Source organism: Vigna umbellata, chromosome 5 (assembly GCF_029865625.1).
Source record: "Vigna umbellata cultivar VRB3 chromosome 5, Vumbellata_1.0, whole genome shotgun sequence".
NCBI classification, from domain to species: Eukaryota; Viridiplantae; Streptophyta; class Magnoliopsida; order Fabales; family Fabaceae; genus Vigna; species Vigna umbellata.
The window spans coordinates 33441061-33560851 of NC_142169.1; the positions used below are offsets into that span (position 1 = coordinate 33441061).

General features: G+C 30.2%; 10 protein-coding genes and 2 non-coding genes across 18 annotated transcripts; 10 read left to right on the top strand and 2 right to left on the bottom strand.

Moving 5' to 3' along the window:
* Positions 1-1310: 1310 nt before the first annotated feature.
* Positions 1311-3667, bottom strand: LOC124825017 (pentatricopeptide repeat-containing protein At5g15010, mitochondrial-like). Of its 2 annotated transcripts, none has more exons than XM_047297552.2 (2): positions 1912-3667; positions 1311-1747 (listed from the first exon to the last, which is right to left on the bottom strand). In XM_047297552.2, the coding sequence occupies exon 1, from the start codon at positions 3580-3582 to the stop codon at positions 2113-2115; it is 1470 nt and encodes a 489-aa protein (XP_047153508.1). In that variant the 5' UTR covers positions 3583-3667; the 3' UTR covers positions 1311-1747; positions 1912-2112. The 2 variants fall into 2 exon arrangements, with proteins under 2 accessions (XP_047153508.1, XP_047153509.1); XM_047297553.2 differs by having other exon boundaries at positions 1311-1791.
* Positions 3668-10923: 7256 nt separating this feature from the next.
* LOC124825012 (putative transcription factor bHLH086) lies at positions 10924-12811 on the top strand. The gene is made up of 5 exons (XM_047297545.2): positions 10924-11735; positions 11923-12024; positions 12144-12209; positions 12302-12367; positions 12465-12811. The coding sequence occupies exons 1-5, from the start codon at positions 11079-11081 to the stop codon at positions 12585-12587; spliced, it is 1014 nt and encodes a 337-aa protein (XP_047153501.1). The 5' UTR covers positions 10924-11078; the 3' UTR covers positions 12588-12811.
* A 13677-nt stretch (positions 12812-26488) lies between these two features.
* Positions 26489-30372, top strand: LOC124825016 (ARM repeat superfamily protein). Its single transcript, XM_047297551.2, has 2 exons — positions 26489-26917; positions 29235-30372. The coding sequence occupies exons 1-2, from the start codon at positions 26607-26609 to the stop codon at positions 30085-30087; spliced, it is 1164 nt and encodes a 387-aa protein (XP_047153507.2). The 5' UTR covers positions 26489-26606; the 3' UTR covers positions 30088-30372.
* Positions 30373-32400: 2028 nt separating this feature from the next.
* Positions 32401-51056, top strand: DEG7 (DegP protease 7). Of its 2 annotated transcripts, XM_047297549.2 has the most exons (25): positions 32401-33013; positions 33101-33171; positions 33820-33954; positions 34450-34508; positions 34595-34631; positions 35099-35224; positions 35329-35418; positions 36958-37023; positions 37120-37176; positions 37256-37321; positions 38248-38355; positions 39023-39103; positions 39544-39593; positions 39948-40113; positions 42786-43298; positions 45205-45387; positions 45484-45589; positions 46121-46291; positions 46370-46449; positions 47610-47693; positions 48097-48324; positions 48605-48820; positions 48956-49113; positions 49961-50072; positions 50539-51056. In XM_047297549.2, the coding sequence occupies exons 1-25, from the start codon at positions 32728-32730 to the stop codon at positions 50713-50715; spliced, it is 3426 nt and encodes a 1141-aa protein (XP_047153505.2). In that variant the 5' UTR covers positions 32401-32727; the 3' UTR covers positions 50716-51056. The 2 variants fall into 2 exon arrangements, with proteins under 2 accessions (XP_047153505.2, XP_047153506.2); XM_047297550.2 differs by lacking the exon at positions 47610-47693 and having other exon boundaries at positions 32402-33013.
* A 5325-nt stretch (positions 51057-56381) lies between these two features.
* LOC124825011 (cold-regulated protein) lies at positions 56382-56899 on the top strand. Its single transcript, XM_047297544.2, has one exon. It carries the CDS (start codon positions 56523-56525, stop codon positions 56751-56753), a length of 231 nt encoding a protein of 76 aa, XP_047153500.1. The 5' UTR covers positions 56382-56522; the 3' UTR covers positions 56754-56899.
* A 1036-nt stretch (positions 56900-57935) lies between these two features.
* ITPK4 (inositol 1,3,4-trisphosphate 5/6-kinase 4) lies at positions 57936-60520 on the top strand. 2 transcript variants are annotated; one of them, XM_088115128.1, is made up of 3 exons: positions 57936-58188; positions 58885-60049; positions 60149-60520. In XM_088115128.1, exons 2-3 carry the CDS (start codon positions 58903-58905, stop codon positions 60343-60345), a joined length of 1344 nt encoding a protein of 447 aa, XP_087971254.1. In that variant the 5' UTR covers positions 57936-58188; positions 58885-58902; the 3' UTR covers positions 60346-60520. The 2 variants fall into 2 exon arrangements, with proteins under 2 accessions (XP_087971254.1, XP_047153504.2); XM_047297548.2 differs by having other exon boundaries at positions 57938-58188; positions 58885-60520.
* A 367-nt stretch (positions 60521-60887) lies between these two features.
* Positions 60888-64360, bottom strand: LOC148198163 (uncharacterized protein At1g66480-like). Its single transcript, XM_088115208.1, has 2 exons — positions 63535-64360; positions 60888-61200 (listed from the first exon to the last, which is right to left on the bottom strand). The coding sequence occupies exons 1-2, from the start codon at positions 64096-64098 to the stop codon at positions 61105-61107; spliced, it is 660 nt and encodes a 219-aa protein (XP_087971334.1). The 5' UTR covers positions 64099-64360; the 3' UTR covers positions 60888-61104.
* An 8782-nt stretch (positions 64361-73142) lies between these two features.
* On the top strand, positions 73143-80560 carry SOS4 (pfkB-like carbohydrate kinase family protein). The gene is made up of 13 exons (XM_047297456.2): positions 73143-73302; positions 73415-73517; positions 73876-73969; positions 74130-74234; positions 74715-74798; positions 75277-75350; positions 75623-75687; positions 77150-77213; positions 78059-78124; positions 78837-78893; positions 79472-79516; positions 80044-80097; positions 80307-80560. Exons 1-13 carry the CDS (start codon positions 73172-73174, stop codon positions 80445-80447), a joined length of 1083 nt encoding a protein of 360 aa, XP_047153412.2. The 5' UTR covers positions 73143-73171; the 3' UTR covers positions 80448-80560.
* Positions 80561-84307: 3747 nt separating this feature from the next.
* On the top strand, positions 84308-87754 carry LOC124824934 (receptor-like cytoplasmic kinase 176). Its single transcript, XM_047297458.2, has 6 exons — positions 84308-84794; positions 85688-86013; positions 86243-86378; positions 86460-86602; positions 86692-86815; positions 86911-87754. The coding sequence occupies exons 1-6, from the start codon at positions 84737-84739 to the stop codon at positions 87297-87299; spliced, it is 1176 nt and encodes a 391-aa protein (XP_047153414.2). The 5' UTR covers positions 84308-84736; the 3' UTR covers positions 87300-87754.
* Positions 87755-97111: 9357 nt separating this feature from the next.
* On the top strand, positions 97112-97183 carry TRNAK-UUU (transfer RNA lysine (anticodon UUU)). Its single transcript has one exon. It is a non-coding gene; the product is annotated as a tRNA-Lys (tRNA).
* Positions 97184-97260: 77 nt separating this feature from the next.
* TRNAF-GAA (transfer RNA phenylalanine (anticodon GAA)) lies at positions 97261-97333 on the top strand. The gene has a single exon. It is a non-coding gene; the product is annotated as a tRNA-Phe (tRNA).
* A 3710-nt stretch (positions 97334-101043) lies between these two features.
* On the top strand, positions 101044-106996 carry LOC124824932 (protein INVOLVED IN DE NOVO 2-like). Of its 4 annotated transcripts, XM_088116642.1 has the most exons (9): positions 101046-101202; positions 101346-101453; positions 102089-103086; positions 103299-103480; positions 104236-104325; positions 104421-104708; positions 105074-105283; positions 106196-106428; positions 106659-106996. In XM_088116642.1, the coding sequence occupies exons 3-8, from the start codon at positions 102171-102173 to the stop codon at positions 106424-106426; spliced, it is 1917 nt and encodes a 638-aa protein (XP_087972768.1). In that variant the 5' UTR covers positions 101046-101202; positions 101346-101453; positions 102089-102170; the 3' UTR covers positions 106427-106428; positions 106659-106996. The 4 variants fall into 4 exon arrangements, with proteins under 4 accessions (XP_047153408.1, XP_047153409.1, XP_087972768.1 ...); XM_047297452.2 differs by lacking the exon at positions 101346-101453 and having other exon boundaries at positions 101044-101202; XM_047297453.2 differs by lacking the exon at positions 101346-101453 and having other exon boundaries at positions 101044-101202; positions 106681-106996.
* Positions 106997-119791: the final 12795 nt, after the last annotated feature.

Here is a 119791-nt window from a genome sequence, read left to right on the forward strand (position 1 = left end):
TCTATATATTTCAACCTCAAGCATAGGGGCGCTGCTGTTAAAGGCCTTGTTTAACATGTTAAATGGTGTTTAACATGCTTCAGAATTCTTAATTAACAGGTTTCTTCCATGAGATGATCAATTACAAGGTTGATTTAACATGTAAGAAGTTGCGTCTAATCTTTAAAATCATTCTTAACATCTTTTTTCCCACCTCCTTCTCGCAGCTTAACAAAGTAACCTGTCAGTAGTAAAAAATATCTAGTAAATTGTTGGATTATGTCACATTTTACTTACTAACATTTATCAGTGAAAGTAAACTTTTAATATATTAAATTAGGATAAAATAGTGTTTATTTATTTGAATTTAATTGATATGCTAATAATTAAACTTTATTAGAGGAAGTGTTAAGTAAACTGAAAGGAGAAAACACATCACATTTTTTTTTTTAATGGAGGGAGGTCATGTATGGTTTGGTGTGATGTGTCTCCACTGTGAGATGAAGTTTTATTTTAATGAGACATGCAAATAGATTGGATTGAAAATGGCTCAACACTTAGTCTGCAATTACGTGGACAACGTTAATGGAAGCTTTGTAAATTTTGGAACAACTAAAGAGAGGTTGGAAAATTGACAGAGTTGGTGTGGGTAATATGATGAGAATAGATAGAATAAAGTTTGGGGAAAATTTTACGTATTCATTCTCCAATTAAATTTAGAATTCACGAACCTGTTCATGGATAAGATGATGGGAAATATTGGAGAAATTGTGAGAGAAGAAATGTCTTATGTATGGTATATTTATGCATGGAAGATGAGGATGTGGTAAATGATATGTAGATACAATGCTACTGCCAAATAGAAGACGCATTATAAAATTTTGTTGTTAAAATTAGTAAGAGGGGTTTAAATCCTAGTCTAAGAGGGGTTTCGCTCCTCTATCAGTATTCTATTTGAATTGCAACTTAATCCAACCTACAACTCTTTTCGTAACTCGAGTTTCAATGAAAAACTTAAATAGTAAAAACAAGGCCCAAGCATGCACTAATCACATTATGACCCAAGCATGTGCTGAGATATAATCAAAATCAGGCCTAGCCATATATTGAGATATCTAATCAAAACAAGGCCCAAGCATGTACTGAGATTTATTCAAAATAAGGGTACTTAAAATTCAACCAGGGATCCCAAACTCCGAATAAGGTGACAAGCCTTCAGCTGGCTTGATATCATATAAAGGAAAGAACTAAATGCTATTAGACCACATATTAATTCCAGTTTACTACTATCAATTTTAACATACGGATGCTGTGATTATGATCCCAAATAGTAAACACAATTACACATCAATTGTATAATAATAATAGAAGCAAAGATAGACTCACGTTTCCAAGCAGGATTGCTAAGAACCGTGTTAAATCTAAAAATAAAGTGTCTCGCAGCAAGCTAAAGATCTTTCAATCTCGTAAGGATAAACAAAAGATCTAATTCTAAATACACTGAATGTAACGAGGACAATTGACAATTGATGACCCTTACAAATAAGTGCAGACACCAGACAACCTCCATAGATCAGAACATACAAGGCCAGACTTAAAGGGTGCTCGTTGAAACCTCCAGATAGATCATTGAATCATATATAGAAACTAAAGGTCTATACAAGTTTGGAAAAAAAAAAGTTCATCCACTGTATATAGCCCACTTCAAGTACGTTTTCTTCTCTCTTTGTTTCCAAACAGCTAGTTGTGAAGTTCTGACCAATGAGTACTACAAATGCATGCAAAAATGCAGAAATAGCCAAAAATGATAATCTAGATTAAATCAGAAACAAATGAAAAAAGAAATTAAGATCAGTGAAAATAGATAAAGCCTTTTTCTTTTATAATATTTACCAGAAACAAAAAAACTATATGAACTTCATCCACTCTAACCTTATAAAGCAATTCTACGAGGATCTTTTGCAGTAACAATATACAAAGCTGATACATGCCATAGCCAACAACTTGCTCAGCATAATCAAAGCATCACCTTAAATAACCACTTCAAAATTTCCCTCTCTATAGCAGATAAAGCCAAACTTTCAACTTTGGTACTAACATTAAACTACACAATTTTAGTAAATTCCATAGCACTTATTGAGAATTGCACTTTCTCAAAAGTTCTTCATACACAAATTCCTTTCTTTCCTTGACAAGGGTTTGTCTCAGTTTTGACAGTGTGGAAGAGGACAACCTGATTCCTCTTCCAATCATATCCTCAGCATACTTAACCGCCTCCGGAACCCTATTCAAATCACGAAGCCCCACAACCAGAAAATTCGCTGTCCGCTCCAAATCACTCTGATAATTCTCAACCAAACACTTCCAAACCTTCATCGCCAAAAGAGGCTCCCCACCATGCACATATACCTTAACCGCCGCATCACAGTTATCCTGATCCGGCACAAACTCGTTCTTCACCATCTCAGCAAACACTGCAGACGCCTCTCTCAACTTCCTCCCCTTGATCAAGAACTTAAACAGCAAATTATAAGTCTCCACATCCGGAAAGGCCCCTCGGAAAACCATTTCATCAAGCATCCTCCTCGCATCATCAGTATCACCACAATAACAAAACAAAGCAATCATCAAATTGTACATCTCCGTGGTGGGTTGCAACACCCTCCCCACCTCCACCAACACCTCCCAGAAAAACTTTGCAGTCCTAGCATCATGAAACTTGATACACTCATCCAATGCAACCTTCAAGAACCTCACACCAGGGTAACACCTCCTATCCCTCATTGAATCAACAAACTTAATAGCCTCTAGCAATCCATCAGGCCCTCTAACAAGGGCACACAGGAATGAATCATAAGCAGGCACATTGGCAGGATCCCATCCAATCTCAATCACCATCTCAGCAAAAGTCTCCTTCGCACCAAACACACCCTTATCTCCTTCTCCCTCCCATCCTTCCATCAATATCGCGTAAGAATCGGCATCCGGCCGGACAAATTTCTTTGCAATCTGCAAGTAATCACAAGCATCAACTGTCCTACCATCCCTACAAATTGCACTCAACAATGAGTTCAAAGCAATCACGTCCCTCACACAACCGTAATTCTCCATAACCTCAAAAGCCATAATCGCTTCCCGGGTTCTGTTGGCGATGACATAGCTCTCGAAGACAGAGGCAAACGTGGCCAGCGAGAGTAGCCCTTCTTTCTGCATTGACTTAATAGCGTCCCACATCGCGTCGAAGAAGCGATTCTTGCCCAAGAGGTCGACCACAAGGTTCCAGGAATAAGGAGTGTGGTTGTTGTGGAGTTGGCGGCCGCTCCACCGGAAGAATTTGACGGCCTGGCCTGGGAAGCCGTAGGAGAGTCTGAGGACTTCCTCGACGTCGTGAGGGGTGATGACGACTGCGGCGCCTTCGAGGGCGTGCTCGATGGCGGCGGCGGAGGTAGTGGCAATGAGGTGACATAGGGATTTGATGTTGGAAGGAAGGTTGGGGATGTCTTGGAAGGAAGGGAAATTGGGGCGCTTGGTAGGTGGAGGAGAAGGAGAAGAAGAAGAAAAGGGATGGCTTCGCTTTCTGCTAGCTCGAGGGCTTTCTTCCATGGCGAAACCCTAACAAGAACAATGAACAAACACAAGATTGCAATGTTCTTTCGTCTTTACTGTGTTTTCTGGGTTTTGTGTAAGGAAAATATAATACTATTTTCCTTTATTTTTTTTAAGCTTTTAAATGTTTTTTTTAAGTTGAAGTTGATTATGGATGCAAAATATGTTTCTAGAATAAGTTCCGATTCAAACAAAATTACAATATTACTTTTGCTTTTTATGGAAAATAATAATAAATTATTCTTTTAAGTGTTGAATTTTTATTTTTCTTATTTATTTATCTACTGTTTTCAAAGTTTAAGATTATGAATGATTTATCTAAAAAATAGTATGAAAGTCGAAATGGCCTAAGAATGAGTTTCTGTTCCATGAAAATTACAATGCTATTTCCTTTTGTTTTTTCCTATTGTCATGGATGATGATAATGATAATTAAATTTTTATTTTCCATAAGCTTGATTATTTAGGTAATTCTATTTTTAAAATTGAAGAATTCGATTAAATGTTTTATCTAGATTAATTAAAGAAAATAAAGAAATAATATAAAGAGGAAATGAATTTTTTATATATTATTACTAATTAAATTATTAATTTTTTTATTTTTTTATTAAGTTTAATTATTTATTTTCTAAAAAGTTTAATTTAGTTTTATTTACACATTAGTATTTGTAATTAAGGGTTAAATATGTTTTTAGTCCCTAAACTATTAGGAAAAGTAAGGTACAATTTGTTCCTCATTCTTTTCGAAACGTTCGTTTTAGTCCTCGTAATTTTTAAGCATTATTTAGTTTTCGAGGACTAAAACGAACGTTTCGAAAAGAATGAGGACCAAATTGTACCTTATTTTAAAAGAGGGACGAAAACCAGAAACGATCAATAGTTTAGGGACTAAAAACATATTTAACCTTTGTAATTCAAAGTTTCATTTTAAAATTATTATTGTTTTAAATTCAGTTTTTATATTTTATATTCTATTAAGCATTAACACGTAATTTTTTAATTTTCTTAATTATTTAAAAATAGTTCATTTATAATCTTTGTTTGTTGTATTTTTTATTTATATTAATTTATAATTCAATAAAACAGGAGCTACATTTATTAAAGTTATAGAAGAAATACGAGTAAGAAATTAAAGTAATGAGCTTTTTAAAAATTTATTATCCTTTGTAGAACTGTGAAAATGGGTAACCTGGTCTAATCCAACCTGACCCATCACGGGTTGGCTATTTAGTGAGCCAACCAAACCTGGCTCATTCGAAAAAATTTAAACCTAACCCGACCCATCACGGGTTGATGGGTTAAACGGATTGGCTCATTGGCTCACTTAATTAACTTTTTCTTTCACCATCTTCTTCTCATATTCTTATAACATGTTACTTTGATCGATCAAATTGAACCAATAATAATTGGACGAATTGATATAAAAAAAATGAAACAAAAGAAATATATTGTTATATATAGTCTAAGCTATCAAGGATAAAATTTTGACAATTTAGTTTAATGAGACACACACAACCGTTTAACCAAGAAACTACATATAGCGTTAACAAAAATATATAACACAAGATAAAATTGTTGTACTTGTAGATATGTCTAAAAACAAGATTAAACAAATTATATATTCCTGAATTATCCGATTTATAATATTATTCATCTATTAAATTGGAGTTTTAAGTGGATAAATCCATAGTATTATGCTCCCTTGAAGCATCTTCTTCTTTATCTCCATCTATAATATTATCCAATCTATAATCTTAGGGTTTTATTTGTAGAGGGGAACTTTTGGAAAGACAGCAGTCTTCTTTATCTCCATCTATAATATTATCCAATCTATAATCTTAGGGTTTTATTTGTAGAGGGGAACTTTTGGAAAGACAGCAGTGCGAAAGACTCTATTGCTAAGTAAATGTTGTGCATTTTGAATAATTAATTTAATTAATTTGATTTCAATGAAAAAAATAGGATTTGAATAATTAATTTAATTTAATTAAAAAAATGTGGGTTGGTGAGTCAACCCGACCTACCACGGGTTCAACTTATGTGAGTCGGGTTCTTAGTGAGCCGGGTCAAAACTGGCTCACATAAAAAATTTTGCATTTTTTTTCAATCCAACCTGATTCAAACTCGTGAGGAGCCTGATCTTGACTCACGAGTTTCAATCCATTTTGAATGTGAAAGAAGTATAAAAATAGGTTTTGTTAGGTTTTCAAAGTGTATGGAACACTTCGAATATTATATTATCTAACTTCTTTTAATTGTGATCATATAATCACAAAACCTAATTTTGGAAAGAAATATTTAGAGTAATTTAGTCATAACTCGATCTCACCACTAATTAATAAGTTAATAAAATTGGTAAACCTAACACTAAAATAATTAATTTTAAAATACAATTTTCTCCGTTAATTAAACTTTTTTATTTTATCATACATAATTGATTAAAAAATGTCAAATTAACTTACTTTTTCAAGTTTTTATATAATACATAAGTTTTAATTTAAATTATTCTAAATAAATAGATGAAATTTTTATATTTAGATGAACTGTTAATTATTATAACTAATTTTTTTTAATAAAACTATTTTTTTTCTAAACCTAACTTCTCTCAAAATCTTCTTTTTTTTTTCTTCCAAAATTTTTAATTAACTCTCATTGAAGATTTATCATCACACGAGTGATTAATGCGAAGAACTTTATCAAGGTTTTTTTTTATCGATTTCTCTTTTTAAATGAGTTTGATTTTTGTATTATCACTATAAGAACAATATGTTTTTCTTCCATGCAAGTTATTTTTTAGTGTATGTTGTCTTCTTTCCTTCTCAATGAAACTCTCTTGGTTTATAATTCTAAAAGATTTTGTCTTGATCATTGATCGATCTGTGATTATATATAGATAGAGTAATTTCTTTTGAGAAGTTGTTTAAGAGAGGAAAGTATAAACTCTATCAAGTAAATGAATTTAATTTATGAAGATTTTTATGACCATAATTCGCCTATTTTGGGATTGATGCCAAAGGTGTTTAACAACTCAATATCCCCTCTTGTATACTTTTTATCCTACAAGTATAGTGACTATTATCTTTTCATATCAATTTGTATGTTATGTTTGATGAAAATTAATTAATATAATATGTCAAATGAATTATCTTAGTTTATAAGTATTTTCGCATTTCCAAGTTTGTTATCTCCATCATGATGATAACTAGATAATCTTGCTAGCATCTAATATTGTCAAAACTATCATAATTGAACATTATAAAAGTAAATTGTATCTAGTCCTTATATTTGTAATATTGAAGCTCCCTAAATTAATTTAAAATAGTTTTGAATAATCACACTTGTAAAATCACCAACAATGATATTAATGAATCTTTTTTTTTTTAATTCTTACGTTGTGATTTCATTATATCTTTGTAACATCGAATTACTTCACATAATTTTGGAATTGTGTTTTTTTTCATCAATCACTTTTATTACAATCTTTATGTTCTCCTCTATTTTCTCCATGTTGAGTTTTTATTAAAGTTTGGAGATTATTTTTGTAAAACTCGAGAAATTTATGGTTTATAAATAAGAGTGTATAAAATAAAGAAAGATACTTTAAATAATAGAAGTTGAAGATTAGAAAAAAAAAATAAAACTTTATGTTTTAAAATCACTTGAGATATTATAGAGATATTATAGGGAGCACTACCTAATTGGTTTCTTTTAGTTATAATATAATTTAATTTTAAAAGATAAAAATGGGGACAATATCTTACCAGTTCTACTATTAGGTTATTTTCAACTATAGTATTAGAGTTAAAGTCTAATCAAACAGGAGGAAAGTAATTTGACATGTATTAACCATTACCAAACGTTTTTCATTATGTGTCTTTAAAGAGAAGTTAGTGTTGATGATTATTTTTTTTATTGATGTGTTATGGGATATGGTTTGTTTGGATACATTGTGTATATGAACTCAAACTTATCTTGTATCCCTTCCTTTAATACATACAGATACCCAAACTCACATGATTCATATCAGTGAAGTGTTTTTGTCTCTAAAATAATTATTACATTACTCTAATACAATAATAATAATAAGAACAAATACAATGATTTTCTGACCGCATGAACTTATAAATTTATTATACTATAATTATATAAATAAGAAATAAGTCTTATTACTACTTTTCATTTTTTGGATATTAGATATATAGATAGATTATGTTTATTTTTTGGGTTAAATATGTTTTTAGTCCCTAAACTATTGGTCGTTTCTGGTTTTCGTCCCTGTTTCAAAGTAGGGTACAATTTGGTCCTCATTCTTTTCGAAACGTTCGTTTTAGTCCTCGAAAACTAAATACTGCTTAAAAATTTGGTAAAACGAACGTTTCGAAAAGAATGAGAACCAAATTGTACCTTACTTTGAAACAGTGACAAAAACCAGAAACGACCAATAGTCTAGGGACTAAAAACATATTTAACCCTTATTTTTTTTATCAGGTGATAATAAATTCTTATATTTGACTAATATGGTTTATAGATCATTTTAAGTATATAAATATTAGTTGTTAAATTAAATAATTTAATATATAGATATATATTCATGTATCCTACATTTTGGAGACTACACAAGTATTGTGTTGTGTGCAATGTCTATGTTAGTCTCATGCTACACGTATGAGTGTTGCTAGCAATAATAACTTGAAAGTTATTGACATGAGAACTATCAATGGAAGAAGATTGTCAACTTCAATGAGTTTTTACATATTACCATTAATTAGAGAGTCGTTCAAACAAATCTGTTGATAATATGTTAGATATTTATTCTAGAAGACAAAAAAAAATATTATATTGAACTTGGCTGTAAAGAGTCATAAAAATATCTAGTTTAGAAAAAAAATACTGAATAATATATTTCTAAATTTAAAATTTGAGGTATGTTAAATTTATTATATATTTTTCATTTAATAGTGTATCTATGTCTTGGTATATTTTATGTTATTTTATTGTTTCGAGATTATATGTTTGTTAGATATTAGACCTAATTAGTGTTACAGATAATTTTGCGGTAACAGTGCATCATATAACGTGTTACAGATTATATGTCTTGGTAACCAGAGCAACGTCATATTAATTGGTGATGGATGGTAGTTCAGATTAAAAAAAAGTGAAGGTCCAAGAGTGGTAAAAGGATTTATTGGAATCAATTTTCTTAAAATCTCATTATTGTATAAGGTGATGATGGACTCGATTGGATATTTTTTTCTTATGGTAAATGGCCATTAATCTTAGAATCATTTCACAATTTTATTACAATATAGTATTTAAAAGTTAACTTTAATTTAGATTTCATGCTCTTATGTTATTATAATTAATTGTTACGTAGTTATATCAAAATTACAAATTATTAAAATAAATTTATTCTTATTTAGTACTGAATACGAAAAAGGGTAAGATATGAAAAAAAGAGAGTATAATTATAAATTTTCTAATAAAGATATTTGTCAATAAAGTATTCTTTTTACCTAATTAAGTTTGATAGATGAAATTTATATGTATCAATTCCAAGCGAAGTGTTGGATTCTTTTTCTTTTTATTCCACCATGTCATATTTAGCTGGGATTTTTATATCCCGAAAATATTTTAATTTTCTTGATATCTTATTAGCTGCATAATTATCAGCTATTTGTATCTTTATAACTAATATTTTATTTTATGAGAAAATGAATACATATTTTTTAATATTTTATGCAATAAAGATTTAAGTTTTCTTTCTTCATAGAAGTGAATAACTATCTAATTTTTTTATTCAATTACAATATATAAATATTTGAATCTAGATGTTTGATGCTTTAATTGAGAAAATAGTACAAGGTCTTGATAAGTTGTTAAAGATAAAAGTTTTATGAGGCATTTATCACATTAAACTAATTTTAATTACTTGTACAAATGTTACATAATAAGAACATATTTTGGTTTTTAAATACATTTTACAATTTTGTATCATAAAATTTTAACAAAATAAGTGTGTTTAATTAATGCTGAGATTTCTGGCTCAAAGCATTCAAAATTGTTGGGTCTATCATCCAGTTACATTATTATCGTTAGGTTTAACTCATTAATCATCAATAAATGACTATTATTTCTGTTAATTGTCAATCAATAACTATTATTCTCATTAACTGCTCATTAATGACTATTATTGCTTAGAATAATTTTCAGATCAGTTGGTCTATGATCAGTCGCTCGGTCCTTTAACTGGTCGGATGGTCCTACCGTACAATAAAAAATAAAGAAAGTGATAGAAAATTTGAAATAAAGACATGCAAGACTGTATGCCGCGCAGTTAATCATTAACTAACTATAATGGTTAATCATAGACTTACTGTTCTTAAGCCCGTTCATTAGGTTTGTGTAGAAACTATAACATTAAAAAAAAATCATTGTCATCTCATACATATGTTGACATTTTAGCATTAATTAGTAATGTATATTGTTTCAGTCTATTGGGATTTAGATACTTGCAAGTAGTGACCCTATCATTAAATCAAGACCAAAGGCTTAAAATTTAAATGCAATGAATGTTTGACAAAAGAAATCATTATCATACATATGGATTGTTCTATGTGAATTTACATGAACAGTTACTTAGTTGTCACATGTGTGCTTCCTCGAAACCTTCTGACCTTGATTTCAATTTCTTTCTTTATTCTTCTTCAGATGTACTTTTTACATTTGTACATGGCAATGTTGACCTTTCTCCCTTTTTAGAATTTGTACATCAGCACTAAGAACCATCAAAAACAAATTTTCCTTATGAATAATACGTTAGCTTTATGTCTCAGTCTTATTTAGAAGGTGTTTTTGCATAATAAACTGAAGGTTCATGAAGTATAATAGTTAAACTTGTGTACAAGAGCCCAAAGATTAAAAAATCCTTTGTTTGCAATTTTACTACAACCAAAAAGAATTCAGAATCAAAAGTACATAAATGGAACAAATGCAAAATCTTCATGCCAATCAGTGTTGTTAGCCCATTCAATAACTATTTCTAGACAGCAGCACAGAATGTTATCATAAAGTATAAAATAAAACACAACTCCACGTGCTCATGGTGAGTGAAAGGAAACATGTAAGAAACAACCTCAATAACCTCCAGCTTCTTCTTCAAACAGAGACGTGGGTCTGTGCGAAGGAACCGGCGATCCTTGTGCTACTTTCCAATGCTTTCATCTTCTCTCATTTCAATGCATTAACTTCTGCCAGCTAACAATCCCAATATGAAGATGAATTAATCTCACATTATGGAAACTCATAACCTCCCTTAGTATTATACTATTAGATTATGATTTCTTGTTTCCCCATACTTAATATTTCTGTCACACACTATTCCCATCTCCATTAATGTATAAAATAACATTTGAGTTGAATGTTTGACATCTACAAATACGCCTCCCTTACTATTCCCAGTTGACCAACCTCAACCAACCTTCCTTTACCTCTCTAATGGCACTGGCCAAAGACCAAAACATTCCACATGATTCAACCATGAGCACCAAGGTTCCAAACTGTGTTTTCAGTGAGGCCGTGGAAACTACCTCAGTGACCGTTCATAGGGTCAATGAGTACCACAAATCAGTTATAGAAGAGGAAAATGGCTCACAAACTACCAATGGCCTCAGCAATGATTCAGGTATAACGCATTCTCCTCCTCTATCCGGCAGTGGCAAAGGGTATACTTATAAGGAGAAAAGTTACCAGCTTGACGAAGAAGAATCACTGATTCATTTCAAAGGGTACAGCAATCTCATGCAAGGTGGTGAATCTTTGCTTAGCTTTCAGCATAACAGGCTGGTCCCTAACAGTTGTTACTCGAAAGATATTAGTCAGAAAGAGTACTGTGTTTGGGAGAATAGTTTGCATCAAGGTCATAACCACTGGAATCAGCATAGTCCAAGAAGTAATCAAGACATGCGCCTGGTGCAGGATTTCAATTGCTTTCAAACTGCTAGTGGCTATGGCTCCATGGTCGACAATGCAAAAGAGAAGCAATATGGCGAACGTTCATCAGGGTGGCTATACTCAGCATCAACTATCCCTAATGATAAGAGCCTCCACAATTTAGCAGCACGAGAGATGGTGTTGCAAAAGCGTCCTTCTATGGTATTCCTTTGCAATATCATACCAAAACCATATTCATAATTGAACGCTTAGCATGCACGAGTTCTTATTAGGTTCAACTTTTCTGTCATCATTGTACAAAAAGAACATGTTCATAACTGACTAGTCCTTAGAAAGCTTTCTGAAGGTATAGAATGGTAACTGGTGAAGTTTGACTTTGAATTTGCAGGGAGAGAGCATGAAAGCTGCAAAGAAGCAATGCTCAACTGAGAGCAAAACGCTAAAACATAAGTCAAGCCCCTCCAAGGATCCTCAAAGTGTGGCTGCCAAGGTTTGCTTCTATCCTAAGTCAATTTATTATGTTATATATATACGGACAAAGTTTTGATTGTAAACAAAGCAAAGCTAAAATTAAGAGAATTCAATGTTCATAGAATGTTTGTCTTGCAGAATCGAAGAGAGAGGATAAGTGAACGACTGAAGATACTACAAGAACTAGTGCCTAACGGCTCCAAGGTGCTTTACTTTTCTTTCTCTTTCACTTCATTTGTAGCAATAAGGCCAGGCTTTTTGACACATCAGAATGATCTTGATGATGAAATTTGCAGGTTGATATGGTTACCATGCTGGAGAAAGCAATTAGCTACGTCAAGTTTCTTCAACTTCAAGTGAAAGTGAGTACTTTTTCTTGTTTTTTATGTGAACATTTCGTTTTTCTCTGCAATATATTAGCATGGTAACATCTTTGCTTTCTTATTGTTAATGGTGCAGGTGCTGGCAACTGATGAATTTTGGCCTGCGCAAGGTGGAAAACCTCCTGATATTTCTCAAGTAAAGGAAGTCATCGATGCCATTCGTTCATCACAAAGAGAGAGAAGTTTAAACTCAAAGTAGATGACTATAATCATGGGTCCAAGGAAATAATAATGTCACAAGAATCAAGCACAGAATTTTAGAACAAGAAAATCCTTGCTCTGAGAATTGTGAGCTCGGCATTCTACAAATTCAGAATGCATGACTTTTTAATCCAATATCTTTCAGTGTTGCCTCTATCTCCCTAGAATTTAATTAACAAAATAATGGAAATATCTTTATCTCATGGTAGTTTTCTCTGTATTAGTTACAATGAACTGTTCTATAGCTAGATCTAAAGTAGTTTCCTTCTTTATTAATATGTATAATATAATATTAGCTTACGTTCTGCATGCATATTTATTAGCATTCAAGAGGACATCAATCACGTGAATTTGTCTCGATGCCTATTGCAAGCAAGAATAAAAGAAATAAAATCATAAACTGAACTTTGACTTTTCTCTGAATTTGACAATATCAGAATGATCTGTTAGCATGAGGGTCCATGCAAACCGAAGGTTAGATTAGGATACTAGTTTTCATATAAAAAAATGACCATAAATTGTTCATATCTCAAAAGATATTAACCATACATGGTTTCATCATCTCTTATATGGATAAATACTTTAGTTTGTACATACACCATTGAAAGGTTAAAATAAAAAACTAAAAGCCACGTTCCGTGGTCTGATATCAAACAGGTGGCATGCATTGAGGTTTGGCCTTTGATATTGGGACCACCTCATGTTATCGTCTTCTCCATAATTTCAGGCTTTGCAGATATAAAGCAGAACCTTCAGTGCGTGGTAAAGAATCTAGATTTCATCTTCTTTATATTATTACTCGGAAAAGGCAGAGAATGAGATTGATATTTGATAAATCAAAAGCCAACAGAGAATCAAGAAAAAGGAACGAGAACGAAATTTGTCCATGACTCAGTTAGAACAGAAAATTCAATCGTAATATCATTCTCTTTACAATCTTGAAAATAGCTTAACTAATTATTCGATTTAATGTAGTGTTAAAAATGATTGAATTTGGTTCACTACAGTTTTTTTGTGTGGCTGGCGCACACTCACACAGTGATGTTAGGGTATGAGAAAGATAGGCATCACACGCACTTGTAAGTTGTAACAACTTTTCCTAACATCGGCACTTTTCCTAACTGCTTTCCGAATGTCATCTTCTTCTACACAAAAATATTTCTTATGTGTTGTCAATACTATAATCCCTTTGATAATCTCAAATTTAAGCTAAAAAATAATTTCAATAATTAGAATATGTGGCCATCTCTCACTAAAGATTCACAATCATGACAATCCTTCTAATATCCAACTTTACCCATACAGAAAAAACTCCTCGAGCATGAAATGAGAGATGCTATAATTAGAGAACCTTAACTTTGAAGAGTTCAAGTATTTAGGTTTAATCTATCCTAGTCTAAAGAAAATTAGAGCCTCATGATTAGATATCCAAAGAAATGAAGATAAGGAGAGATTCAATGCATTTGTTTCTTTAACTATTTTGTCATGGTTCATATGTTTAAAGGGAAAACATGATCAAAATATTTTCAATTTCATTTTTATGGTTATTTATAGCAATTCCAATGAACAATAATAAAAGAATTCTGATAATTATACTTTTTAAATAATTAAATTGATTTTTTGATGTGATTACATTAAAATATATCTATATTAAATAATGGTAACGAATTAATGAAGCAGTTAATCATGGTAGGCTTGCGTGTCATTTGCTGAATAAATTTAAGCACATCACGCCTTCAAAGATACGAAACTGCAGAAAGGGGAAAACGACAACTTAAGTTGGACAACTACGGTGTTGTCCAGTTGATTTTTCTTTTCATGAAATTATATTTTCAGCTTTTCTAATTTTACATTTTCTAGTTTTGGAAGAGCACGGACACTGCAGAGTTCAATAATTGAGTAAATAAACAACGACATTAATCACAGTTGACCCAAACATATATAATAATTAATTAACTTAATCACCAAAAGTTTTGTGAGGAACGTATGTAGCTCAGAAATTGCCAAGTGTTCTCTTCGAATTTTAAATAATCTCCTGATTCCCATCTTAACCAAAACCTAATTAATATTTGCATGTGCTAGTGCCAAATCTCAAATTGACTTGAAAAAATTTTAAAAAAAAAACTATGGGCATGGGAGAGAAAAATGTAAACTATAATTTGTTTTGTTATGTGAAAGATAAATCAGAGCTGAATGATGATCAATGCACATGTCATATTTTTCAGAGACATATCTCTTTCTATGATATAATGAGGTGGTTGAGAAATACATTTCCAATTTATATACTTGTCATTGAGTCACTTATTCTATCACAAATTTAAAGCTTTATGTATATTAAAAAATTAAATAACAGAACTAACCATTCAAATTCACAGCAAATAGTTTCAGAACTTAACTATTCATTTGGGTGATTCACTAAAACAACATATTGATGATTATAGATAAACCCTAAAATCACAATAATTGGTTAAATGTGCAACCCTTATTTATTAATTAATTTTTATAATTTTATATAATTTTCATTGGACATGTCACATATACACGTATGCCACGAGTGGGATGGCACTAAGAGAAGGAAGCAATTTGAGAGTTGGGTGGCACGTGTGGCTATGTTTCTTTCAATGATTGATGAGGGAAAAGATAGAATCATACATTCTTGGTCTGCAATTTCGGACAATAGAGATATATCTTATTTAGAATGACATTTTTGCAACCTGTGATGGCTACCCATTTCATATCATATCATATCTAAATATTAATATTAATATCAAAAGTCATAAAAAAGGATTAATGAAAAACAAATTTCTCATGGAACAGGAGAGTTCTGGTTCACTGGTTTAGTGCTAATAGACAAATAAACAATATATGGTGAAATGATTGAAAACGATAAGGGATCAAACGTTATACTTTTACACGTAGTCAGATATGAATTGTCAAAATCGTAAACAAAGTTATACAATCTTTTTCTAAAATGTTCAAAGATATATAAAAAGACGGTTTTATGGAGTTAAAATACAATATACTACAAATTTAAAATTAACATACATAATCTCAATTAAATACCTAACTGTATCATTTATATCATAAAACAACAAAGATTAATCAAAAACTTTTTTGAGCTACATACATGGTCTTCGAGTTCACATACATCTCAAGAAGCATAAATAACTCAAAATGAGAAAAACAAAATTTATTTTGTTTAACTCTTTGAATGAATGACATGTAGAACTCTTCATCGACACTGATTTTATAATCTTTAATCTTCAGGGATAAAATAGAGATTAATATTTTAAAGAAAAGACGGAAGACTTTAAGAGAAATAATAATTTTATGATAATGAACTTAACTTTTTAAAAAATTGCTTTATAGTTTGAAACTTTTAATATTAAAATATTATAGGCTCATGATATTAAAACCACCAATATTCTATATGCTCTTTCTTATATTCTTACATATTCTATCATAATTTTATTTATGATAGTTTTTTTTTTGTCTTTATTTTTTCTTGGGTTATCTACATACATATGAAGATCTGCTGCATGTAGAATTTGATTGATAAAGATAAATCTCTATTAATATAGGATTATTGTAATATCTTTGGTTTAATATTTATGACTTGTTATAGACAAGTTTGAACTTCACATAGACTTCTTAGAATTTAGTTGAAAGTGTTTGATAAAACTTTAAGATAGAACATATAAATGTTTGGTTGACTTTGTCACATTCATTTTATTTTATGGAGAGACATTGTATGGATTGAGACCTAAGAGCAAGTGAAAAATTTTATTCATTAAATTTGCTCAACGATTTTGTATGCACTAAGTAATTTATTTCTTTTCGAATTAGGTTTAGTTGTCTTCATAAAAATTGTAGCTTTAGATGTTGGCTTTACAATATCTTTGAGATCATTGAAAAGAAATTTTAGAGGTCTAGTTATGACTATTTTAATGAGCAAAAATCAAACTTTCTAAGTTTTAGTTAAAGTTGTTGCAACTTTTTAACTTTTAAGTTAAGTATTTTTTTTTCTTTTAACTTGAATTATTTGTAAGAGTTGTAGTTTATTATCTTTGACCGTTGTTGTATATTGATTTATGCTTTATGGGTTGTTTTTTAATTTGGATACAATATAATAAATTAAGAATGTGTAACATATTACATAAAGACTCTATTTAATATTATAATGGGATTATTGTTATATTTTACATATTTTAATACTTGAAATTAGATAATTTGTGAGAATTGATTAATTTTAAAAGTGTGAGATTGATGGTAAGATGTTCACATCATGTTTATCAAGGAGGTAAAACTATGTTTTTCTGTAATGGTAATATATTAAATTTGTGATTTCTTTTGACTTTGTTGCTTACTAAATTTACAAAGTGAAAAGTATTATGTATATGTCATGAGAGTTGATGAATATTTTTATGACTTGGCTTATAATTTTAAATAAAATTAGATATTGTAACTTATCTTGTTATTTGAGTGGATAATGTTAGTTGCTTTTCTCAAATATTGAAGAGAAAGATAGTGTGATGCCTACAAAATCTTTTGAATCTAAATTCAATGCATTGTGTGTGTCGTTCAAAAGTTATTAAGTGTCAATGTGATGGGTTGGATGAGATGTAAATGTAGTTCTTGTGAAATTTAACATGAAAGAGTGTACTTGTATGTTAGATTTGAAGTCGTACTTGTAGTTTTTTTTCATGAAATAGAAAGACGTTTAAATTGATTTTAATAAACATGTGTTTAGTATGGATGCTGAGTGTCTATGAAAAAAATGTGATTTGATGGAATAAATTGTTCTTATTTTTTTTTTATGATAGTTTTTAATTATTGATTTATTTTTGTTGTGTGATTTGTATCATGATTTAATTAAAATAATAGTGTTTTTACACTAAAATATTGTGTGTATGTAAACTTTAGATAAATATATAAATTTTGGGGGTGATATAATTATCAAAATTAACATGAAAGACGTGAAATTGAAATTTAAGTAAGTAATTTCTTACTGAAATTTTATCAAAATTAACAATAAATTATTTACAGTATATTTCAATTGTTCTTTAGGTTGATTTATTCACTTCCAAAGTATATATTTCACCATCATACATAGAAAAAATAAATAAATAAATATTATAAAATTTTAACTCAAAATTTTAAAATATAAATTTATTGATTTTTTTTCATATTTTATGTTTTAACATCAAACTTTTATCTTTGTGCTTAAATTTCTAATCATGTAGATTTTCTTCTTTATAGAATTAAAAGAAATTAAAAACTATTAAAATGTTATAAAAAAATACATAATACATAAAAAAATCATTTATTTATCACAACATAAAAATTGTATTTTTTATTAATTAAGCAATTCGTTTATATATTTTAAAATGTTTATTTGAATTTAATAAATGAAAATTTAATTAAGACAAAAAAAAACCATTTTATTTATTTAATATAAATATATTTTTTATAAAAATTAAATTTAATTGAAAAATATGTTAGAAGTGATAATTCGAGTTTTTTTTTTTTATATTATAGAAGTTAGTCATTAAAAAAATCAGTAAATATTTAATTTAATAATATGGTATGTAAAATATATATGAATTACTGTTTCATATACATAAAAATTGTGAGAAGTGAGTTCGAATATATTGTTGAAAGGCAGGATTCAAAATTTCATATACATGCGTATATACACAATCATACGTAGAATTGACCTTTGTGGTTTCAACCTAAATTGGTTAACAAAATTGTGTCCTCATTCATACGAGACAATTACTGGATAATAGCTCCTTTTATGGATGCAAATGCAAACACCATTGGCTGTGTTATCTTCTTCATCATATCAAAGTATTGAACAAAGCCACTTGCCACCTAATAATTGGCTTCCATTGATGAAAACTTCACCATTTTCCTTTTGCCTTTAAAACTTTGGAAAGTTTTGATTACGACGCAAATTGTCTTTTTTTCGTCGACTCATCATAGTAAGATCAAAGTCAATTATTACGTTTTTCTTTATCATAATAATGGATATACTTTCATATGGAACCTCAAATCTTACCAAGAATAATTACTACGTACGTGCTTACATTATTCCTTTTCAATTTATTTTTAATTATCCATTAAAACTACTTTTATATTAATTTTCGTTTTACTATTATTATATGGGTTAGTTTGTAATGTACTGTTCTTTGAAATCGATGGATAAGATAATTGGATAGTTATTTTTAAAAAAAGTAATATTTATTTATTATTATTTTTTTTCTAAGTTTTATTTAAAGTATATGGATTGAAACTCTATAAAATTTTAGATTCGGTGCTGTTGAGATGTTCTAAAACGATTAAATTTTTTGTTTAAATGAAACCTTTACTCAACCAAAAGTGTTCTAGTAATGATGTAACTCAAGTTCGTGCAATTTTCGCTCAAATAAGAAATGAATTAAAAACATTAGTTTAAGAAAAAATAGTTTAGTAGAAAAATATTCAATTTGGCTATATTTTCATGTAGATTTCTTAAAAAAAAATCAATCATTGTTGATTTTTGGAATTATGTGAAAGCAAATATTAGATATAATTACAAAATATGCTAACATATAAAAAAAGTAGAATAATTTATTATGTATAATATTTATAATATTTGGAAAATAACTAATTATTATATATAAATATTTAATTATGTTTTATTCAAATATCTCCTCAAATCGGAGAATAAATATTGATGAATAAAATGATCAAGAATAGGAGGAAGTGTTTTTACAAATATATTAACTATCATGATGTTTAGTTTTGACATAAAATTTAAGTCAATAATTACTTTTGACTAAGTTCATGAATAAAGTTATAATCAATATATATATATATATATATATATATATATATATATATATATATATATATATATATATATATATATATATATATAACTTTCATGATGAAGGATTAGATACAAAAATGCATTATAGATTTAAAGAGTATAGTTTTATCAATTGAAACTTTAGAAAATTTAACCCCATTTAAATTAAGCCATTTAATTTTTTTTTTAAATTTACACAGTAAAATATATCATATTTGTCATATATTCATCAAACTGCATAAATCATTCAGTTTTAATCATGTTATGTTTTTAACGTCGTGAATCAAAATGACTTTATTAAACATTTTTTAACAAAATATGGAACTTATTCAAACTTTTTTAAAATGCAAACACCAAAAAGTAGGGACCTAATTAAAAAAAAAAAAAGTAAAAGAGACAAGAAAGAAAATGATGTTTGTGTTGGCTTAATATGACGTGTCTTCTTTGCAATTGTTTATTTTCATCACATCACATCGCACCAACATAAAGTCAAATTCAAAATGAGAGCACTTCCAAGCTCCAAATTCTTCCGTTAAACCTTCTATTAATCTATTTAAATAACATATTCTATTTACTTAATATATTTTTAATTTTTCAGTTCTTCCAAACAACACTATTTATAATTTAATCCCCTAATAGATAATTACATTTCAATTCTTAAAAAATAGCATAAATTAGTATATCCTTCGTTATCGAACAAATTTCATTTTTTGAGCAAATAAAACTTTATATTTTTTTTTTATGAAATACAATCTAGATAAAAAAAGTTCTTGCTCGCCGAACCAATTTTACTGTTTAGAGATTACAAGTTATTTTTGAATCAGCGTTAAACATTTAATACAAAAATTATTATAAGAAATTAAAAATAAAAAGTGGTATATATACACAACTATACATATTTCATTTAAAACATTCAGAAGGAGAGTTTATTATAAATAGAAACATCATTTTAATGTAGATTAATAAATTTGAGCTGTTTATAATTATTTATATAATAATTTTCTTCTTTAATAATTCATAAGCAACTCTTGTAGATATATTGAAAGCTTATTTAAACACATTCAATTCGTAATTTATTTCGGCAATTAAAAAAATGTTATGCAAGGCTTATTTCTGCAATCTTGTAAATACATTATTATAGCCATCATTACAAAACAAAACACAAATAAGGGGCAAGTTACCGTCTAATATTATAATATGTAATAAATAATATCAACATATTTTTACGTGTAAAGTTTCAAGGTCATTCATATTGACAGCAATACATACATTTTAGACTTTGAAATCGACATTTATTATATTATAATATAAATCTTGTCCGAATAATCTTAATCAATAACTTTATGTATATTTTACGGAATAGAAGTATGATTATTTCCTCCTCAATTAAATATTATAAACTTTCATTGATTATTTCATGTTTCTTATTTGATTTCGATGCAAAGTATTTTTAAACCTAATTCAATCCTACAATACTGAATTGTAGGATGAGGTTTATATCTCATTTATATATTATAATTTGATGTTTAGTATTTATACGTAAGTTTTTAACTATCTTGAATTTTAAGTTTCTCATCAATTATCATATTTGTAACACTTATTTTATTAGTTTTATTCTAGTAAAATGAAATGTTAAAGTTTTTACTCTATGTAATGGTGAGAAAAATGATAAAGATAGATTATCACATGATACACATTTAAAAAATTTAGTGAAAAATGAAATATTATTTTAGCTAAATATATAAACTTATATTGAAAAAAAAACATGTAAATATAGTTTTCATAATTACTTTTGTAGTGAGGTACGATTTTGTGCCCTTCGTTTTGCTAAATTTTAATAAAACATATGTAATTAAAGATAAAAATAAAAATTAATAATGTATTTTTTATTTAATTTCAACAATTTTGTTAAGGTGAGAACATTTCAATAAGATACAACTTATAGTTTAAAAATTTGAATCTAAAATTGACTATTTTTATATCTGAGAATTATGATATGTTACTGCAAATATGTTTAGATCTACAAAACATCACATATTATTATTGTATGCAACAAATGCCGGACATAGTTCTTAACAATCGATGTATGTGAGATATGTCACTCTTTTGACCGATTAGTCATGACAAAAGTAGCATTGGAGGATTAACAAATTAAATAAGATTAGAAGGTTATTATATTATTATTAAGTCTTCAAATAAAAGCCTACTCAATACTGTATAAATTTATGTAAAATATCTGATAGTTAATTATTGGAGTGTCTTTTACATATATATAATTAACCGGATAAATAAAAAAAACGAACAAGGCCTGTTGTAGTAAAACAAGTGCTGTGGACTAAGATTAACTATAAGAAGTTGTGGATTAAGATTAACTATCAACCTATAAGAACAAGTGCAAAAATATTATAAACTTTAAATATTTATTTTAAGGAATCAAATTTTTGAAAAATAATAAATATTTAAAATTAATACTGATTTTAATTTGTTAATACTTACAACATTAAATGTTCAAGTCCATAAGAATCTGGTTAGGAAGAAAATAAATGAAGAAATAGAGAAAGAAAAGAAAAAATAAATACAATTATCATTAAATGTAAGCGACCTAATTGTAATGAAAATATCACTTCAAAAATTTTAATTTATTAAAATAAATATTTAATAGCTCTCTAATAATACGAAAAAGACCAATTAAAAAATATAGAACAAAATATCAAAATTTTGAAAGAGAAAAAATAAATAAGCGAGTCACCGACACAATAAAAGCCTGACAAATAATGGAATAATAATCTTCTGCAGAGAATCGCAATTCTCGGAATCCTGCAACTTAGCTACATCATGACATGATCTGGAAAATAATAAATTCATAAGAATATTTTGTTTTCTTTTGAATTTGAACAAATAGTAATCATAGTTTAAAAGAACTAAATGGAAATATTTTTCTGAAAAACAAATCAATCCCTTAATCTGAACTAACATAGCTCTCTGCGAATTCACTAAATAAAATAAAAAATGAAGAAAAGGGAGAAAAAGAAAAGGCTTATCTTGTGGAAAAATCACTTGAAGGTGAAGGAAAGAACATATTTGAAAGACCTTTTGCTTGTGATAAATGACATTAATGTTGAAATGATCTTACTTTTATAAATATAAAACTTGTATTCTAAGAAGACTTTCACTCACCATTGCATGTGGAAAAAGTGCATAGTAAGTGATGTGCAGAAATAGGTTTCCATTCCCCAATTAGGTCTCTTCCCGTACCTTAAGCATATTTTTAAGGTGATATTCATCATTTCCATGTTTCATACTTCAACTTTAACTAAAACCCACCATTTTCTTATACTAGATCACTAAACATATATAAAAGAAATTAGAAAAAAACATTTGCAATTCAAAAGATTTATAACAAAGTCAAATATTAAAACATGTATAATTGAATCTTGATTCTTTTATAATCTTTCATAAAGAATAGAATTTAAAAAACATGAAGATCATCAGTACAATTGAAGAATAAATTAGGAAATTAAATAAATTGTATTTTTATTTAATTGCAAACAATTTATTTTTATTTTTCAAGTTATTTTTGGACCCATTGTTATTGAGCTTTCTTTTAGAGTTTCTTAAGTGCCTTAAACATTTGTACTTATATATAGGGACATCAAATACATATGTAGACACTTTTGGAATCATAATATATGCATTTGCATTTTTGAGAGAGGATTCTCTTGGTTATTGGTTTAGAACTCTAATTCTTATAAAAAATTAACATCTTTTTGGTGAATCTTCCTTTACTTATCAATTTGCTAGATTGTGGCGTCCTCATCTCCGTCTTATTCTGCATTTTTTTCTAATTTATTTTTATTGTGTCCCTAGAGGACTCATTCATAAAAGATTATACTCTTTTTTGGACAAGATCGTATAATCTTCTTTCTTCCCTCACAACCTTGCTACACATAATTAGATAAACCAATTATACAGAGAAACAACTTAGAACATTTTAATCACCTAGATAGAATTTATGCAAAAATTTAAACTGACTATGTGATTGTTATTAAAAGGAAAAAGAAATATTTCAAAATGTTAATGAAATAGTTATTTTTATTTAAAGTTAAATATAGTAACATTTGTCGTAACCATGACTTAAATGCAAACAAATTTAAAAGCTTTAAAAATATCACCATTGTAATGTGCAAGGAAATTAGTTTGAAGTGAAAGAAGAGAATATAGAAAGCAGGTTAACTAAGAGATGAGACTGAGAGTTTATTCTCCAAAATGGGTATTAAATTGTTTAGTGTAGGAATAATATATTTGTCATTTTTTACATAAATTGTTGGAAGTTCAACGTCGACTAGAAATAAGACCAAATTATAATATATAAGAAAGGTGCAAACCTTACCTTACAAGCTGGTTTTGTGGAATTGAGTTAGACTTAAAACTCACTTTCTAATATGGTATCAGAGCCAAGTTAGAGTCTATCCTAACAATATTTATTGTTTCTTGGACATTTATATTTCACCCGTTGTTGAGCTATTATCAGACCACGTGAAGGGGGTGTGTTGGAAATCCCACATCGACTAGAGATAAGATCAAATTATAATATATATATAAGTGAGGTGCAAACCTCACCTTACAAGCCAGTTCTGACATATCAATCGTGTTAATTATTTTGTTAGGAAGTTTTCTAGAAAATATACTCACTTAAGTAAGAAGAGACTAATAAAATCAGATATCTTTCTTGTAATAATAGTTTAAGAAACAACTTTAGAAATATAAATTACCCGTAGAATTAGACCGAAGGACAAAAAGAATAACTTTTATTCTTCTCCTATTCTTGCATTTATAGTTATCCTAATTCACATGAAAATAAACGTTTAAAAAACATATAAGTAATATATTTTAATTAACAAATCATAATAACATGAATAAAGTTTAACATACAATAACTACATATAGACCACATATGAATTTATATATAAATATGCTATATATAGATGATGAAAAGCAATAAAATGATGCAACAAACGCATTAACATAAAAAATTAGGAAAAAAAACGTGTTAAGGTAAACGGTATTAAAATGAAAAATCAAATGTAAAACATTCTTGAAAACATAAAAAATTTGACTAAGACACCAAACATCAAAAGTAGTTGAATCAAAGTAGGAAAAACGTGTCGTTAGTAAGAAGATTGAAAATGAGACTAAAGTTACGAGAAAGAAGTTACATGCAATAACTATAGCAGAACGTGAAAACAATTTAAATATATGTGACACGATGGAGGTGATTTTTATTAGTTACTTTTATTTATGTATTTTGTTTTATTTTGTTGTGTCAAGTAACTGTTAGAACAAGAGATAAATATAGCATAATGAGAATGTTGCGAATATAAAAAAAAAATGATAAAATGAATGTTAGTGGTAGCAATTTGAGTGAGTGCTCTCTTCTATTTTTTTTACTTGTTAATATCTTATCATTTATAATTTATTGTGCAATTTACATTCCTTCAAACCCTTCGTCATCATTCTCTCTTCATTTATCATTCTTCATTTTGTTTTAATTTTGATCCCTCCATCAACCTATCATTAACAATAAAAAAAACATTAAAAATATTATCATTAGAAAGAAATGCATGATTTATTGATTATAAGCAATATAATGTGGAATCAAGTGAATTAAAGATATTTGTGGCTTTGATCCACTATATAAGTGAATTAACTGTGAAATTTGGCCTCATAATGAATAGATAGAACACTTAAACACTTTTAAATCAAATTTAAAAGTACTATATGTTTGCTAGTCGCTGTAAATCTAGCACAAGATTTTATGAAAAATATAAATAATTTTCCTTACATACAATATTTTTTTTCTCAAACCAACTTAAATACCAAACAATAATCCAAAATATAGAAACATAGAATAGAGCATCCAAACATAATCAAATTTTAATATGAGTTTGACCGAGTTAAAAGAATCATTCTTACAAACTGATCTCATTAATATTGATGATTAAATTAGAAGAAAAAAAAATCTTTAGAATGAATGTGAATTTATTCTCTTTATAAATTTGATCACTTAAAATTTTGTATTAACTTTTAAACTATGATGATACATGATCGGATTTTGAGAAAAAAAAAATACAAAATAAGAAAACGACATATGTGAAAATAAATTTAAAAGAAAGAGAAGCAGGAGAGAATAGGAATGGCTTTGCATCCATAATGAGTAAGTTGAACAAATATAATTTATTTGTTTTAAATGAAGCAAATTGGATGACATTTTTAATTTTCCCAATTGAATATCCATTTTTCTTATGTTTTGAATATTCATTTGTTTGAAATTCAACAAACCTACCGACGACACAGCATAGGCAACGGTACAAAAGCATAAGTTCTATGTCCTTTGTGTTATTACACATATTCCCCTCACATATAATTCTATCATTTTCCAATTTGCAATCAGACCCTTCCACAACCAAATAAATTATGCCCTAAAAATATTAAAACCAATTTAAAACATGTGGAAGGGATATTTAGGCCATTTTGAAGCATGCGCAAAAGCTAAAAATAATAATGTACCCAAACCAAGGCCCACCAAAAACAGTGTAACACGTTGATTGAAGACCAGACCAACGTAAGCACGGAGCCAAAACAACAATATAACAAACAATACTAATTAATATAATAATAAGAAGAAAAATATTTCAATATAATAATTGTTATGTGATGTTAGAACCATGTCTTCATCTATACGTGGTGATATAATTTGATATTTTTTACTAAATTGTAATTTTAGCGCCTTTTTAATTTCTTTTCAGCGATTTGTTTTTAGATAACTTTATTAATGTGGGTGAATAAATTAATTGACTATTTTTAATGAAGTTTCTTCTTTAATAACTTTGAAACTTCAATTCAAAAGATCTAATATTTTTGTGTCATACATATAGAGTGTAATAATATAATAAAAGAAAGAAAGAAATAAAAAATATATGAAAGTTGTTCTAATGTTTTACCAAACTACCAAACCAACAGCTTTCTCTCTCTATATATGTTAGAAATAACTGTTGCTTAACGCCTCTCCCAGGAGCCTCCGCACCAAAACCACACACTTTGCGTTTCTCACTCTTCCCTTCAGACCAAACAGATATTTTCTCTCTTTCTCTCGCTACCACCTCAATGGAGAGTCCCCATTCGCTCTCTCCCTCGTCTTCCTCCTCGTATTCCTCCGACGGAGTCACTTTCGACACGGAGGAGCCGCGGACACCGCTCGCCGTGCGCCGCGCCCTGCAACTCATCAACTCCGGCGAGCCCCACCTCTGCCTTCAAGCCGCTCGTGATATCCGCCGACTCACCAAGACGTCCCAACGTTGTCGGCGCCAACTTTCTCAGGCTGTCGGTCCACTCGTCTCCATGCTCCGAGTCGACTCGCCCGAGTCACACGAATCCGCTCTCCTCGCCTTGCTCAACCTCGCCGTCAAGGACGAAAAGTACCTCACTACCCTTCCTTTCTTTCCTTTCTAGTCACCCAAAATTAAAAATGGTGGAAAATTCTGACTAATCATATTTTTTATGAAAAAATGAACGAAACCCCTACATAATTGACTAATTAGATTTTTCCCCTCGTGAGATTAATTTACTTGTAGTGGGTTTAATTTTTTTCTTTAATTTATACCGTTTTATGATTAATTTTATGTTAGTTTTGTTTGACACACTTTTTTGATTCTGGGAATTCGTGTGCTTTATGAAACATACGCAATACCTTGAAGCCATCGAGTTGGGATTCGATATTGGAATAAAATATTGTCAATTTGGGATTTGATGTATTTCTATAATCATAATAATAGTATAGTGTTGTATAATAATGGTACCTAGCATATACGGTTTTACACAATGATTCTGATTCTGCTCTTTATTCTGTCTACTAGTTTCCTTCTCTTTTCCTTTTTCTTTATAATTTTTTTGAGCGGGATGGTTGAGTTTTCGTTTTTATATTCTACCTAGATGTTTGTTAGGAAAGATGATGATGACGATGGGTGATTCATGGTATACCATACTTTTATTCTTGGGGGGAGGGAGGGGTAGTTAGTTTCCATCTTTTGACAGAAAATAAGGAAAACCACTTTATCATGCCTTAGAATGCAAGAGTCACATATTTCATTGATTGAACTCTCTACAATATTTTGTTTCTTGAAATTATAAAATGAACCATCAAATTGATATTCACCTTTTATTATTATTCTTATAGAATACTGTTATTATTATTAATTAATCAACTAATTATAATACTTTTGTTAGTGTTTATTTTGCGTGTTGTGAATTCTAGCATGTCGAGTACGTTGCTTTGTGAATGATAATTGCTTTTGTGGCTGTTATGCATGCATGCTAATGCTATGTCACACAAGAAAGAATTGGATGCTTTTTTGTTGTTGAAACTTATCCGATTGCGAGGTGGATTTCCTTTGTTTCACATGGTGCTCTTTCTTTTTTACTTTTGTTTCTTTTCCTTTTTGGATCATGTCTTATTGTGGAAGTAGTCTTTATATCATTTAGTGCTCGTTGCTTAGAGTCAAGTTTCACCTTCTAGCTAAAGGAACAGTTTAATTCCTTTATTTTGCTTTCACTTCTAGTTGCTAACTAAATATTTGCGTAAAGGGTTAAAATATTAGAGAACGATTAGGCTCATCTAGACGAATAATAATGCCATATTTGGTTATCATATACCGAAAATAATTAAATTACCTAACGGGTTAAAAAGGAAAGCCATTGAGCATGCATTGATGACTTCTAGGATATAGAAATGGGAGAATTCTATCTTCTTTGTTATCTTATTTTTCTTCAATGTTTTTAAATTAGTGATTTAACAACCCTGGGCGTAATTTTTATAGAGATGGTTCAGATCTCTGCATTGAACGTGATGTTCAAATGACTTTCTGCCTACTCCTCTCCTCATTGTTTTTGTTCAAGTGAAGTGAGGTTGAAAACGGGAAGGTAAAAGAAGGACTAAAGGGTGAGGTAGAAAGTTTTTATTTTTACTCATTGTTGCTTGGATAGAGGGTAAAAAATCACTTTCATGCTCTAGGAGTAACCAAAATTTGTGGGGTGGAGCGTAAATGAGCTGCACTCCTTTTTCAACCTACCCCCATTTTTGCTATACCAAACAATTGAGAAGTGACTTTCATTCCAAATTCCTACTTCCCCCCATCTTCCACCTATACAAAACAAGCGCACCTAAAATTTCTTGTTTTGGCTCATGTTTTAATACACGATTACTGTCAATTTAGATCCTTTATCTCTTGTTTTTTCCTCTTCCCTGGGACCTTAAGGTAGGTGTTTTGAGCCAGCATCATGGACAAAGATGTGCATGGCAAGAAGTAAATCACCTAATATCTAACCACCACAAGAGGGTGAAACCAGGGGAATCAGATCTTATTCTACTCTTGCTTACATCAGTATTTTTATTGTTTCCACATTGTACCATGACATCGTTAGTCTTCTACATCTAAAGACAAGATTGGGTATGTTCCAGGTTGTGATTGAATATAATGCCATCAACTTAAGAATGAACTCCTGATAATAAAATATATCAGGATTTCAATTTCTTTTTTCTGGTAGATCTGATGTTACATTATATAGCTTGATGAAGTTTTTGCAGTTCATCGTGAACTAAAACATTGGCTTGTTTTCTCTACCCTGTGCTATTTATTTTGTGACTTTACCATTCTACAAGTATCATGTTTAAACTTTTCGTAGATAGTTTTTTTAGTCATAATTCAATCGTATTCATTACTTGAATTGGACTTGCAGGAACAAAATCAATATTGTGGAGGCTGGTGCATTAGAACCGATAGTTAGTTTCCTGAAGTCTCAAAATGTAAATCTGCAGGAGTCTGCAACTGCATCATTGCTCACACTATCTGCCTCTTCGACCAACAAACCAATTATCAGTGCTTGTGGTGCCATTCCTCTTCTTGTAGAGGTCCTTAGAGATGGAAGCCCCCAAGCTAAAGCTGATGCAGTAATGGCTCTTTCTAATTTATCAACTCACCCTACTAATCTCAGTACCATTCTCGAGACAAACCCAATCCCTTTCATAGTTGATCTTCTTAAAACCTGTAAAAAGTCCTCAAAAACAGCTGAAAAATGCTGCGCTTTGATAGAATCCTTGGTGGATTATGACGAGGGCAGAACTGCCCTGACATCTGAGGAAGGCGGGATTCTGGCAGTTGTGGAAGTTCTTGAAAGTGGCACTCTCCAAAGTAGGGAGCATGCTGTTGGAGCACTGTTGACAATGTGCCAAAGCGATCGATGTAAATACCGGGAACCAATTCTAAGAGAAGGTGTCATTCCAGGACTTCTTGAGCTTACTGTTCAAGGGACACCTAAGTCTCAGTCAAAAGCACGCACCCTTTTGCAGTTACTGCGAGAGTCTCCTTATCCGAGATCTGAAATTCAACCTGACACTCTGGAGAATATAGTGTGCAACATCATATCACAGATTGATGGGGATGATCAATCTGGTAAAGCAAAGAAGATGCTGGCTGAGATGGTTCAAGTAAGCATGGAACAAAGTCTGAGACATTTACAACAAAGGGCTCTCGTCTGCACCCCAAGTGATCTTCCTATCGCTGGCTGTGCTTCTGAAGTTTCTTCAAAATGATAGTTGCCGCTGGCCAACTCTGCCTCTTTCTCAGTTTTCTTCACCTTTTTTTGTCTCTGCATTTGGGGTTTGTGAGGTAAATTTCCAGAGTAGAAAACGGAAAAAAATAAGGAATAATACATAGTGAAGAATTATGCCAGTCCAGGCCATTGTGGAGGTATCGAGTGACTGGTAATTGTCAATAAACTAAGTTGTCAGTGGTAAAGGTCATGATTTTGTAGTTGGTTTGTAAAGAAACTGCTGTATAAAATGACATACAAGTGGTAAAAAGCTCCTTGTCCAAAATTCTTCTCCTTCTCCATTTCTGCAATGACTTAGTGTTTGTGTTTGCTCTACCCATTATAATCGTGCAAACAAATTCGGATCCACCACTAACAAGTCCCTGGAGTTCTAATGAGAAAAACAAACATGCTCTTATTCACCAGTATGTTTACTGTTTAACACCATTTCAATTTGCTGGAATATTTATCACTCGGCCAAAATTGTAACATTCAAATTGATTTTTATCATTATAATTGCTAGCTAAAACATAGATGTAGCTTGTACGTGTATTCATTTTCTATCATGCAATGTTATCTTAATAAATTAAAGTTAATATTTAAACTAATTTTGATTTTGTATATTTTTAAAATAAAAGGTTTGAATTGTTAAAATTTAAAACAACACAATATATATGACAGTGGATCTCACTTGGTAGATTAGAAAGGAAGTATAAAATTAGAAAAACCAAGAGAGGTTTTTTAAGACATATTTAAGGAAATTTCTTCGAAATAGAAAATGAAAATAAAATGTTGCATAAAAGAGTGAGAAAATGGGCCGGCGGACAAACCGACCAAGTGATGAAATGTTCCCCAGTATTGGTTTGGCTGCTTTTCTAGCACATACTTCAAATCCAAGTTCGACACGTTTGCAAAACTTCAGTCAAAATTTTAATAATAAAGCCCTAAAGTTCATACCTTTTTATTTAACAAAAACAGTATTAAGTTGGAAAAAGGCATTCCATTTATCTCTTAAGACCAATCATTAGTTATGTTATACTCTTATAAAATACGATGTATCTCAAATGTAATATAATTATACTTTTAAAAATAAAACACTAATTTATGAATTTTTTAAACGTAGAGACCTAGTTAAACAAATAGTTATAGAATAAGAACTTTCTGAATTTGAATTAGAAGAATTTCATCTCATCTAGTAAATAAGTATTGAAAGTTTTTATTAAATAAATTCATTTAGGGAGACCAAACTTGTTTAATAACTCAAACCACCATAAACTATTTTGAATTTTATAAAATGAATTTCAATTCATTCAACTATCAAAACTTTGAAAAACTTATTAACAAGACTCGCTCAAGGGTAAAGAGATCGAAAGTCTATAAATTTTAAAATCTTAAATTTTGTATTGGAGTAAATAGGTTATCTAATTAGTATCATGATTCAAAAAATTGGATAAATATCAGTTTGTTTGGTTGAGTTCAATTAGTATTTTTATGTTATATTTTAATTCTAAATATGATATCATAAACCAATTTAATGAAACACAAACAATTTGTTTCTCAATCATATACTAATGTCTTAATTAACATATCACATCAATGTTCCAATTTCACATACCTTAAAATCAACCAAACACATAATCACACAAATATAATTATTATAACATCCTTACAATTACATCATTTTAACTTATAGTACTAATAGAAAATAAGTTAGTCTATCTAAATCAAATTCTGATTCAATTAAACTTCAAATACTCAAACTCGATATCATATTTATACATAAAAAAATTCAAATTAACAATATGAACATCTTCTAATAATTATAAATAAATAAATATTCATCTTAAACTATTTTGAATAATTAAAAAAATTACTAAAAAAATTACTTTAATATGCTAAAATTACTTTCTTCTATGTCATAATTATAACAATCTTTAGTCATGAACATAATAAAAAAATTAGAAAAAAGCAAAAACAAAAAAAATTATAAATATTTATCTTTATAAAATAAAACTCGACTAAATAAATCTATAAAATTATATTTTAATAAAAAAGTATTCAAACACTAAATATAAAAACTTTTACTTATAATTAATTTTTAAGTGCTTCTATGTTAACACCAGTTCACTTACCTACACATGTTCCACTTTCTTTTTCTTTCATAAGATAATTCTTTTTTTTTTCTTCCTTTCTTTGTTTACCAATGGCCTATAATTTATATTTATATATTTATTTATTTTCGTTTTTACTAACTAATTTGCATTCAATTTTCCTGTAACAAGGCCTTAAAGAGGAGAGAAATGGAGGATTGAAACAAGACAGTTAGGAAAAGAGGAAACTAAGGAAAAAAATTGATTGATTTGTGAGTATGATTGATTCATAATTGAGGGTTGGGTTTTTCATTGGTCATGTTCTGAGCGGGCCTTCTTCCCAAAACACGTACGCATTGAATTCCGTGGCGACGCGCAGACCTCACTTCAGTGTGTAGTCATTGGCGTGGACTCTTAGACACTTTCTTAATCGCGAGTGCCCAACCCTAACTCATCACTTACACGCACACACAACATACTCAGCTCATACTGAAGAAACATCCCTATTGTATTAGTAGAAGAGGAGCGAGCATTAATTATTGATCGCTGAAATGGGAGATCAAGAAGAGAGATTAGGGTCGGAGGGTTTGGATTCCGGCCCCGTCGTCAAGACCGATGACTTGTGCATGGAAATTGATCCGCCATTTCAGGAAAACATCGCCACCGCTGAGGACTGGCGGAAAGCGCTTAACAGAGTTGTCCCCGCAGTCGTCGTCCTTCGCACCACCGCCACTCGCTCCTTCGACACCGAGTCCGCCGCCGCCAGCTACGCCACCGGCTTCATCGTGGACAAGAGCCGCGGCATCATTCTCACTAATCGCCACGTGGTCAAGCCAGGTAGTTAGTTAACCTCGTCGCTCTTGCTTTTTGTTCTTTTTGTTGAATTCTATTCGCGGTGACGATCTCTCTATTTCGAATCCGTAGGTCCCGTGGTTGCCGAAGCCATGTTTCTGAATCGCGAGGAGGTTCCAGTGCATCCGATTTACAGAGATCCGGTTAGTGAGTTCTGTTTCGGTTTTGATTTCTGAATGTAATGTGGTCAACGGTTTATATACTGGTGATCTAGCTGAATCCCGTCTTTCGTTCTGTTATTATTTTTGGTCATTTATCCATGCACTCTGCTTTGTATAAACTTCTGTTCACTGTGGACTATGAAGACATGGGAATCGTGTGTTACTGTTAGGCACGTTCAAAATCACTACCGTTATAGGTTTTCAATAAGTCTTTATAATACGAAAACACGTTCATACGTTCATATTGTTATTACCTGCTTGAGGAGGATCAAGATATTATTGCTGTTGAAAAGAAGATTGTTTTATCAACTCAAGACACCTTTATTGTTATGGTTGAACTGATCATTTTTCATGTTAAATTATGAAACGGTGAACTGATTCCCCTGCTGTGTTTATTGTCAGCATTTTTTTGTTTGTTTTTGTAAGTATGTGTTACAAAGTTCGTTTTTTAATCTGTATTACTTTGTTCAGTTGTTTAAATTTCATAGATAATTATTGTGGTCCTCATAGTTCTTCTATGTGCGTGTCTGTGTATTTTTTTGAATAATTAGTTCTTTCCTATAATTAATTTATAATCACTTTCTCTCTATGCTTGTTGATGCCACCAACTAAATATATACTTATATGTAGGTACATGATTTTGGGTTCTTTCGTTATGATCCCGGTGCTATACAATTTTTAAACTATGAAGAGATACCTCTTGCTCCTGAAGCTGCCTGTGTTGGACTAGAAATCAGAGTCGTTGGTAATGATAGTGGAGAGAAGGTATTACCTTAAATTTACCTCAAATCCACTTATTTCCCTCCCGCACCCCTCCTTCCCTGTACTTTGTCTTGCATTTTTCTGTTCTTTTAATTGACTCTTGTAGGACAAAGCTACATGATTTCCATGCTTATAACAATACACGTCATATGGCTAGCAAGTGATGCTTTTCTTTAGAAGCTGACCAACTCAATAGAACATTGTTGGATAAAGAATAAAGATATATGCTGAGATTTTTTTTTCTTTTGGTTTCTAATCATGGTCAGTTAGTTTTCAACATATGTTCTGGTCCAGCTACATCCATTTGTTTTCTTCTGAAAGGCCTTTGGTTTCTAAAATCAACTTATTTATCAACTTTTGGCAGTCTTTCGTGTTTAAGCCTGTTCATAATTGCCACTTGTTTTGTATTGATGTAAAGGAATGGTGTGTTCTAATATTATATCTTCAATCCTTTTCTTCCCATAAACTTTGTATAATTATTTTGGCTTTTGCTTTCAGGTTTCCATTTTGGCTGGTACTCTTGCTCGTTTGGATAGGGATGCTCCTCATTATAAGAAGTATGTTGTAGAGTGTCTGTAACTTTTTTTTGTGCTCTTTATGTGGACAGGTCGAATTTAGATAATGGAACTATTATTTTATGCAGGGATGGGTATAATGACTTCAACACATTCTATATGCAAGTAAGTGGGAACAAATATTGTTTATACCATTTATATTAAAATTCTAAGTTGTGAGTTTGTTTATGTTATTTCCTTTTCCCTTCAAATTTTACTATCGTTTAATTTCCTTAAAATTTTAGTATCTTTCTAGTTGCTTCCCAGGTTTCATTTCAAGTGTTCAGGTGCCTTATAATATATCCAATGGCATGCTAACTTTTCTTTCTCAGCGTTTTTAATTACTCAGAAAGGAGAAACTGCATAACTGAAAGCAGGATTTATTACTAAAAGTGCTAGGAAAGGAAAATTAACCTCAAGGGGATCATTTTGTGCCTCCATTTGGCAACTTATTTCATGGATAGAGTGATTTGTATGGAGTGGTTTTGAAGTCTTTTGTAGATGTAATTTACCATTACAAAATATGGTATTCTTGTCTTGTTTTTGCTGAATACTTATTTGCAACCTTATATCTACTGATTTTTTCATTTCAGGCAGCTTCTGGGACCAAAGGAGGGTCAAGTGGTTCCCCAGTTATAGATTGGCAAGGCAGGGCAGTGGCTCTAAATGCTGGGAGCAAGTCATCAAGTGCATCGGCTTTCTTTCTACCTCTAGAACGAGTGAGTTTTTTATATTTGAACTTGTTTTATGCTTGTTGTAATAATCAAGGGAAGTTCAGTTCCTCTTGTTGGGACCGGGACCAATTAATTCAATTGCATTTCAGGTTGTGAGGGCCTTAAGGTTTATTCAAAAGGGAAGTGAAACTTATGTTGATAAATGGCAGGCAGTTTCTATACCTCGTGGTACGCTTCAGGTCTGTCAATTGTTGTTTGTTAGTTCTTCCTTTTTGAGTTTTTCACGTGATATAATATTAAACTATTTCATGGTATTGCAATGAATAATATTGACTAAACTAAATTTCCTTTCAAAGAATTTTCCTTGTAAATTGAAATATTTACTTTGAAAAATGTCAATAAATCCCTAGTCGTGTCTGCATGCATTCGTTTATTACTTATCTTGAGAATAAAAATGTTGTGTGAAGAACAAATTTGCTTTCTCTAGGAACCTGATGTTGGAGATCCCACATCTATTAGAAATATGATCAAATTATAATGTATAAGTAGAGACACAAACTGGTTTTGCAAGATTAGTTAGACTTAGAGTTCATTTGCTAGGATGGCATCAAAGCTTCTTAGTGAGATTTGTCGGGCTAATTGAGCCATCCCTTATCTTGCTCCTCTTTATTCTTACACTTGTGATGTGTAGTTATTGGCGTAAAGTAAAGGTATGTTGGAGATACCACATCGATTAGACATGTAACCAAATTATAATATATAAGTGAGTGTATACCTCATCTTGAAAATCAATTTTTATAAGATTGAATTGGGTTTAAAGTCCATTTTTTTAAGACTTGAAATTATTAAGTAACTTTAGGCTTTATCTGGGCCCATTTCAAGGACATTCAAGTGTCATATTATGTTTTATCCTCTGTAAAATCATTCATGGCCCTCTGTTTTGTCATTCTTGTTCCTCCATCATTGAAGGATTTTGTCTCCATATTTCTTCCTTGATATTTTACCCTGGGTTTGATAGAGAGTTTTGATTCATTTTTTTCTCTGTTTTGATTCATGTTTTTCTTCTTTATGCTTACCATGTCTCATTTTTAGAGGCTTACTCTTTTGTCAGGAACTTGTTATATGGTAAAAATTCTTTGTTGTCTCCAAATTGATTTATGAGTAAAAATATTTCTGCAAGTGCTGTAATAGATACATTCCTAGACTTTATCACTTTATTTTTCTGAAATTTCCATATTGCTAATTTCTCTCTCAATTATTGTGTCTATGGACTTTAGGTACTTGGAAAATGCTAATAATCTCTTACCATAAGAATTCTTGTTGCTTATTGTTTGATCATTGTTATAGAATCAACTTTTTTAACTTTGATAGTAGGTTTGCATGAAAATACAAACAAATGTTGTATCATTCAGTAATCTCAAGATAATATTTATTCCTTACGTTTTGAATTTACTTCTTCAATGCTTGTTTTAGATCACAAGATGATTGTATACACTTGTTGTAATTAGTAATTTCATGATCCTCACATCTTTTATCAGTTTGTCTTTGTTATTAGATGTGCTTTGATTGTAGATGTTTCACACTTATCATTTTGTAACTTCTAGTTATTTTAGTTCCTTGCATCTTTAATCTGCTTGTCTACTTATTTTTTGGTTCTTATATATTTGATGATATCAGAGATTGTTTAGAGTTTTTTTTTCTTGTTTCTGAAAATGGATGTTTTCCTTGAATATGACCCAATCCTATTTTATTTCTTCTTTGCATAAAATCTGGTGCAGGTCACATTTCTCCATAAAGGGTTTGATGAGACTCGTCGCCTTGGCCTCAAAACTGAGACGGAGCAGGTTGTTTTATTCTATCATTTTTTTAGGTTATCTTTATGGAGCAGTATCTTCCTTCAAATATGCCCTGAATTATTGACACCAGTTTAAATTATGCAGATAGTACGGCAGGCTTCTCCAGCTGGTGAAACTGGAATGCTTGTTGTGGAATCTGTGGTAAGCAAATTGGAATGCTAATATTTTTGAGTTGAAATCCCATTTCAATTTTTATGGATTTACTCCTTGACTTGTTTAGGTGCCAGGTGGTCCAGGTTATAAACATTTGGAACCAGGTGACGTACTTGTGCGTGTCAATGGAGAAGTAAGTTTATATCAAGGACATTTTTTTTGCTTCCCTACCGCACCCTTCCCATTTCATTGTTCAGTGTTTATTTTTTCCTCTGTTGTAGGTTTGATGTGTATCTAGTTTGTTTATCGTCATTGGTGTGACACTAGGTTATAGTTTCATATAAGAGTGATAATTGGTTATACCAAAGGTCATACTTTATTATGGAAGTCTGACATTTAAGGAAAGTTGCAATGAAACTATTCTGGATGAAAGTAGGTGTACCTTTTTACATCCAAACCATTGGCATAAAGACAAGGAGCTTGCTTCTTGGGAAAGTAACAAGTATGAAGAACTTTGTTATTGTTCCATGTCTTTTATTACTATTAAAGAGCCCACATCAACTAGACATAAAACCAAGTAGGTGTACCTTTTTACATCCAAACCATTGGCATAAAGACAAGGAGACTGCTGCTTCGGAAAGTAACAAATATGAATAAATTTGTTATTGTTCCATGTCTTTTGTTATTATTAAAGAGCCCACATCAACTAGACATAAAACCAAATTATAGTATATAGGAGAGTACAAACCTCTCCTTACCAAGTTGGTTTTGTGATGTTGAGTTAAACTTAAATTTCACTTTCTTGAAATGATATCAAGCCATTGAAAGTCTATCCTGATCAAGTTGGTTTTATAAAATTGAGTAAGTTTAAATTCCAATTTCTTAAGATTACCAATTGGTGGAAAAAATCATTTTGAAGTATGTACTTCTAAATTGTATTAAATTCATTTGCTTTCTCATAGTTTTTTCCCCATGTCTTCTGAATTTTTATTGGTACTTTCTTGCACTCAGGCTGCAAAAAAGGGTCATTGTGTGTGTGCTGTTTGTGGTTGGCGTTAGACACAGGAGTCTCTTTTCTAATTTGTTTTGAACAACTTGATTCTATAAAATTTATTGCAGGTCATTACTCAGTTCCTGAAACTGGAGACTCTAGTTGATGACAGTGTAAGCAAGAATATTGAATTACAAATTGAAAGAGGTGGCACTTCAAAGAGTTTAACTTTGTTGGTGAGATTTTTCATTCTTGGATATTTACTTTATTAGTAATTTAGTACTTTTTGACATACCCAAGTGCTTATATTTTCTTTGGGAAGGGCATCCTGGTGATCTACTTTCAACCTCCACTAAGAGAGGGGCTGAAGAAACTCTAACTATAAAATGGTAAATAAATTGAAAGCATAGTCAGACTTTTACTTCATGTCCTTCTAATTTCATAAAAAACATAGGCTTTGAATCTTTGAAAATAAAGATAACACTAAGACTAAATTTACATTTCTTTAACAATTTTGTTTGCATGCAATATACTGGCTGGATAGCAATTTAAACAGATTGTGATTCTTTAATGCTTTGTAATCAAATGCATGATAATTTTTATTTTTGGGTTCAACCTGACATATGCCCTCACCACCTATCTTCTGAGGTTTATGAAATACGAACTCAGAAGAATCAATCTAGCACTTCACATCAGCCACCCATGAAACAGTGATATATTTACCCATGGAGTAGAATTGAACGGAAACAAAAGCATTGGATGAAAACATAAAAGTAGTTTCTTTGTCGCTAACATGAGGTTGGCTCAAGAATTTTAATTGCATGGCATCTCGAATAATGATTATGGAAATACCAGATGTTGCTTACCATTGTGCTGACTTTTTTTATTGAATTTTTATATCAGGTGCAAGATTTGCATTCAATAACTCCTGATTATTTCTTAGAAGTGAGTGGGGCAGTAATACATCCTCTTTCTTATCAGCAGGTTAGTTGGACTTTACTCATTTTCTCAGAAATTGGAACATTAACTGTTTTTTGTACTCTCATTTAGAGAGTATTTAGTTGAATATAATTTGACTTACAGTTTGAGAGGGTGGATGTGGTTGCTGTTTGAATGTAGAAATATGTCTGGAATGTTTATTGTTTCAAATTTCTTATATTTATGATGTTATTTGAGTAGCTTTTGGTATTTTTCCTTCATTCTATCAATCCATGTGTTGTTGTATCTGTCTTTACATTAAATTAGCATTTCCTCTACCTAGTTCATTTTCCTTTATTATGATGTAGGCTAGTGGTTTCTTTCCTATTTTACTTACTGGAACTTGGTTATCGGAATGTATTGTGGCATAAAACTCCCAATAGGTTATTCTTCCAATTTAAGCTGTTTGCCTCATTTTGGTTATGTTTATCTTCTTTGTAATGCAGGCTAGAAACTTCCGTTTCCATTGCGGTCTTGTTTATGTGGCTGAACCAGGGTATGTATACCTAAAAAAGCAGTAACTTCTAATTTGATAACTATTTACAATCTACTGGCCAAATAAATTATTAGAGATTTGTAGTCTACATTGATTGGTTTTGTCAAAATTATTTATAGAGCTTTTTGAGTTAAAATATTAATCTTTAAATTTATGATCATCTTGTGATTTTCTCTCTAGTTTTATTTAAGAATTCCTTGAAACTGCTCATCACGACAAATTAGCAAATAAGCTTAAGTCTAACATTACTTATGTTTTCGTATAAAAGATCCTGATTCCTTGGTGGAGTTGATTCATATGTTTTTTTTTGGTATATAACTTGTGCTTTATTCAATGTAATATTGTGTTTTGCAGATATATGCTCTTCAGAGCAGGTGTTCCTCGCCATGCAATAATTAAGAAATTTGCTGGGGAAGAAATATCCTGTCTCGAGGAACTAATAACAGTTATTTCTAAACTATCTAGGGGCGCTCGAGTACCATTGGAATATATAAGTTACATGGATCGTCATCGAAGGAAGGTGATGGTTACTTCACCATCAAAACATGATTTTAAATTAGTTTATATTTGCAATATTTGTTGATTACTTTTTGACATATCATTTATTGAGTTGTTTGATATTTTGAAACCTTTATATATTTTTCAATAAAACTGGTCCTAGTGATTCATGAGTAGAAAACAATCCCTCATTGATTAGATCGTGTTTATATTATTTCAAAGAAAACAATGACTTTTCTATTTATTAGTATCTTGCATTTTCTTTGGTCTAAGATTTAGGGCATGTATGGTGTACTTGTAATTAATTATAGGCTTAATTACCTACTTAGTCCCCATGTTCGGAGGTAATTTGCTGTTTAGTACCCGGTTTTAAAAATGTAGGCATTTGATACCTATGTTTTGAAATTTGTATCAATTGAATCCTACCCGCTTAACGCCGTTATAAATCTAACGTTTTTCTGACATCAACTTTGAATTGTGGACGAGCGGTAGTGGACGAGCGTCCGAGCATCGTTGGACGAGCGTCCTCTTCTGTTGGACGAGCGTCCTCCTCTGTTTGGACGAGCGTCCTCCACTGTTGGACGAGCGTCCTCCACTGTTGGATGAGCGTCCTCCTCTGTTTGGACGAGCGTCCTCCTCTGTTTGGACGAGCGTCCTCCACTGTTGGACGAGCGTCCTCCACTGTTGGACGAGCGTCCTCCTCTGTTTGGACGAGCGTCCTCCACTGTTGGACGAGCGTCCTCCACTGTTGGACGAGCGTCCTCCTCTGTTTGGACGAGCGTCCTCCAGTGTTGGACGAGCGTCCTCCTCTGTTTGGACGATCGTCCACAACCGCTCGTCCACAATTCAAAGTTGATGTCAGAAAAACGTTAGATTTATAACGGCGTTAAGTGGGTAGGATTCAATTGATACAAATTTCAAAACATAGGTATCAAATGCCTACATTTTTAAAACCGGGTACTAAACAGCAAATTACCTCCGAACATGGGGACTAAGTAGGTAATTAAGCCTTAATTATACATGTGATTAATATGCATTTTTTCCTTAAGAGTTGTGCAGTGAGCTTTTATGGTTGTATATATTATTTGTTATGATAAGCATCTAACGTTTTCCAGTGATAGCTTACATGGTGTGTGTTTTTGTTGGAAGTATTTTGTAAAATAAAAACATAGAAATAGTAGAACTTTAAGAGAAAATAGAGATAAGAAAATTAGAGCAAAATAACCATTGAAAGTCACAAATGAGAATTCCTATATACAAGCTTGCAACTGAAATTCCTAAAATATCTATCCTACCATTTGATTTATATGAAATTTAAATTAGTAGACTAAAACAAATTATAAAAGATGAAATCTGTCACAGGAATGGAAGAAAAATCTAAAAGTTATTCAAAATTTGAGTAAGTTCAAATCTTATAAATTATAACACATTGATATTTGACATGAAAATGCCAAGCTTAACCTCCTTGAACATTGGAGTTGATATCAAAATCATGCCGCAGCCATTATGTACTCAAATTGGTCATTGATTTCTTGGATTATGTCAATGATATCATAGACATTTAATTTAACTCCCCTTATTGTTTAAACATTGCATGACATGATTTGTTAGTCTTGTCTTGTTATGAATTCAAGTATAAGCGGAAAGTCTCATATTGAGTAGAAATAAGGAAGTTGAGTGACATATAAGGAAAAAAAAGACCTACAAACACTAAGCCTTCATGCTTGTGTTGGAGGTGGTATCAAATTTCTTATATGGACAACTTATATCTCAAAAGTGGTAAATCTCCCAAGTCTATATTCCTAAAAATTTCCCAACATGTCTTGCATGAAATTTAATGATTTCAGGTTGATGTGACCCAATGTTTAACACCAAATATTACTCTCATCAATTTTGGCAATGGAATGATGAACTACAATTAAAATTTGTCTCTAATTGTTTTAATCTTTGAAAGAGACATCATAGCCTTCATCTTCGCCAGTTAAAATTTTTTCTTCAATTTGAGAAGCCTAACAAATTTGACTTTTTGTGGTTTGAGTAGTACTGGACTTGGTCCCTCGAGCAAACTCTTGAGCTCAAACCTTGAGGATAGAAAAAATATGGTTGGGAGGAGAGACCCTATTAAAGGTAGTCTGTCAAATTATCTGACACCATTGGATATTTCATATCAATAACATGGTTACCCAAAAAGAAAAATAGACATACAACCGATTTGAAATTCCTAAAGTATCTAATCTACTATTAGATTTATTTGAAATTTAATGTATCTGATTGAAATAAAATATAGAAGATGAAATATTCAACAACAATCTAGAACATTACATAAAACTTATTAAAAGCTCAAGTAGGTAAAATCTTATAACTCTTAACAGCTTTTGACACAACAGGGATTTCTTGAGAACTTTTTCAGATAGAAAATTTTTATTCTATTTATACTGTGGAGTCTACTGGGTCATTAATCTAGCAGAGTATCAGCACTACATCAATGTTCAATATTATAGCTTCTGTGGGTAGTTGAACAAGACATGTAGTGCAGATTTTAGAGGATTGACTTTCTGATCTTATATGATAATATTTTCATATTAGAATCGATGGTATGATTATCTATATTCCTTTGGTGCATTTTTGCATGAAATCATTTAAAAGCTATATATTTCGGTGATTTCTTTAACTAACATGGTTGTTGGGATGCAGTCTGTGTTGGTCACAGTTGATAGGCATGAATGGTATGCACCTCCCCAGATATACACTCGTGATAACAGTACTGGCCTTTGGATTGCTAAGCCAGCTCTTCAGCGTGATTCCCCCTTTCTATCATCTGGTGCAAAAGATGTTGAAAATATGTCAAGACAGCCAATTTCACTAACTGGCGAGCATACTTGTGAGGGTCATGTGTGTGAAGGTAACAATCAGGACTTTGTTGATGGTGTCACTAACATGGAAACTAATTGTGAAGATCCCTCAGAGTGTGCATCTCATCAGAATGCATCTGATGGTGTGTTGAAAAAACGAAGAGTGGAGGAAGATTTATCAGCTGATGGAAGTGTTGTTGCTGATTTATCCCAAAATGGTACCAGGGAAACTAAGTTAGAAAAATCTAGTGTCACACAGGATGACATGTTAATGGATTTTCAAGGTGCGACTGCAGCTGCAGCAAATGCATCAGTTGCTGAACGTGTGATTGAGCCTACTCTTGTGATGTTTGAGGTACTAGTGTAGAAATTTTATCAGAATTTTTTTGCTAGAGATTTAATTAGACTGCGGATAATTATGTCATGGTGTTCTCATTGAAATGTGCCAAAAACTTTTGCAAATTTAGTTGTTTTTATAGTTAAATGATGAATTTCATTTGTTTTTTTGAAATTTATACAATGCATGTTCCTTTTTGAAGGTATTGAAATATATAAATTTGTTTGGTGTTGAGAAGAATTTCAGTTTCAGTTTTTTTTTTGGCATGTTTTGACGTTAATTTAACTGATTAGAAAGTCTTTCAAATTGTTTGTATCATGATTGTTGCATAATGTGTGTTTCTGAATATGTAAACAGGGAAATTCACATTATTTGAACTTTTCAAGAAAACTCAAGCTGTCACGATTGAAGTTTAAAAGAATTTGGGGGTAGGGGGTGGATAGATGACTGAGGCATTTGTTATTTATTCGTGTAAATATAAAATAATTCTAACTATGTTAAATTTGTTTTTATAGCTATTCATTAATATATTTAGGTATATGTTTTTAATAGTTTGTTTGACGTATCCTATAATTTTTTAGAACTGATGTATATGGTTTTTCATCCTACCTTACCGATTTACATGTATCTCCCAAGTCTGACCTAGTCTACGTAGTCAGCTATGCTGATATTTTGTATTACGATATTCAAGTCATCATTTCATAGATGATTCAGTAATCTCTTGAAGCTTTCAAAATCTGTTCTCCATACTTTATGCATGTAAATTGTTGGCAGCTAAGTGACTCAGGTACTGGCCAGTATGTGAGTATTTCATGGGAAATGTTAGAAGGAAACAGCAAATTTTAAAGAATCTATAGACTACACAACAGGATATATATTGAATAAAATTATTGAAATTTATAGTTTTACATTAAAAAGTTAACATAAAAAAATACAGTATCAAAAGGTACAAAAAATTAAGAGACTTTGATTAACTCAAATTACTCTCACGCCCTGGAATTTAACAAAATTACTTCCTTTCTTGACACTAACAATTTTCCCTCCATTTATATAACAACACTGTGTACCCGTCCTTGACGTACCTTGATTTCTTAAGCAGCAATATAAATCAAGGAAGATCAAATTAGTAATGTCAAAAGAGAGAGGGATTATCAAGTGTATTTTATTAAATTTTGAAGGTGTGATTGTAACTTTCCCTGACTATCGTAAATTTTTTTAAAATTGTGTTCTCTGATATGGTACAAAATAAAACTTTAGCAATTGGACATGATTCTTTAGCATTCAAAAACTCCCTTTTGAAGCATTTATAATGTTTTGAAATCAAGTTTTCCCATTTTTATTTTTAACCAATTTAAGGCAAAACATTCAAGAGAAGTTATATGCATTCAGCGATGTATATGGTATGCAAATATGTATCCAACATAGATAAGATATGGTTAAAATTTTGAAACTAGTATATTGGTGTTGGCATTACATATAACTTCTGCATGTAAGACAATGTAATAGATTTAAACACTGTATTGGACTTTCTCGAGCAAAATATTTTTCAACGTGCAATTCTCTTTTCTATATATATCTTATTTCCTCCTCTGAGTATGGTATAGGACAGTTTTATGAGCAGATGTATGTAGCCTGTGAGTACAGTTTTATGATAGCCCAAGTTCCTTTATATTCTAATTCCTTAACTACATACTACCTTTTGTTTTGTATTTCGTGATAGATCTCCGGGCCCAGGATTTCCATGTAATACAAGAAATGATGTATTTATAATTGTGGTTCGACTATAGTTCATTTTGTTTCTCTTGTTAGTCTGTTTGTGAATGAAGTCCTTGGTGCAGTTTGGTTTCATTTTCAAGTTGGTAATATTGATTTACTGAATTCCCTGTGGTTTTTACGTTTATTCATATTCCTATGGGACATGCAGGTTCATGTTCCGCCATCTTGTATGCTTGATGGTGTTCATTCACAGCACTTTTTTGGAACTGGTGTCATAATATATCACTCCAAAGATATGGGATTAGTTGTAGTTGACAAGAATACAGTTGCAATATCTGCCTCTGATGTAATGCTATCCTTCGCTGCCTTCCCGGTTGAAATTCCAGGAGAGGTGAATCTTTCTAAATGAATGGGACACTAATAAAATAAATGAATAAACAAGATGGTTATTTTTCTTTAGCTTATTGTCACACTTTCTTATTTGCAGGTTGTATTTCTCCATCCTGTTCACAATTATGCTCTCATATCATATGATCCCTCTGCATTGGGACCTATTGGTGGTTCAGTCGTTCGTGCTGCAGAGTTACTTCCAGGTGGGTTTCACCATGTAATTGTTAAATTTATACTGTTTTAGTGTAACTTTATCTTTATCAGATCCAAATTTAAGAATGAAGACCGTGTTGCATTCTCATTGGCCTGTAATTAAAGACTAGATTACTATCCATACTTTGGTAGAACGGTTTGGTAATTACAAAAAAAATAATTTATGATTTGTTACTCTGAATTAGATTTCTCGTGACCCTTTTCTGCCGAGGAATACTCATCTTAACTGTGAGGATAACATGATATTTGCGGATGTGATGAACTTTGTATGAACTTATCACTATATAGATTTGTAGTTTATTCTTGATACTTTTACATTTTCTAGTTGAAGAAAATTTCTTCTGGTCAAATGGTTTAAACTACTCTGGATGAGGGAATATTTTAAAGGTAAATAATATTTTGTACGAAGTAAACATTTTACATGTAGATGATGTGAGAAGGGAGAGATTTAGTGGCACATTTATTTTCACTCTTATATTTCTATATTGTTGAAAGATTTTTTTGTACATTTTCTTGTCCAGAGCCAGCATTACGTCGGGGAGATTCTGTTTACCTTGTGGGGTTGAGTAGAAGCCTTCAAGCAACTTCTAGGAAATCAGTTGTTACCAATCCTTGTGCTGCATTAAATATAGGATCTGCTGATTCTCCTCGCTACAGAGCAACCAATATGGAAGTAATTGAGCTTGATACAGGTAAATTTGGATGAGATTTTTTGTAACCATGTTACTTGTACATATAAAATGCCTTACTCTGTATTTGTTTAAATACAGATTTTGGAAGTACATTTTCGGGTGTGCTAGCTGACGAACAAGGAAGGGTCCAAGCTATATGGGGAAGCTTCTCCACTCAGGTTTATACATCTTATTCTGATCTTGCTGGGATGGATCTGAACAATCTTCATTAGGTTCAAGATCAGAAAAAAGGAAAATGCTAAATGAAAATTGAGTGATGTGGCTAAACACCTTGAACCTTTGGGCAGTTTATGCTTTCAGGAGAGTTCATCCTTTGGCAGGACAGAATATAAGTGCATTATTTACTAAACCGTGAGAAGTTAGAACTTGCTGCTGCTTTTTTGGTTTAGATTAATTTCATTTAAGCTCAAGATTTGGGCACATGTATGCAATGTGCACACCTGAAACATTTTCATTTTGCATGAGGAGAGCACATTATAAAATTTAGATATAACCACTCTTCAGTCTTTTACAAGATTAACTTCTAACAAGGTTGGTTGCTCGACAGTTGACAACAATAAACCTTAATTTCTATTCTTCTATATAATAGAAGTTCAGTAGGGGATGAGGTTTCCCCATTTCAAGGTTAGGACATAAAAAACAAACTATAACAAGAGCTTACAAGTGTACTGATAGGGGTTGGAAAGTGTATGAGAGGAGAAGGAAAGTACGAACAGTGAAGGACCGAACGGTTAAGGGAGTAGGGGTAAAGGACCAAACGGTTAAAGGTGTTGGGGGGAAGGAGCCGATCGGTTGAACAATGAAAATGTGGTGTGTCTCAGTTTGGGAAGGTTTATGTTGTAAGGGGGAGAGGGTCAGAACCACTATAAATAGAGCTCCTATAACTCTGTTTAGGATATTGAGTGAATTCTTTGTGTAAAGACAGGCTTTGGCCTAAGGAGGGAGGTTAAGCTCTCATAGAACGATATACTTGTACATTGATTCTTTGGTTAATACAAACCTAGATTCTTTCTGTTTTGTTTCTTCCGTTTGTGTTTGTGAGAGTGTTCTAGAGGTTTCTTTTCCCAGAAACCTAACATGTACCTATAAATGTTACTAAGGAAGGACCAGAAGTAGGACACTGCAAATGTAGTCCACTGCTACCTTGATATTAGTTTCTAAATAGAAATTAAAGAAGAATAAATAGACCTTGTCTATATTGTCCTGTAGTGAGTAAAATTCCTGATGAGACTTTGTACAGTGTACATGTTCTATGGTTTTTGCTCTATTCATTGTTTAATATAACAAAGCCTGACTTCAAACAATTGTGTCCTCGTAGAAGAAGGGCAAGAGAAGAAAGAAGAAAACTGGAAAGAGACGAGAGAAGACAAATTTTACTCAAACTTCAAATGGCTACCTGAGGGTGGGTTGGTCCTAGAAGACTAAAATGCCATTTTTCCTTTTCATTTAGAATTCTAATATCAATTAAGAGAAAGGCCTGGGATGGGCAATTTGGTCCTTGAATTCTATATGGCATTATTCACCTTTATATATAATTAGAAAAACAAATATAGGAGAAACTTTGACAAACTTTTGCTAGATATTTTGCTCAAATATAGTATTCACGAATTATTACTGCTACCATTTTATTTAAAAGCTTGTCAGGCTGACTGGCTTGTGAGTCATGGCCAAGGATGAGCCAGGATATATTACATTTTTTTTTCATTTTTTTTTTCTTATTAAAGGGGAGAGGGTGTATTTATATGATGAACCCTGACTGAATTGTGACATTCTTTTTCTCTGGATGTGGAAATTCCCTGTTCCAGCTTAAATTTGGCTGCAGTACCTCAGAAGATCATCAATTTGTGAGGGGTATTCCAATTTATGCAATAAGCCAGGTCCTTCATAAGATTGTATCTGGCGCAAATGGCCCACCTCTTCTCATAAATGGTGTCAAAAGGCCCATGCCACTTTTGAGAATTTTAGAGGTTGAACTTTATCCAACATTACTTTCAAAGGCCCGGAGTTTTGGATTAAGTGATGATTGGATTCAGGTATTGATATCTTTCATTTTATAGTTTTTCCTTTTACCTGTAGGATATCTATTTTCCTTCCTTGTGATGCTGTATTTAATACTATATTTCACTTTAGCAATTAAAGTTTTAAAAAATGCAATGTTTGGCCATATATTTTATAATGACCTGTTCATGGAACTTTCTGTTTATGATTTAAAAAAAACCCTTACCTCTCACTAATTGAAACTTGAAACAATCTGCTTTGATTTTATCATTGTCTTGGTTTGGTATTAATTGTTTTTGGTCACAATTACTGTAGGCACTTGTTAAGAAAGATCCAGTGAGACGTCAGGTTTTACGTGTTAAAGGTTGTTTGGCTGGATCAAAGGCTGAAAATCTTTTAGAACAAGGGGACATGGTCTTAGCTATCAATAAAGAACCAGTCACATGCTTCCGTGATATTGAAAATGCTTGTCAAGATTTAGACAAATCAAATGCGAATGATGGGAAGCTTCACTTGACTATTTTCCGGCAGGTATGCAACAGTATTTTCTCTGAAGTTATTTATATTTTTCTTTTGATTGAATTTGTGGAGCCTGCTAAATGGAGCTTGTGTTTTGTTTGTGGCACATTGACTACGCCTTACTTATTAATATGCATATTTTGTAAGGGACAAGAGGTTGAACTTCTTGTGGGAACAAATGTTAGGGATGGAAATGGCACTGCCCGTGCAATTAATTGGTGTGGCTGTATTGTACAAGATCCACATCCAGCAGTTCGTGCACTTGGATTTCTTCCCGAAGAAGGTCATGGTGTATATGTGGCAAGGTATGATTTTAACTTTTTGGCTGCAAATTTTTTCAAGCCTAAGTATAAAAAGGGACCTATTAATGGATAGCAGGGGTCTGTTTTGACAAGTTTTTCCATAACAACTTCTAAGAAAGAAGAAAATGAAATTAATTTCTTTATAAGCTTAAATTACTTTATGCACAAATTAAAATTAAAGTTTTGAGAAGTTATACGAGAGAATTTCTACAAAATAGTATATGTATAGGCTAATTTGAAATTTGTGAAGTCAATTTCATTATTTTTCTCTTGCAAATCCTTATGAAGAAATTCATCCGAACACACCCATTGTAGTGTTATTATATGTAAAATTTTATGAATGCCTAGTGTAATAGTGAGCAAGCTCACTTTCTATATGTCATATCAATCTTTATATGGATTATGAAGCTTGGTCTATATAGCTTGGTTTATGGTCTGAATTCTAAAAATAATGACATACCTGCCTAAGTATACCCGAGCACTTGTATTGTATCCTTGAATCTGCGTTATTTCTTTCAATTGTACAATACCTTTGCTCAGCACTCCAGTGTTCAGATTGAGGCTTGAGAGTGTGTATTCATGACAATTTGAAGATTAGCTTTGTGGTCTGTATGATCATGTTGTTTTATCGATCTAGTGATTTGGAACCCATGCTGCTTCTTTCATTTAAAGTTAAAACTAATATATTATTATATAAAATTATGTAATTATGTCCTTTTTTATTTTCCTAACTATTTTTTGCACTTGCCATACTACATTTTATATTTTTGTAAACTTGCGTCTGCTCTCGCAATGCATACTCGTATGACTACACTGCATCTGCTTATAACAACATTTGTCAAATTCACAGATGGTGTCATGGGAGTCCTGTACATAGATATGGTCTGTATGCTCTTCAATGGATAGTCGAAATTAATGGAAAACCAACTCCAAATCTAGATGCTTTTGTTGATGTGACAAAGGTATGGAAATACTGTGCATGGAAGCAACTTGCATTTGTACTCTGTTCCTTGATTTTCTTTGTTTGGGCTTTGTATGTATGCAATCTGATGTGATGTCCACAGTGGTTTGAATACTCTATAAAAGGCATGGCACGTGTGCATGCGGAACATGTATGGTGTCCCTTTCATGATACATGATGAATTTACCCACTTAATAAAGGTTGTTTTATTACTTATTTACATGAAACATTATGGAATTCGTAAACCCGTGATGTTTCTGATACAAGCCTTTTCTTTTACGGCTGGCATATCTGCATATTTTATGAAGAATGTTGTAATTCTCTTGTCAGAGTATCTAATGGTACCGTTTCACTGTATGGAATCACGATTCTTTGCTGCCATTTATATCTAGGACTAGCCAAGCTACTCCTTATCTCTGTTCTCCTAAATTATTAATGTCTTGTGATCATTTATTGAATGTTGGCAGGAACTAGAACATGGAGAGTTTGTTCGGGTGAGGACAATTCACCTCAATGGGAAGCCACGAGTCCTAACATTGAAGCAAGATTTGCACTATTGGCCTACATGGGAATTGAGATTTGATCCAAATTCTGCGATGTGGCATCGCAATATAATCAAGGGATTGAACTGTAGTACTGTATGAATACGTAATTCTTACGCATTCCTGTTCCTGGGGATGCAGTTGCGCGGGTGCATGAAAAATCTTGTGGAAGGCATCTTCCAGGTTCAAAATTATGGTTTAGCAGTGCTGCTGCCCTCGTTGCAAATTTGATGTTCTTAGTGCAGAGATTTTCTGTTGCATTGCCATGATTAATGGGTTTATGAGGCTTTAGATTTTGGCTAGCGATTATTTGGAATGTGTAAACCTTTGGGTGGATCATATTGGATATTGGATAATAAAGAAAAATGAAAGATAAATCTTTACAGTTTAAATGTATCACGGGCAAAAAGAACTTTGATTTGATTTGTGAATATTTTTATCAACCCTCTTGGCTTGAATTTCTCCTTCATTGCACATTTACAATGTAAATAAGTAGCCTAGGTAGAAACTGTGATTCTTAGCTCTTACCCTTTTCTCCCATCTTCCTCTTTTCCTTATTTTTTTCATACACTATCGAATGGAGTCGTAGATAATATCAGTTGAAGAAAATAAATTTCATAACTTCGTCAGTGGATCAAAATTGTCATTGTGGACTCCAGATGGATAATTAAGTTTTTATCTCAATAGTGTCTCATTGACAGACTTTTCCGTATAATTAGTATTTCTTGTGAAGGCACATTTCCTTCTCAACTTTATTCATATTTTATGCATTTGAAAGACATTCAAGTGACCCTCTATCAATTTAACAATAGCAAATTTTCTCCTTGAATGCTAAATAAGGCTTGAAAACTGGTATGTTAGTGACGAAGTTCCACTTTTTCTTTTATGTGCTTTGTAATCGAGGTAGACGTGATATAGCTTTCTATGTAAACCGGTTTTTCCCAATTCCCTCATGTACCCGACAACAAAATAACCTCAAAGAGCACCTCTCAAAGTTTTCAAAATATTTATGAAAAATAACAGAGGAATCTGACATTGAAAGTAATTTAATCAAGTTAATTTATAAAACATACCATATTAGTTTCTTTAGAACTTGTATGTAAATTAACTTTAGTTTATAAAAATATTACAAGTGTATTCTGAAAAGAAAATTATCCAAACACTATGTAACTTTTCTTTGGTGCGGATCGAAGTTGCCACGATGTTAAAAAAGCGTAAATAATGTAAACAAAATTAGAAAAGGAAAGAGGAAGGGGAAGAAAATGTGATTGTAACAACTAATCTTTGGGCCATACAGGGAAGTTTCACGCATAAATGAACTGGAGAATCCATAAACCAATTGTCAAAGAAACTCTTGAAAATAGTAGATATCCCAAAATTGGACTATCATACATATTATAACCTGGTCATCCGGCCTGAACTAAATCCTGAACTGATAAAGTCTTTGCAGCTAATATAAATTTTAAATTATTGTGCATGACATATCAGAATCAATTTTCATGTAAGTTAATACCAGGAAAGAGAAAACAAGGGCATGGGAATTAAACTGAATATGGAAAAAAATAATCTGAACAAGAATAAGGAAGGGATCAAACGTTAAGACTAAACTGATTTTCAGAAGCATAGATTTAGCTTCATGATGTCATCCAAAAGTAGCGTTGCCAATGATATTCCTCCCAAACCAGCCAAAACAAGCAATCCCACAGCTCTGTTTTCAGCACCAGAGTAGTAATATACCCAAGTATATGGTTTTGGAACACCTGGCACAGGCACGTATACGAATCTTGGCGGCGGTGGCGGCGGCAAGGGGTTGCAGTTCTGAGGACATGTGGGATACTTAGGAGGAGGCGGTGGCGACGGTGGTGGTGGAGGTGGTGGTGATGGTAGTGGTGGCGGTGGAGATAGACAAGGAGGTGGAGTTGATGGTGGAGGTGGTGGAAGTTGCTCACCACAGGTGTCTCCACAAGGACATGATCCACACTTGATTTCAGTCTCTGCTGGTGGGGGAAACGGTGGTTGGTCTAACTTCTTAGATGATGTTATGACTTCTTCAACTGAATATGAAAATGAAATGCAGATAAGAAAGAGCACTATTGTAGACTTTTGAGGCCTCAAACTCAGTGTTGGAGAAGCCATTCTCTATGAGCAGTAGGGACTCGGAATTTACTTCTCTAAAGTAAAGGTACAAAAACGAATGAGAGAGAGAGAGAGTATGTAAAGAGGGATGAAGGGGTTGCTGATGTTGTCTCCTCCTCACGTAGAGTGCACGAGTGTTGTGATAAGCAAAGATCATTCATTAGCATTAGGTAAGTTCGGTCATTTCTGAAATTGCGTATAGTATGAGACTGAGGTAAGACAAACTTTGTTTGTTCAGTTATACGTGTTCTTGAACACTGTTTGACAGCGAATTACATGTGGTTGTTGTAAGTGTAGGGGACCTTGTAAATTAGAACGGTCAATCTTGTATGAACTTTCTGGACAGTTTATTGAGAAAACTTCAGTTTCTGAGGAGGGTTAATTTCTTTGTACAATTATATGTTCGAAATACCTTCTGGCAAACAGCAATATAGTGGGTTCTTTATTCCCTACACTTTTGACGGTGCATAAGAATATTTGCCTTTTGCATAAGGTAAGGTGATCAGATTCAGGCAACAAGTGCACCATAGTTTTCTCTAACTCTATTGTTTCTGTTCTTTTACTTTCATGGCCATTGCATGACTTATTATATATGTGTAGTGGACAATCTTACGAAAACTAAAATTAAAATGTATAAGGAATTTCTACCTTGTAATTTCCCTTACAACATAAAACAGTAGTTTTGTATTCGATCGTGACCAAATCATATCATAATATATTACAAAAGATAAGAGAAACAAGAAATGAACTGAGACTTGATCTCTCAACGATTCGTTATTCTTTTGGCAGGAAAGCAAATGAAACCTTTAAACCCATTTAATTTTAGTTTAATTTCAAATGACATCGTAACATGAAGTTCAAATCATTTTTTTTTTCTGGGTTGACGTGTGCAAATCATAGACTATTATCTCTTAAAATGAAAAGTATAAAGGGAAATTAATCTTTCTTTTCTGGTCTCTTGACAATAGAATAGAATGCCTCCTTCACTTTGCATAAAGTGGGAAGCTGGCACTATTCTTCCCCTTATGTGACCAATTATCGGAATCTTATTAATTAATAATGTAGCTTGCACTTGCCACAGAAGTATCATGAAATTATGTCTTTTTGCATTAATTTCCTGAGACAGATTAGCTTTGTAGCAAAGCTCAGCTTTTCATTTAAACACTTTCTAGTTCTTGCTCATTATTTACCAAGTATATGGTTTTTATGTCAAAAATATAGAAAACATTTTATGTAAAACACACTATTTGATACATTGAAAACTTTTACTTTTTTACTGCTATATCTTTTTGAAAATACCAGTGTGCTAAAGACTTTAGTTAACATTTTCCATTTACTATTTTGGAGCACAGATCAACAGGGAGTACGATAAATTTTTTTAATTTGTCACGTCAATACAATTCTATACTAATTCTTATAAATTTTATTTCAAATTTACTCTCATTTACTTCCAAATTCACTCAAATAAACGATAAAAAAATTTATCTTCAAATCCTCTCAAATCTCCTCAAATCCACTCCATCAAATCCACTCAAAAGAACAGGTCTATGTGGGTTGTTGTGTTCTCTTTCATAAATTTGTATATATATATGATCATATGAATTTTGATTTATGCATACTATCTAAAAACAAAATGAGGTTGCATAATAAGAAAAAAAATGGTTCGGGGTAGAACATTAAGAAAGGAATCACATGCCCGGAATTTAGAGTTAAAAAAGTGAACTCATGCACTTTTTCTTGTTCGAGATCAGCCATCCCTTTTATACCTCTTGATTATTCTTGGCCACTTCTAATTGATGTACGAGTTCTAAGGTTTCATTACATCAGATTTATCACATACAAATTTAAAATAGAATATAGAAGAATACCGATACTATACCAGGGATTGAGAAGGGGTGTCAATAACATTAAAGAGGTCACAAGTAATAAATTAAAAGTGCAACAATGGTTGATATTCTTAATGTATTCAAAGAATTTATAATTTTTTATATCAATACAAATTTATTGCAAATATATATACCATATAACTCTCCATAATGCATATCTGTGTATTGGTTTTTCACTTACATTGCTGCATAAAGACACACTTTTACACTCCGAATTTATTCTGGTTTTACAGATCATAAAGATGATGGTACCAGATGCTCAGTTTCATGTCCCTGGCATTGATTATTTTGCATTTGGTACTATAAATTTACTTGAGAATATATATATATCTTAGTGGATAGAACATTGAAGCGGTTGAGGAAGAAGACAAAAATCAGAGAATAGAGTCCATTATGAGTGATCATCAGCTCCAACTCCATCTTTGTCTCATTTAAATTCTGGCCCAACTCAAACTCTTTTTTTCCTTACAATAACTTTCTGAGGTTAATATATATAAATTTTGAATCTTAATATATTACTGGTTTTTGTTAATGGTATGAACCAATCTTCCAGGCACATATTAGCCTTATCTTACTCATCCTTCATTAATGTACATCTATTTTTTTATGAAAACAGACCTAAGTTTATTAGTTAAGAAGCCACATATTGTTTAATTTGGCCAATGTGTTATGTTACTTGATGCTATGGAAAAGTTAGCAGTAATAGAATGAAATTGTTGAGTGATCTTTTATTTTGAATGCTGTAAATAACTCAGAAAAAATGGTTAGACTTACAGTTTGGATGCCTCAGATGATATATATATATATGTATGTATGTATTAAAATATATTCTGTGTTATAATGACAATATTGATAGTCACATTCATGGTTTCTTGAAAAGCCTTAACCTTATTTTCTTCAATTTAACAACACTGAAGAAAATACAAAAATTAATGTAACATTATTTTTAGCAGCTCCTAAGTGTAAAGTACACTCAATTCCACTGCACATATATTGTCGAAACACGCGCGTAACACTTATTTTAGTAAAGTCACTATTAATTAAAATTCATTAAAAAAACTATAAAATCGATTAAGTTGAAAATAAACCCATGAAATGTTATGATTTATAATAGTAAATTTCAGTAAATATTTAAAAAGGGCTAAACATTATTTATTTTGGAATTGATATCATCAGCCCAAAGGAATGGAGCAACATTAGCCCCTGAAGTGAATCTAATTCAAAACTATATATGAGGAATCCAAGTTTTTCTGCTTACAATGTAAAAGAAAAAGGCTAAAAACTCAAGAAAACTATATCTATCTTAAATGTAAAGTTGGTGAAGCATGAAGAAGTAAGTAGAAGAAAACAAAGCTTGAATTGAGGAATGATTCATTATATACATCCACCAGCATGTCTCCCACCTTTTTTTTAAAAAAAATCGATGTTTATATCTTTGATACCATGCTGATTTAAATAAATACAAATTTATATTTTCTACAAATACTACATATTTAAAAACTTCAAACATAGGTTTTAAATTTGAGAATTAAATATTTTCAATTTATGTAAAAATGCAACTTCAAAAATTTATTAATTGGAAATGATGATTAACTACAACCCCCTTTCGGTAAGGACACAATGTCTCAGAATATAAGACCTAAAAACACAGACACGTGTCTAAGAGGTCAAGCAGAAAATTGACACGTGTAAAACACGTGGCTCATAAATCTACATGAAGTCCACCCATCACAAAACCCAAACTTATCTCATTCCTATCGACAACACTACACTTTAAAAGGAGACCAACCTCTCTAACATCAACATGAGCAAAAATCCAAAATCTTCCACAACAAAACAACATCATCATCAACAAAATTCTCAGATAAAAACCTAAGACAACTGAAGATGGTCGGAATTGGGGTTCCAATTTGCGTGGAATGTGGGACGAGGAGCAACCCTTGCCGGTGCAAGGTGGTGGGGCCGACACTTGGGTTCGTGGCGTTTGCGGCGGCGGCGGTGGTTGAGTGGCCGGTGGGGGCTCTTGTCTATTGCTTCCGCCATGCAAAGGGTCGTAAAATTATGGGTCATCCCGCTTCCGTCATATACCCTTCAGTCACCAATGCCATCCCCATCTAATCAACTATGTATTATTATAAATACATATAATCTTTGTTGTATGATTTTCCGTATATTATTTGCAACTCTATTGTTAATATCTGTTTTAATGATATATCTAATTTTCTATCAATACATTATATATGTATATTTATCAACGTTTTAGAGTTGGAGTGTCTGATGCAGTAAATTGAGACACCATAACGAATTGTTATTTAGTGACCAAATAATTGTATACAGTTACCTGTAGCTTAATCAGATTTAATGAATGATACCTTAATAGGATGATACTTCATCATCATATTACAAATTATAAAATACTTTATCATCTTTTTACTTATATGATATTTTAACTTATATGATCATACTTGGTCATTTTAGAATAATACTTTATCATAGTTTAACCGAATAATTCTTATCATCTAATACTTGATATATTTTTTTAAGAATGATACCTTAACATCCTTTTATCATCTTTTTACCATTTGTTAGCAAGCCATCAGGTTAATAATGGAACTCTTCTCGACCCGATGGAACAAATTAGATGATATGTTAAGTGACGCAATAAAAGAAAATAGGTTTTTCCGTTCACTCTAAGTTCTTGAACTTAATAAAACTCATGACTTAAAAAGAAGAAAACATCATAAATGAGCATTTTAGTAAAATGATAAAATATTTTTTTTGTATTTATAAAAAAAATTGAAAAGTAGCATAGTAATATCAAACGAGTTAAAAAAATAAAATTAAGTTTCAAAATATCATTATCCTAATATATGTAATAATTGGACTAATATGGATAAACTGAAAACCATAAACAATTTTTTTTTGTGAACTAAAATTGATTTATAACTATTTAAAAATTAGAAAGAAATTTCACCTAAATGTTTCCACAAATTTTTAATAATAAATAAAGTTCTAATTTTTAAGTCAATTTTAATTCATAAACAAATCTTAGCTTTTAAATGTTTATATAAAAATCTATCATTTTAAATAACAATATTATTTGTTTATATTTCCAAAAATTTCTAACATAAAATAAAAATGATATAATAATACATTTTTACCTTTATTTATCACCAATAAAATAGTTATAAAAAAACCTTTCTTTAAAAAAAATAAAAAGTCAGAAAGGTCAGTTCTATTTTTGAAAGAAAATATAGGAAAATTAAGAGTTTATATGATTGTTATTTTAAAACCAGGAATGAGTGAATGATGTGATGTCTGAGTCTGATGAAGCCGCTTTCCTTTTTGCTTTGAAGAGTTTAGTTTTGTTTTGTTTTCTTTGCTGCCTTCTTCTTTGTCTTCTCCAAACACATTCACATATTTCGCATATTAAAGTTTGAAACTTCTGATCTGAGAATGCACCGATTTACGTCAACCTTAAATTAAGCTTCCAATTAGGAATTGAAGAGCCAATTCTCTCAAATCAGAGGGAGGGAGAGCATCTTTGTACTAGGTGCGTGGTTCTTCTTTTCCTGATTCTTCCAATTTTGCCTGCATGTTTGGATTTTCTAGTTTTATATTGCGTTTGATTCATCTGTTCTTGCTCAGTTCCAAAGTTTTTCTTTCTTTTTTTTCAAATGTTCGTTTGGTCGATTTCACGCACCTAGTTTCACTTTGTACAAAAAATCTGCGAGAATTTTAGCTAGAAGTTGCAACGATCGTCAAAAATTGAAACTTGGCATTTCCCATTTTGAGGAAAAGGTATTAATTTTTAGAACGGTTTGGACATTAAATTGAAATGAAGAGTAATGAAACATATTGTGGAATTACTCATGTCGTGGTGAAAAGGAATGGGAGTCTTGTGAAGCTTGGAATCTGGAAAATAGGATTTTTCTACTATTTATTTGGATAAATTATAACTTCAGTCTATGTTGGTCTTGGGCTGAAAATCTTATAGAAGTTGTGTTATTACATTTAATGGTTCGCACTAAACATGGAAACTGAGTAAACCTTGTATTCTAGATTTCTCTCTTTCTGAATTGTTAGGGTGGTTTTATGGTGTCTGTCGTTGTGAACCTAATTCAATAGATTGATTCTAAAGTTTACATATATTTGTATATTGCATGTGGTGAAATAACTACACCACACTTTTCCACTTTCTATGTTTTTAACCTTGTAATAATTGTAGTTTCATTTTTTTTGTGGGTAGTTCTGCATCCACTTTCAGATGGGTGTTGTGAGGGGGGTAATATTGGATGAATCAGTACTCTTGGCTGAAAGTGATGTTGATCAAACTGCATCTATTCTACGACCAGGGGCTGAGTCTCTCACCCGGATACTCTTCCTGTCCAAAATCAATAGCGGAATTGCTTATGGCTCGGGTCTTATGGACGACAAGGTGAATATTCTTAAAAGAACTGCTGATCTGTACTCACTTGATTGCTTTGCTTTAAATGACTCTGGAAGTGAGGCTAAGCCTGGATGGAGTAATACTGATGATGGGAGTGTTATTTATCTTATTTCTAATAAGGTTTTCTCACCTAATAAGTTAAGCCGCTATAATTGGCTTATTGTTGTTCTGAATGTTGGAGGCGAAAGTTCATGTCACGATCCTAATATACTTCAAATTGAAAGCTTAGAAGAGTTACCATTGACCATATGCCGCTTAAATAAGAAATTAATCGGAAACAATGCTGTGACTGTGGGTTACACAATGAAGCCTTCGCGTGTGGAAGATTTTGCAAAGAGGGGTGCATTTCCTTTGTCTCCTACTCAACAGGGGTTGATGTTCGTGCCTCTCACATCCAATTTATCTTTATCATCTCAGCTGAAGGATGTTGACATAGTTCTCCACAAAGCTACTGATGAAATATTATCTATTGAAGATAATAAACCAACTTTTACACAGAACATGCGAGCGTTGCAGAAATATTTGGATCAGCACCAGGATATATGCGTGATTGATCCACTGAGTTACGTCTATCCTTTATTGGATAGGCTAGAAATTCAACAAGTTCTACTGGGCTTGGTAGAACTGAACACTGAAGGTAAATGTCTCATCAGAGGGGCCCATTTTAGTAAGGTTGATAACTTTGATGAATTTGATTTTGCAACTGGACTATCTGAAGCTAGATTGTCTCTTCCATGCATAGTGAAACCTAAAGTTGCTTGTGGTGTCAGTGATGCACATAAGATGGCAATTGTTTTCAGGCTTGATGATTTTAAGAATTTAAGTGTTCCTCTTCCTGCTGTTATTCAAGAATATGTGGATCATTCATCCACTTTGTACAAATTTTATGTCTTGGGTGAAAAGATTTTCTATGCTGTCAAGAAGTCAATACCAAATGCCGATATTTTGATGAAATCATCTAGCGGTGATGAGCTCAAACCTCTTCTGTTTGATAGCTTAAAATCTATGCCCACTGCTGACAGTATCACAAGTAATGAGTCTATTGACCTTATGTTGGTTACAGATGCTGCAAATTGGCTTAGGAGAAGGCTTCATCTTACCATTTTTGGTTTTGATGTTGTGATTCAGGAAGGTACTCATGACCATGTAATTGTGGATGTAAACTATCTCCCATCATTTAAAGAAGTTCCTGATGACATCGCTATTCCTGCTTTCTGGGAGGCCATTAGAAATAATTTTGACTGTAGGGTGTCTAAATAACGATCTGTCTGAACTTTGTGACTATTTGACATGGAATAATGTCAATGATTGCATCAGACCATGGATTAGGCAATCGATCCTATCAAGCTGAAATGAGATTGAATAACTCGTTATTGCTTGTTTGAATTTTGAAATACTTACACTTGTTATGCAGTCTTAATGTTTCTTCTGCTAATTGATGTTATATAACTTTGCAAGAAAGCTTTGGGTAGGATTATTGGCACTTTAACTGTTAACATGCGCTTGATTATGTGGGTTATACTAGAAATACTTAATTTTACTTTTGATTTCTTACTTTTTCAATTTTGCAAGTTTTCATCTCTTCATATTTCTCGAATTTGATCTCCTATTATTTTAATTGTCAAACTTTAAGTTCATCTGTTAAATTAAATTTTAATATTTAAAGAAAATCTTAACACTAACAGTATTAGTGTCATATTAGCATGAACGTGTCGATGTTATATAAACATTAATAATAAATGGTCTAATATTACATAATCAAAATAGTGGAGGGATCAAATTCGTAAATTTAAGAAGGTAGAGACCAAAATTTCAAGTAAAACATTTAAAGAAGCACTTGTCTCTAGAAAATACATTGCCAGATTTGACTACAGTGGGGGGAAATTACATCTGATATGGCACTGATAATCTATAAATGTATAGACATGTCTATGTATATAGGCTACAGATTTTAGGAGAAAACTAAGTTGTTACAGAAGCACCTAACATACAAATAATGGCTTGCTTCTGCATAAATGACTATCTGGAAGGGCTGGTATAGACAAGTGACTTTTGAGGTGCTGCTGATTCCTCATGAATCTCTCCTTGTTCTACTGGACTGAAACTCACCCTTTTCTGAAGAAAAAAAAAAGAACATTAACTTTATTCCCTGAAGAGTTACAAATTAACTAATTAATACGTGTGAACAAGATACAAATATTATAAACGAATTAAGACCATGAAACTTTCCACACTTTTTTCTTGCCAACTTGGGTTTCAACTTCCGAAGACATTCAAACAATGCATTTCATCGAGTTGCTACAGACAACGAGTAAACTAGGAATACTTATAATGATTCCTAGTGCTACATTTCTCGGCATAGTTGCTGAAAAACCGACAATGTTGACGTTTTGGCATGCTAACTATTACCCTCATGAATTATGGCAGACAATGATGCAGAAAGTGCTGCCAAGTGTAAAAATCCAAACCACAGTAGACTTTATATATATATATATATATATATATATATATATATATATATATATATATATATATATATATATATATATATATATATATATATATATAAACTTGCTTCTGAACATACTGGATGAAGTGCCATTTTAGTTTGGCGCGTATATACCCTTTACTTTCAAAACTATATTATTTGCATAATAATTACAATGAATACAATTGTTGAAAAGTGCTTTACATTAAAAGTAATATTCAAAAGTTAGAAAATACCTAACAAATTGCATTTCTTTTAACTGTTACAAGTGAGAAGTATGATTGATGACTATCTTTTACTGAAAATAAAAATTGTCTGGCAAATTTGAATGAAATTTTTGTAATCATTTTTTGGTATAGAAAACGTAAACATACGACTTTTGATGGTTTCACTCTTACCAAGTTGGTATGAGTTTTAGTTTTCATTGCATCATTCTGAGGTAAAATCATTATTTGAAGAATAATCTATGTAAGATGTTTAATTTAATGCACAACTGTGATTTAACTTGTAAAAAAAAAAAGTTATTAAAACAAACACCGACTGCTGATGGTATCCCACGTTTGACTTAGAAAATATTTGATTCTTTTTGGTAAAAAATGAGAACGTATAATAGGGCGACGACATGTTACTCACCATGTAAGATAACTTGAGAAGAAACCACAGAAGAACCAAAAGAGAAAAAACAAAAGTAAGAAGAAAAGGAAATCTCGTAAACAACGTGAAACACCCAAGTCATGACTGAACGCATCATCCTGAGAAGTTAAAACTTGCAATATATTTTTATTTCCCCAAACACTATCATTAGCATCAGCAAGCTAAAGTTGATTGCTACTGCTATCATTAACTATAATTTCTACTCATAAAAATTAAACTATAAATTATCTCAACTATGCTATCCTTCACAACATATCCCTGTCTACATTTTTGGCTTGCCGCTATTTTTGTTCTTGAGTTAGAAAATGTCAAAACTTAACATTAAAATTTGATTTTTATTGATATATATCACCTTTCAGGTAGTCAACTAGAAAAACGCCCATTTGGAATGATGAATCAAAAAAATTGTGTTTATTAAGATAAAACAGAACAACTCAATCTAAGATATCACATCATTTAATAAAAATTTAAGAAGTCAGTTGGAATATAATGCCAATATAACTACGAGTTATTTATTATGCATAATAATTTATTAACTTTTATTGCCACTTCTTTAAAATATTTGGAATGATTAATTATTATTAAAAACATCAAATTTACACGTAAACAAGAGCTAAAAATCGAACTTGCCTCATCTACTTGGTTATGTGTGGTTTTTAAAAGTCTCAAGTTTACAAAATGAGCATTAAAATTGTATTTTTTTTGTCTTAATACGTATTTTGGGTAATATTTAATCCAATTCATTGTAATCTTTTCTTTCTTCAAAAGGGAAAAACACAATGATGCAAAAACTCTAAATAATATTAAGATCTTTACAGTAAAAAACATATGACAAACAAACTTTACATGTTAGGAATTACTCCTCCCCCTTCTTTTTCTTTCTTCTAATTCTTATATTTACGATATTCTCTAGTCCAATTGTTAGAGTTGGGAATGTATTCGTGAACTTTCCATTTAAATATAAGTTTCAAATTAAAAAATAAAACTATTAATTAATAATTATATAAAAAAAGGTCGAATCAGACACAACCTTGATCCTATTCTGATAAAATATACGATATAAATCTTCTTGTAATAAAAAACCATTAATATGTTAAATGAATGTTGAGATAAATTGTTCTGCGAAATTCACTAAAGATAGGATCATGTGGTGTGTGTATGTACGCAACAAAACTTTAGTGCACGTCCATAGCAACCAAAGTATCCAAACAGCCGAAGAAGATCACCAAAACATTAAATGTCAAAGATTGGAGAACACAATCGACAACATTAAAATAATCGAACAAAATTAAACAAACACAACATACCCTTTGTGATTTCCGATTGGGAAGCTCCTTTCGGGCCTCCACCACCGTTGCGCCACCATCCACGGCGGCAGCATTGTTCCCCATGTACAAACTTAAGATCTTCTCCGCCACCTCGCCCCCGTCCTGGCTCTCCTCCATGAGCCTCTCCAACTGGGCCTTGGGCACTCTCATTCTCACCCTCGTGGGCCCACTACTACTGTCTGGGCCCGGCCCATGCTTCACCACGGCGAGGTCCGAAACGGAACGTTTCGACAGCATCAAGAAATCAAGCCTATCCTTGGCGTTCATGCCACGAATCCCACTTGATCGCGCCCTCCTCGTCAGTGGCTCGGGCCGAACCTTCGGTAACTCCACCAAGAAATAAAGCTTCTTGGGTCTGAGCTGGTGGTCGGGCTCCAAGGGCTTGGCCCGGGGCCCGAAGGTTTTTACCGCTTGAGAGTCGAGCAGAACGTGACCGGGGTAGTCTTTAACGACGTCGTTTGCTCTAGCCGGAGTCTTCAGCTTGAACGTTTCACCATCTATTTTCATCACCTTTGCTCTTTTACTCCCCATAGCGTTTCCCATCGATTTTCCTTCACTTTTCTTTGATTGAAATTTGTTTGTGATTAATTTCGACTAAGGCTGGCGGTGCTTCTGCTTGTTTTCTTTATATCGGTATCATACATACGTTGTGTTGCTCCAATTAATAAGAAGTTGACAAATTACGAGGTTTCTGTGTGAATCAATGGAATTTTTGTAGAGATTCCATACAAATAAGGGAAGAGAGGGTTCATCTATAATAGTGGTGTGAAACCATTGATACAATTAACGGGGGACAAGTTAAGTTTGGTGGGGTTTAATTTCACTTCCATGGTTATATATACATGGGACCCCTATAGCAGTACTAAATACTTGATTTTTTTTAAGCTATGATTCAGAGTTTTTCTTATTATAGAGAATGAAAAAAAAAAAAACTAAAATAGTTTTGTTTGGTTCGGTGAATTTATCTGACTCGCTCAAATTGAACAAAGCTTATACTTTTCTAAATGTTCAAAGTCTTTAAAAAGGTATTAATTGTATGAGAATTAAGTAGTTGATCCTTTATTTATGATTAACCTGCTTCAGAAAACTAATTCGTTAAAGATTTTTTCCATGAAGATGACGGAAAATGTCATTGTCCTTTATAATATGATGTGGAGCCAGGCCAAATTCAAATCTTAATCCAACTCTTGGCTTTCCATTTTAAAAAAGTTACCTATATTGCATAATTGATTTTGTCTAGATCACTACGAAGAAAACAGCTTCAGTATATAGTTTTTTAACTACCATTGTAATGGTGTATAACTAATATTTTTTGTGCCCATTAAATTGTTGAAACCTGGGATCTTCATCAAATAAAGCCTTACAGTTTTTGTTGTTTTAATATATTTAATAATGAAATCTACGATGACGATGCAATCAACCTATCATTAATTAATCGACCAGAATATATTATTTCATGATTTTTTTTTCAATAAACTTACTTAAACACAGAACTACGTATATATGTTGCATGACTAGTGGCATGCTGGGCAACTTTTGATAGGGATAAAGCGCTTTAGAGGCCTTTTTACATTATCAACTTTTATTAAACGTCTGTTTCATAAATAATAAAGGTGCTCACACAGTCACACTTACATTAAATGGTTCTGTCCAATTTAGACTTTCAAATTAAAAACAGTTTTTTCTCTCCTTAACTTTGATCAGTTTTTGTACGCCTTCTGTCAGCAAAGTTCACACCGCAGCCTTCATTTTTGTGGTGTAACTTAGGTATCAACTCACTCTTGTATTGTATTAAAGAGTAATTATAAGGAGTAGGTGCTTTATATTTATCATTGATTTGATCATACCAGCAAAATCGTTTTTGGTTTGTAAAATTTGATTGGTTTAACCATATCACAATAACTAAAATATTTCAAACCAATGATCAACAAGAAATTATGCTTATTAAAAATGTAGCTGCAATGATGCTGGAAGGCTCAGAACTATAGTGAAAACCGAACCTTTGACCGAATTGGTAACCAGACATCCAAGTCTAGAGACAAATCTGAAGTAATCTCACCAAACAACTACTCTTATGTCTGTAGTTACAACTAGTCTTCTACTGAGCAACTAGGTCGAATGAATAAGACACACATGAAACCATATTAAATTAACTCAGATGTTTAAATACTATTGTTGTCCGAAATCACGGTAAGTTCCTATGCATTAATCGACTAAAAATACCATACCATGTGATTCAAACAAGCTTTTCATCCAAAGCTTTCTGGTTGAAATAGTTTTCAGTTAGAAGGAACATTAACTTGTTTGGTTTTAATATTGGAACATCCCTATTTCAACAAACTAAAACCTACCAACTACGTTCATTTCAACAAGCCTGAAAATATGTACCAAAGAAACCTGAGTAGGGACATGGAGGCTTACACCTTGGACCAAACCTCAACCTAACCCGAATGGTATACCTTTTAACGTTCGCTTTATAGTGTGTAGTCATTGATAAAGGTGAGAAAAATATATGTGGAAAGCTATAAAAGTTGAAGTCTAAGACAAAAATTCAGAGGAGCACATGAAATTGTGAAATTTGTGAAAGTGAGATGGGATAGGTAGGAACATGACCCAACTGCATCTCCTTCGTAAAATGCTTTCTATGAATAGAAATTAGCAAATATTCCATGCACTATACGTATCAAGGTATTCATTCAAGTAAGTTTATTTTCTCTCTATAGTTCTGTCGGCACTAAAAACATATGAAGCCGTAACCAATTTATCTATATTTAACATCATATATAGTTTTATATTAATATTATTTTTTATATTAAAATTTTAATAGTAGATTTAAAAAAATGTAATTGCAGTTTATTGAATGAAGTAATAATTAGGTCATTTAACCACAAACTCCATTGGTTTATAAAATTAAAATAGAATACGTATATATATATATATATATATATATATATATATATATATATATAATATTATTAGTATTTAAATATAAAGTTACTTATATCTTGTTGGAAATTACAAAAATGTAACTGTATTTTCATAAGCTACGTCTTGCAAAAAATCGAGACATATTATATGTAATAAAATGTGATTATTGCACTAATGTTTTTAGGTTTTCATATAAAAAGAAATGGTAAGTTATGAAAAAATCAAGATAATATATATATATATATATATATATATATATATATATATATATATATATATATATATATTATGAGTCAGGTCAATTAAATAAATGTTGCCGAAAAAAGAGTAATTAAAAAGAGCCTAAGACCATTTTAATTTTTTCAAAAATTATTATTGAATCTTTGGTAGGTTAATGACATGATAGGAAATACAGATATGGTTTCCATCATTTTTATAGCTAAGTTTAATTAATTTATTTATTTCTTACAAATTTGTCTGTAGATTGGAAATAATTTCATTTCACAATTTTAAGTTTTTTTTTTTTAAATCTATAGCATAATAAAAATCATTTTATGTAACATGTTAATGTACCAGTATTAAAAATTAAAAATTCCTAAATTCTATTTCTTTTTAAGAGAACGGGCCAACACAGACCAGACCTTAGGCAGAAAGCCCCCAAACCAATAAAGTACAGGAGATACAAAATAGAACTGAAATTGTTCTATTTCTATTAATCTTTTTCATTTGGATTTGCAGCCAATATAATTTCCAATAATGGAATTTAATATTCAGGCTATATATGTCCTAGAATTAATGAAAGAAAACATTTAATTACTTTTAAAATTTTCCTTATAAACTTTCATAGTTTGATATTAATTAAAAGTCCTTCCTGAATTAAGGTGAGAATTTTGCAGCTGATGGGAAGAATGACGTGCATAACACATCACCGGCAGAGGTGGATTCTGACCCTCTTAGGAAGAAGTAAGAAGCGAAGATGAGTAAGGCATTGTTATTATTATAATGATCTTCCCAACGCTCATGAAAATGACCAAATTAAATGCTCTCCAAAATGTTGGTCCATTTCATGTTGCTTCAACTTTCAATCAATTTAGTAAGACCACGGCATTAATAATTTGGGTTGATTTATATTGGAAGTAACAATCAATATTCAATTCACATAAATGTTGTCAGAATTCAGAACTTATAAGAAATTTGAGCTATTCCAACTTTAAATTGTTAGGGGATTCTCCTCTTATACTCAAATATTATTATAGCTATCGATATAGTAAATAGAAAAGATGAAGTCAAAAAATGTTACACAATAAAAAAATGTGAGACTTGGTAGAAATTTGAGAGACATCTCTATCTTTTAATGTATGTGTTAAAATACGCTAAGGTTCTACTTTTAAATGAGTGTGGCCTGGCCAGTTCCCCCATCTTGCAAAAGGCTTGCCTTGTGTTAACAACCAAACTTGTCATATCATGAGATTTCATTTTATAAAAGTAATATGAGAGTTAACAGGTTATGATTCATTATATTACAATAAAATAATTTTAGTTTCATGTCATCAAAATATTCCAACAATGGATTTTTCTTTTATTTCATTTCATTCCAATTCATCATATTATATTCTGATTCATTCTACTGTATTTTAACACACACGATGCAAACGCGGCCTACACTGCAGCATCGATGAATATTAGTTGAAATATTTTAAAATATATTTACACCAAATAAATTACAGTAATTTATTTGTGTAGAGTTAAAAGCGTTTAGAAAATTTAACAGTGTGGACACTGACTTTATTATCCATTTTATCTTAAAAGCGGAAATATATTTCATCATCTGTTTTATTTCCATAGTTATAAATTTTATCAGTATAAGTGTAACTCTAAGAGCTCTCTTTGTTGTGTCGTAGATGAATTTAAAACAAAGTGTTTTGAATTATGTAATTTATTTTTTTTCATATATAGATTTTTTTTAATTTTACAATTTAGAAGTTAAAAAACTTTTTAGATTGTATCAAAGTAAAAAATTATTTTCACATTACAATGTGATAACTTTTTGTCTAATCACATATATATTTTCAATTGCTTAAGTATTCTTTGTCGTAACCGGGATCGCGACGGGATAGCGAGCCGAAAAACAAACGAATTTGAGAAAAAGTTGAGTCGCCAACATAGTTTATTATGGACAAACTATAGAAAACCAAAAAATAAGACATGGTCTGCGAAAATTAGATTTTAAGTTCAGGGATCGGTTACGCGTAAGAAAGGTGGTAGCACCCTAATTAAATGTATAAACCCGACAAGGATTGACCTCTTGCTCGATTATTTTATTTCATATGGGACTTTGTTTATACCCAACATAGTATTTCTTCTTTGATGATTGCCGTTGACAAAACCCTTATGGGTGAGAACCTATTTTTCTCTGTACTCTCTTTTATTATTTGTGCATGTTTCTCCTTCTCTTTTTTTAATCCTTTTTTCATAATATATACACACATTGTAATATTATGGTAATTTTGGCCTTAATTGTGAATTAATTGGTACCAAACAAAATAGGGAAAGAAAATGTCTTGCTCCCAGAAAAAGAAATCAAATAATATTCAAGACATTAATTATAATTATTGTCAAAAACAATTTCCATTTTTAAAATCATATTTTCCTCTTATATACTATTTTAATTATTGTTTATAATTATTAGCATAATATTGATTCAAATTATTTTCATATTAAACTAACATTTCAAAAATATTGTGTATGATATTATAGTTATTATTTTATCCTTTTTACCCACCATTAATTATTATTCTTTTATTTTTTTTATTTACTTCCCGGATGAAATTGGGTTTTGACATTCTTAATATCAATTATCTATCATCCAAAGTATTATTTGTTGTAGAATCTTTATTATGTTAATGATTTGTCTGATGACATCAATATTTAAATTTCAAATGCTTTAAATAATATACTTCTTATCCACTTTAAAAGTTTATGTTTTGTTATGATTTTGTCTTTAAAAAATATTTTTAAAAGAAAAAAAATATTTAAATGATTAATCTCAACTCTAATTATTGTTTGTACTTAAATAAATAAATAAACATATATATATATATATATATATATATATATATATATTAAATGTATAATTTTAAAATAAATTAAATTAAAAAATTACTCTCTAAGTTAAAAATGACTTTTGAATTATCCGATCTGAAGTAAAAAAAGTGTTAATAACTAACTATAAGAGAAAGTAATTTCTTAAAGGCATGGAGTTTTCCGATTTGGTAGTGCAAAAGAAAACATGGGGTGAAGAAAGAAATTAGATTCATATATAGCCATTTGCGCCCAATTTGCATTTTAGATCATGGGCTTCAATGTATAAAGCCATTAATTGTCATATTTACACCAAACTCCTAAAATCATCTTTAGGAGATAAAGTTACAAAAAATAAAGTTTAAATTAATTTATGTATAAAACAATTTATAATAATTCTTTTCTATATATATATATTAATCTTTTTTAACTTATGCATAAATTAATTTTAACTTTATCTGTAAATGATTTATTAACTATTTTTCTACATCGTTAATGGATATTCATAATCACAGACATGTTTATTAACTGGTTTTGTGAGTGAATCAAGGATTCTGTTTATATAGTTTTTTCATTATTGGACCTAGGTTATACTATCAATTGCTTACTTAAGTAAACGTCATTTTTCACCTATTGGTCCAGCTACCATTTGTGATAACATTCATTTGAATGGGTGGTTTCTTGTTCAGGTACATTTTATAAATAAAAAATAGCCACCTTCTTTTATTCTTTAATGAGCATTTCAAAAAGTAAAATTTAGATTCCAATATTCTTATTAAAGTTAAAGATATTTTTTCTATTAAAAATATTTTTAAAATGTTTTTTCCAAAGATATTCTAAATTTATCTAATATCATGTAAATGTAATAATACGCGGTCATTAGATCTGAATTTTAAACAGAGATTCTATAATGGTAGAAACAATAGTTACTAAAAATAAGTCATCAAAAAATTTCAACGTGTCCCTGGCTATATAACATACATAGATATAATAAACTGGCTTTCACGTGCCAGTGATTTGGAAATTTCTGATCTATGGTGACAATCTCAATATAACCCAAAAATACATTAAAGGAAAAAATAACCTCATTTTTTTTTCTTTATAAAAGACATGTTTGAAAATGTTATTTTATTTTTTTAATAATTATTATATAGATATACATTATTAATTTTTTTAGTCATTCTTATAGTTATTTAATGTTATTTTACCTGTATAATGTATTTTAAAACTTTCAAAGCGATAAAATATTTATATTACTTATTATGTAGAAAAATATCATACGTGGGAAGGTTACAAAATCATTTTTTCTGATTTTTCAAAATTAAATTAAGGGTTAAATATGTTTTTAGTCCCTAAATTATTGGCCGTTTCTGGTTTTCGTCCCTCTTTCAAAGTAAGGTACAATTTGGTCCTCATTCTTTTCGAAACGTTCGTTTTAGTCCTCGGAATTTTGGTTTTAGTCCTCATTTGTTGCTAAATGAGGACCAAATTTTTAAACAGTGTTTAGTTTTCGAGGACTAAAACGAACGTTTTGAAAAAAATGAGGACCAAATTGTACCTTACTTTGAAACAGGGACGAAAACCAGAAACGACCAATAGTTTAGGGACTAAAAACATATTTAACCCTTAAATTAATAATATGTCACATGTTCATATTACCATATTGATACGCAACCCATTAAATAATAACTATGTAAATATAATAATTTTTTAATTTATTTAATTAAAAACATGAATCAACCAATTAAATATTTATAAAATATTTAAGTAAAACAATTGCACCAAACTATTCTTATTAAACATTTAATTCAGTTTTCTTCGTTTAACTCAGCTATACGTCGAACTAATTTATGCAAACTATACATAAGAGTTGGTAATAGATACGCCAATCAAATCAAAGAAAAAAAAAGTATTGCTCCCTCCAGCACCACCAAATGTTCCATGCATCACTCCATACCTAATTTGTCCTTCTAATGAAACGGATGTTAACATCCGTTTCACTTTCAACGGATGTCAACATCTGTTTCACCTTTGATATCCATCAACAGATGTGACTACATCTGTAAACTAAAAACTTTAAAAAATAAATGAAAAACATAACATATGTCGTCACATTCGTTAACGGATGTGGCACATTCGTTTAATTAATAATATAAAAAATATTATAATAATTAATTAAGTAATAATATATAAATTAAATTAATAATAATTATTTTATTAAATAAAATAAGGTTAATTTATATATAATTATGTAATAAATTTAAAATAAAATTAAATAATATTTATACATTAATTTAAAATATAATAAATAAATAAACTTAAAAAAGAAATCTATGGATGTGACGGATGTGACACATTCCATTTAATTAATAATATGAAAATATTATAATAATTAATTAAATAATAATATATAAATTAAATTAATAATAATTATTTTATTAAATAAAATAAAATTAATTTATATATAATTATGTAATAAATTTAAAAAAAATTAAATAATATTTATATATTAATTTTAAATATAATAAATTAATAAACTAAAAAAAATCTTAACGGATATGGTCACGGCACATCAGTTTAACTAATTATATAAAATGTATTAAATTAATAAACGAAAAATTAAAAGAAACTTAAAGGGATGTAGCGATATCCGTTAACGGATGTGACATATCCGTTGAAGTATTTTTTTTTCAATGGATGTCGACATCTGTTAAAAAAAAATATGGGATATAGGATATTTTAAAATATAAAAGATAATTTTGAATTTTTCAAAAAATGTGGTGATGCTGTGAGGTGGTGTAGGGAGAAACCCTCAAAACAAACGAACCACTTTCGTAAAAATGCGTGGGCTAATTGATTTTGCATTATAAAGCAATTTGTGTTTTTTTTCTTTTTCAAAATAAACCATACACGGTCCTGATCATTAGAGTTAGAGGGTTTAATAGAGTTTGTTTAGAATTATATAATTGTTCGTAACATTTTTATTCAATAACTGTATTACGGTGAACTTAAAATTATTTCTTTATTTAGTTTAGGAGAAAAAATGTTGATTGAACTCTGCTTTTGGATAAAAATAATAAAATAATTATTTAATTGATTTTTTTTATTCAAATACATTTCACGTAATGCACCCAAAGTCTTTTATTCAATCCAAGTTTTTAAATGATAGTGATCCAAATGTGACTTGGGAAGTAGTACTTTCCACCTAACACAGATTGTTTGCCATGTTTTGGTCAGCGTCCGTTTTTTATTACGTGTGAAACAAAATCTCAGGTTTTAGAAATATTTATAATTAAACTCAAAAAGGAACTTTCAAACTTAAATATAATTATTCGATATTTTTAATTTTAAGAAAGAAAGAAAAAAGTTCAGGAGACATTATAGAAGAAGAAAAAGAAGGTAAAAAGGAAACAAGACAAGAAAATAAGAAAAATACAAAGTTAACTCAAGTAATAATCCAATTAAAGTTAAGTTAGGCTGGAATAAAAACTTATAGTCTAAGAGCAATTTAAACCTAACTTGTACAAAAGTAATAATATATGAAAAGTGTCATCAACGTCATCTATTTCATTTTTAATTTCAGAATATTGGATTATAATATGAATGAATGAACGAACGAATGAATGTGGACGGAGGAGTTGGCTGGCTTAGCGTTGAACACTGCTCCATGCTGTTAAAGCCTTCGCTGCTCTCAGACCAATCCAACTTCAGATTTTCCCGTGAAACTCGCATTTTCCGGTAAAATTACTCTCACACAACTCCCAACTTTTTCAACCTCGCCGCACTTGCTTTCCATTCCAATTTTCATCTTCTTCGACCGATTTCCATTTTCTTCTCTCTCAATTTCAAGGGCAAGAAACTCCGCGAATTCATACATGGCGCCTCCAATCCTCTCCATTGCTCTTCCCTCCGACACCGGTCGAGTTCTCAGCATTCAATCTCACACCGTTCAGGTTTTTCTCTTCAGCGTTTACTCCTCGATTGCTTCTTTAATACATTGAATGTTCGTTGAAGATGTCACCGACTGCTTGTTGAATGAAGAATATTGTTGCCTACAGTGAAATCATTGCATTGAGCTGTTCTTATAACAAATGTTCTGGAAAAATATTGATAACGTTTATGTCTCTTAACATGCATGATGTTTTGGATTGAGAAAAATGGTATTCTTGGTTTCTTCTTATTGGTAGTAAAATTCTATGCAACTATAACTTTGGTAATTGGTATTAATAATGAATTGAATGTCATTGCCAGTTGAATGCAGCTGGCTAAGTACTTACCTTGACATTGTGGCTGCTTGTTTATTATTCTTAGGGGTATGTTGGCAATAAATCGGCTGTCTTCCCTCTGCAATTACTGGGCTACGATGTGGATCCAATTAACTCCGTGCAGTTTTCGAATCATACAGGCAAGCCAAGCCCTTAATTTTTGTTTCAGTCTCTCAAGACTGAGGCCTCATATATGGTGTGATGCCATTTGTCAATTTGAACAAGTTTAGGTGTGGTATGCTATACTTGTCAAAGTAATACTGCAGTAATGGTTTAATAAATTTGAGGATTATAATACAGGATATCCGACGTTTAAGGGGCAGGTCTTGAATGGACAGCAACTCTGGGAACTAATAGAAGGCCTTGAAGGAAATGAATTATTGTTCTATACTCACTTGTTAACAGGTATTGTAAATATTTCCCTTTGTACTTTAGATTGTGAACTGTATGTCACTTACCTCATGAACGCTATATTAAATAGGTACAGCATACCGCTGATTGAAGTTTTGCCACAATATGCAGCAATCTATATTTCTTAGACGATGTGTTTCTTCAACCATTTTTGTTGCTCTTAATGAAATGCTTCAATTTTTCTTATTAAAAGTATATTAAATTATTTTCATTAAATGTAGTATTCTTTAGTATGTCTGAATTCTTGTGTTCTTGTTAATTTATTCTTCTGTTTTTTTGTTCACAAGTTTCTCTCTTTCAAAATCGTTATTCTGTATTATTGGAGTTATTCTGTAATGTTTCCTCTTTTAAAAATTCTAATTTTTATGATTTCTATGATATACTTTTGTGAACAACTATGATATTGTCAGTTGTCTTTAATCACTATCCTGTCAGTTTGTTGTAATTTTGTTCTGTTCCCTATTTCAATTTCAGGCTATATTGGTTCAGAGTCTTTTCTAAACACTGTATTGCAAGTCGTCAACAAACTTCGGTCAATAAACCCAGAGCTTATCTATGGTGAGAATATTGAAGATATGGGATTCTTTAATATTCAGATAAAGTTGCGCTGATTATCCTATGTGGCCTTGTACAATGTTTGTGATTTCTTTTGTCATTTTCAGCTTTACTTTTAACTTCAGGCCATGTTATATTGACCTAGCTTTTATGAATAATTCGATGTTACTAGAAGGAACAATGAAAAAACATAATTTAAGTCTTTAGACATACACGGAGAAATTGAAGAGAAAACTTACATCCTGCTGTAGCCAACAGGGAATATGCTTTTTTAAGTCTCAACTAAAGTTTGTGTTCCATATGGACAATGTGGTTTTGTCATGATTTTTAAGTGTTGACAATTGAAGCATAGGGAATATGATTTCAATGTTTTTCCTTTTTTGGTGTTGGGCACTTGAACCTCAAGCTTTTATTTTACTTTTTATTAGAGAATATGTATATATGTACATCTGCATTTAATAAAATTGTGCTTCCTTGTCAGTGTGTGATCCAGTGATGGGTGATGAAGGAAAGCTTTATGTTCCTCAAGAGCTAGTATCAGTCTATCGTGAGAAGGTATTACTGTTCTATAAAGATATTTCTGCAGGCGTGAAGTAAAAATAATTTATACTATGTAGTCATATACAGTGTAACAAATTAGAAAAACATAAACTTATTCAATTGAACTATTGTATTCCTTCACTTATAATTTTAAATTATATAATTACTTAGTTAACAAGTTCCTGTTTTTATTGGATGATATAGGCATACTTCCCTTTCAGTATCCCATTTTTAATTTGAAAAGTATATTCCTAGTTTTAGCTTCTGAGTAACACATATTTTGGCAGGTTGTTCCTGTGGCTTCAATGTTGACTCCCAACCAGTTTGAGGCAGAACTACTGACAGGTTTCAGGTATTTATATAAGAATTAATATTGCATAATTTTCTGTTCCAGTCATTCCTTTTTTTTGGTTTTCTTTCCCTAGTGTATAGATGATAGCACGTCGATTTGGTTTCCTTTTCTGTTCAATACAAAAAGTCCTTGACTAAGTTTTGGGAGTAAAAGATTGATGTTGTTGAGATTAAGTTATGGACAAAAACCCAGAATGAAGTTATTTGGTGTTCATATAGGGCTGTATGATATCGATACTACTATTGATTTGCTTGCACGTGAGAAGGATCCATTTTGAGTTACAAGTGTTCTTTTCCTCTATTTTTTCTTTATAATTAGATACCTTTTTGGTCCTAATATTTATTTATTTTGTTCAATTTGGCTCCTCAATTTTCAAAAGGCAACTATGTATCCCTTTCAAGGTTTAATCAACTCTCTCAATTTGTTAAAAATGCAACAATATGACTCTTTCATGTATTGGAATTGATCGTACTAATATTATAAATTTTCGCTTTGCGTTGGTTGTTGGTTATAAATTTTATGAATGCATTAACTAAATATGTCAACATTTATCTTTTAACGAATTTATTGCTAATTGGATGGAAAGTAGGCACATTGTTACCTTTTTTATTAAGTAAGGGATTTGATTGAATATTTTATTAATAGTGAGACCAAATTGAATAAAATAAATAAATATTGGGACTAAAAGGATAATAAAACCTTTATAGTTAGGGAGAAAGAGGGGAGTTGGCCTCATTATTATTCTCCATGGGTTTTAATCATACATATTGATGCATTTTGTTTGTGCGGGGTATGGATATGCCTGTATTGAGGTAAAAATCTTGTTAGCTTTTAGGCTTAATTACTTTTTTTAGTCTCATAATTTTTTTTTGGGTTTTTCAATTTGATCCCACTGTTAATAAGATGTTTAATAATATTTTAAAACGTACAATTGATAACCAGTGCATAGTGATGTTTTACAAACAATGACGTTAATTTCAACCAACAAAAGAATCACATTGTTGCATTTTTAAAAATTGAGAGATTTAGCTGAATTTTTAAAGGGTTACACTGTTGCGCTTTTAAAAATGAAAAACTTGATTAAACCTTTTATTGCTAGAGGGACCAAATTGAAGAATATAAATAAATAATAGGATCAAAAAGTTAATTAAACCTAGTTTTTAGGAATGTCCAGTGTGTGCTATTGCTTTGCCATGAACCAAAGCATGCTGGCATTATTGGAAATATATTTGTAGTTTGCCGTTCATGGAAATGATTGGGTTTAGATCCAACATCCACCTGCAGATTATCTTGTTATTTATGCGTTGAGTGATTGAGAATGTATTTTCATCAACGAGAGGTAGTTTGTGATTTTTTAGTTGTTTTGATTTTTCTTTATCTTTCTAGTTCATGTGCATTATATTTGAGCTTCTCCACATTGTATCTGTTTTGCTTTCTAAGTACTCAAATTTCCTTTTCATAGGATTCAGTCTGAAGGACAAGGTCGGGAGGCCTGTAGACTTCTCCATGCGGCTGGGCCTTCAAAGGTTTGCCTCTATTATACGTTGAAAAACGCCGTTCTTTTTGGGATAACCTATTGATGTAAACTTTCTCCTTTCAACATAGACTTGTTTTACAGGTCAAGACTTTTCCGTTTTGATCAGTGTGGGCAAACTGTTTATTAGTCACAAATGTTTTATACTTTTTTATGTCATGCAAATTGATTTCTCAATTAACTTCTAAGATGTTCTCAGATGTTTTGATTCTAATAGTAAAGAAAAGATTCACTAATTGGCTCTGTTGGAAAGTATTTCCTATTTAAGAAGAACATATTTGTTGGGAACCAACAATTGAAAGAAAAATAAAAGAAGGATTTTTATCGAATACTCTTTGTTTAGAGGTCTTGATATATATATCATATTAACAATCAACAAAATGCTTGAAATAAAATTTCCTATTTGACAAGGCTTCTTCCTATACCTATGAATTCCATTGGACCCAAAAATGATACATTGGAAGAATCATCTGAGTCTTCCAATATCAATAGGTTGATTGTTCCGCTCCTTTATATTCCATAAGTAGAAAAGATTTCAGGATGAAAGAACAAGAAATAGGAGAGAAATCTCTCCTCCAAGAGTTTTTCCTTCTCAATGGATTTAGGATTTCTCCTTTCTCAAAGAACCAATGCTCAATTTACAATTTGCATCTCTACTATCCTTCCCCTCTTTATATCTAATTAACCCATCTCCAATATGCTTAATGTACGTTTTCTTTAATGCCAAGAAATTGTCTATATCTGATGTCACTACTCGAGAAGTCTTTCTTTATGATTTTCCACGCTGTTGTTTTGGCTCTTTTATTCTCAATCATAGCTGACGTACTTGCTCTTCAGGTTATAATTACAAGTATAAATATTGACGGGAACCTTCTTCTCATTGGCAGTCATCAAAAAGAAAAGGTGAATTAATTGCTGCTTGTAATTCTTTTATTGATGGTAATATTTTTATTTCTATTTCTCATTGGCAGTCATCAAAAAAGGTGAACTAAATGCTGCTTATTATGCTTTAGTTGGTGGACATATTTTTATTTCTTATTGCAGATATATACAAGGTATTATAGAAATCAAATTTACTAAATTTTCATATTTATCTTGCACAATCTGTTTGCTTATGGCTTGAGCATCTGCAGTGATTTGAAAAATCTGTCTTCCACAATTCCATAGTTTTCTGGAAGGCAAACTGACCTGAGTGGTTCAACTAAACAATGGTGAATAGTTTAGCTGCATGGTTCAGTTAGTACCTCATGTTATAACCAAATGAAGCTGAGTGTTGCCATTATGTAACCAATCGAGTAGGTAGTTCATATAATGGTCGTTAGAGGTGAAAATTGATCGACAAACCACATCGCTATGACATTGCAGCTTGCAACAATGTGGTAAAGTAAAACTCAATGTACATGCATATTGGACCTGTTAAAAGTACTTATGTATTGTACTTTGAGAGTAATACATTATTCAAGTAATGATGTAATATGTGTCAATGCATAATCATACAAGTTATTGGATTGAATATAAAATATTATTAAATTACAATGACGAATAATTCGGTGATGATTTTATATTCTACATACTGTTCTCATGGTGACAACCTAACTTGTATTATCTTTGATAGGGAGAGCCTCCCAGACAATTTAAGATCGTGATTCCAAAAATACCAGCTTATTTTACGGTATGAATATTCTGTAAACACTTTTGTTTATAGTTTTTACCAATATTTATCTTTACAATATTTCTTATGTGAATGGGAAATATTTGTTTGGAGTCGAACACAGCTAATTTCTGCTTGGACTATCCAATGATTTTGCATCTGAATCTATGGATTATCAAAGAATGTATAAATTTATTTCCATAAATATAAATAGAGAAGAATGCAGTGATTAAGAACTCATCTTCACCGTAAATCACTTTGTAAACACTTCTTCAAACTAGCCAACAAAATATTTTACCCTGTTATCATCATTACCCATCTAACAAACTAGCCTTGTTTGACTGTCCACATGGTTCTTTATTAAAAAATGCACGTGCAACCAAAAGAACATCCAACGTTAATTGCTCTTAATCGTTTTAACCTGGTGCTCCTTAGACAGTAAGAAGTTTATCCAAATCCCAAAAGATAAACAGGAAAGAAATTCAGGAAATTTTCTAACGACCAACTTATAAATTTATTATCTTAATTTCTTTAATCAAATTCTCTTTAGATTCAAACATTTAGTGAATAGAACCTTAACTATGTTCTTATGCTTGTAGGGAACAGGAGATCTGATGACTGCACTTCTTCTTGGTTGGAGCAATGTATTTACCTTTATTTGGGAGTTATTCTATAGTTTGATGTTACTAATGTTTGAAATTCCGAAATGTGGTGCATAGCGGCTGGCTCCAATAACACTATAGTGAGATATCGTATAGAGGGATAAGTGCTATTTCGAAATTTTTTATAATTTATATTAATGTATAATTTCAAGAATCATTAAAATTATTCTAAATCAATAACATTCATAATTAGCAACAAAAAGACAGGTGTTTTCAAAACACGACTAAACACTAGCAAAAGTCAAATGCAAGCTTTTCAAGATTGGAATTATCAATCCCCCATGTTCTAAATTAAAAGTCTTTTATATCGTTTTCGTATTTAATACATACATGTCGTTTTGAAAATTGAAATCCCACAAGTAACACTGAAGAAAAGCTCTGATGTATCTGTTCTAAGGTATTAACCCGTTATAGCACCTGCTATTTGGTCCGCTACACCTCTACAGTATGCTATTTATAGCCCTGTGTCATCTTACTAGTAATTTCGTTTATATCTTTATTTATTTCAGAAATACAGAGACAACCTTGAGATTGCTGCAGAACTTGCAGTGTCAAGCTTGCAGGTATTTATTTTCTTATGTGTATCATTGATCTTATTGTTTCTCCACTTCTGATATTGTGGTACTAGTTCTTTTGGTTCAATAAAGTCCGTCTATCATTCAAAGTATTTTGAATGGTTTTTATATTACTTCTTACGAGCAACATGAGAACATGAGTGAGCCCACAATTTTTAATGAATAATTAACCGTTCAAGCATCACCAATATGTGCAGGCACTTTTACACAGGACGCTCAGTGACTACAAAAACGCTGGACATGATTCCCAGTCAACCAGTTTAGAGATCAGATTAATTCAAAGCCAGGATGATATTCGCAACCCACAAGTCAACTTTAAAGCAGAAATATACAGCTAAAGTGGCGATTTAATTGGAACATGTATGTATTAATGTGTATTATTATTAAAGAATGAAAAGAATTATGATAAATTGAGAAGGAAAGTTTATTTATTTGTTTTTTATTGATCAAATTTTGAAATGGGAAAGTTTTAAAATCGAATGATTACTAATATGATGATGAGAAAGTAAAAGAAATAGTCTAACTATTAAAAATTCTTATACATATTTTTAGGACATTACACACACATACACGAATATATATATATATATATATATATATATATATATATATATATATATATATATATATATATATATATATATATATATATATATATATATATATTAGGATCCAGATTCACCATGTCTGGCTTTGTCTGTATGCATTGATCATTCCATCAGATGTGGATGTTGATTGTTCTGAGTATGGGGGGAGACTATACTTATGTATGTTGGCTATAGAAGATGATTGATGACTATGTTTACTTGATGATGCTACAATGGCAGTCCATTTGTGGTTTTATTAGTCAAAATAAGTTGTTTCATTATTCTAATAATAATAAAAAAAAAAACTTGAGAGGTCTTATCATGGGTGGTATGTTCTCCCATGTAGCGTTTTCATTAATTATGATGAAATTTTGTGGTTCTATTGTTGACATTATCCAAAAACAGTGGTGCTTCAAAATGATTTAATCTGGTTTTTTATATCCTGATTAAAAATCCATTTGGCTCCCCAGTGGTTTTCGCCAATGAAGGAGGGGATCCTGTCTGTGACAATTAACTTTCTGCTCTTATGCATTAATATCTACTTTGAACACACCAGGAGATAAACAATGGAAATGACTCAAAAGATCTTGAACCTTAAACAGGGAATAGAATTTAAAGGTATTATTGTTTTATATTTTTCAAATGTTCTGTTTTTTGTTATCTGACACTATTCTTACTGCCTAAATATTCATTCTAGCATCATTAGTATCTTTAATCATCACTTTTTGAAGAAAAAAAAATACACACCGGATTTGTCTAGAGAAATCTCTGTAAACATTTTTAGAAGAACAAATTAAAACTGATTTTTATATACTAATTTAATGTGTGCGTGTGTGTGTATATATATATATATAGTTTTATAATCAACTTATTGTTATAAATTATTTTTTATTTATGAAAAAGTTAAATTTATTTTCTTTATTTTTAATAGAAAAAAACAAACAAATACATAATCTTAAAACATATAACACCAAATGGCTTATTAAATATCAATTGTAGATTGTATTTTAGGTATTATATCTACTTAGAACTTTTATTTTTCTTTCTATTTTCAGGCCTTATTATGAACAGTTAAAACATATAGCCGGGAAAAACAGCAAACTTGCAATATCCGTAGATGACGTTTTTGTAACAAAGGTAGTAAAAATGTAGTGTGATTTTTGTTTGATATAATTGTTACATCTATGTTAGGAATAACAACTTTATAAAAGGATTGAGATAACTGATGTTTCATGTGTACATAAATATATTCCTTGTTAATAAAAAAAATGTTTATAAATAATTGAATGGTTCTTATCAATGAATATAGAATTTGGAAGATGGAAAATATGGACTTTACCTTCACAAGTTCTTGGAGTACTTTTCTTACTTTGTTCATGCATCATTGACAATTAAGGTGTGCTTTAAGAAGAGAGGTAAGTGAAAGATAAGTACGAACTCTTACACACACATATATACATATCAGATTAAATGTAAATAAATTTAGTAAGGGATTAAATAAAACAGTTTACAAGGAAGAGTGACCAGATGTAACTCAAAAGAGAAACCAGGTCCACTAGTGTAAGCTCACGACTTTCTCAAAAGAAAATAAAAGCTAACAAGTTCAGCCACGATAGGAAGAGTAAGAGAAGGTTGAAAAACTGTGTTTTGACTGAGCTTTATGGCTATTTTGACCCAGCTCAAAGACTCTGCACATTAAACACAGATATTGTGACAGTCACGTTGGATATGTAAACGCACGTAGGATTATTTTTGTTTACATGTATTTTTAAAATAAAATAAAAAATTAAAACTCAAATTATTTAGAAATTTATTTGAAGAATTTCTTTATACCAGTTTCCTCAAACTATTATTTCTAATTTACATAATTACTAATTCTAATTTATTTTCCTTTAAGTATTTAGGAAGAAGTTTATTAACTCTAACTTACCACTTTTGACTCTCTGTCAAACAATTGTAAATAAAGCATCTTTGAAAAATAATTATATCTAATTGGATAAACTAAACGTAGTAAAACCAAAATATATATATATTATATTAAATTTTAAAATGATTCAATTCAATTAAAGCTGAACTTATATATGTTTAATTTTCATTTATGAAATTATTATACGATTCATACTTGTATTATGACTGTTCCATTGTATAAAAATATTATACTGATTTATCCACCATAAATTCATTATCTCAAGTTGAACATTAGAAAGTGTATTAGTTCTATTTTGATATATATTTTTTAAAATTTAATTATTTTTTTAATATTTATAATCTAAATGTGATAATTGATACTTAAAATAGGTTAAAGGAAATCAAATTTACAAATTATAAAACAGAGTAAGAGAATCCTTCAATGGCTCTTTTCAACACTATTTTTCTCATTGCTTGTTCTGGTCACGAGAAGCCAAGTTTGAGAAAGTATTCTCAAAGCGCAACAAATAGACTCATTCACAACTATAAAAATAAGGAGACAATTTTCATCCTATAATATTATAGGGTTGACCCAAATGATGGCCCACTAATAATGGCTTCCCCTTAAACAATTGACGCATTATAATAATTTATAAATATTTTCCTTCTTTCTTTTCCAAATCTCCATCTCATGTTCTAAATCATCATAACTTGATTATTATTATTTGGAGCGAAAACTTTTATAAAAAAATATGCAACAAATACAATGTTTTCCGTTTGACTTCATATTCTTAAAAAAATATAGAATAATGGACAAGATAAAGTTTGGTTACGTTCATTCATTTAACTACTTTAATTAAAAACGCAGTGTGGTCCAAAATAAATCTTTCTGTCTCCTCATATTTTAGTGCATAAAAGAGGCCAGTCAAGGCATTTTAGCGTTCTTCTACATTATACTAAATAAACAAAAGGCACAACGTGGGTTAGTGTTTCTTGAATTGATATTTGACAAAGTAATACCGAATCTAATGGTCTAAGCGTGTATTTATTTTTAAATAATTTAAATTAGATTAACTTGATCTGCATGTCCTGAAACTGGTCAACAATTTTTAACTACGTCCTCAATCATTTTTTACAATTAAATCTCTAAACTTATATTTATTTTCTAATGAATTTCCTTCCTCCATTTTTCCCGTTACACACGAAGACGATATACAACAACAAAAAGAGAAAGATTTATGTGGGTCTTGCACTCAAGAAATTCTTCCATTCAAATTTAGACATAAACACTGTTTTTCTAGAAACGAAAGACAAAAGCACTTTGATTTTCTTTTTTCATTTACAATATTCATAACATCCATTTGTTTCTTTCTATTTGGAAAAAAATGGTTAAGATAACACTCTCTGTTTTAAAAATTGGATATTTCCATCATATTTCTTTTTAAAGGTTAGAAAAAAAAAAACTACTTATATAAACTAGTTTTAATCTTCGTTTATAAACTATATGAAACTTTTAGGTTTTGTAAATGACAAATATTACCAATTTTCAAAGAGTCTTAGGTGCAAACATAAAACAATTACATTCTTTTTACTTTTTTATATCAAATAAAATAAATAAAAATAATAGTAATCTTACCATGCACATTTTTTCTTCAGTTATTTTTATTAAGACATCCTTAACAGGAGTGAGAGGAAGTCAAAGCAAAGCAATTATGAAGTCTTCCCTTTTTTCCTGCAACTTGCTCCCAACCAGAACCTACGGTGGCGGCCTCGACAACCCTGTTCTTATTAATCCTTCTCGATGGTCTAATAAAGTACATGAAATTTCCAAGAAAAACAGCCACATCAAAAACCATAACATAACATCATTCACACCAACACACCACAAACTTTCCAACTCAACTCAATATTGCCTTGTAAATTCGGCAGATAACAGACAAGTTCTTGCCTGACAGCTATCTTTCACCTCCAAACTTTCTTCCTTTCACACGTGCAACTCCTTTTCTTCTCTTCCAAGCCTTTCTTTCTCTCCTCCAAATTCAAAACTTCAACTTGTACCTGCTGCTGATTACACTGAAGAAAAAGATACAAGAGGGTATCTTTTTTATTTAGCTCTCTCTAGAACAGTGTTCATGGGTTGCTGCTTTAGTGCTCCTCCAAAGATCAAAGCCGAGAGCCCTCCACGTAATGGTATCATTCTTTTTCTACTCTTCCCACCTTCTTTTTCTTAACTTTAACATCTTCGTTCTGAACTGTGTTTGCTTATGCCGGAGACCGTTTGGATTGGAGTTTTGAAAGTTCCAACTTCGTGTGGTTTTGTGAATTAAATTTTGCTGCTTGTTTGTGTTCAATGTTTGACTCACAAACACCATAGAAGACTTGCTTCGAATGAAGGATAAGTTATCAGTGTGCGCATCCAAAGCAAAATATAAAGACTTTGATTCAATTGGCACAGATTGATCTACCTTAAATAGTAGTCTGAAGTTTGAGTTTTTGATGGTCCTACCTGACTCAAATAGAATTGCTCTCTCTAAAAGATACCAGATTTCTTAATTAAATAAAAATAGAAACACTCTGGTATCAAATGAAAAATTTTATTGGTTGGAATTGCTTTCTTTTACTTTCAGTGAACTTGGATCCTCTGCACAGTTAAAGGAACTAAGGATCCGAAAATTGTTAAATTCAGTTCAAAATTATGAGTTTAACCTGCAATAAATAAAGTTAACGGGAGTGATTTATGCAGTTCACAAGAGAACTCGGCGAGATTATCTCTTCAACCATTCGTTTTAGAAGTTTAAACTATGTAAAGACCGAGAAAATTTTGACAATAGAGATGATTCCATCTTTATCTTTTTTAAGATGTTTTTGGTATGTAAGATTTTTCGTTTCCTGCCGCGCTACATAGGGAAGACTATGTATAAGAGAAGTATGAATTGAATTGCAGTCATAACATTACAGAGATGAATAGTAGAAAAATCGTTTCTGTACCACTTTGACTGTTACGGTTTTTTGAATGAAGCAGAAAGTAGATGTTAGTAGAGTGCTTGCCCGAAGTGAATCATGTTCTGTTTTGACATGGGCAGGTTTGAATTCAAAGGATGGTAGCAAAGAAGAGAGTGATCCGAGTGTTTTAAGCGGCACGGTGTCGTCTTCATCTATGCTTCTAACTCCTCAGAATGAGGTTGAGATATTGGAAGCCTGCAATTTGAAGAATTTTGCATTCAATGAGCTAAGAACTGCTACAAGGAACTTTCGTCCAGATAGTATGGTAGGTGAAGGTGGGTTTGGTAGTGTGTTTAAAGGGTGGATTGATGAGCAGACACTTGCCCCTACTAAAGCAGGCACAGGAATGGTCATTGCTGTGAAGAGGCTTAATCAAGAAAGCAACCAGGGACACATTGAATGGTTGGTGAGTGTCTCACTTTCACTTCGCATGGCCTTTCACAACTTAGAACATTGAACAATGGTAAGGAGTTCCCAGACATGTTTCTGGTGCTGACCATTGTTTTTGTAATCTATGTAGCAAATGTTAGTAACACACACTCCTTCTAAATAAGAACTAAGAACAACAAATCTTGCTTGCAGTTTAGATATTTACTGTGAATATTGTAACTGATTAGCCTGTACTATATATGCAGACAGAAATCAACTACCTGGGGCAGCTCAGTCATCCTAATCTTGTGAAGCTAATTGGTTACTCCTTGGAGGATGATCACCGGATTCTGGTATATGAGTTTGTGGCCAAGGGTAGCTTGGATAATCACTTGTTTAGGAGTAAGTTTCTTTTTGAGTTGCTTTTCTTGGTAGCACCTTAAGCTCCTGAAAATCTCATATCTACCAATGTTTGTGGATCAGGGGCCTCTTACATTGAACCGCTCTCTTGGAACATCCGTATGAAGATTGCTCTTGATGCTGCCAAAGGGCTTGCATTTCTTCACAGTGATGAAGTAGATGTAATATTCAGGGACTTCAAAACTTCTAACATCTTACTTGATTCTGTAAGTGAAATCAAATTGATCATACAAGAGTAAGATATAGGTTTATTAGTTAGCCCTGGCATTCTAAAATTGGCTTTTGTGAATGACAGAATTATAATGCAAAACTGTCTGATTTTGGGTTGGCAAAAAATGGACCAGAAGGTGACAAGAGTCATGTTTCTACAAGGGTGATGGGCACCTTTGGCTACGCTGCTCCTGAGTATATTGCAACAGGTAAATATGGGTGAAAAATTTTCTGCATAAAGCTTTTTAGGAAAAGATTATCTTTTATATTATTAACCTTTTATCCAATTGTGTATGTTGTAAAGGTCACTTAACGAAAAGGAGTGACATATACAGTTTTGGAGTTGTTCTTCTGGAACTTATGTCGGGAAAACGTGCACTGGACAGCAACAGGCCGAATGGAGAGCATAATCTAGTTGAATGGGCGAAACCACTTCTGATAAACAAACACAAGATCTCCCAAGTGATGGATGCACGTATAGAAGGCCAATACTCTAAGAGAGAAGCAAAGAGAATAGCTCACCTTGCAATTCAATGCCTCTCTACAGATCAAAAACTTAGACCAAACATAGGTGATGTGGTGAGATCATTGGAACATCTTCAGGATTCCAACGACACACAAATAAATGGTCATAGCTCAAGCAGCAGTGCTACTCCTATTTCTAGCTTGTCTCCTTCTCCTCTTCGTACATAGGAGACCAACTTTGTCGTTACACATTCTGCATTGTTTTCGAGTAATATATAGAGATGGCACTTTCTGTAGCATGAAATGAAAGCATGCATGCTTGTCCGTTGTACAGATTTTTATTTCTTTATAGGGTTAAATATGTTTTTAGTCCCTAAATTATTGGGTGTTTCTAGTTTTCGTCTCTCTTTCAAAATAAGGTACAATTTGGTCCTCATTCTTTTCGAAACGTTCGTTTTAGTCCTCGGAACTTTGGTTTTAGTCCTCGTTTTGTTGACTAAATGAGGACCAAATTTTTAACTGTGTTAGTTTTTGAGGACTAAAACGAACGTTTCGAAAAGAATGAGGACCAAATTGTACCTTATTTTGAAATAGGGAAAAAAACCAGAAACGGCCAATAGTTCAGGGACTAAAAACATATTTAACCCTTCTTTATATTAGTAAGAGAATTTATTTATCTTTCATTCTCCAATCTTTTTTCTCCCACAGCTCAACTATCGTTTTTGGAACATGTGGCAAAATTTGAATGAAAATTCAAGAAAGTTAATCCTAGTACCACGTTTGGAAACTCTTTACCTGACAATTATGTGCATAGTTAATGTTGTATTTTTTACTTCATATATAGTTTAAAAGTCGAGATTATAAGAATAATTTAAATATATTTTATTTCTTCTATATTCCAATATGTTTTTTAAAGAAAAAAAATGTTATAGATCTTCAAGTTAAAAAAACGAACTATATCTCAGATACAGTAATTAACTACTAAGTTGTTATTTAATGAATTTGAGGTTAAAATATTGTCGCAGTCTAAAGACAAAAACTCTCTTGGCCTTTAATTTTTTAAGACTCTAGACAAAATTGTGATAAAGTTTTAAATTTTTAAGTGAACTATAACTATCACCTTTTGAAAATCATGTTCAAAAAATAAAAACGTTGCATCCGAAACATGAGAAAAAGTACATTAACACTTTAGTATATCAGTTTTTACAAGAATAATGATAACTTATACTCATTTTAACTTGATCTTTTGTAATTGAAGAGTGAAAAGTAATGTGTCATGTAAAAATTTATTCTATTTCCTTTTACAAATGGCAATTCTTTCCCGTATTTTATTTGAATAATGGTAGGATAATGCACTTACACTTATTTAACATGTTTTTTTATGGTAGAATGGAAAATAATACCTCAAATGAATATAAAAATATACTAAAGTATTTTTTTTTCATTTTAGCTTGCATATTTTGACATCCTATCTTATAATAATATTAGAGCAGAGACACTCTTTTTTCTATTTTCTTTCTATAGTCTCATTTTTTTTTCCATTTTGCATATCAACGTCTTAAAGAAAATTTCACGTTATAGATACTCAATATTTTTTTTTAAATTGAGTCTATTATTCATTTATAATTGAAAAGTTATAAATAGTCCTGACACTTACAATATTACCGAAATAAAAATAAAAATTGAAAATAAAATATCAATTATCTTAAAAATAAATTTTACTAAATCTATGTAAAATAATTTTGTATCTAAATAAACAGAAAATCATAACTACATATATGTTATATCTCTATATATGTTATATCTCTGTCAAACAAGTTTATCTCAATAAAACACTCGTCAATTATTATATTTTTCATTTTTGTAGTCTCAAATTGTTATACCAATAGTGATCATAATCCCTAGTCACACATCAATTTCAGGCCCCTAATTACCATCATAGCAAAAAAAAATTACTATAACTATTTTATTTTAGGGTTAAATATGTTTTTAGTCGCTAAACTATTGGTCGTTTCTGGTTTTCGTCCCTCTTTCAAAGTAAGGTACAATTTGGTCCTCATTCTTTTCGAAACGTTCGTTTTAGTCCTCGGAATTTTGGTTTTAGTCCTCATTTGTTGCTAAATGAGGACCAAATTTTTAAACAGTGTTTAGTTTTCGAGGACTAAAACGAACGTTTCGAAAAGAATGAGGACGAAAACCAGAAACGGCCAATAGTTTAGGGACTAAAAACATATTTAACCCTTTATTTTATTTGTTTGAAGTATATATAACCATGGCATATAAGTATTAAGCTTAAAATCCGGCATTGCTCTCGTACTCTTTTTTTCCTTTGTTCATATAAAAGGGATATGGTGATGGGTTTTATTCAAGGCTAACATTCGTGTCAAAAGTCTAAGATCGGTTCTTATGCAGATGAGCTTTTGATGTATTTCTTTACTAGTCAATCAAATTTCACAATTTACAAAATTCGTTTCATCAAATTTCAGCTTTCCATTCAAGTTATATTCTAACAAAAAAACACTCTTAAATCCTAATAACTTGATTAGAAATAATATTTATTAGATTTTAATGGAAGAAAATCAACAAGAAGACTTTATAAAATCGGACGAGTTGTGATTGGGATACTTTTTAAATAAAAGCATTTTTATTCGTTATACTTTATATTTTAAGCTTATATATTGATTTATTTACTAAATTGTTTAATTAATTTTTTTTTAATTATCCATGAATCAAGAAGTCCATCAAATGCCATGTTGGATTCATTAATGGTCAATAATCATTATACTGATATTTATTTTTGTAATTTAAAAAGCTAAGAGTTAATATAATTATGTAAAGTGTGATTATGATTGTGTTTGATGAAAAGGTACAAAAAGCTTACTCAAAGTTGAAAAGTTAGAGATGGGTGGAAGTTAAGAACGGTATTTTTTTTTTCAATATATTATACCTTATAAAAATTATAAATGAAAAAAAGTAAAAAAAAAAAGTGATATTTTTCATTATTTATAAAAGGGGAAAATGATCGTGTATCTAACAGCCAAAGTTTTGCTTCCCATGGACGTGGTTGATTGATTTCATTTTCAACTATATTCTTGAAGAGCAATTATACATACATTTTTATTTTATTTACATCTATTATATATTTATTTGTTTTTATATATTCTTTTCTTATCATATCATATAATTTAGAAATTTATCATTTTTTTGTTAAATATATATTGAGTGTTGAAACACACTTTTTATGTTTATTTTTGTTCATAAATATTTATTTAATAAATAGATTTCAACTTGGTTTATAAAATGAGAGATATATTTACTTACATATAGTACAGTCGATTCGATAAAAGCTAAATAATAAATCTAAACAAATAAAAAAATATAAATAAACAATATATTTTGTTAAAATAATTTTAACCAATACTAAAATACCATAAAATAAAATTTAAGTATAGTTCAATTTTATAAAAATAAATTTTAAAATAATATTTATATTTATTTATATTATAAATTTATTTTATCTTATCTAAAATATCAACACATTTTTTACTGTGAATAATCCAGTGGCATCATGATGAATGCGTGTGGAAGTAACATTTGACTCTGGATGGGATATGGACCAACCTTCCTTATTGAGGAAAATGATAACCACGATTAAAATAATACACATTATAATTGATGTTGCAACTTAAAGTAAATAATAATTAGTGGTATTTTAGAGTCGTTTTAATTTAATTCCACATGAATTGGACCAAACTGGGTCAGAATCACATGCATGCCCCTTTTGAACGACCTTTGTACATTTGACTGTTGAATAGTAAGATCACCAGAATCTGACCCATTACCACGTGATGCTCTTTTAACCCTTGTTATATAAATAATCTTTTTAAAATGTTCTTTTAAGTCCTATCAACATCTTAACTTTATATCATTAATTTAAAGATTAAATACGTTTTTGTGAAAATTAAAATTAGTTCTTTTCAAAATTTTAAGACTAGTTTAGTCCTCAAATATCTTTAAAAATATGTGAATTTAATTTTTTTAACTAAATTTTGTTAATTTTATTTGATGTTTCAAACGCATTTTTCAATTAATATTAAAGTAAAAATATGTCAAACGGTGTAAATAATTAAACGCACTTAAAACATTAAATAAATTTAACAAAATTTAATTAAAAAATATAAATTTATATATTTAAATTTGGAAACTAAATTAGACCAAAATTTAAAAAAAAACTAAGACAAAGATATTAACCCTTATTTTAAATATCTATCACGTGATGTGAGATTAGTGTCAATTATTGTGTTGAATTTGGATTTTGGAAATACTGGAGTCACGGTCTCAAGAAATTTTTACAGTGCATTATTACCTGAAATCATGATAAGGGATAGATGTAATTGAATCAAAGATACTAAATTCAAAAAATAGTACTTTTCTAAATTGAATAAATTAATGTCTTCTTCACTCTTCTTCAAAACACAAAATAATAAATATATATAAAAAGTATGATGAAATTTTAAGAGCATTTTAATAAATAAATATTTGTATAATATATTTTTACATGTTTTATTATAATTTCACTTTTTATATTTGGGTAATTATTGTTATTATAATAAAGGTTAGATAAAAGAATAACTATATTATTCTTTTATTATTATAAAAAAATGTAAATATGTATAACTGTGAGACATATGTTTCTAACGATTGAAATGAAAAAATATGGTTGATGTAACATCTCATTTTAATAATATAAAATTATTAAAATATTAAATTACATATATGATAATAGAATCACTTAAATAAAAGTAAATCTATAAAAAGATAATAGATTTATTATTGTAGATTCATTTACTAATTCATATGTTTCGTCCTCACTTTTCGCTGGAACAAATGAAAAGAATGTCTCTCTAAGCTCAAACCATTAAGTCGTAAAAGAGAAAACTCACAGACAACCAAAGACAAAAGTAAGGGTAAGCTAGATGTAAAAAATAGTCATCATAAACTTAAAACATTTCATACATGAGTCAGATGTAATATAAATCAAACAAAACATCTTAACATGCAATGACCTATACTGAACTGTCCGGACTTAGAATGAATATCGAGTTATGGCGGGTTGTGCACTTATGGTGGCCACTACTACTTTACAAAACCCTTTCAATTGAATTTCACCCTACCACACATCACAAGATTAGTCTCTACTGCGTCTTAGACCATATTGGAAGCACCTATACTAAGACATCTTGTTATTCTCACCACATGTGTCAAACCTCTTTATGTGAGAATATATGACCATTAAAGTGTCAAAAAAACCTCAAAGACTAAGCTACCTGCATTCATTCTAACACACTTGAAACCATTCAACCATAGGTTTCCCCTTGGAACTCATTTTCATGCCTTTGAAACCGTTGATATCACTTCACATTTACATTGAATCACATTTCCTTTCACTTTTACATAGTATACCAATACATGAAACTACTGATCATACATTGAAGAACTAGAAACATCATTACAAGTCATCAGAATTCACACATTAACACAATATTCTTCATAAAAACTTGATACTCACACTTAGGCAAGGGAAACAACTTTGAAACACTCACCAACAGTTCCCAAAGAGTCCAAAACGACTTAAAAAACATTCAAAATTGATATCCAGAATCTTAAAACAGAAGTAGAAACTTACTTATTCTATAATAGAAAGTGATCAACTAGAAATATAGATCTCACTATGATCGATTAGACATCTCCTGAACGTCAAAGAGATAATTTAAAAGTCAAAACTCTTAAAAAAAATAGAAAACTTTAAAAAAATAATTTTTAAAAAATATATATTTTAAAATAATAAAACTCGTTTATAAAAAAATTATTTATAAATAAATTATTTAATATTAAAATAACTAAATTTCATTATTTTTAAACTACAGTCATTTCAAAAAAATTTTTTTTAAGGTTTTACCGTTAATATATTTTAAAATTAGTATGTGTGAATGGAAAGAAAAAATATGGTAAAGAAGACCATGCGGGGGAATAATTATTGATAACAGATTAGAAAAAATATCAAATCATTTATTCGATGTCTATCCAATGCTAATAAAATAATTTTTTTATTTAAAATATAAATAATTTTAAATAAAAATAATTTTCTGTAAAGTGTTAAAAATGTGTTGAAAACTGAAATACATACATATAAATTTTTTCAAAAAAGTAATCATTACTGCTGGAAACTTTTTTCTCTGACATGTACATAGGCGGAATATTCCTTAAACTTTTCTTTTAAGAGTTTTAAAAAGCTAGACCTGTGAACTTGACCTGATTGATAGCTATAGACAAAAAAAAGAGTTATAAAGAACAGTATTACAATTTTGCCCCCGTGTGTTGAGATCAAGAGTGTTTCATCCTGTATTTTCAACTTTTTCAAAAATTTATTTTTAATTTTAATAAATACTTTTATTAGTTTTTCTCTTTTTATTGAAAGAAATCTTACACTTCTTTAACTTTTTAACAAAATTTTTAAAACTTTATTTTTTATTTATAATTTAATAACTATTTAATTTAGTTTAAAAACTAAATATTATTTAATATTTTTTCATATTTTAATAATAATTAAAATTTAACTTTTTCATATTTAAATTAAATTATCATTAAATTTTAAATAGAAAATAAAATTTAAAAAAAGTCTTGGGATTTGGTATCGATAACGTAATTATCGGATTTCCAATTCCTACATGAAATTTCTAAAAATTTATTTTTTATTTATACTTTATTAATTATTTAATATAATTTAAAAAAAATAATGTTATTTAATATATTTTATATTTAAATAAATATTAAAATATAATTTATATTGTTATAGTAGTAATATTAGAAAAATAAAAATAAAAATAATAATAATTAAGAAATCTAAAAATTTCGAAATCCTATTTTATTATTTTAATATAATTTAATATAAAATTATATATTAAATCAGATTTCATGTAATTATTTTTATTACTTTTATTTAAATTTTTATAATATAACAATTATATGAAAAATTAAATTATTATTAAATTTTAAATAGAAAATAATATTTAAAAAAAATCATCGAATATTGGTATTGATAACTATGTTATCGGATTTCCAATTGCGACACGAAAGTTTTTTCAAAAATTTGTTTTTTATTTATACTTTATTATTTATTTAATTTAATTTAAAATTTTAATATTATTTAATATATTTTTATTTAAATAATTATTAAAATATAATTTATATTATTATATAGTAATATTAAAAAATAAAAATAATAATAATAATAATTAATAAATCTACAAATTTTGAAATCCTCTTTTATTAATTTAATATTTTAATATAATTTAATATATTATTATATATATTAAATCATATTTTATATAATTACTTTTATTTTTATTACTTTTATTTTAATTATTTTAATTTTAATTTTTGTAATATAATTATTATAATTATACAAATTATATTTTAATAATTATTAAAATATGAAAAAATATTAAATAATATTAAATTTTGAAATTAAATTAAATAGTTATTAAATTATAAATAAAAGATATAATTTTGAAAATTTTGTTAAAAAGGTGCAGAGTTAAAGAAATGTAGCATCACTTTAAATAGAAAGAGAAAGAAATTTTTGAAAAAGTTGAAAGTGTAGAATGAAGTGTTGGAGGTGCAAGATAAAACACCCTTACTTTAAATAAAAAGAGAGAAAGTAAAAAAGGTATTTACTAAGGTTAAAGATAAATTTTTAAAAAAGTTGGAGGTGTAGTATGAAAGTGTTGGAGGTGAGGATGAAACACCCTCATATCAATTACCACTACTTTACATTGTGTTTTTTTTTTATATTTTTTATCACTTCAACAACTTTTCGTAATAAGTGTGTGTCTAATATCTTGAAAGCGTAAATATTGAAATATTTTTAGTAAATAAGAAGTTCCAAAAAATTTAAAATTTTATTAATTCGAATGCAGGTTTCATATTGCCAGTGTATGAAGTTAAATTCGTATTTATAAGAACTAAACTTAATTATTACATAATAAAAAAATGTTTCATAGCATCATCGTTTTCTATTAGCGATACTTGAGTATCTATCGTTTTTTTGTTCCTACTAATAAGATGATTATCCTAGAAGAAACATACAACACACCAAGAACAATAGACAACATATTGAGTTAGTGTTCAAAAGAAAATTTTATAAAAAATTTAATATATCACATATTAATTCAACATTTAAACATTCTATAACTCATAAAAATATACAATCATTCTACATGAGTTGAATGATTGGTAGAATATCAGGATACCTCATTTTAGAAGTTTGTCTGTCAAGCATTCACAACAACTATCTCAAACACATAACCTCTCATTGAGATTATCCTCACATTACATATCATTCATACTCACAAACAATTTAATATCCATTTTAAATCAAACTCATATATATAGTCTTCATTATCATATTAGAATAATCAATCCACTCAAACAAGCAATTTTACCACTACCATTCACAAAGTTTTCACAATTTATCACAAGTTGTACATAACATCATAATAATGAACTTAAAACCAAACAAGAAACTAAAACCGATAATACAACACAAAATTCCAGAAACATGGTACATAGAGATTTTCTTCTAAGATAATCGATTATTTCAAAATCGATTATCCGAGAAGGTTCTTTATGCAATGATGAATTTCTTATTAAAATAATCGATTATCAAGTAAGATAATTGATTATTCTAGAGAGTGTATAAGTAAAGATGATTTTTTTTTACTAAAATAAAGATAATATGTGATTAGGGTTTCATGATTGTCATTAATTATTTAAATGTCATTATAAAAAATGATCAAATTGAATAAAATTAACAACAATTGAGACCTTATTAACCATGAAAAAAAAAAAGAAAGAGAACATCCTTGAATAAACTCAACAAAAATATGGACTAAATTAGTGCTCAAGTCTTTCATTATTTTTTTTCTTTCTCCCTTTTTCAGGGTTTTTTCATTTTCACACACACACACACACACACCTTGTTAGCACATCATTCATATGTTATTCCCTCAACATGAAAGGCAATGACAACATAGCCCACAACAAAAGGGCACCAAAATGACCTAACAGAGTTGAGGCGACGATGAAACGATCTATCTTTAATGTTATCTTTGACCAAATGATTGTAGCGTTGCTTGATGTTCAAAAAGGGCCATATGTGTCATTGAACACAACACGAGGGTTCTATTATAAGAAAATAGGAGTCGAAAATGAAAGAGACAGAGTCATAAACACTTTAAAATTACAAAGACTTCTGGATGTAGTAATTGATGTAATCTTCCACCAAAAAGTACATTATCAAGTTGTGCTAGAATCTCCCATCCCATGGGTAATGGAAACTTAGTCTTAATGGAAACTTAGTCTTGATGTGAACTGCTTATATCATAAAAATAGTTGTTGAGAGAGTTTGGTCAACATAGAAGATGAGTGGTGAGATAACGATAACTACTATGTTCGGGGTGATGGAAGGAGTAATGAAAAATAACGGATGATAAGGAGGATAATGAAAAAAAAAGTTTTGCTAATGCGTTAAGTGAAATGTACTGTGAAAAAGAAATGTGGTGGTAAAGAAGTGTGTGAAAACAAAAATAAAATAAGAAACTCAATAAAAAAAGTCAAAATAATGAATGTGATCACTTTTCAAAAATTATTAACATAAATTTAAAAAAAAATAACTAAACCGAAAATCTTAATAAAATAGAAAATGAATTTAAAAATCACATTAAAATTAATTCCAAATATTAAATCCAAAATACTAAATTAATTTATCGATTATTATGTTAATGAATAAGATATGAAAATAAGAAACAAAACTCGACATTTATGTTATGTTAGTGATTTAATTTTTATTGTTTAAAACAAAAGAAAACATAATATTTGAACTACAATCATAATTCATCAATAGCAAGTTTTACAAGTTGTGATATGAGGAAAAAATATATAAATTGATTAATTAACACGAAACACAGTGTATCGCAGTTGCCGTCTTAGCTCAGTGGTAGAGCGCGTGGCTTTTAACCACGTGGTCGTGGGTTCGATCCCCACAGTCGGCGATACAAAGTTTTTGATCTTTTTAGTTTTATTTTATTATAATTATTCAATTATAAACTATTTTCATGTGTTATCAATTGCGGGGATAGCTCAGTTGGGAGAGCGTCAGACTGAAGATCTGAAGGTCACGTGTTCGATCCACGTTCACCGCATTATTTTTGTAGTGTTTGATACATTTTAGTAATTTTTAAATTTAATTAACGTTCTATTTTTAATATTATGATGGTTATATTATTTTTCACTTATTTCTTTTAATATATTCTATTTATATTTCTATTCATTTTAAAAAATATCTAATGTTTTCTTTTTTATTTTAATGAACGTTTATTTTATTAATATTTTATTTTTTCCTAGTCATGTATATATAATCATGCAATAAAAAACCGAATTTACAAATGATTTAGTAGTTTTTTTATTACGACATTACTAAATATACTTATTGAATATATTAATTGTTTGATAATAAAAATGACTTTATCTTTTAATATAATTGATATTTATTATATTACTTCTTGAAATTATAAAGATTTTTGTTAATGAGATATTATCACCTAACTCGTTATCTATGTTGCAAAATAAATAATAAAACAACCAAATAAAAAACATGGTTAACTAATGAGCAAAAGAAACATCATTAGACAATTTAGAAACATAACAAATATCAACTAAGCATTTATAAGATACCAATCTCATATAAACTCATAGTTTCAATTGACACTAGACTCAGTTATCTAGATACATGTCTCTGATACAGGACTTCACTGTAGGTGTGCACTTGTAATAATATTATAAACACAGTTGTTATCATCTTACTACTCACAATGTCAGTCTCTTTCACGTCTCAGTCTAAGGTTGAGATCTCCTGCCATTGTCTCCCCCACCTCGTTCCTCTCTATATGAGTTGAATGATTGATAGTATATCAAGATACATACTTTCAGTACTTTCATACACTAAAAATCACCACTACACATAATTTCTCATTGGAATTCTCTCACAAATATAATAAAGGTGGCGCTTTGCAATAGTCCTGACGCCTAGTGAAAATCTTGACGCCCAGTGTCAGACCATTCGCAAAAGGTGGCGCTCAACGATAGTTGTGGCATTCAACATCATTCTTCTCACAAAACGTCGCTCTCAATGACACCTTCTTGTTGCTTAATGTCTTGAAACTAAAATTGATCCAGACTTGCAATGCGATGTGGTGCTCAACAATGTCCTGCCATAGTTTAACACTAAAAAATTCGCAAAAATTGTCGTTCAATGGTGAAAAGGGACGCTCAATAGTCTCGAGAAAAATTGCTTCCAAACTTGCACAGCCAAGCTTGCACTCAACCCTACACCAGTATTGGTTAAAGTCACACCATAATTCAGCAGACTCAGATTTGGAATTTAAGTTAAATGATACCGAATTAATTGCTCAATTTGGTATTCTTTTTCCACATAAATGGTTCAACACAATTCGTATATTAAACTCGACCAATTTATATAATTGCTCAGTTCTCTTAATCACACTAGTCCAAACACAACTCAAAACTCAATTCAATTAATAAATCACATAATTCAATTCAGCACAGAAACATCAATCAGACTCAACAACATGCCAATATCAATAAGAAATATCCAACTCATGCACATCAAAACAACTAGTTTCCCTTACATGAAAGATGATCAAATAGTTCTAAAACCTTAAAAACACCTTTAAATGCACAAAAAATCATATATGCAACTATAAACAACAGAAACACGGTCAAGACACATCATTAAGACTACTAATTAATAAATACTCTTATAAGAGACTCGTACTCCACATACAAACTATAATAGTTCACATGCACCAAAAAACACATTAACTAAGAAAAAAATAGAAAACTAACTTACTTTATTTGAAAAATCAATTGAATGGAAGTGAGAAGCTCGTTTCGAGGATCACTTGAGAGTTTTTGGAGAAATGAATGGATAATTAAAAATTTTAAAAAAAAGGTAAAAAGTTATAAGAGGAAAAAAATTTAAAGATATGATACAATATGAAACTCGTTTATAAAATTCTATTTATACTTTAAACTTTTATCATTAAAATAATTAAGTTCCATCATTCTATATACACTATTAATTATAAAATGTCATTTTTCCAAGCTTTTACATCTTACCATTAAAAATCAAATATTCGTTCAATTATATTTTCTATTAACAAATTTAAAACAAAAATTATTATTTTTTGTATTATTATTATTTTTATCATACTAAAAAAAAGTATGTCAATATGTATTACACTATTTTTGTAATCATATTAAAGATAAAATATGTCAATATATATAACACTAAACGAATGTTTATTCTTTTTTTAATAACACTTTGTATGTTTATACACCTTGATCAAAATTAAGATAGATTAACATCATAAAATGTTATTATTATAAAACAATTCCGTTAAAGTTCATCACAAAAAATAATCTAAAGTAATTTTATTCCACTAATAATTTATAATAGAAAAAAAAATCATTCTCATAAACTATATATGGATGTATGTAAGAAAAGACATTCACCATTTATGATTTTTCTTTCCTTCATGTATAAATGACACAATATAAAAATGTAAAACCCAGTTCAAAATTCAATTTTCTTAATAATCAATTTCTAAACTAATTTTTCTTGTAAAATTACATTTAGTCAGTGAATTTAATTTTTTCAATTAATTATATAATATATGATTAATTATACAAACATAAGAAAAAACTTAAAAAAATAAAATAAAAAAGATAAAAACAAGACGTAATGTTTAGAAAGACGTGGTCATTTATACAAATATAACATTAAAAATGAAATTAAATTAATTCAACACAAAATAAAAATAAATAAAAAACCAGAGTGAATAAAAATAATAAATGTAAACTAAATATTAATATTCATTTAAAAAGTTGGTACAGTACTGAAGCAGATAACGAGGATCATGATTTAGTACAGAGTGCAACCTGTTTCACTTTCAGGCACTAACACACTCTCGTCCGAGGCCATGTGTTCCATTCCCCGATGAAAAAGCTCCATATCATCCATTTATTTATTATTTATTTGGATATAAGCAAAATATTTTTAATATTTTTTAATATTGTATATATTTGATTTAATTAATTCTCTTAATAGAAAAGTTTATATTTTGAAAAATACACCTAAAAAAATTATGGGACCATACTATTACGGCTTGTATATTTTTATTAATTAAATCAATTATACATGTTAATAATTTTTTATTTAATTAAATTTTAAATCTCTCATAAATGTAGTTATTTTATAATTAAATTTTTATTAGTACTTAAATTATTTATATTTTCTGTTGAGATTTTATGTTTAATTTTATTTAAGTGAGTGATTAATTATTATTTTATTTTGTTATCATACTTACTTATCTTTATGTATTAAAATATGTAAAATTCTCTCATTAATATAAAATAATGTTATGATTGTTTTAAAAAATAATTAACCTTTATTATTTTCATTAAAGATACATTAAATAACAATAATTATGTTAGATAAGAATGAGAGTCCCAAAATATTAATATAATAGTAATAATAAATAATAATATGGAGCTTGTTTCTTTGTAGGTAATAACCTAAAAACTATTGGAAGATAATTTCGTAATTCAACAACTTTATCAATATTAAAATAACTCATTATTTATCTCACATCCAAATATAATTATTGTATTAACATTAAGATTTAAATAAAATATATACAAACTTTTAATTACTCAATAAATAAAAGAAATTCAATTAACAATATCTTAATTTACTAGATTTTAAAGATTTTATTAACTAAAAATCTTCACTCAACTAGTAGAGTCGCGAAGTCCTAGTCAGAGGCTTCTGATCAGTAATGACAGTGTTGAGTTGAAGGTCAATTAGTCACTCAATGCAATAAAAAACCCAAAAATTCAGAATATCATAATTAGGTTTTGTCCTTTGATTCCTTCTTCTTTCCTGTGGTCAAAGAGATCCATCTTCAAGGAACTTCCAATTTTTTCTCAGGTTAATTTGGGTGTTATCCATGTTCTGTGTATTGTTTTTATTTTGCTGCATTTGTAGTGGGAATTGTGTTATTTCTTTCTTCCAGAGTTATTATGTATAATGTTTTCATTTAAAGCTTTCTTGAACTGCATTGGGTCGCTCAGTGCTGTGCTTCGTGGTAGAGTGGTTAAAGGGGGAAAACATGATCAGGGCTTAGCGATTTTTGTGGAGCTGAAGGCATCGACTTTCGAAGGAGCTCCCCGTTTTTGAGAGTTAAATTCTGTCTTATTTCCTCCCAATTTGCCAATAATTTCCTTTTCTCATGCATCTGTTCTTCAACGGTGTTTTTGTTTTTCTGTTATCGGTGCATATTTGATTTCGCTTATTTTTTGGTGGCAATGTAATTTTTTCCTTCCGAAGTACACCACGTTGGAGTTTGGTCAATTCCAGACTAGTAGGACGTAGGGGAAAATGAAGTCGGGTTATTGTCGACGAAGGACTAGTGTGCTGGAGTTGTTGATTTATCAGCTGTTTTGAAATTTTCAGTGAATAATGTGTGGTTTGCTGATTGCTTCATGCATGGCTGTGAAATTGGAATTATCTGTGTGCTTCAACGTATGCTGCTGAATATATATGTATTGTAAATCCCTTTTTTAGTGTGGAAAAGTTATTGCAGCTTGTTACTCTGAATTGTTCTGTCTGTCACGCTTCTGCGTCTCTATTATGTGTGTGTTCATGCTTGATCTGTTTCACAGTGCGCAGTTCCAGTTTCAGCTTGAAGGAAGCTTATAGTTTCTTATTTATCCAGTAATGAAGTATTTGTCAGATAAAGTGATTGTAGTAAAGTTTCTGTTCTAGTTTAGTGCTTTTCCCTGACACTGAATCCAATAATTAATGGAATTTGTAGGCACTTTAATAGAACAACAGTCAGTTCTACTGCTACGTTTTCAGGCGGTAGAATAATAATAATACGCCGTGGAGGAACGGTAATGGCTCAAAGCAGCTCTGATGAGGATACTGATATTAGTGAATCTGAAATCAGTGAGTACGAAGATAAATCCTATGAAGAACTGAAAAGTGGAAGTCAGAATTTAAAAACATCGGATGAGACTTTCACTTGTCCGTATTGCCCTAAAAAGAGAAAACGGGATTATTTGTACAAGGAGCTCCTCCAACATGCTTCTGGGGTGGGTCAGAGTAGTTCGCAAAAGAGGAAAGCTAGAGACAAAGCTAATCATTTGGCTTTAGTGAAATATTTGGAAAATGATCTCATGAATGTAGATGTTCCATCAAATGATTCAAAACCGGAAGAAGAAAGTGATTCTTCTGTTAATTCTAATGATCAGTTTGTGTGGCCTTGGATTGGAGTTGTAGTTAATATTCCAACTAGACGGACAGAAGATGGACGTTGTGTTGGCGAGAGCGGTTCCAGGCTGAGGGATGAGTATAGAAGCAGGGGGTTCAATCCAGTTCGAGTCAATCCTTTGTGGAATTTCCGGGGTCACTCTGGAACTGCTCTTGTGGAGTTCAATAAAAGCTGGCCAGGCTTAGATAATGCAATGGCATTTGAAAGAGCATATGAATTAGATCATCATGGGAAAAAAGATTGGTTTGGTAATTGTGGGCAGAAGTCTGGTCTTTATGCATGGGTTGCCCGGGCGGATGACTACAAAATGAACAGCATTTATGGAGAATATCTGCGGAAAATGGGTGATGTCAAAACCATATCTGAGCTCATGGAAGAAGAAGCTCGAAGGCAAGATAAACTCGTATCCAATTTGAATAACATTATTCAGGTCAAGAACAAGCACATAAAAGAGATTGAAGTGAGATACCATGAAACTACACACAAAATGAACCTTGCTATGATGGAAAAAGATAATCTCATTCAATCTTACAATGAAGGTATCTATTTTTATTGAGCCTTAGGAACAAATAGCAACAAATGCATATTAGTTGAGTCCCTGTAGGGGTTCACATCATAGGATTTTGCATTCAGAAATTTATTTTTAAGAATATTGTGCTGGAATTCTATTTTTTATTTTTAAATGTTGACATTTTAAAATGGCACCGATCTGTTGTAACAACATTTTTTTGCTATGGTTCCTTGGCTTCAGAGATACAGAAAATACAGTCAACTGCCAGGGATCACTTCCAGAAGATTTTTACTGATCACGAAAAGCTCAAAACGCAACTGGAGTCTCAGAAAAATGAGCTTGAGTTACGGAAAATTGAATTAGAAAAACGTGAGGCGCACAATGAAATTGAAAGAAAAAAGTTGGCAGAAGAAATCGAGGAGGTATAGTGTTTTTCTTATTTTGCTGCATCTCATATAGTGTGGTATGATTGAAATTCCTGTTAAGTTAAGATTGGGGAAATAATGTTATTATTTTAGGTTGATTGATTATTAAGGTTGAAGTTTAGGTATTTCAATGCTTTAGAGGAAGGTGTTAGCTACCAAGATCAATCTTTTTCCAATTTTTCCTTGTTGGGTTTGATGATAGTGATGATTGGTTATTGTTATTTAAATTTGTGGATCAAAATTTCTGATAATAATGGAAATATGATGAAACTGGTTTTGATTTGGCGTATATGCTATTCTAGGCTGTGAATTGGAAATAAGCTAATGTTTCTATTGATGGTGCATTTGCCTATAAAGTAAACCGTTTTACTATTCAATCCTTGGTGGCACGGTACATAATTTGTCTATCTGATTTTGATCTAGGAAGTGATCCTGTGCCATGTTTTGCCACAGGAGATACTCTAAATTGATGGCACTGATATATAATAGTAATGATGGAGTATTAATTTAAATTATGACATGCATTCAGTGAGATGTAATTTGGGAAGTGAGAGGGGCTGGAAGTAATCAATCTTGAGTAGTATGCCAAAGAATTTCTTTCTGCCATTAAAGAGTTTGCTAAAGGACTATATCAATAATTCTTTTTATATACTCGATTATTGCTGTATCTTTTAAATCATTTAAGTAAAGAAGTGCTTAAGGAGCTTGTGGAAGGCTTTGTTTAACACTGCCAACATTTATTGGTTTTGCAGAATGCAACAAAAAATAGTTCTCTTCAGATGGCTGCTATTGAGCAAAAGAAAGCAGATGAAAATGTTATGAAACTGGCTGAAGATCAAAAGGTGTGTGGTGCCCATCTTTTAGCTTTGTTAACAACCAAAAATGTCCTTGTGAGCACCAGTATGACTTAGTATAAAGCTATTTATATTTTATACAGAGGCAAAAAGAGCAACTCCATGCTAAAATCATTCAGCTTCAGAAACAACTCGATATGAAACAAGAACTGGAGTTGGAGATTCAGCAATTAAAAGGATCTTTAAGTGTATTGAAGCACATGGAAGATGACGAAGATGTTGAAATTCTGAAGAAAGTAGATAATTTACAAAAGGATTTAAGAGACAAGCAACTATCACTTCAAGACCTTGATCAACTTAATCAAGCACTAATAATTAAAGAGCGCGAGAGTAATGATGAGCTGCAGGAAGCTCGACAGGCATTGGTTGATGTAAGTGTGCTTCTTTCAACTATATCTTCCTGCTAATTCTTCAAATTAATTTGCAAGGGCATCTGAATGAGGTTCAGTCCAGTGTCGTTGTGCTTTCACTTGGCTTATGGGCTGGTAGTGTTTTGTATGGTGATCTTGCTCACCCCATATGGAGTGTTATATGAATTGAAGCACATATGGTCTGACAAGTTTAAAGCATTCCAATTTTTTCTTTTATTTGGTTCACTGCTTGTTAGTTATAATTCATAGCAAGGCAGCAAAGGGACGAGTAAAATTAATGTTCAAAATTAATTTGCAAAGTGACGTCTTACTGTTCAATATTGCTTTCAAGATTTAATGGTAAAGGTTTTTTTTTGCACTTGCAGGGAGTTAAAGAGTTACAACCTCTTGGAAATATTCGTTTGAAGAGAATGGGGGAACTTGACACAAGTCCATTCCTTGAGGCAATGAAGAAAAGATACAATGAAGAGGATGCTGAAGAGAGAGCTTCAGAACTGTGCTCGTTGTGGGAAGAGTATCTGAAGGACCCAGATTGGCATCCACTCAAAGTTATCATGGTTGATGGGAGAGAAAAGGTGTTTCTATATTAAACATATTTATAATTCTCCTGAAATTATCCTTAGTGCTTCATTGCATGTTTCTCTTAATCAAACTTGGTTCACTATGTTATTTATTATTATTGTGTTGTGGAAGAAGACAGTTAATGTTTTGATAGTTTCCGTACTCTGCGTTATGATTGTTTGTCTTTCTGAACCTGTAATACTTTCACAGGTTAACCTTTAAAATGAGCAAAAAAAAAAGGATTGATGTAAATTTATGTTCTAATCTTTTATCTATTATATATTATTATAAACTTTAGCTAACTTTCAATTTATAAATACAAATTTTCTCTACCCTCTCCCACAGAAATCCTACTCCGAAATACACCCTTAGGTTTGGTGTTTAACGGCATAGAGGAATGCTTGCGCTGATTAGAAGAGTCGTATATGTTTATTGACTAAGTGGAGAAAAATGATTTGACCACTAAGAATAGCAGCCTATTTGTTAATGTTTAAGTTTTAAATAACCTTTCAAGACACGCCACTCTGTTAACATGGCCAGTTCAGGCGTTTATGAAAAACTTCAGTCATGTAAAATGTCAAAGGTAAAACCTAGCCTAGCTTAACTCATCTCCACACTCTAATGTCATTTTCTCCTTATGATTTTGTAAGCCTGAGAGGCTTGCACGGCCCAAATAAAGTACTTTGCAAAAATTTGTGTTATGTTCAAATATGAAAGAGGTACGAGTATATTTAGCTGATAAGGATTGGTGTGGGAAGGATGACATTCGTTTGAGAGAATCAGAGCTGATAAGAATGGCCTCCCATAAGTTTTACGAACTGATGCTTTTAATTCATTTTAACGTAAACTTATGTTAAAAATTTCTCTTAATTTATAAGCTGGACATTTGCATTTTGTCATCTGGCTTCACGCATCTATTATTTCAGGAAATTATTAAAGATGACGATGAAAAGCTGAACGGGTTGAAAAATGACCTGGGTGAAGGCGCGTATAAAGCAGTGGTGGAGGCATTGTTAGAAATTAATGAACATAATCCTAGTGGCCGGTACTTAACCTCAGTATTATGGAACTACAAACAAGGAAGGAGAGCAACTCTTAAAGAAGGAGTGCAATTTCTGTTAAATTATTGGAAAAAACGCAAGAGGGGAACGACATGAAGGTTTGTATATAACTATATTAGGTTACTGCATTTGTCTTTTGAACTGTGTGTAGAGTCAGATAGTAGAAAGAAAAAGAATTGAAAAGCTATTGGTATGTTGCTTAGTTACTTATAAATAAAACTAGCTATCGATCTAGGTTAGTTTTCGCAAGAAATTAGTAGTTAACTTAAATTATTCACAACCAACATCATCTTTCTGTTATTATACGATTACTGTTATTGTGATGTAGCTAAGTACTGTATTTCCGAAAGGTTGATGTTGGCTTCGGGAAGAGAATTATGCATAGCAGTCTGGTAGCATGCGTCCATATTGGGAGAGCAACAAACCTAGCAGTTGTGTATCGTAGGTTAAGTTATCTGTGACAATGCCAAACTATTTAATTTCACTTGGCACTTGGCTACTGTGGGTATGTTGCCGGGAAGCAAACTACATTCCTAATGGCGGTCTTTGCAATCTTGCATGGGAAAAGACATTAAAGTTAAACTTCTGTGACTATATATTATTTGACTTTTAATCTTAACTTTATGAGTAATTTAAGTTAAAATTGTATGTCATTTGTCTTTTCAACTTGACTTTATCTCAGTAATTGACACCCTTGTGCAAATATGTTTAACTGTTTCTTGACCTGATCCAACTAAATCTTAGATAGTAAAAGCATTATTTTTCCCTAGTTAAATAAGTACGTTTAAAAGAATTTTATTCTACAAAACTCTTTCTAATATAAGAATGAGAATGTAGATACATTTTTATTTTATAGATATTTTAGAGATCATGGCACGTTTCATGGCTCGGTTCCAGGAATGAATATATAACTAATGTAGCTCTTGGGTTTTCTCCTGGATGGACTCTGGGTGCATCTGTCATGTTGTTGGTGCCTGACGCCATCAAGAAAACAAAAAAAAGTAAAAAAGAATTGAAGAACAATAAGAGTAAGGCATGAAAACGGAAACCTGGACTGGCGAAAGCAGCCGCTCTGATATGATATGTTTTCATTGAGCATGTTCTTGGTCTTGAACAACTAGTAAAACACCTAACCTAAAATTATGCATGAAGGAAAGAGAAAGTATAAAAGCACTAAACTACAAAAAAGTATAAGCTGTATTATTTCTCTCTCTTCATAAGAGTCATGCAGAAGTTTATTTATGCTAAACATTAGGCTCAAATGGAGACTCTGAACCGTGATATCTATGATTCACGTGCATGCTTCGATTCTAGAAGGGATCAAGGATGGGGAAAGGGGGTTTCAATGATAATGGGACTAAAATTGAAAGGAAAAAACGAAAGATTAATTAAAGATTTAATATATTTGATTATTAAATCTATTAAATATACGTCAATACAATTCGGATTAACTTTTAGTTAGGTTAACTCAGGCATATATTTCTTTCGTTCAGAAGTTTGAATGGAATTACCAACTTGTATTGAAGAATAGATTCACTTCTCTTATAATATTTATATGTTCGTCGATTCTCAATAAGAAAGGTGTGTCTATAATTTCGTCAAACAAGAGAAAGAGGGTATAATTATAATTTGGTCAAGCCTATAGAGGTACAGAAAGATCAAAGGGAGGTGCAAGAAGAAACTCCCCTTAGATTTGCTAATCATATTTGGGCCACAAAAAATTGTCCAATCATATTTTCAACTACTCAACAAAATTTGTCATAATTATATAAGTCTGCCTGTCATTACAACTTGATGAATATATCACATATCCTTCTAGTTTATTTCAAACTAATGTCATAGTTGTTGTATGTTTATAAGTATTTTATACATAAATTAAACTAATAATAAATATATGTTTATTTCATATTTAATAATTTACTAAATCTCTGAATTAATTGCTATTAATTTACTGATATCACTTAAGTAAAGAAAAAAAAAGATAAAGGAGAATGAAGAGGCACCGAAGTGTCTTTCATTATGCTTGATGTCTCTTATTTATAAACTGTGCAAGAGATTGGAGATTTGAGAAATGAATAACGTTATTCAGATTGGAGATCCAAAATAAAAACTATATAATAAAGATTATTACAAAATTATAGATAATTAGAATTTTTATTCTTAAATCTTAAGCAACTACCTGAACACACCCACAAATGAATATGTTATTACAATGTTTTAAATAATTTATTTTCAAGTATTTTATTTGATTTTTCAATTTTATGTATTTTATTTGCTTTAAAGTTTTATTTTACTTCTTTTATTATTGTTTCTGTGTTTTTTTTCTTTAGTATTTATTATCTTTAATTTTGGACACACTGTACAATTTTTTTAAGGTCGCTTATTTTTATTTATTAAATATTCATACCATCATTTATAAAACACGAATACATTTTTTGTTACCAAACAGAAACCTAAATTTCTTTATCGTACACCAATTTACTATTTTTGACATTTTTTAATAAAATTAATTAATTTTGTTATGGTTTGTTAATTTGGTCTCTCTTTAAATACGAACAATGTTAACCTAATTTTATTAAAAATTAGTTTTTCACCACAAATGGTCGGTATTGCTCTAACATAATGAATAAAATCGTTATTTTGATATCTATTTTTATTACTTATTATTTTTAATTGGATTATATTAAAATTCCAAATTAACCTAATTTAATAAAAAAATAGACAAATCAATGCATTTTATTTTTCAAAATTAATTCAATTCATTAAAGAGGCATAGCTAGTTTGAGGACCTCAAATAATAAACCATTTATGTGAAAATTTAATGTATGATTTTTTGAAAACATCATTTATTATATCATAAATAGATTGCACATGCAGAAAAAGACGGTGATGCCCAGTTAGGAACCAATACATCGTACTCAACCTTTTCTTCACTGAACAAATTATAAATTTAATTTGGTTTTTTGCATTGTTATTAAAACTGGATGAGTGATCAATTTAATAAAAGTATTGAACGAATAGATTAATGTTGAAATGATGCGTTATTTGCTAAATGGAACATAAAATAAGTTTAATAAATAAATAAATCAATAAAATATTTCTTTTGAAAGATAAAAATTCATTTTTTAATATAATTAAAGCCTATGTGGAAATAAAAAAATTAGTGCACAGTGATTTGTCAATTATTGTTTTCAATAATTTCATTAATTATATCCATTCTTTTCATTGTTGTTTTATATTCCTTTGTAGAAATAAAAAAATGTAATAAAAATTCTCTAGCCTTATTATATAATATATTTGAAAAAGATTAATTAATATTATTTTAAACTCTTAAAACGGCATATAAATAATAGTTCAAAAAGGGTGGAGTAATATTTGTCAATCATTCACTGTTTTTCTTTTACTTCAAGTCTTAAATCACTTTTTTTTTCATCATTTTAGTTCAATTTTTTTCTTCATGGTAGATTACCATTTACCAAATGACATAAGAAAGTTAACATAAACTTTATAATAAGAAGGGGCGAATTGAACATTGAAATGAGATAATGTATTTTGTTTTCATATGTAGAGAGGAAAAAGGGTTGGTGGAATGTTAAATCACATGCTCTGCTACCTTTCCCAGTCATTTGGGTTGGAATGAAAAAGATAAAAGCAATCATAGAAAGAAGGTACACTCAGCATGCAAATATTTATTTAAAGCTTAAACATCCAAATTGAATCACGAGCATGAGTATCTTTCAAGTAACTCTTATGTTTGTAACTCAAATTTAGCAACACATCGAGATGGTAAGAAAGTATACAGAAATGGATTTGCAGTGAGTTTTTGATAGTTGTCTTTACTGTTGTATATATGTATATTATATATATTAGCCTCTTTTGCCGCCCCATATACACAACCTTGTGGATCACGTTAGCCAGTGAACCTTTTGAGTCTGTCTTTGATTCTGTGAATCCAGGGGGACAAATAGCTGGCTTAGCAAACGGAGACATGCTGTATTCACAAGTAATCACATGCTCAAAATATGCTATATCAAATCACACCCATTTCAAACATCATGCTCCTTCTAATCCAATTTCCATTTATAATTAATACATCATTTTAAAATCAAAATTTATCAAGTACGTGTTGAAAGTCTAAATTAGAGATAAGACCAATTTAAAATATATAAGTGAATATAAACATTACCTTACAATCCGGTTTTGTGAATTAAATTAAACTTAAAGTTCACTTCTTAACATGATATCAGAGTTATGGTTAGAGTCTATCATAATAATATTGGATCACTCATTAATGTCTAATCTCATTCTGAATATGTATATATTTTGACGTGAGGAGAGTGTATTCAAAATCTCATCTTACAAATCGATTTTTTTGAGTTGAGTTAGATTTAAAATTCACTTCTTAACTATATTTACACTAATTTCTTCATTTCAATATTTTAATGGTTGTCTGATGCAAGAACACGTTTTTCTGGTTTGTAGTAGAAAATTTAGCAGCACGTTGAGGAAACGCATAATTATATTCCTGATGGGTTAAAAAAAATCAGAATGCAATGTGCAGTCCCAATTTTAAACATATAAGTATAATTATTGGATAGAAAGTCATAAATCTAACTCTAACGTCACAATTGGGAATACTATAATTTGTCACATGGCTGGCTAGGTGAACTAACACCCTCTATGTGTAGATTGGTTTTTTGTTCTTTGCTTCAAAGCCCAAAAATAAAAAAAAAAGCTTCCAAGACAAAACTTTTTGTACATACTATCGTAATCTTGATCCTAGCATCCGATCTGATAAGATAATTATATTGGGATTATTCTCTGCCATCTCGTAATTACAACCAACCAGATTATAATTAACTCGGTTGACAAAGGTTTCGATTTCACCATATTCCTTTCTTCAGCTTCCAGCTACCGCTTTAGGAAAAAGTAACAACCACCTTCGATTTTTGTTCTACAAGGAACCCAAATTTCACCAACTACATAACCAAACAAACACACCCTCGAAGACACTGTTAATTAAGTTAGTCGCAGTCACATCACCAATAAATGATGATTTATATGATAAAAGAGCATCATCATGTGATCTTTTATCTCGTTGGTTTCTTTTGTGTACCTAATTTCCTTAACACTAATCCATACTTATAATTCTATCGATTTCTGAAACAACGATTCTGTTTATGAAGCTTTTGAACCACTTTTTTCGTATGTTTTACTTATTAAAAATGAGATTTATGAGAAGCTGTTTGCGAAAATAGATATTCATGCTTTCTTAACATTGAATTGTAGAGTCCAGTCAAGCTCAAATTCGCAACGAAACACCATAGAAGGTAGCCAGCAACTGAAATTGACCCTGTTTGATGTATATATATATATATATATATATATTTGAGTTTGATATTGACTATGGAGTTAATTTAATGTCAAGGGAAGAAAACGTAAGAGTGATAACTATGTAGATATTTTATTTTGGGTTTTGTTTGTTAATTTCAATGGGTTTGGTGTGCGATCTGGAATCTGGAATCACCACATGCATTAAACGCGTTATTATGCAAATTTTTATTCGGAACAAGTCTTCTAATACAAGTGAAATATGTCCATCAATAATAAAAAATAAAAGTTAAAAAGATTAAAGGTCTCACAAGATTACAATTAAGTGTTTCTGGATTTAGATTATTTAAAAAATTTAAATTAAATCAATTAAATTGAGCTAGATTTGGTTTAATCGGATCTACCCTGATAATTATTATGTATTATGAAACTTTGTAGTTTTTTGTTTTGAAATAAACGGATTAATTTGAGGTTGATTTGATAAAAAAGAAAATCAACAAAAATTGAATAATTTTAATTTGATTTTCTTCCAAAGTCTTTGAAGTGGGAACACACTTACAGAGTATTATATTATATACCGAAACGCTGAAATTTAAGAAGGCGTTTATTAGGTTAAAAATATTGCACGTGACAGATTTATTAGTATACCGAATAGTTTTCTTGTCCTCTATCGTTTGGTGTGTAGGGTTTGTGACCTATGTTTCTTAATTAAGGAGATAAATGGATAAGAAAAATAATGCAGATCATATGGTGGATTGATTTGGAGGTATCCCTGTGCCCCTTAAATAACATTAACTTAGATCTATCCTTTATGGCCTTTTCTTTTATCTTTTCAGTTTATTTTACTACTTCATAATTTATTTTAAACAATATCATTACTTACTTTATTTCAATAATTTTTAACTTATTTTTAAATGTTACCTTAACTTGTGGTTTAACTTTTAAGCAATTGATTTCTGTCTCTATTTTCAATTTATTTATGTGATTTATTTTCATTTTACAAATGCTTTGCTTATCTTTCACTTCCAACAATTTTTTCTTTTTCTAGACTTAAATTTTGTACAGATAAATTTTAATATATAAAAAGTAAAAGGTTTGTGAATAGATTATAAAATTTTATTCAATAGTCTATTATCATTCGTTATCTCTAAGGTTTTCATTTATCTAAGTTTAGAAAATAATTTTATTATTATATTATATTACATTTTTAAGGAAGGAATAAGATAAAAATCAAATTTAACTAATTAGAGTTATAATCTATGTAAGTAGTTCAATTTTCCTTTTTATGTTTTGTAAAAGGGATGTTGGTACTTGGTGATTTAGCTAGAGTTTTAGTAGATATATTAAAGAAAACTTTTTTATTAGTAGGCACTCTATATCCATTTAAGGGAATGTAATATGTGATATTGCTTAGATGTTTAAATACTTATGTTAGTATGCATTTATAGAAATTTCTATAAAATCGTTAATAGAGCTTTAACATTCAACTTCATTAGACTACGATCATCTTTAGGCTCTCTTTTTTTTTCTTTAACATTTCAACTTGTCATGTATATGACAATCTTTTTCTCTATAAATCCTTCCATAATACCAACAACATAAAATTGAATATATAATTCTATATATAATTTATGTACTTTATTATAATCTACTTAGAAATTCGTGAACTATGTTAGTAAAGAGTAGACAAACTAGTAATTCAAAATTTGGTCTTATGATATCTATGTGTATAATATTTACTTCTTATCATTTTGTACTTCATGTGTTTTTTCTTTAGTCTTCATCGTTTAAACTTTGTATGTCTTTCACGTGTATCATCTGGTATTCATTTAGCATTTAATTATCTTATACTTTTAAATATAAATATAATCTTGTATGAATTTATCTTACTTTTATCATAAAGATCGATATTTTCTTATTCATATTTGAATAGACGTGATTAAATTAACTAGAAATTAATCTTAAATTTTATTATTAAAATAATGAATTGTCTTAAAAAAAATTATGTTGATTTTATCAAACCTAGATTATCCACTTTCAACTTATTAGATTGTTTATGTCTTAAAAATAATACTAAAAGAATATGAGTTGTTAAGTGATAACACTCCAAACAATTATAAATACAAAATTAAAGAAATAGTAACATAATTTGTTGTGACACAAAACAAACAATCTAGTTAAAAAAAACAAACTCAAATTCAATAATTCAGTAAAAAAAAAAGTTAAGAACATTACTAAAAAATACCAAATAGGGGCCAACAATTAATTTAAGCTATTTTTTTAAACATTTTTTATTTTCTTAAATATATTTTATTTTTTTATAATTCTCAATATATAATAAATATTCCATTACTGAAATTACAGTGAATAATGTTACGCGACATTATAAGTGTTTTACACGTGATTTTAATTTTTTTTAAGTCAAATTCTTGTTTAAAGCAGTCATCAGAGCATAAAAATGTATATATGTATATATATATATATATATATATATATATATATATATATATATATATATATATATATATATATATATATATATATATATTAGGTTTTCTTTATATTTAGTTTTTTTAGCTTTTGTATTTGTAGTATTGTAGAATAATTATACACACACTAGAGCTATCAAAACGGGTAATTCGGTCTGACCCGACCCGACCCACCACGGGTTGGTGGGTTAAACGGGTTGGCTCATTGGCTCACTTAATTAACTTTTTTTCACCCTCTTCTTCTCAGATTCTTATAACATGTTACTTTGACCGATCAAATTAAAACAATAATAATTGGATCAATTGATATAAAAGAAAATGAAAAAAAAAGAAATATATTGTTATATATATTCGTCCTTAGGTAGCGTTCGGTCTCAGGTAGTGTTCGTCTCTTAAGTAGCGTTCGGTCTCTCTTGGTGAGCGGTCCTGAATAGTGTTCAACCACTTCTTCAGTCTTACCACGTATGGACCGTTCGGTCCTGTCCTTTGGGAAGTGAGATACCGTCGGTCTCCCCCATTCACAGGGTGGTCGGTCTTGCCCTTTAGGTGTTGATGTTTTCTGTTTGGCCTTTATTCCTATTTATTCCAGTATGCTATTTTACTTAATTGTTCCACTTGCTTTAAGGGTTTATGTGTGCATTAACATGTTGGTGTTAAAGTGGACAATATTAGTATTGGACGTAATTCCATGATCCTCAAGGGGATACATGGTGGTTCCCTTTCAGTATGTTTAGAATGATTTGCATGGTAGCTCAGTTTTGGGGGTTTTCCTGACGCTCCAATGGTCTTTTATTCTCAAGTGGAGAGGATTGATCCATGTGGTGAGGAGTAGCAGGAGGTCCTAGTCTTGGGTGCTTTCAGTATGGCCCAAGGTGAGTGATAACGGACTAACCTCGTGAGTGTGGTAAGGTGAAACCCATTGGCAATGACTTTGCAAAGCAGTAGAAGCCACCACGAGTGCATAACCCGCCATAGCTCGGCAATCATTCTAAGTCCGGAAGAGTCAAGTTTAAGTGCAACAAGTCATGTTTGTATAGTATAATATATTCGTCTTTACTTGCATGTTGCCTATGACTGTTGTACATGATTTTTATATCTAGCTCACCCTTACTCGTGTGTTTGTGTTTGCTTGGGTATGCTTTCTTTTGCAATGATCATCCACTTGGATGTGAGCAGAGATGGATGAGGTGCCTCTGGAGCAGGCTTTGGAGGAAGACGATATTGCGGCTTAGTCTCCTTAGGATTCTCTTAATATTTATTGTATTTTGAATTACTATTTAGTTGTTAAGGATTTTTTCCGATGATTCCTATCATTTTGAAATACTCTACTTGCGTTTAAGTTTTAAACTATGCCTCATTCTGGGATGACTGTAAGCTTAACTACTTTATTTACAGTCTACTCTAACTGTTCTCTTTTATTTAAATGTGGACTTACTATGTTATATGCTTCTATATAATCTGGAATGTTACATTAATAATAAAAAGTTAATAGTTATAATTGTAAAAAATCAAGATTTAAAAAATATAATTGTTATTTTGTTTTTAACGAATATTTTATTGATTATATTTAAATAATTTATTATTATTTAAAAATGTAGTGTATTATGTTTGTTAATTCAAAATAATAAGATAAAAAATTAAGTATTTTTTATGTAGGTGGTTCTGTAGAGCCATCATATAATAAAATTGATTTTACGAACTAATTTATAAAAAAAAAAATGTTAGATTGATTTGATGTGGTTGGACTTGCCATGAACTTATATTCAAACTCTTATTCATTCAAGAGAAAATTCACTACAACTACAAGGACTTTAATGCTGAAGTCAAATAAGATATATATTTATAAACTTTCGTGAATATACTACTATTATAACAAAATAAGACAAACTTAAGATATATCAGTAAATTAACAATATAATAATTAGATTATGTTTATGTTATCATAAATATTATCTTTCTCTCATCTTAGGCTGGTAGGTATAAAAATCTCCTTTAATAACTTTTGTAAGTAGATCAACGTAAATAAATGAGTTGATATGTTGTTTATAACTATTTGTAATTGATTTTATGAGTCACTTTTAGCTTTTAGACATCTTGTACGTTGTTTTTAATTACGGGTTGTATTTGAGCTCTTATCACCATACTTTTTTTATGCTTAAGATTTTTTCTGAGTAAGTTTATAATTGAACACTTGTAAGTTCTTATCATAAATCCAAAGTTGAAATACTAGTAAGATAGTTATGATATTTTTCAAGTAAGTCTGTTGTTAAACTTATGTTCGAATTTATCGAATAGTCATCACATTTATCGAGTAGTTATAAGTTTAAACACTAAGCTCAAATTTATTGAGTAATAACAAACTTAAAATCTCGTGCTTGAATTTATCATTAGTCATATATTCATACATTAAGTTTGAATTTATGGAGTATTCACATATTGAATTGAAATTTATTAAATAGTTACAAATTTGAACGGTGAACTTAAATTTAAAAAATATTTACCATACTGAATTGAGACACTATAAAAGTTGATAGCTATAATTAATTTCAAATTCAATTTAATTTAAAATAATTTAAATTAAATAAATTTTTACTTCGTCCATTTTAGCAAATTTCTTGGAATAAATTTACAATAAAAATAAAACAAGTAAAAGTTTCAAATATACCACTCATAAGATAATTCTACAAACTTGATACTACACAATATATCAGTCAAAATATTTATTTTTAAGTATTATTAAACTAACCCGTTTTCTTTTGTTACAATTTATTGGCTAATTGAGGACACCATCATTCATTATAATAATAATACTAGATAAAGACATAAAATTTTAAACTAATTCTGAAATTACAAGCATGTACAAAAGAATGATATTTAGAGATTAAATCCAGATATATCCAAAAATATATACTGATACACATATACGAATAGAAATTTTCATAAATAAAAATTAAATGTTTATATATAGACTCAATTTTATCGTTGGTTCTGGAATTTAATTCAATAAATCCTATTGATATTGACTTTACTTATTTATACCTTTTAGTTTATAATTCATATTAAATTAAATAAAATTAATTTACAAGTATTTCCCCCAATTTTGTAAATGCTCGATGCTAATCTTATTCAGAGCAGTGTGATTACCTAACAAAAATTATCCACAAATCTTGTCCGTAATGTGAGTGCGTAAAGTGATTCAACACTATACCAACCATTCAGTTCAATAAACGTTTTATTCCTTAAAGTTATGTTTAACAAAGTAATTAATTTCGTATGCATGTTAAATGGCTAGAATAAACTTAATTGTCTTGTTACACATTTCAAGATCTATAAAACAAAATTTTACAAAATTTTGTTTCTATATCAACAGAAAAGAAATTCTTCTTAGTTTTATGTAGTTTAACAAAATATATTTATACTATATGACCGTTTAGTTAAACTGAACAATTTATATAAAAAAAAATGTCAACAATATCACTTAAAGGCTGAACAATTACACTATATGGATCATGTCAATAATATCACTTAAAGGCTGAACAGTTATACTATATGGATCGAACATTTATTTTTAAATAATAATTTACTTGATGAAAATTAGTATACGATAAAACATATTTAACACTAATTAAGTTATAATTAGGTTGTTAATAATCTAGATTTCATCCCAAAATATATAAATACATATTTGAAGTAAATAGGTAGATGAGACATTTATTACACGTTAATTATTGAATTTGTCGAATTTTTACTGATTTTGATATCATTATTGGGAATCTAAAAGTGAGTTCAAGTTACATGGGATGAAAATGAGAAAATAGAGTATTATATAAAAATAAGACTCATTAACCCTACCTTAAGATTTAGGATAGAGAGTGATGTCAATCCCTGGTTGAGCTCATATCTCATTTACTGACTTTGATATCATTATTGGGAATCTAAGGGTGAGTTCAAGTCCCATATTGAATAAAAATGAGAAAGTAGAGTATTATATAAAGATAATTACATAAAACTATAATCTAAAAGAACTAATGAAAGTAAACAATAAAAAACATCTCAAATTACTAAAATCATATTAATTAGAAAATTATAAATCTCCAATACATTATTTTAACTACACGTTGATAAATATTTAGACTACTAATCAAAATATTCAATCATTAATTTACTTAAAGTTAATATGAGTTTACTAACAAGTCTTATAAAAGTAAAAATTTAACAAAAGTAGTACAAATAAATGATAATCCTAAAGTATGCCGTGATATTTTTATATATCAGATGTTAGAAGTCTTGACACTCCCCCAGGTAATTCAAACAATTAGAAAAAAACTACACCTTAATTATATATGAAAAAAATAAAAAATGCGTCAGAGTCTTATAATGGTTACATCAACGAATAAATCCTATATGAATTCATACAAACTTTTTATAAAATAACCATATACCATACTTATTGCTCATAATGTGCAGTGTACGAATATTTAGTGTTTTCTATTTTGGAAATGAGAAAAATACGAGATCAAAGTAGGCATCACCCTCTTACTATTACTCATCCTTGGAGCTTATTAGTTAGTTAGATGTCTACAAAAGTTGTGTTCTATTAATGATTTTTTCAGTTTATGAAAATTACAAAACTTGACACTTTTATCCAAATGGAGAAAGAAAGAGTCAATTTTTAAACAATAGAGTTGTAGAATGTTGTACTACTATCGAACCATGATAAAATAAAAAATATGAAGATGAATACGATAGTATTTGAGGAACAAAAGGAAAAGATGTGTATAGTTTGAAGTTTGTACGTTTCTCCAACATAGACCAAAGTTAAGGAAAACGTGATGAACCAGGTTCCTTGTTTTAGATTACTTCAACCTCGTCGGTAATAATGATAAAGCAATTGGAAACCAAATATTTATATTTAATTTATAATAATAATAATAATAATAATAATAATATAATGAATATTTATAATTTGTATTTTCATTATGTTCATGAAATGTTATAATAAAGACATAATGTAAAATTTAGATTTGATGCTACAGAAAATAAAGCAAATGGGAAAAACTCATATTTAGCAAAATAAAAGTGAAGTTATGGAAAACAAAATCAACATTTCAAAATTTAAATTTTAAAATATAAACTATTTAATTTAAATATAGAAAATTAAAGTAATGCAAGTATTACATTTTAATTCATTAATATAAATAACAGGATAAAATATTACGGAGCGTGATATACATCTACTGATATAAATAATGTAAGAGGTTATATTATATTATATTACAAGATTACAAGAAGAAGAAAGAAACACAAACCGATGACCCATCGGGAAACCCGAACCCGCCAGCGGCTGTTATGCTTGACCCGAGAGGTGACTGAGAAATTGACACGTTTGGAACAATAAAAGACAGTGGGACCCGCACTCCTTGCTGCAGAAAGTGATATGAATGAGTCATAACACAGATAAGATAAAGTAATAAAACAAAAACACATACTTTGACACGAAAATTTTATTATTATTATTATTATTGAATGGTATGGTATGGATAAAAACTCTTTGCCCATCTTTTTTCTTCCACCACATAATCTATCCCAGTTTTACAACCATTCATTTTTTTTTAATTTTGAAATATATTTAACTTTATAT

Coding starts and splice junctions, on each gene's coding strand:
- LOC124825017 (XM_047297552.2), bottom strand. CDS start 3,582: ATGGAAGAAAGCCCTCGAGCTAGCAGAAAGCGAAGCCATCCCTTTTCT.
- LOC124825012 (XM_047297545.2), top strand. CDS start 11,079: ATGGCACTGGCCAAAGACCAAAACATTCCACATGATTCAACCATGAGC. Junction 12,025..12,143: donor CTCAAAGTGTGGCTGCCAAG/GTTTGCTTCTAT, acceptor TTTGTCTTGCAG/AATCGAAGAGAGAGGATAAG. Junction 12,368..12,464: donor TTCTTCAACTTCAAGTGAAA/GTGAGTACTTTT, acceptor TTAATGGTGCAG/GTGCTGGCAACTGATGAATT.
- LOC124825016 (XM_047297551.2), top strand. CDS start 26,607: ATGGAGAGTCCCCATTCGCTCTCTCCCTCGTCTTCCTCCTCGTATTCC. Junction 26,918..29,234: donor CTCGCCGTCAAGGACGAAAA/GTACCTCACTAC, acceptor TTGGACTTGCAG/GAACAAAATCAATATTGTGG.
- DEG7 (XM_047297549.2), top strand. CDS start 32,728: ATGGGAGATCAAGAAGAGAGATTAGGGTCGGAGGGTTTGGATTCCGGC. Junction 39,594..39,947: donor GTTTATGTGGCTGAACCAGG/GTATGTATACCT, acceptor TGTGTTTTGCAG/ATATATGCTCTTCAGAGCAG. Junction 46,450..47,609: donor GGGGAAGCTTCTCCACTCAG/GTTTATACATCT, acceptor GTGTCCTCGTAG/AAGAAGGGCAAGAGAAGAAA.
- LOC124825011 (XM_047297544.2), top strand. CDS start 56,523: ATGGTCGGAATTGGGGTTCCAATTTGCGTGGAATGTGGGACGAGGAGC.
- ITPK4 (XM_047297548.2), top strand. CDS start 58,903: ATGGGTGTTGTGAGGGGGGTAATATTGGATGAATCAGTACTCTTGGCT.
- LOC148198163 (XM_088115208.1), bottom strand. CDS start 64,098: ATGGGAAACGCTATGGGGAGTAAAAGAGCAAAGGTGATGAAAATAGAT. Junction 61,201..63,534: donor CCAATCGGAAATCACAAAGG/GTATGTTGTGTT, acceptor TTTTTTCTTCAG/AAAAGGGTGAGTTTCAGTCC.
- SOS4 (XM_047297456.2), top strand. CDS start 73,172: ATGAACGAACGAATGAATGTGGACGGAGGAGTTGGCTGGCTTAGCGTT. Junction 75,351..75,622: donor TATCAGTCTATCGTGAGAAG/GTATTACTGTTC, acceptor ATATTTTGGCAG/GTTGTTCCTGTGGCTTCAAT. Junction 79,517..80,043: donor TTCTTCTTGGTTGGAGCAAT/GTATTTACCTTT, acceptor TATTTATTTCAG/AAATACAGAGACAACCTTGA.
- LOC124824934 (XM_047297458.2), top strand. CDS start 84,737: ATGGGTTGCTGCTTTAGTGCTCCTCCAAAGATCAAAGCCGAGAGCCCT. Junction 84,795..85,687: donor CGAGAGCCCTCCACGTAATG/GTATCATTCTTT, acceptor TGACATGGGCAG/GTTTGAATTCAAAGGATGGT. Junction 86,379..86,459: donor GGATAATCACTTGTTTAGGA/GTAAGTTTCTTT, acceptor TTTGTGGATCAG/GGGCCTCTTACATTGAACCG.
- LOC124824932 (XM_047297452.2), top strand. CDS start 102,171: ATGGCTCAAAGCAGCTCTGATGAGGATACTGATATTAGTGAATCTGAA. Junction 104,326..104,420: donor AACTGGCTGAAGATCAAAAG/GTGTGTGGTGCC, acceptor TATTTTATACAG/AGGCAAAAAGAGCAACTCCA. Junction 105,284..106,195: donor TGGTTGATGGGAGAGAAAAG/GTGTTTCTATAT, acceptor CTATTATTTCAG/GAAATTATTAAAGATGACGA.